This window comes from Cherax quadricarinatus, chromosome 68, assembly GCF_038502225.1.
Source record: "Cherax quadricarinatus isolate ZL_2023a chromosome 68, ASM3850222v1, whole genome shotgun sequence".
NCBI lineage: Eukaryota > Metazoa > Arthropoda > Malacostraca > Decapoda > Parastacidae > Cherax > Cherax quadricarinatus.
Window position 1 is genome coordinate 1,379,724 of NC_091359.1, and position 144,179 is coordinate 1,523,902.

General features: G+C 40.9%; 5 protein-coding genes across 17 annotated transcripts in view; 2 read left to right on the forward strand and 3 right to left on the reverse strand.

Annotated features, from left to right (window-relative positions):
• Positions 1-20,985: 20,985 nt before the first annotated feature.
• On the reverse strand, positions 20,986-48,979 carry r-l (rudimentary-like). 2 transcript variants are annotated; one of them, XM_070099566.1, is made up of 11 exons: positions 48,733-48,978; positions 47,442-47,552; positions 45,531-45,674; positions 44,507-44,629; positions 42,684-42,807; positions 41,822-41,988; positions 29,656-29,777; positions 24,448-24,566; positions 24,253-24,348; positions 22,783-22,922; positions 20,986-21,793 (listed from the first exon to the last, which is right to left on the reverse strand). In XM_070099566.1, exons 1-11 carry the CDS (start codon positions 48,910-48,912, stop codon positions 21,635-21,637), a joined length of 1,485 nt encoding a protein of 494 aa, XP_069955667.1. In that variant the 5' UTR covers positions 48,913-48,978; the 3' UTR covers positions 20,986-21,634. The 2 variants fall into 2 exon arrangements, with proteins under 2 accessions (XP_069955667.1, XP_069955666.1); XM_070099565.1 differs by having other exon boundaries at positions 21,492-21,793; positions 29,656-29,792; positions 48,733-48,979.
• Positions 48,980-52,788: 3,809 nt separating this feature from the next.
• LOC128697866 (uncharacterized) lies at positions 52,789-90,057 on the forward strand. 5 transcript variants are annotated; one of them, XM_053789838.2, is made up of 15 exons: positions 52,789-52,915; positions 54,223-54,414; positions 54,890-55,022; positions 64,736-64,869; positions 65,253-65,478; positions 68,723-68,874; positions 69,633-69,795; positions 71,000-71,074; positions 71,261-71,335; positions 74,894-75,034; positions 76,744-77,436; positions 83,839-83,994; positions 85,774-85,882; positions 87,128-87,364; positions 88,611-90,057. In XM_053789838.2, exons 2-15 carry the CDS (start codon positions 54,368-54,370, stop codon positions 88,637-88,639), a joined length of 2,370 nt encoding a protein of 789 aa, XP_053645813.2. In that variant the 5' UTR covers positions 52,789-52,915; positions 54,223-54,367; the 3' UTR covers positions 88,640-90,057. The 5 variants fall into 5 exon arrangements, with proteins under 5 accessions (XP_053645813.2, XP_053645811.2, XP_053645809.2 ...); XM_053789836.2 differs by having other exon boundaries at positions 87,128-87,400; positions 87,449-89,163; XM_053789834.2 differs by having other exon boundaries at positions 87,128-89,163.
• Positions 90,058-90,134: 77 nt separating this feature from the next.
• Positions 90,135-102,110, reverse strand: CAHbeta (carbonic anhydrase beta). 3 transcript variants are annotated; one of them, XM_053789833.2, is made up of 6 exons: positions 100,873-102,110; positions 98,768-98,852; positions 97,667-97,806; positions 96,005-96,166; positions 95,326-95,403; positions 90,135-92,143 (listed from the first exon to the last, which is right to left on the reverse strand). In XM_053789833.2, the coding sequence occupies exons 1-6, from the start codon at positions 100,969-100,971 to the stop codon at positions 92,084-92,086; spliced, it is 624 nt and encodes a 207-aa protein (XP_053645808.2). In that variant the 5' UTR covers positions 100,972-102,110; the 3' UTR covers positions 90,135-92,083. The 3 variants fall into 3 exon arrangements, with proteins under 3 accessions (XP_053645808.2, XP_053645807.1, XP_053645806.1); XM_053789832.2 differs by lacking the exon at positions 90,135-92,143 and having other exon boundaries at positions 94,989-95,403; positions 98,768-98,876; XM_053789831.2 differs by lacking the exon at positions 90,135-92,143 and having other exon boundaries at positions 94,989-95,403; positions 100,873-102,104.
• A 4,163-nt stretch (positions 102,111-106,273) lies between these two features.
• LOC128697864 (interleukin-1 receptor-associated kinase 4) lies at positions 106,274-124,922 on the reverse strand. Of its 6 annotated transcripts, none has more exons than XM_053789827.2 (9): positions 124,788-124,922; positions 113,006-113,226; positions 111,775-111,944; positions 110,634-111,159; positions 109,400-109,514; positions 108,489-108,644; positions 107,949-108,104; positions 107,756-107,818; positions 106,274-106,591 (listed from the first exon to the last, which is right to left on the reverse strand). In XM_053789827.2, the coding sequence occupies exons 2-9, from the start codon at positions 113,218-113,220 to the stop codon at positions 106,400-106,402; spliced, it is 1,593 nt and encodes a 530-aa protein (XP_053645802.2). In that variant the 5' UTR covers positions 113,221-113,226; positions 124,788-124,922; the 3' UTR covers positions 106,274-106,399. The 6 variants fall into 6 exon arrangements, with proteins under 6 accessions (XP_053645802.2, XP_069955668.1, XP_069955669.1 ...); XM_070099567.1 differs by having other exon boundaries at positions 124,823-124,873; XM_070099568.1 differs by lacking the exon at positions 124,788-124,922 and adding an exon at positions 123,751-123,773.
• A 604-nt stretch (positions 124,923-125,526) lies between these two features.
• Positions 125,527-144,179, forward strand: part of Pdp (pyruvate dehydrogenase [acetyl-transferring]-phosphatase 1-like protein, mitochondrial) — a 21,524-nt gene continuing 2,871 nt past the window's right edge. Inside the window, exons 1-3 of the mRNA XM_053789826.2 lie at positions 125,527-125,853; positions 129,152-129,338; positions 134,348-144,179. The exon at positions 134,348-144,179 is cut by the window's right edge and continues 2,871 nt beyond it. Coding sequence (XP_053645801.1) covers positions 125,650-125,853; positions 129,152-129,338; positions 134,348-135,516 — 1,560 coding nt within the window. The 5' untranslated portion in view covers positions 125,527-125,649 and the 3' untranslated portion in view covers positions 135,517-144,179. The remainder of the gene's footprint in view (positions 125,854-129,151; positions 129,339-134,347) is intronic.

Genomic DNA, 144,179 nt, shown 5'->3' on the forward strand with positions numbered 1-144,179 from the left:
TTTCCATTCCTCCTCCTCCTCCTCACCCCTCCCTTTTGCCCTTCCTCTTTTTAGCCTTCGTGATTTCTCCCACAGGCGCGCTAGTTCCTAGGTAGGGGAAAGGACACCGGGGTCCATCCCATTCCGTTGAGGTTTCTTGGCGGTGGCGTAGTTTGCCGTGGAATCTGGATTGCCTAGGGATGTCCCGATCCCTCTCCGGTATCCCGGAGTGGCTTTGGGTGTCTTTTGGGCGACGGGTGTATCTCTGGAAGCCACCTTTCGGATTCCGGGGGTGGTGGCTGAAGGAGGTATGCTTTGTGGCGGATATCCGGCCGCCCTCTCTTTTGTCCACCGAGGTAGCTCGGCAGATGTGAGGTTGCTATCCCAGATTGCTGGTTTACTGGCATGAAGGGTAGGGTATGGCACGGGTTCCATGCTGCATCTGCGCTACTAGCGGTGTCGAGTCCTCTTGGGCGCGGAGGGGGATTTCCGGCCCTTTCATTCCTCCTGGGAACTATTCCTCCCCGCTCCCCCCTTTTTTTATTCTTTTTTTTATTTTTATTTTCTTTTCTTTTCTTTTTTTTTCTTAAAAACAAAAAGCAAAGGAGTAACCTAACCATGGCAGCCCTAGTCCATGAAACCACTACCCCCGGGCCCCTTCTTGATACCGCACCCCATTCTGACCCTGCCTTGTGTTTAGACCACTCTTCGGACACTCCTGATGCCCCTGTACCTCTTGCTGGTGCTGTTTCCTCACCCGCTTCAGGTACCGGGGCTTCGACTGACTCCTTCGATTTGTCTGAACTCCGCTCTCCTTTGACTATGCTTCCGGCTTCTCCCTCTACGGTACGGCAATTTTCGAATCGCCCACCCATTTCCTGCCGGACCAACTCCGGTCCTACTCCTAAACGCCAACGTCAATCTCCTGATGATGCTCCGTCGTTACCTTCCCATTCTACTCGGAAACGACCGACACGTCAAGCACTCCCTCTCCACGCTCAGTTTCGGACCACACAATGGACTAAATTCTTTACTTTAAGACCTGGAGTTACCTGGAGAGAGTTTCGGGGGTCAACGCCCCCGCGGCCCGGTCTGTGACCAGGCCTCCTGGTGGATCAGCGCCTGATCAACCAGGCTGTTGCTGCTGGCTGCACGCAAACCAACGTACGAGCCACAGCCCGGCTGATCAGGAACTGACTTTAGGTGCTTGTCCAGTGCCAGCTTGAAGACTGCCAGGGGTCTGTTGGTAATCCCCCTTATGTGTGCTGGGAGGCAGTTGAACAGTCTCGGTCCCCTGACACTTATTGTATGGTCTCTTAACGTGCTAGTGACACCCCTGCTTTTCATTGGGGGGATGGTGCATCGTCTGCCAAGTCTTTTGCTTTCGTAGTGAGTGATTTTCGTGTGCAAGTTCGGTACTAGTCCCTCTAGGATTTTCCAGGTGTATATAATCATGTATCTCTCCCTCCTGCGTTCCAGGGAATACAGGTTTAGAAACCTCAAGCGCTCCCAGTAATTGAGGTGTTTTATCTCCGTTATGCGCGCCGTGAAAGTTCTCTGTACATTTTCTAGGTCGGCAATTTCACCTGCCTTGAAAGGTGCTGTTAGAGTGCAGCAATATTCCAGCCTAGATAGAACAAGTGACCTGAAGAGTGTCATCATGGGCTTGGCCTCCCTAGTTTTGAAGGTTCTCATTATCCATCCTGTCATTTTTCTAGCAGATGCGATTGATACAATGTTATGGTCCTTGAAGGTGAGATCCTCCGACATAATCACTCCCAGGTCTTTGACGTTGGTGTTTCGCTCTATTTTGTGGCCAGAATTTGTTTTGTACTCTGATGAAGATTTAATTTCCTCATGTTTACCATATCTGAGTAATTGAAATTTCTCATCGTTGAACTTCATATTGTTTTCTGCAGCCCACTGAAAGATTTGGTTGATGTCCGCCTGGAGCCTTGCAGTGTCTGCAATGGAAGACACTGTCATGCAGATTCGGGTGTCATCTGCAAAGGAAGACACGGTGCTGTGGCTGACATCCTTGTCTATGTCGGATATGAGGATGAGGAACAAGATGGGAGCTAGTACTGTGCCTTGTGGAACAGAGCTTTTCACCGTAGCTGCCTCGGACTTTACTCTGTTGACGACTACTCTCTGTGTTCTGTTAGTGAGGAAATTATAGATCCATCGACCAACTTTTCCTGTTATTCCTTTAGCGCGCATTTTGTGCGCTATTACGCCATGGTCACACTTGTCGAAGGCTTTTGCAAAGTCTGTATATATTACATCTGCATTCTTTTTGTCTTCTAGTGCATTTAGGACCTTGTCGTAGTGATCCAGTAGTTGAGACAGACAGGAGCGACCTGTTCTAAACCCATGTTGCCCTGGGTTGTGTAACTGATGGGTTTCTAGATGGGTGGTGATCTTGCTTCTTAGGACCCTTTCAAAGATTTTTATGATATGGGATGTTAGTGCTATTGGTCTGTAGTTCTTTGCTGTTGCTTTACTGCCCCCTTTGTGGAGTGGGGCTATGTCTGTTGTTTTTAGTAACTGAGGGACGACCCCCGTGTCCATGCTCCCTCTCCATAGGATGGAAAAGGCTCGTGATAGGGGCTTCTTGCAGTTCTTGATGAACACAGAGTTCCATGAGTCTGGCCCTGGGGCAGAGTGCATGGGCATGTCATTTATCGCCTGTTCGAAGTCATTTGGCGTCAGGATAACATCGGATAGGCTTGTGTTAATCAAATTTTGTGGCTCTCTCATAAAAAATTCATTTTGATCTTCGACTCTCAGTCTGGTTAGCGGCTTGCTAAAAACTGAGTCATATTGGGACTTGAGTAGCTCACTCATTTCCTTGCTGTCATCTGTGTAGGACCCATCTTGTTTAAGTAGGGGCCCAATACTGGACGTTGTTCTCGATTTTGATTTGGCATAGGAGAAGAAATACTTTGGGTTTCTTTCGATTTCATTTATGGCTTTTAGTTCTTCCCGCGATTCCTGACTCCTAAAGGATTCTTTTAGCTTAAGTTCGATGCTTGCTATTTCTCTGACCAGTGTCTCCCTGCGCATTTCTGATATATTGACCTCTTTTAGCCGCTCTGTTATTCTTTTCCGTCGCCTGTAAAGGGAGCGCCTGTCTCTTTCTATTTTACATCTACTCCTCCTTTTTCTTAGAGGAATAAGCCTTGTGCATACATCGAGTGCCACCGAGTTAATCTGTTCTAGGCATAAGTTTGGGTCTGTGTTGCTTAGTATATCTTCCCAGCTTATATCGGTTAGGACTTGGTTTACTTGGTCCCACTTTATGTTTTTGTTATTGAAGTTGAATTTGGTGAATGCTCCCTCGTGACTAGTCTCATTTTGTCGGTCTGGGGCTCCACGCATACATGTCTGAACCTCAATTATGTTGTGATCTGAGTATATTGTTTTTGATATGGTGACATTTCTTATCAGATCATCATTGTTAGTGAAGATGAGGTCTAGTGTATTCTCCAGTCTAGTAGGCTCTATTATTTGCTGGTTTAAATTGAATTTTGTGCAGAGATTTAAAAGCTCGTGTGAGTGTGAGTTTTCATCAGAGCTGCCTCCTGGTGTTATTACTGCAACAATATTATTTGCTATATTCCTCCATTTTAGGTGCCTTAAGTTGAAATCCCCCAGGAGCAAGATGTTGGGTGCAGGAGCTGGAAGATTTTCCAGACAGTGGTCAATTTTTAACAGCTGTTCCTGGAATTGCTGGGATGTTGCATCCGGAGGCTTGTAGACTACCACAATGACTAGGTTTTGGTTCTCGACCTTTACTGCTAAAACTTCCACTACGTCATTTGAGGCATTAAGCAGTTCTGTGCAAACAAGTGACTCTGCAATGTACAGGCCAACCCCCCCCCTTTTGCCTGTTCACTCTGTCACATCTGTATAGGTTGTAACCTGGGATCCATATTTCGTTGTCCAAGTGATCCTTTATGTGGGTCTCAGTGAAAGCCGCGAACATTGCCTTTGCCTCTGCAAGCAGTCCACGGATGAAAGGTATTTTGTTGTTTATTGCTGGCTTTAGACCCTGTATATTTGCAAAGAAGAATGTTATCGGACTGGTGGTATTGTTGGTACTGGGGGGGGATTTTTTTTCCGGCATTAGTATCTTCTTCTTCTGCCTACCTTTCTGACCATAGTATTGCCAAAGCGCTCCTGCGTCATGTTGGCAGAGATATTTCATTTCACGCTCTCAAGAGCGGTACGCGCATCGTCACTGTCCAGAATGCTACCCAAGCTCATGATCTTTCTCTCCTTTCGAATATCGATACTACTCCTATCACTATTGAAAAACATCTTTCTCTCAATTCTTGTAGTGGTACTGTCATTCTGCCCCATACCATAGTCCAACAGAATTTCCAGTCATGTGGCAATGACATTTTTGAACAGCTGGAACTCCAGGATCTCCCAATCCTCAAAGTAGACACTTATGTCCTTCCTGCCCGGGGGCGGAGACGTTACCCTTGCAATGTGGCTCGTTTAACTTTTGACAGCCGAGAACTCCCGTCCTCTGTATATGTCGCGGGACATCGGTTACAAGTTCGAAAGGTGATACCTACACCGCAACAATGTAGAAATTGCTGGCGTTTTGGTCACCCAGCGAAATATTGCAGATCTATGGCCGAATGCCCAGTCTGTGGTGCCGACGACCATTCTAATACATCTTGCAATCAACCTCCATCTTGCCTTAATTGTAATGAAGCTCACCCTTCGTACTCCCGCCGTTGCCAGGTCTACTTAAATGAACGTGAAATCCGTTGCCTCAAAGAGGCAGAAGGTCTCCCTTATGCTATGGCAGTTACTCATCTCCGCCTCCAAGGGAGACTACCCCGTGTTTCTTATTCTCGTGTTTCCAAACGTCCCCCCACTTCTGGGGTCCCATCTTCTGCAGCCTCCTCTGTTGTTACCCCTCCCATAGCCACTACGGCATCTAATCCTTTTGCTGTCCTTGGCTCTGACGTCCCGACTACAACTCAGTCTGTTCTCACATCTTCGCGTCCTTCCTCACAAGCCCCAGTATCGACAAGACCTCGTACGACACCTAATACCAATCGCCCCTCTACTCAGAAGTCCAAAAAATCCACATTGCTCAAATCTTCTTTGCCCCTTCCTTCCCTTCTTCCACCTCCACACTTTACCTTTCCAGTCTCTGTACCTAGTTCTTCCCCTCTCTCTAGCTCTATTACAAGTGTGGAGATTCACCCTCCTCCTCGTACTATGCCTTCCACCCCCGTCCCCTCCCAAGTTTCTCCCTCTTCTGTCACCTCCCAGGTTTCTACCTCTTCTGTGCCCCCCCACACTTCATCTCCAGTCCCTTACACTTTTCCCTCCCCCTCTACTTTGGTACAGTCCATTACTGTCCCAATCTTTACTCACCCTCCTCCTCCTATCTCCAATATGGTTTCCCATACATCTTTGAATTCAGAAACACTTGAAGCCATTTCAGAATATATTGCAGAGACTAAACCTTCAATGGACACTGATTCACTTCCTGTTCCTTCTCTTCCCTCTCCTCCATCTTCACAACCCCATTCTTCGCAACGCTCCGTTCCTTCGCTACTTGAACATCTTCCAATGCCACCACACGTTGACTTTTCTAACCCCTCTAGTCCGTAGGTGCCTTTACCTACAGATTCCTGATATTTTCTTCATCGCCAATCATGGCCTATTTACAGTGGAATATCCGCAGCCTCAGGGGTAATCGGGGTGAGCTTCAGATGTTGCTTTCCAGGTTTTCCCCTGTTGGTGCTTGCTTACAAGAACCAAAATTACACTCGGCTGTTTTCCAACCTATCTCAGGCTATAATTTATTGTATTCTTCGGATCCTTTCTCAGATGGGACCTTTAATGAAAGTGCCCTTCTTCTACGCAATGATATTCCGTACTGTCAACTATTTGTCCATACCTCGCTGCATTACACTGCAGCCCGTATCCACTTGAATAAGTGGTTTACAATATGTTCTTTATATCTCTCTCCTTCTCGAGCATTTTCTATCCCAGACTTTGCCTTTCTTGTTTCATCCTTACCACCACCACTTCTGTTACTTGGTGATTTTAATGCCCTCCATTTCCTCTGGGGGGGGTCTCATTGTGACTCACGTGGCATTCAGTTGGAGGCTTTTCTTGCCTCTCACCCCCTCCATGTTTTAAATACGGGTACTCCCACCCATTTTGATCCTCGTACTCATACTCTCTCTTGCATCGATCTATCAGTCTGCTCTTCCTCCACTGCACTAGACTTCACCTGGTCTGTTCTACCAGACTTACATGACAGCGATCATTTTCCGATCATTCTTACTTCTCCTTCCTATTCACCACCTTTCCGTAGCCCTCGCTGGCAATTTGATCGGGCAAATTGGGATCTTTACTCACACCTCACTGCTTTTAGTGAGGTTCCTTCTTCATCCTCCATTGATGAGCTCCTACACATCTTCTCGACATCAGTTTATACCGCAGCTTCTCATTCTATACCCCAAACCTCAGGCAGGCATTCTCAGAAGTGCGTGCCTTGGTGGTCTCCTGCTTGTGCTCGTGCAGTACGTTTGAAACGTGCTGCATGGGGCAGGTACCGGTACAATAGAACCGCTGAGAGACTTGTTGATTTTAAGCAGAAGCGTGCGATCGCTCGCCGTGTCATCCGTGAAGCTAAACGCACTTGTTGGCGAGACTATGTTTCCACCATCACCTCTGCTTCTTCTATGAGTGCAGTCTGGAAAAAAGTGAGGAAATTGAGTGGTAAATACTCTCCTGACCCGGCTCCTGTTCTACGGGTCACTGGTGTTGATATAGCAAACCTCTCGACGTTGCCATTGAACTTGGCACACATCTGGTCCGTATTTCCCGAGGGCTCCATCTATGCCCCTCGTTTCTTTCCTCAAAGTCTGCCAGAGAGTTAGTACCCTTGGACTTTTCTTCTCTTGGAGAAGAACAGTATAATGTGCCTTTTACACTTCAAGAACTGGAGGCAACGCTCTCAGCTTGCCGATCATCGGCAGCTGGGCCTGATGACATTCATATTCGTATGTTACAACATTTACATCGGTCAGCCCTTGTAGTCCTCTTACACCTCTTCAATCTTATTTGGGCACAAGGAGTTCTTCCCCAGCTGTGGAAATCTGCCATTGTTCTCCCTTTCCGCAAACCGGGTACTACAGGACATGATGCCTCCCACTATCGCCCCATCGCTCTTACAAGTGCAGTTTGCAAAGTGATGGAATGCCTCGTAAATCGACGTTTAATGTGGTATTTAGAGACTCACAACAGTCTCTCCGCTAGTCAATATGGCTTTCGTAAGGGTCGTTCTACCATAGACCCCTTACTACGCTTGGATACGTATGTTCGTAATGCCTTTGCGAATAATCACTCAGTTATTGCCATATTTTTTGACCTTGAGAAGGCATATGACACAACTTGGAGGTATAATATTTTGGCCCAGGCCCATTCCTTAGGCCTCTGAGGCAATCTACCATCCTTCCTTAAGAACTTTTTAACTGACAGACATTTCCGTGTTCGAGTCAATAATGTTCTTTCCCCGGACTTCGTCCAAGCTGAAGGTGTCCCTCAGGGATGTGTTCTAAGCACAACACTTTTTCTCCTTGCTATAAATGATTTGGCCTCTGTTCTTCCACCCAATATTTGGTCATCACTCTATGTTGATGACTTCGCTATTGCTTGTGCAGGCACTGACTGTCACCTTATTGCAGTTTCTCTCCAGCATGCGGTCGACCGTGTTTCCACTTGGGCCACCACACATGGGTTTAAATTTTCAAGTACCAAAACTCACCAAATTACTTTCACTAGACGCTCTGTTATCTCCGATCATCCTTTGTATCTCTATGGCTCCCGTATCCCCGAACGTGATACAGTCAGGTTTCTAGGCCTTCTCTTTGACCGTCGGTTAACCTGGAAACCTCACATTACCTCTCTGAAGGCAACTTGTCACAGCCGGCTAAACCTTCTTAAAACCCTTGCTCATCTTTCCTGGGGAGCTGATCGTCGAACTCTGCTTCGCCTACATTCAGCCCTCGTTTTATCGAAACTCGATTATGGTGACCAGATTTATTCCGCGGCCTCTCCTGCTACTCTCTCTAGCCTTAACTCTATCCATCACCAAGGCTTACGTTTGTGCCTTGGTGCTTTTCGCTCTTCCCCTGTTGAGAGCCTCTATACAGAAGCAAATGTTCCATCCTTGTCTGATCGCCGTGATGCCCATTGCCTTCGTTACTATGTACGCTCTCACGATCTACACAATCCTTCCATTTATAGAATGGTCACCGATATTAGTAGACATTCTTTATTCGTTCGCCGCCCCTGTTTGCTCCGTCCCTTTTCTCTTCGCCTACATTCACTCTTGTCTTCCCTTCAGTTACCACCTTTATATGTTCATGTAGCATCTCACTTTTCCCTACCCCCCTGGGAAGTTCCAGCTGTTCGGGTCTGTTCTTTCTCACTCCCTTGCTCGAAAGCTCAACTACCTACGGTGGCTTCCCGCTCTCTTTTTCTTGATCACTTCCACTCCCATTCTCATGCCACCGCTGTGTACACAGATGGCTCTAAGTCTTCAGACGGCGTCGGATTCGCAGCAGTGTTTCCGGACAGCGTCGTACGAGGGCATTTACTATCTTCAGCTAGCATTTTTACTGCTGAACTGTATGCCATTCTTGCAGCACTTATTCGTATCGCATCTATGCCTGTGTCATCATTTGTAGTAGTCTCAGACTCCCTTTGTGCTCTACAGGCTATACGAAAATTTGATACATCTCATCCCCTAGTTCTCCGTATCCAACTTTGGCTACGCCGTATCTCTACCAAACATAAAGATATTGTTTTTTGTTGGGTCCCTGGTCATGTCGACGTACAGGGCAATGAACAGGCAGACACTGCTGCGCGGTCAGCAGTATATGACCTACCAATTTCCTATCGAGGTGTTCCATTTCTGGACTATTTTGCTGCAATAGCTACCCACCTTCGCACCCGTTGGCAACAACGTTGGTCAACTCTGCTCGGTAACAAACTTCATTCTATTAAACCGAGCATAGGTTACTGGCCGTCTTCTTGTCATCAGTGCCGAGGTTGGGAGACCACTCTCTCCCGCCTTCGCATTGGCCACACTCGTCTTACTCATGGGTATCTCATGGAGAGGCACCCTGTTCCTCTCTGTGAGCAGTGTCAAGTTCCAATATCGATTAGCCACATTCTGTTAGACTGCCCTCTCTATCTACGAGCACGCAGAATTTACCTCCAACGTCGTCTTCGTTCTACTACTCTCTCTTTACCTTCCCTTCTTGCTGATGGACCCTCCTTTAATCCTGACTCTCTCATTGACTTCTTGACAACGACTGATTTACTCCACAAACTCTGATGATACTTTTCGCACTCCCCTCAGCCCTTTCTAGTTCAGTCTCTTGCTGCCCTTTACCCTTTCACCATCCACTACCCCGCTGTTATCCGTAACCTATTACTCATCCATCTCCCTTTTGCTACCTGATGCCCTCGCTCCCTTCCTGCCCTGCAGCGCTGTATAGTCCTTGTGGCTTAGCGCTTCTTTTTTGATTATAATAATAATAATGCTCTAAGGAACTGGGTTATCCTCTTTCTTGGATCAGTCCTAATTGCCACCTGTTCACCTGGGCACAGTATGACCCTTAGGTGATCAGCACTAAATTGCTCCCCATTCCACAGTTGCTGTATAACCCTTGCGGGTTAAGCACTTCCCCCCATGAATGTAATAAATCTCCTAACCACTTTAGTTTTAATTTTATTATGGGAGGGGAGAGAAGGCATTCAGGCTTAATTCAAGGAATTGGAGCACAGATCCACTTCCCTAGATTGAGCCCCCTCACCAGCAGCAAGGAACCTCGGGTGTATGGGGGGGGGGTTATTGAGTGGGCTGCACTAAAGAGAAGGGTGGGGAGCATCATTCTTAAATGCCCTCCCAAATTATGCACATTAATAGAGGTTTGCTCCACCATTGTAGTTTAGTGTTAACTTTATATTATTATTATCCACCTTTGTCCCACCTTTGACACAGACGACGACCCCTCAAGGAAGGTTCCTTGATGTTGGTGAGGGGCTCTTGATTTAGGGAATTGGATCTGTGCTCCAGTTCCCTGAATTAAGCCTGAATGCCTTCCACATCCCCCCCCCAGGCGCTGTATAATCCTCCGGGTTTAGCGCTTCCCCCTTGATTATAATAATAATGACACAGACGACTCTGACTTTGTCAACAATTTTGTTATACTTTGATTATACTTTCACTTTAGCACTCCTCACTGCCCTTCTGACTGCCTCTCGCATTCTCTTCTCTTGCTGGTCTCTCATCTGGCATATTACATCTTAGCACATCCTGCTCAGCAGTGCTGTATGACCCTTGTGGGTTTAGTGCTTACTTTTGATTGTAATATTATTATCCACCATTGTACAACACTGACCCAACTTAGCGCACTCCTTAAAATCCATATACATAATTAGTACAGTACCAGATGTCTAGTTGTATGGTGTGGCTTAGCGCTTCCTTTTGATTATAATAATAATAGTTGTATGGTACCTGTATGAAATAAAATTAAATATTTGAAATCAGGGGAAGGGTAATTAAATAATTTTTGTTTATCAACTATGTATTTAATAAAGTGTTACCTGAATTCTCTTAACTAATAAAACAATGTTGTACTATCTTTAAGTTTTCCCAACAGAGCAGTATTGCACACCCTGAGACTTGCACAATATATATTTAAGATGTTAAAAAATAGGTAAGTATTAATTTATAAAAAAAATTTACATTTAGAACACATGAAAAATTTATTGATCACTACAGTGCTAGTCTCAGTGGATGGTTTAAAGAAACGACTATGTCCAATTAGACTGCTTTAACAATTGCTCATTGCTACTGGTTTGAGAAATATCCTGATACAGTGGTCGCTTGAGTTACGATTTACCCTCAAAGATAGATAGTTTTGAGTTGCAATGAAAAATTTGATACAATGTGTATGATGGGCAGTGGACGTGGGTGGACCTCAGCCCAGAGACAAGACAGGGTGCTGAAAAGGTCTTATATGGAGTGAAGGTGGAGGGAGATAATAAGTGTACCAGATCAGACAGTGGGAGACAGGACAATGAGTGTTAATTGTCTACAATGTTTACCAATCTGCCTGTCTATCAGTTTTGAGATACGATGTCTCCTGGCAGAGAGCATGTATAGTACCTTTATATAAAGGGAAGGGGGACAAGAGAGATTGTAAAAATTAGAGGAATAAGTTTACTGAGTATACCAGGAAAAGTGTACGGTAGGGTTATTATTGAAAGAATTAGAGGTAAGACAGAATGTAGGATTATTATTATTATTATTATTATTATTATTATTTTTATCATCATTATCATCAAAAAGAAGCGCTAAGCCACAAGGGCTATACAGCGCTGCAGGGTAGGGAAGGAAGCGAGGGTATTGGGTGGCAGAAGGGAGGAGGGATGATCAGTAGGTTACAGAAAACAGCGGGGTAGAGGGTAGCAAGAGATTGAAGTAGAAAGGGCTGAAGGTATCAGAATTTGTGAAGTAAGTCAGTTGTTGTCAAAAAGTCAATGAGAGAGTCTGGATGAAAGGTTGGTCCATCAGCGAGAAGGGAAGGTAAAAGAGAGAGCAGCAGAGCGAAGACGACGACGGAGGTAAATTCTGCGTGCTCGTTGATAAAGTGGGCAGTCCAACAGAATGTGGCTGACTGATAATGGAGCTTGGCAATTCTCACACGAGAGGAGCAGGGCGCCTCTCCATGAGATATCCATGAGTAAGACGAGTATGGCCAATGCGAAGACGGGAGAGAGTAGTCTCCCAACCTCGACACTGGTGATAACAAGACGGCCAGTAACCTATACTTGGTTTAATAGATTGAAGTTTGTTGCCGCATAGTAGACCAACATTGTTGCCAACGGGTGTGAAGGTGGGAAGATATTGCAGCAAAATAGTCCGTAAATGGATTATTATTATTATTATAATCAAAAAGAAGTGCTAAGCCACAAGGGCTATACAGCGCTGCAGGGCAGGAAGGAAGCGAGGGCATCAGGTGGCAAAAGGGAGGTGGATGAGTAATAGGTTACGGATAACAGCGGAGCAGTGGATGGTGAAAGGGTAAAGGGCAGCAAGAGACTGAGCTAGAAAGGGCTGAGGGGAGTGCGTAAGGTATCATCATCAGAGTTTGTGGAGTAAATCAGTCGTTGTCAAGAAGTCAATGAGAGAGTCAGGATTAAAGGAGGGTCCATCAGCAAGAAGGGAAGGTAAAGAGAGAGTAGTAGAACGAAGACGGCGTTGGAGGTAAATTCTGCGTGCTCGTTGATAGAGAGGGCAGTCTAACAGAATGTGGCTAATCGATACTGGAACTTGACACTGCTCACAGAGAGGTACAGGGTGCCTTTCCATGAGATACCCGTAAGTAAGACGAGTGTGGCCAATGCGAAGACGGGAGAGAGTGGTCTCCCAACCACGGCACTGATGACAAGAAGACGGTCAGTAACCTATGCTCGGTTTAATAGAATGAAGTTTGTTACCAAGCAGAGTTGACCAACGTTGTTGACAACGGGCGCGAAGGTGGGCAGCTATTGTAGCAAAATAGTCCAGAAATGGAACACCTCTATAGGAAATTGGTAGGTCATGTACTGCTGACCACACAGCAGTGTCTGCCTGTTCATTGCCGAGGTGTAAAAGCTCATCAATGGAGGACGAAGAAGGAACCTCTCTAAAAACAGTTAGGTGTGAGTAAAGGTTCCAATTTGCCTGATGAAATTGCCAGCATGGGATGCAAAGAGGTGGTGAATATGAAGGGGAAGTAAGAATGATTGGGAAATGATTGCTGTCATCTAAGTCCGGGAGAACAGACCAAGTGAAGTCTAATGCGGCGGAGGAAGAGCAGACTGAGAGATCAATGCAAGAGAGAGAGTGAGTCTGAGGATCAAAATGGGTGCGAGTACCTGTATTTAAAACATGGAGGGGGTAGGTGGCAAGAAAAGCCTCTAACTGAATGCCCCGGGAATCACAGTGAGACCCCCCCAGAGGAAATGATGGGCATTAAAATCGCCAAGTAACAGAATCGGTGGCGGTAATGACGAAACAAGAAAGGCAATATCCGGAATAGATAATGCCCGAGGAGGAGAGAGAGATATAAAGAACAGAGCGTATACCACCTATGCAAGTGGATACGGGCTGCTGTGTAATGCAGCGAAGTACGAACAAATAGCTGATGGTACGGAATATCATTGCGTAGAAGAAGGGCACTTTCATTAAAGGTCCCATCAGGAAAAGGATCTGACGAATACAAAAAATTATAGCCCGAGATGGGAGAGATAACAGCAGTGTGTAATTTTGGTTCCTGTAAACAAACACCAACAGGGGAAAACTGGGAGAGTAACATCTGAAGCTCACTCCAATTACCCCTGAGGCCGCGTATATTCCACTGTAAATAGGCCATGATTGGCAATGATAAAGATACTTGAAATCCGCAGGTAAGGGTTCCTACGGACTAGAGGGATTAGAAAAGTCCACATGCGGAGGCAGCGGAAAACGTTCAAGCAGCGAAGGAACGGTGCGCTGTGAAGAAAGGAGTTGCACAGATGGAGGAGAGGAGAGAGAAGGAACAGAGGGTGGATCAGTGTCCATTGATGGTTTGGTCTCTGCAATATATTCAGAGACTGCTTCAAGTGGCATTTATGGATTTGGAAAAGGCGTATGACAGGGTGGATAGGGGGGCAATGTGGCAGATGTTGCAAGTGTATGGTGTAGGAGGTAGGTTACTGAAAGCAGTGAAGAGTTTTTACGAGGATAGTGAGGCTCAAGTTAGAGTATGTAGGAAAGAGGGAAATTTTTTCCCAGTAAAAGTAGGCCTTAGACAAGGATGTGTGATGTCACCGTGGTTGTTTAATATATTTATAGATGGGGTTGTAAGAGAAGTAAATGCGAGGGTTTTGGCAAGAGGCGTGGAGTTAAAAGATAAAGAATCACACACAAAGTGGGAGTTGTCACAGCTGCTCTTTGCTGATGACACTGTGCTCTTGGGAGATTCTGAAGAGAAGTTGCAGAGATTGGTGGATGAATTTGGTAGGGTGTGCAAAAGAAGAAAATTAAAGGTGAATACAGGAAAGAGTAAGGTTATGAGGATAACAAAAAGATTAGGTGATGAAAGATTGAATATCAGATTGGAGGGAGAGAGTATGGAGGAGGTGAACGTATTCAGATATTTGGGAGTGGACGTGTCAGCGGATGGGTCTATGAAAGATGAGGTGAATCATAGAATTGATGAGGGAAAAAGAGTGAGTGGTGCACTTAGGAGTCTGTGGAAACAAAGAACTTTGTCCTTGGAGGCAAAGAGGGGAATGTATGAGAGTATAGTTTTACCAACGCTCTTATATGGGTGTGAAGCGTGGGTGATGAATGTTGCAGCGAGGAGAAGGCTGGAGGCAGTGGAGATGTCATGTCTGAGGGCAATGTGTGGTGTGAATATAATGCAGAGAATTTGTAGTTTGGAAGTTAGGAGGAGGTGCGGGATTACCAAAACTGTTGTCCAGAGGGCTGAGGAAGGGTTGTTGAGGTGGTTCGGACATGTAGAGAGAATGGAGCGAAACAGAATGACTTCAAGAGTGTATCAGTCTGTAGTGGAGGGAAGGCGGGGTAGGGGTCGGCCTAGGAAGGGTTGGAGGGAGGGGGTAAAGGAGGTTTTGTGTGCGAGGGGCTTGGACTTCCAGCAGGCATGCGTGAGCGTGTTTGATAGGAGTGAATGGAGACAAATAGTTTTTAATACTTGACGTGCTGTTGGAGTGTGAGCAAAGTAACATTTATGAAGGGATTCAGGGAAACCGGCAGGCCGGACTTGAGTCCTGGAGATGGGAAGTACAGTGCCTGCACTCTGAAGGAGGGGTGTTAATGTTGCAGTTTAAAAACTGTAGTGTAAAGCACCCTTCTGGCAAGACAGTGATGGAGTGAATGATGGTGAAAGTTTTTCTTTTTCGGGCCACCCTGCCTTGGTGGGAATCGGCCGGTGTGATAATAAAAAAAAAAATTGCTTCAAGTGTTTCGGAATTCAGATACGTCGTATGGGAGACAATATTGGAGATGGTAGGGGGAGGATGAGTAAAGATTGGAACGGTAATGGACTGTACCAAGGTAGGGGGGGGGGGGCGAAAGGGTGGAGGGAACTGGAGAAGAAACGCGGAAGGGGGCAGAAGAGGCAGAAACCTGGGAGGTGGCAGAAGAGGAAGAAACCTAGGAGGGAACAGGGGAGGTAGGTATAGTACGAGGAGGAGGGTGAACCTCTACACTTGTAACAGAGCCAGTGAGAGGGGAAGAACCCGGTACAGAGACAGGGAAGGTAAAATGAGGTGGAGGAAGTAGGGAAGGAGGGGTTAAAGGACCTTTTTTTGACTTCTGAGAAGTAGAGGGATGATTGGGAGGAGGTGTTGTACGAGGTCTCGTCGCTACTGAGGCCTGTGAGGGAGAACACGAAGAAGCGTGAACAGACTGAGGCATTGAAGTAGGGACGTCTGAGCCTAGGACAGCAAAAGAATTAGATACAGGAGTGACTATGGGAAAGGTAACCACAGAGGAGGCTGCAGAAGATGGGACCCCAGAAGTGGGGGGACGTTTTGAAACACGGAAATAAGAAACACGAGGTAGTCTCCCTCGGAGGAGATGAGAAACTGCCATGGCATAAGGGAGACCTTCTGCCTCTTTGTGGTAACGGATTTCCCGCTCATTTAAGTAGACTTAGCAACGGCGAGAGTACGAAGGGTGAGCCTCATGACAATTAAGGCAAGAGGGAGGTCGATTGCAAGACGTATTAGAATGGTCATTGGCACCACAGACTGGGCATTTGGCTATGGATCTGCAATATTTAGCTGGATGGCTAAATCGCCAGCAATTTCTACACTGCTGCAGTGTAGGGATCACCTTTCGAACTTGTAACCGATGTCCTGCCACATAAACTGAGGATGGAAGTTCACGGCTGTCAAAAGTTAAACGAGCCACATTGCTAGGGTATCGTCTCCGCCCGCGGGCAGGAAGAACATAAGTGTCTACCTTGAGGATTGGGAGATCTTGGAGTTCCAGCTGTTCAAGAATGTCATTGCCACATGTCTGGAAATTTTGTTGAACTATGGTATGGGACAGAATGATGGTACCACTACAAGAATTGAGGGAATGATGTTTTTCAATAGTGACAGGAACAGTATCTATATGGGAAAGAAGAGAAAGATCAAGAGCTTGGGTACCATTCTGTACAGTGATGATGCGCGTACCGCTCTTAAGAGCATGAAAAGAAATATCTTTACCAACATGGCGTAGAAGTGCCTTGCCAATACTGTGGTCGGAAAGATAGGCGGTAGAGGAAGTCGGTCGTAAAGTGAAGAATTTAGTCCATTGTGCAGTCTGAAACTGAGCGTGGAAAGGGAGTGCAGGACGTGTTGATCTTATCTGAGAAGAACGAGAAGGTGGAGAAGTATCATCAGCAGGTAACTGTCGTTGGTGTTTAGGCATGGGACCAGAATTGGTCCGATGCGGAACTGGCCGGCGATTCGAAAATTGCCGCACCGTAGAGGGAGAGGCCGGAAGCATAGTCAAAGGAGAGCGGAGGTCAGATAAATCAAAGGAGTCAGTCGAGACCTCAGTACCTGAAGCGGGTGAGGAAACAGCACCGGCAAGAGGTACAGAGGCATGAGGAGTGTCAGAAGAGTGGTCCAAAGACGAGGCGGGGTCAGAATGGGGTGCGGTATCAAGAAGGGGCCCGGGGGTACCAGGTTCATGGATTGGGTTCTCCATGGTTAGGTTACTTCTTTCTTTTTGTTTTTAAGAAAAAAAAAGAAAGAAGAAAAGAAAATAAAAATAAAAAAAAGAATAAAAAAACGGGGGGGACTGGGGAGGGATAGTTCCTAGGAGGAATGAAAGGGCCAGAAATCTCCCTCCGCGCCCAAGAGGACCTCAGCACCGCAAGTAGCGTAGATGCAGCATGGAACCTGTGCCATACCCTACCCATCATGCCAGTAAACTAGCAATCCGGGATAGCAACCTCACATCTGCCGCGCTACCTCGGTGGACAAAAGAGAGGGCGGCCGGATATCCGCCACAAAGCATACCTCCTTCAGCCACCACCCCTGGAATCCGAAAGGTGGCTTTCAGAGATACACCCGTCGCCTGAAAGACACCCAAAGCCACTCTCCGGGATACCGGAGAGGGATTGGGACATCCCCAGGCGATCCAGACTCCATGGCAAACTACGCCACCGCCAAGAACCTCAACGGAATGGGATGGACCCTGGTACCCTTTCCCCTACCTAGGAACTAGCGCGTCTGTGGGAAAAATCCCAAAGGCCAAAAAGAGGAAGGGGAAAAGGGAGGGGTGGGGAGGGGGAGGAGGAAAGGGAAAAGGGGAGGATGGGATAGGGAAGGGGGGATTGGGGGGTAATTAGGTTCGGTCTGAGGAAGGAGACCGACAGGTCTAATTCCTCAGACCAAGAGCCTCTTCACCATGCCAAGGAGCCCCCCTTAAAGAGGAGAATGTAGGATTGCAAATGAGCAAGGAGGTTTCAGAGTGGGTAGGGGATGTGTAGATCAAGTGTTTACATTGAAGCATATATGTGAACAGTATTTAGATAAAGGTAGGGAAGTTTTTATTGCATTTATGGATTTAGAAAAGGCATATGATAGAGTGGATTGGGGAGCAATGTGGCAGATGTTGCAAGTATATGAAATAGGTTGTAAGTTACTAAATGCTGTAAAGAGTTTTTATGAGGATAGTGAGGCTCAGGTTAGGGTGTGTAGAAGAGAGGGAGAATACTTCCCGGTAAAAGTAGGTCTTAGACAGGGATGTGTAATGTCACTGTGGTTGTTTAATATATTTATAGATGGGGTTGTAAAAGAAGTAAATGCTAGGGTGTTCGGGAGAGGGGCGGGATTAAATTATGGGGAATTAAATATAAAATGGGAATTGACACAGTTACTTTTTGCTGATGATACTGTGCTTATGGGAGATTCTAAAGAAAAATTGCAAAGGTTAGTGGATGAGTTTGGGAGTGTGTGTAAAGGTAGAAAGTTGAAAGTGAACATAGAAAAGAGTAAGGTGATTAGGGTATCAAATGATCTAGATAAAGAAAAATTGGATATCAAATTGGGGAGGAGGAGTATGGAAGAAGTGAATGTTTTCAGATACTTGGGAGTTGATGTGTCAGCGGATGGATTTATGAAGGATGAGGTTAATCATAGAATTGATGAGGGAAAAAAGGTGAGTGGTGTGTTGAGGTATATGTGGAGTTAAAAAAATGTTATCTATGGAGGCAAAGAAGGGAATGTATGAAAGTATAGTAGTACCAACACACTTATATGGGTGTGAAGCTTGGTTTGTGAATGCAGCAGCAAGGAGGCGGTTGGAGGCAGTGGAGATGTCCTGTCTAAGGGCAATGTGTGGTGTAAATATTATGCAGAAAATTTGGAGTGTGGAAATTAGGAGAAGGTGCGGAGTTAATAAAAGTATGTCAGAGGGCTGAAGAGGGGTTGTTGAGGTGGTTTGATCATTTAGAGAGAATGGATCAAAGCAGAATGACATGGAGAGCATTTAAATCTGTAAGAGAAGGAAGGCGGGGTAGGGGTCGTCCTCGAAAAGGATGGAAGGGGTAAGGGAGGTTTTGTGGGCAAGGGGCTTGGACTTCCAGCAGGCATGCATGAGTGTGTTTGATAGGAGTGAATGGAGACAAATGGTATTTGGGACCTGACGATCTGTTGCAGTGTGAGCAGGGTAATATTTAGTGAAGGGATTCAGGGAAACCGGTTGTTTTCATATAGTCGGACTTGAGTCCTGAAAATGGGAAGTACAATGCCTGCACTTTAAAGGAGGGGTTTGGGATATTGGCAGTTTGGAGGGATATGTTGTGTATCTTTATACGTATATGCTTCTAAACTGTTGTATTCTGAGCACCTCTGCAAAAACAGTAATTATGTGTGAGTGAGGTGAAAGTGCTGAATGATGATGATGAAAGTATTTTTCTTTTTGGGGATTTTCTTTCTTTTTGGGTCACCCTGCCTCGGTGGGAGACGGCCGACTTGTTGAAAAAAAAAAAAAAAGTCTCCTGGACTTGAAGGGACCATTGTATTGGAACTCGAGGGACCACTGTATTGTATTAACCCGTAAGCAGTCCAAGCAGATCTATATTCACATGTGTAGTGCTACAAAAGTAGATCTAAGTTTTTTTTACATATTTTCAAATACACCAAAAAAAAAAAGTAGATCAAAGTTTTTTTACACATTTTCATATGTAGAAAAACAAGAAGATCTACTTTTTTTACATACTTTCAAATGTTGAAAAAACGTATATATACGTTTGGACTATTTACAGGTTAACATTGTACTACTATGTATAGCACCATCACAGGCTTTGAGGATATGCTTTGTGAATTTGCTGTATATAATCCCACTTTAATTAGGAATCTTATATACATAACTTACATTAGCAGTATGTGATCAGTGGGGGTTCACAAAACAGTGAAGATTAGGTACTGATGACCTGTTTGAACTTTATGCAGGCCATAACAGCTGTACTGAGGGACAGCTGTATTACTTATCTAGACATGCTATTAATTTCCCCTCATGAAGTGCCTTGATGCTGGTGAGGGGCTCTAATTAAAGGAATAAAACTTTTCCTCCCTTTCCCTGGACTGAACCTGAATGCCTCCCATTCCCTAAGCAATAAATGACCCCTACAAGTTTAGCATTTCACCCAGATTAAAAAAAAAATGAATATTAGTTTAATGTTATTCCTACCCTGAGGAACAAGCAATACTATGTTTTTATTTTTAGAAATGCTATACAGTATTTCCAAAAGCTTAAATATTAGTGAGCAAATTTTAGGAAAGAATAGTTTGGTGACTTATGAGAAGTTTGGTCATGTTTCAAGGACAATTCTTTTAGTGCTCTCCAAATGTCATTAAGTCCTAGTTCACATTTGAGAACTTTCTTTTACAGTAAAATGCACAAATTATGCATTTTTCCCTGCCGATGTATCAAATGTATATTCTATGTACAAGTACTGTATATACAAATAATTTTCAATGGTGATCTGCTTCCAAATACAGTATAAAATAATCCTAATTTGAGGCTTTTGAGTGAAAAATCCAATACAGACAACTAGCTCCAAGCATTTCAAGCACTACTGCAATACAAGTTTTGATAACTAAAGATTCAACTGCACAATTACACTAGTAAATATTCACAGCAGTAGGTCTGCTATAAAGCACCAGGTGAATTATCACAGAAAATGTCAACCATTCACTCTATGCACAGTTTCTACTCTGTGAAGTTTGTAGCTGTTGATTCCTCGTGTGTCATCTCGTGTTCTTTCCCCACCACATTCACCCAACAGTTTTTCTCTGCCTACCCTCACACTTTTAAACCTTCAAGTCTTTAGTATCTATTCCTCATGATACAGAAAATTTCATATTAGTCTTACTTTGCCTTTTCCTGTTATCTTCTGCTTACATCTGCTTTATTTGCTGCACTAAGAAAATGTGAGATGTGATGTACTTCAGTTACAACTTTGCATGGATTATAATATGTACTATGTAATGGCTTAAACTCCTGTGAGTTTTACCCCAAATGCTAGACAGACTAAGGTCTTCATAATACAACATCCTCAAATTCCTTGAATCAAGCCTAAATGCCTTCCATTCCTCAAAGCACTGTATGACCCCTATGGGTTTAGTGCCCCCCCCCCATGAATGTAAAAACATCCTCATTTAATTACTTTTTCTCTAAATTCTTAACAAATTTATTTTAATTTTTTTTAAAACATCAGCCATCTCCCACAGAGGTAAAATAGTGCAAAAATGTATGTCAACATACTAATACTTTCAGAACTCTGAATCAAACATATACTAATAACCTAACATGTTAAATTAAAACTGGAATGATTAAATTTATAGTCTTCACATGTAATTGGGAATGTTTCTGTAAAAGACAATGTCTCAATCTGCTTGGAGAGAAAATATTAATTGAAAGCAATTATAAAACAGTACAATGAATATTAGTAGCATTATGGACCAACAGGAGACAACCTATTACAAATATAAAATATACAGTGATGCAGAAACCTTCCTGTCACTCAAACAGGAGATCTGCATCACAACAGTAATATTACCACTACCTAAAGTGTTAGCTGCTATAAGAATGCAAGTAAATAAAAAATTACACAAAAAATTACCTGATGTGTCTATACTATACCAAGTGTCACAGGCAAACATCAAATATTTTAACATGAGCTGTAATGATTGTATCATTAAAAAAGTTAACATTGTTTACTTTCCCAAGTCTTTCCTTTAAGAATACTTAACTGGCTCTCTTGTATATGCTACTAATTATTTAGTTGTCAACTGGCAGAAAGAGAGTATATTTTATTAAAAATTATGTACAGGAATCTATTCATGTCTAACCTTACCTAACAAATTGAGAAGAATAACTATACCTGCATTTGAGTATTTTGTGACTTTTTACACACATTAATACATCATAGTTCACTGAATTTTTTTACAATCTGTAAATGCCTTCATTTCTGAAAAATGGTTAGACCCTTCAAATACTTAATACTTTTAATTTTGTTTTGTACCTAGTGATGTGCTAATGGGTAGAGTGTTTTATACGTTCCTGATAAGCATCAAATGCTTCCTCTCGATATTCTTTAGCTGCTGCAACTGGATCACTGGCCTGTGTGATCCCCCGTCCAACAATAATGATGTCAGCACCTCGTTCAAGGATGGCTGATCTAGGAGTCACATACTGAAAATACAACATAATACGTACACTAATCGTGGGCTCAAAATGCTATTAATTATAATATACAAATCAACATAAGTCACAAGACCTTGGCTGGAACAATTCACAATTAACCCCAGGGGGCAGCTTCATAAGTTTGCTTTATAGGAGGGGCTTAAGGATAGCAATCTGGAAGAGGAGGTTAGAGGACTTGTCTTGAAGCAGCATTTTTTAATTTAGAGGGCTGATGGAACTTTCCAAGGGGCTTCAGGTTTCCTTGCCAGCCCCTGACTAACCACAAATTGGAGACAAAATTAGACAGTCTTAAGTTTAGAATAGACTGAAATATCATCTAGTTCCATATTCATTGTTTGGGTTAGTTAAGGCTGTGTCAACATGTTTCTTTTCACATACAAGTGATCCTCCATTCCAGGTATGAAATGAAGAGATCTCAGAGCACATTATTTAATAACATTATTTGTATGCAAAACACTGCTCTTTGCATGTCATTTAATATTCTGTTATTTCTGAAGAGAGATGTACAAACTAGTAATTATGCCAGCATTACAATGCTTGACACATGTCTGCACCATACAGTGTATTTACTGTACTTAGCTGGATCAAAATGGTTCAAAGCACCCCTTCCATTCACATAAAAAAAAAAATAAATAAATGGGTTCTTCCACATAGCTAAAATGTTTTACCATTATTAAATGTCAGTTTGCAGCATTACTACTAATTTCTCTGAAACATTTAAAAGATTGAACACTTATGAATCTTGAAATGCTTCTCTAAATTGTGCAATAAGCACTACTGATTAAACCTGTGACCAAACCCAAGCAAGACACCACCATACTAAGTGCAAAACTCATCTCATTTCATTTCATGTCTATATTTAGTTACTCTGTTATACACAACATGTATCTTTGTTAAATTTAGTAAAAAGTTGGAACATATTAGGACTTTAATGCCAAAAACTTACAAATTTAAACCTCCATACAAAATAATCTAACCTGCTGTCCTAGTCCATCCCCAGTTTTACCCAGCCGCACGCCTGGTGTAAAGAGGATGAATCGTGGGTCACCACTTTTGCTGCTCTGTGACACAAAACCCACAACAAAGTATGTGTGGTTCTCTGCCATCTTGCTGCAATCTAAAAAAGAAAAAAAAAAAAAAATATTTATTACTTTGGCCATGCATATCTTGCCTCTTGCCAAGAGCAAGAGGCAAGATAAATTACTAAATTTAAAAAGAAAATTTCTCTTTTTCTTTTTAGGTCACCCTGCCTTGGTGGGATATGGGTAGTTTGTTAAAAAAAAAAATTTTTTTGCAAGAAAATATCAGACTGCCTTAGTTGTGGTACTGGCTATTCCTATTACAATTACAGTTCCCACAGTTATAGAAGCAGTACTATGCTGGTGTTGTGTACTTCCATAAAATGTTTAAATAACTGCAGCTCATACAACAGCAGTCAAATTTATTTTATGATTAGTTATCTACACATCTGGAGAGCCACGTTTATTATACAGGTAACTCACAAAATCGTAATAACATGATTGTAAACTGGCCAGGAGCCTTAGGACTTGCTTGCCATGGGTCTAAGCCCTATCTATCTGGGAAATCAGTCTTGATTAATGCATCCTTATCATTCATGTTTGAGTTCCTTGTCTGTGTGTTACTACTGCAATGCAAGTCATGCTCACAAAACTTATACTAAACCTTGAAGGATATCCAGAATTCTGCATTTTGGGAAAATCAAGAATTCTTTATTTCTGTTAGGAAAACTACAATAATTTAAAAACATTACAAATAAAAGACTGCTTTCTAAATTTGTTATTAAAACTGGTACTGTACAATGCTAACTAGAACATTCAAGTTATTAGCCTGTATCACGATAATTTAGAAGCCGGAACTTTCTAAATAAGAGTAAAATTACGAATTTTAAATTATCATTCAAATAAATCCAACTTGCATTATTCTGAATTTTATTTAATCTGGTCATCCTCGGATGCATCTGTGTCTTGAATATGAGATTACAGCAGCCCATCAAATAAGCATTTTCAAATACTCAACATTTTCACTGATGCTCTTGTGAATAATTTAAATTTAGAATGTTCATTTATTTTTGTGATGCCTACTTTGTTGTAGGTGTAAAATCCCTAAACTGAAAATCAACTAGCAACACAAGCCACCAGCATCTTTGAATCCAACCAAGCCAGTGAAATAGTCAGGTGTCCTGGTGGATCGAGGGCTGGATTTTGAACTGATCCATTGAAAACCAAGCTATATAAAAATAAAAACTTGTACAGTAGCATACTAGGATCTGCAGTGAGGGTGCACCACTATTTTATGACAATGAGACAACTTACCCTGTCAACATCAATGTCTTTCAAGCTACTGGCTACTGATGGTTAAAAATTAAAATACAAGTCTAACTGACTGATATTAGGAAAATCAGCAATTATAAAGATGTTAAGACCTACTTTCAACATATTCTTCAGATGTAAGGGCTCCTGAAGAACTCATCTGGGACACTAAGACACAGCCTCGGGTGCGCCCATTAATAGCAGACACAAGACCTGCCAATTGATAATAATAAGTTAATAATAAGATAATAATTTAATAATAAGTACAACTTTTCACAGAACTTGTTCTTATTCTTTTAGAGGAAAACTCACCTTTAATAACTCCATCACCTGGGAGGCCATGGACTGTCACAAGGTCTGCCCATTCTACAATCTTGTATGCACCACCTGAGTACTGGTTAGCCACTGTGCTACCAATGTCTCCAAATTTTCTGCAAGATTAAAGTATTAATATCCAGAAACAAAGATATTCAGGAGCGAGTGAGGTGTATGTGCATATGTATGTGTATATATATGTGTATATATATGTGTCTAGGTAGTAGGTTGGTAAACAGCAACCACCCAGGGAGGTACTACCGTCCTGCCAAGTGAGTGTACAACGAAAGCCTGTAATTGTTTTACATGATGGTAGGATTGCTGGTGTCTTTTGTCTGTCTCATAAACATGCAAGATTTCAGGTATGTCTTGCTACTTCTACTTGCATTTAGGTCACACTACACATACATGTACAAGCATATATATACACACACACACCCCTCTGGGTTTTCTTCTATTTTCTTTCTAGTTCTTGTTCTTGTTTATTTCCTCTTACCTCCATGGGGAAGTGGAACAGAATTCTTCCTCCGTAAGCCATGCGTGTTGTAAGAGGCGACTAAAATGCCGGGAGCAAGGGGCTAGTAACCCCTTCTCCTGTATATATTACTAAATTTAAAAAGAGAAACTTTAGTTTTTTCTTTTGGGCCACCCTGCCTCGGTGGGATACGGCTGGTATGTTGAAAGAAGAAGAATATATATGTGTATATATATGTGTATATATATGTGTATATATATGTGTATATATATGTGTATATGTGTATGTATATGTGTATATATATGTGTATATATATGAAGATAGGGAAGCTGTGATTTCGTGTATAGGGCAAGGAGGAATAACATCTTGTAGGAGTGAGGAAGAGCCAGTTGTGAGTGTGGGGGAAGTTCGTGAGGCAGTAGATAAAATGAAAGGGGGTAAGGCAGCCGGGATTGATGGGATGAAGATAGAAATGTTAAAAGCAGGTGGGGATATAGTTTTGGAGTGGTTGGTGCAATTATTTAATAAATGTATGGAAGAGGGTAAGGTACCTAGGGATTGGCAGAGAGCATGCATAGTTCCTTTGTATAAAGGCAAAGGGGATAAAAGAGAGTGCAAAAATTATAGGGGGATAAGTCTGTTGAGTGTACCTGGTAAAGTGTATGGTAGAGTTATAATTGAAAGAATTAAGAGTAAGACGGAGAATAGGATAGCAGATGAACAAGGAGGCTTTAGGAAAGGTAGGGGGTGTGTGGACCAGGTGTTTACAGTGAAACATATAAGTGAACAGTATTTAGATAAGGCTAAAGAGGTCTTTGTGGCATTTATGGATTTGGAAAAGGCGTATGACAGGGTGGATAGGGGGGCAATGTGGCAGATGTTGCAAGTGTATGGTGTAGGAGATAGGTTACTGAAAGCAGTGAAGAGTTTTTACGAGGATAGTGAGGCTCAAGTTAGAGTATGTAGGAAAGAGGGAAATTTTTTCCCAGTAAAAGTAGGCCTTAGACAAGGATGTGTGATGTCACCGTGGTTGTTTAATATATTTATGGATGGGGTTGTAAGAGAAGTAAATGCGAGGGTCTTGGCAAGAGGCGTGGAGTTAAAAGATAAAGAATCACACACAAAGTGGGAGTTGTCACAGCTGCTCTTTGCTGATGACACTGTGCTCTTGGGAGATTCTGAAGAGAAGCTGCAGAGATTGGTGGATGAATTTGGTAGGGTGTGCAAAAGAAGAAAATTAAAGGTGAATACAGGAAAGAGTAAGGTTATGAGGATAACAAAAAGATTAGGTGATGAAAGATTGAATATCAGATTGGAGGGAGAGAGTATGGAGGAGGTGAATGTATTCAGATATTTGGGAGTGGACGTGTCAGCGGATGGGTCTATGAAAGATGAGGTGAATCATAGAATTGATGAGGGAAAAAGAGTGAGTGGTGCACTTAGGAGTCTGTGGAGACAAAGAACTTTGTCCTTGGAGGCAAAGAGGGGAATGTATGAGAGTATAGTTTTACCAACGCTCTTATATGGGTGTGAAGCGTGGGTGATGAATGTTGCAGCGAGGAGAAGGCTGGAGGCAGTGGAGATGTCATGTCTGAGGGCAATGTGTGGTGTGAATATAATGCAGAGAATTCGTAGTTTGGAAGTTAGGAGGAGGTGCGGGATTACCAAAACTGTTGTCCAGAGGACTGAGGAAGGGTTGTTGAGGTGGTTCGGACATGTAGAGAGAATGGAGCGAAACAGAATGACTTCAAGAGTGTATCAGTCTGTAGTGGAAGGAAGGCGGGGTAGGGGTCGGCCTAGGAAGGGTTGGAGGGAAGGGGTAAAGGAGGTTTTGTGTGCGAGGGGCTTGGACTTCCAGCAGGCATGCGTGAGCGTGTTTGATAGGAGTGAATGGAGACAAATGGTTTTTAATACTTGACGTGCTGTTGGAGTGTGAGCAAAGTAACATTTATGAAGGGATTCAGGGAAACCGGCAGGCCGGACTTGAGTCCTGGAGATGGGAAGTACAGTGCCTGCACTCTGAAGGAGGGGTGTTAATGTTGCAGTTTAAAAACTGTAGTGTAAAGCACCCTTCTGGCAAGACAGTGATGGAGTGAATGATGGTGAAAGTTTTTCTTTTTCGGGCCACCCTGCCTTGGTGGGAATCGGCCAGTGTGATAATAAAAAAAAATAAAAAATATATGTGTATATACATTATATGTGTATATATATGTGTATATGTGTATATATATATGTGTATATATATGTGTATATATATATGTGTATATATAAATGTGTATATATATGTGTATATATGTGTGTGTGTGTGTGTGTGTGTGTGTGTGTGTGTGTGTGTGTGTGTGTGTGTGTGTGTGTGTGTGTGTGTGTGTGTGTGTGTGTGTGTGTGTGTTTGTTTGTTTTTACAGTGGAATTGAGACGAATGGTTTTAAAACTTGACGAGTTGTGGAAGTGTGAGCAGGGTAATATTTTGTGATTCTGTGAAGGGATTCAAGGAAATCGGTTAGCCGATCTTGAGTCCTGGGGGGGGAGCGGGAAGTACAATTCCTGCACTAAAGGAGGGATCTGGGATATTTGGTGTTTAAAGTGACTTCTAAACTGTTGTATCTGCATGCCCCTGCAAAGTCAGTAATAGTGTGCTGTCTGCCTTGGTGGCAGACAGCCAGTGCATTAAAAAAAAAAAAATACATTGTCAGGTCACTGCACTAGAAGCAATGTGGCCCAATACTGATCCTTTTTCAACTCCACAAGTCACTATTTCCCATCTAAATAATTTGTAATTATATTAACTTTTGGGCAATAGCTCGGGTTTTTCCGAGTCCACATTAATACCATACATTTCCAGTTACCCTGGCTAGTGTATTCAGTGTGCTAAACAGCCATATATGTGGTACTCTATCAAAAGCTTTCCTAGAGTCTAGATTCTCCTATCTGATCTTTTAGTCTATATCACGAGGTTCCCAACCTTTGCTATATCCCGCACCCTGAGGAACCAAATACAGTACTGCAGGTGAACAAACTGAACTCAAAAAATAAGCTTTTATTTCAGTGCATAAAATGCAAATATAAATTGAGCAATTAAAACAGTCATGTCTGAGGGCAATGTGTGGTGTGAATATAATGCAGAGAATTCGTAGTTTGGAAGTTAGGAGGAGGTGCGGGATTACCAAAACTGTTGTCCAGAGGGCTGAGGAAGGGTTGTTGAGGTGGTTCGGACATGTAGAGAGAATGGAGCAAAACAGAATGACTTCAAGAGTGTATCAGTCTGTAGTGGAAGGAAGGCGGGGTAGGGGTCGGCCTAGGAAAGGTTGGAGGGAGGGGGTAAAGGAGGTTTTGTGTGCGAGGGGCTTGGACTTCCAGCAGGCATGCGGGAGCATGTTTGATAGGAGTGAATGGAGACAAATGGTTTTTAATACTTGACATGCTGTTGGAGTGTGAGCAAAGTAACATTTATGAAGGGGTTCAGGGAAACCGGCAGGCCGGACTTGAGTCCTGGAGATGGGAAGTACAGTGTCTGCACTCTGAAGGAGGGGTGTTAATGTTGCAGTTTAAAAACTGTAGTGTAAAGCACCCTTCTGGCAAGACAGTGATGGAGTGAATGATGGTGAAAGTTTTTCTTTTTCGGGCCACCCTGCCTTGGTGGGAATCGGCCAGTGTGTTAATAAAAAATAAAAAAAAAAAACAGTTTTTGGTAAAATAAACAAAATTGTGCTTCTCACGATTATCACACCGCCTGAAATGCCATCTCACACCCCAGGCTGGGAACCCCTGGTCTATATGGTTTGTAGTACTTTACAAAGAAAAATACAGCACATATACTAAAAGATACTATGAGAAATAAGAGATTGAGTTGCAATAGTATAAGGGTAATGTTTTCTATAATACCATGTTATTGTAATTTATTAGTTACTGTACATTAATTAACCAACAAATCACAATAGTAGTTTTGACTAAGATTATGTATTTAATCTCTCTGATTTGGAGGACCAATTAATATTTCCAAAGCAAATTTATAGCTACAACGAAAGCATTCTGCACCTCTGGTAAAGCATATATTGAGAATCTTATAAAAGTACATTAATCAATATCTTTTTCAAAATGTAATGCAATATTAAGACCAACTGTGTAGATCTTGTGCTTAGTTAGTCAATGCTGGGATTAAATGCAACATTGATTTCATGGAGACACTGATGCGAACAACTTAAAACATATACAATAGTGTACTTTAAATTTTAACACTTGCAATAGCACTAAAATGTAGATAACATGGCAATCATCCCGGGGTTCTTTTGCACATGACAAGTTTTTTAATTCTTCACATAAATGATGTCCTTGTACAGACATGCTCCTCACATCCCTGTTAACTACCCATTCTTAGCTCTCTTTCCCTTGCAGTCTGAAAAATACAACATTCAAGATTCCTGATATCAGATAAAAGAAATCTTTGTTGATACGGTAGGTTTGTGAGAAGTCCTGATTCCAGGTACATGCCAAGCACAAGTGTCATGCAGTTACTAGAGCTACCATGAATGTAGTGATATTACCCAAGACAAGTATCCATCACATAATTGCCATTAAGAAGGTCCTTTTGCTCATTCTTAAACACTTATTACAGATATGCATAAAGTGCAAAAACATTAAGTGTATAAATTATGGTTAACTTCCAGGATATACCATGGATCTCCTTATAAAATCCTTTTATTAATATGATTTAGGCTTTATCAGTTACACACCTGTCCTCAAAGAGTAAAAAGTTATGCTTAGCAGCAAGGTCCCTCAATTTATCAATGGTGTCTTGGCTGAAGTTCGTCAAGATATCTATATGAGTCTTCAAAAGGCATATGTGTGGCCCAACCTGAAGAAATAATACCTTAAACTTAAAACATTAGTCAAAAGAACAAATAACTAAAACATTAAAAAAATGAACAGATCTAAAATTATAGAAGCAATATTAAGGGATGATGAAAGGGAGCGAGCTAAAACGTGCATAAACTGAAACAAGAGAATATTCTATACTAGCTCTGAAAATATACAGAAATTAATGGTGTATTCTTTATGAAGGAATACACCATTACTTGTCACAGTGACAGAATTTAGTTAATTATTTCCAAATTCAACCAGCCTGACAAATCAAATCAACCTTACCTTGCCTTAAATCATACTTGAATGTCTCTCATTCCCCAGGTGCTATATGACCCTCATGGGTTTAGCTCTTCCTCCTGATTACAATAATAATAATAGCAAACCAGTCTTTTAATATTCACTTCCAACACCCAAGGTAGATACTATACAATAGCCTGAGATATTCAGATGCAAAGACTGATTTTTACATTTTTGCACGAGAAAGTCTTACTTTTAAGCCTCAAAGTACATTAATAATAAACTGAGAAATATTGTGGCTGCCATATATGTAGATACATACTAACATTAAGGATATTTTAATTCCAAAAATAGGAATTGAAGGATACTCTTGTATATGTAAACTGAGATTACACATACTTTGTATATATGTACCATACACAATTTCACATAAGTCAGTCTAAGAAAACAGGCCTTCAAATAATTGACACAGCAGAGTATAAATTTTGAAAAAAAAAAAAAAAAATTAAAATGGTAGTAGGAAATATCTGATTGCTCATTCCCTCAATACACTGTTGTCTCTTTAAATAATCTTGTAATCAATTAGGTGGTCTAATTAGAATATTATAATGTGTCTGCCAGAAATCAGTTATGTGCCTTAACACTTTAAATAATTAAGAGAGATATTGTGCAAGCTATGCAAGCTACTGTGAAGAAATGGATAGTTCCAAGACAAAACTACCAATATTTTTAGGTTTATCACCCAATCATCTCCAAATTTCCGTGAATTTGACATTCAATGTTATATTGTGATCACGTCTGTAAAACTTAGCCCAGCCTGATGTATGAGCCGAGCTATCACCGAGGATGTTTTGAGGTCGTGCAATTTCATTGATACACGAGCTTCACGGATACAAGTTTTAGTTCCCTACATCAAAAACTGAAGATATGATCTTGACCAAGTCTAGAGATCATTGTATGACCTCATATTTAAGAGTGCATTTTATAGTATACATTGAGATAACACTAATAAAAAACAAAGAAAACAAAAACACATACACAAATATAGCAAATAAGCTTAGGTAAATACACATTAATTGTTATTGTAAATTCCCCTTACATGAAGCTTCACTATAGTAGAGGACACCGAATTATTACAGAAAGACAAGCAGGGCTTTCCAGTGAGCAGTGGACAACATGACATCCAATGGTGATAAGTTCCAGCTGCTTAAGTATGGAAAGAAAGAAGAACTCAAAAGGAACATTATATACAAAACTAAAGAGGGTCACCAAATAGAACAAAATGAACATGTCAAAGACTTGGGAATAATTATGTCAGCTGACCTTTCTTTTAAAGACCATAACAAGACAAAGATCACGACAGCCAGGAAGATGATGGGGTGGATATTGAGAACATTCAAAACAAGGGAAATAATGCCAATGGTGACACTCTTCAAATCACTAGTTCTCCCTTATTTAGAATATTGCTCAGTGCTGACGGCTCCATTCAAAGCAGGAGAAATATCAGAGCTGGAACAAATACAGAGATCGTTTACAGCTCACACTGAGGCAGTAAAGCACCTAAATTACTGGGAATGCTTTCAAGTCTTGAACATGTACTCACTGGAGCGGAGAGTAGAGAGATATATGATAATATATACATGTACAGTACTTGGAAAGTACTCGAGGGCCTGGTCCCAGAAGTGTAAAATAAACCCAGTGAGGAGAAGGGGTGAAGTGGAGACAATAAGGGAACACTGTATGAACATCTGGGGGTCCCACACTATTCAACATCTTACCAGAAGATATCAAAAACACAGTTGGAACAAGTGTAGAAGCCTTCAAGAGGAAACTGGACAAGTATCTTCACCAGGTGCCAGATCAACCAGGCTGTGATGGATATGTGGGGCAGCAGGCCTCCAGCAGCACCAGCCTGGTTGACCAGGCAAGCACCAGATGAGCCTGGCCCATAGCTGGGTTCCGAGAGTAGTGAAGCTCTCGAAACTCTTCAAAGTATATCCAAGGTATGCACTGTACTTTACTTACGGTATATAAACCCAAAAAATAATGTGTATACAGGTACTATTTTGGGGAGACCATATTGTAACAAAAACATGCATACTGTACACGGAGCTTTTATTTTGGTTTCTTCTTCTTTCAACAAACCGGCTGTATCCCACTGAGGAAGCGTGGCCCAAAAGGAAAAACGAAAGTTTCTCTTTTTAAATTTAGTAATATATACAGGAGAAGGGGTTACTAGCCCCTTGCTCCCTTTATTTTGGTTTACTGTAGCAAATACATCAATCTTTATATTTAGTTACATATTCTTTTGTGTTAGATGGAGATGTTGCAATTTGGAGAGTTATACAAACTGTGATGTCTGTGCATTTTTGGCAAGACAGCTGCTGAATAAATGGTGAATGAGATTCTTTTTTACTGGGTCACTCTGCCTTAGTGGGACATGGCCAGTGTTAAAAAAAAAAAAAAACTGCCCAGAGGTCATCTAGTGATTTCTTGAGCAGGTCAAAAGGTCTGACATTCATTCAACTTGCATCAATGTGATCTCTGCACTTTGCTTATTTGAAACATAACAAAAATTAATTTTTTTAAACACACCGGCCATCTCTCTCCAAGGTAGAGTACCAAACAAAAAACAAAAAATACCATCATTCCTTCAATTTCTGCCTTGCCAGAAGCATGCTGATGTCACAGTTCAGATGGCCCTCTGAACTGTAGCTTCCTAAACCCTCCTTTAAAGTGCAGGCACTGTACTTCCCACTTCCAAGTGGAAAATGCTTTTTGTTCTCTAACTTCAAGATTACCTAGGTCATAACTCTTGACCTACAGGTCAGACTGCTTTAAGATATACAGATATTAGTTCAGAGCATAAGATAAATTTGAATACCAAATTTAGAGATACAGTGGACCCTCGACCAACGATATTAATCCGTTCCAGAGAGCTTGTCGTTAGTCGAATTTATTGTTAGTCGAATTAATTTTCCCCATAAGAAATAATGGAAATCCAATTAATTCGTTCCAGACACCCAAAAGTATGAAAAAAAAAAAAATTCACATGAAATATACATTTTCTTACACAGAAAAAGAAGGATACATGCACAAGAAATACAGTGGACCCTCAATCAACAGCATTAATCCATTCCAGAGGGCTTGCTGTTGGTCAAAATTGCCGTTGGTCGAGTTAATTTTCCCCATGAGAAATAATGGAAATGGAATTAATCCATTACTGACATCCCAAAGTCTGAAAAAAAAAAAATTTTCATGAAATACTATACATTTCCTAATATGGAAAGGAATGGGACATGCAAAATAAACAATAATTAAATGCCACTTACCTTTATTGTGGAGTTGTTGATGAGTGATGTGCCAGCAGCAGGGCAGATTCAGGACTGTCTATTGCTTGGAAGGAGACTCCCCTTCCATAAAGACTTCAGGTACCAAGTCCTTTGGTGGGGTTACCTCCCTTCTTGATTTTTTAATGCCACTAGGACCAGCTTGAGAATCACTGGACCACCCTTCACCACCATCACTACCACCCTCTACCACCATCTCAACCAGTACCACCCTCTACCATCACACCCAGTACCACCATCACAACTACTACCACCCTCTACCACCATCACAACTGCTACCACCCTCTACCACCATCACTACCACCCTCTACCACCATCACAACCACCCTCTACCACCATCACAACCACTACCACCCTCTACCACCATCACTACCACCCTCTACTACCATCACAACCACTACCACCCTCTACCACCATCACTATCACCCTCTACCACCATCATTATCACCCTCTACCATCACTACCACCCTCTACCACCATCACAACCACTACCACCCCTACCACCATCACTACCACCCTCTACCACCATCACTACCACCATCACAACCACTACAACCCTCTACCACCATCACAACCACTACCACCCTCTACCACCATCACTATCACCATCAAAACCACCCTCTACAACCATCACAACCACTACCACCCTCTACCACCATCACTACCACCCTGTACTACCATCACAGCCACTACCACCCTCCTCCACCATCACTATCACCCTCTACTACCATCACAACCACTACCACCCTCTACCACCATCACTACCACCCTCTACCACCATCACAACCACCCTCTACCACCATCACAACCACTACCACCCTCTACCACCATCACTACCCCCCTCTACTACCATCACAACCACTACCACCCTCTTCCACCATCACTATCACCCTCTACCACCATCACAACCACTACCACCCTCTACAACCATCACTACCACCCTCTACCACCATCACTACCACCCTCTACCACCATCACTACCACCCTCACTACCACTACCACCCTCTTCCACCATCACTACCACCCTCTACCACCATCATGACCACTACCACCCTCTACCACTATCACTACCACCCTCTACCACCATCACTACCACCCTCTACTACCATCACAACCACTACCACCGTCTACCACCATCACTGCCACCCTCTACCACCATCACAACCACCCTCTACAACCATCACTACCACCATCACTACCACCCTCTACCACCATCAACACCATTACCACCATCACTACCACTACCACCCTCTTCCACCATCACTATTACCCTATACCACCATCACAACCACTACCACCCTCTTCCACCATCACTACCACCCTCTACCACCATCACTACCACCCTCTACCACCATCACAACCACTACCACCCTCTTCCACCATCACTATCACCCTCTACCACCATCACAACCACTACCACCCTCTTCCACCATCACTACCACCCTCTACCACCATCACTACCACCCTCTACCACCATCACAACCACTACCACCCTCTTCCACCATCACTATCACCCTCTACCACCATCACAACCACTACCACCCTCTTCCACCATCACTACCACCCTCTACCACCATCACTACCACCCTCTACCACCATCACTACCACCCTCTACCACCATCACAACCACTAACACCCTCTACCACCATCACAACCACTACCACCCTCTACCACCATCACTACCACCCTCTACCACCATCACAACCACTACCACCCTCTTCCCCCATCACTATCACCCTCTACCACCATCACAACCACTACCACCCTCTTCCACCATCACTACCACCCTCTACCACCATCACAACCACCCTCTACCACCATCACTACCACCCTCTACCACCATCACAACCACTACCACCCTCTACCACCATCACAACCACTCTCTACTACCATCACTACCACCCTCTACCACCATCACAACTACTACTACCTTCTACTACCATCACTACCACCCTCTACCACCATCACAACCACTACCACCCTCTACCACCTTCATTACCACCCTCTACTACCATCACAACCACTACCACCCTCTACCACCATCACAACCACTACCACCCTCTACCACCTTCATTACCACCCTCTACTACCATCACAACCACTACCACCCTCTACCACCATCACAACCACAACCATCACTACCACCCTCTACAACCATCACTACCACCCTCTACCACCATCACTACCACCCTCTACCACCATCACTACCACCCTCTACCACCATCACTACCACTACCACCCTCTTTCACCATCACTACTACCCTCTACCACCATCACAACCACTACCACCCTCTTCCACCATCACTATCACCCTCTACCATCACAACCACTACCACCCTCTACCACCATCACTACCACCCTCTACCACCATCACTACCACCCTCTATCACCATCACTACCACCCTCTATCACCATCACAACCACTACCACCCTCTTCCACCATCACTATCACCCTCTACCACCATCACAACCACTACCACCCTCTACCACCATCACAACCACCCTCTACCACCCTCTACTACCATCACAACCACTACCACCCTCTTCCACCATCACTACCACCCTCTACCACCATCACAACCACTACCACCCTCTACCACCATCACAACCACTACCACCATCACTACCACCCTCTACAACCATCACTACCACCATCACTACCACCCTCTACCACCATCACTACCACTACCACTCTCAGTAGTAGTAGTTACCAGTCTCAGTAGTAGTAACCAGTTACCAGTAACCAGTGTCCGTTGACTCAACGACCAACCGTCTCTGCTTGAGTCACGGTCTTTCATATTGCGCTGAACTGACACTATTTCAAAAGACCCACTCACTGGGTACTGGGCAGCCGGCTAGTCAGTGTTACGAGTGTGAGCAAGGAGATAGGTACGGCTGGCAAGGGCTCTCTCCACATAACTGCAATTATACGTAATAACAGCCTACGTGAGTATTTCTTACCTAATCCACGTATCGAACACCCACATGATAAATGGTGGCAGCGGTGGGATTGAACTCTTGGATAGTCAAGGTCCATCTGGCTAACCTTCCAGTAGGTTGTTTGTTCTGGAATAAGGGTATCAGTGGAGCATGGTCTGTCAAGACATGAACAGAGTACTGATAAATAATGTCTCGGAAGTGCTTTAAAGACCATACTATTGCTAAAGCTTCTTGCTCAGTTACTGTATAATTACGTTCAGCCTTCGTAAGGACTCGGCTAGTAAATGCAACTGCGTTGTACTTGCCATCGGTCTTCTGAGCTAGTACGGCACCTATGCCAATTGAACTAGCATCAGTTGTCAGATAGAAAGGCTTAGAAAAATCTGGAAATTTCAAAATTGGAGCAGAAGTTAGCTTTTCTTTTAGAGTTTGGAATGCTCTTTCTTGACGGAAGGTCCAAACAAAAGGAGCATCTTTCTTAAGCAACTCAGTTAGAGGAGCAGCTATGGAAGAAAAATTGGCAATGAAAGATCTATAAAAACCTGCTAAGCCCACAAAGGATCTTACGGCATCAGCAGTTTTGGGAGTTGGAAAATTTAGTACTGCAGTTACTTTACTTTGGTCAGTCGTAACCCCTCTAGGAGTGACTACGTGACCAAGAAACTTAATTTCTGATCTGAAAAATTGACATTTAGACAGTTTGATCTTTAAATTGGCTTCTTCAAGCTTACCAAGTACTACATCAAGTCTTTTCAAGTGTGTATCCATGTCTTTAGACATGACGATTACGTCATCTAAGTACACCATAAGTGCATTACCTATGAGACCTCTAAAGATATTAGTCATGAGCCTTGAGAACGTGATAGGGGAAGATCGTAATCCAAATGCCATACGGAGGAAGTGATAATGACCTGTAGGAGTGGAGAATGCAGTTAGCTCTTGGCTGTCCTCGTGAAGAGGGACTTGCCAAAACCCTTGTAACAAATCTAGGGTTGAAAAGACTTTGTTATCTCCGATATTACGTAAAAGATCACCCAGTACAGGGAGTGGAAAGCGATCTGGAATGGTTTTCGCGTTTAACTTCCTAAAGTCAATTACTGGGCGCCAAGTACCATCCTTCTTAGGTACTAGTATCAAGGGTGCATTCCAAGGGGAATTGCTAGGTGCAATAACTCCATCATCAAGCATTTGATTGATCAATTCTTCTGCGACAGCAACTTGTGAATGAGGCATTCTGTACGCAGGTATGTAGATAGGTCTAGTACCAGGTTCAAGTGGAATACGATGGGACAATAAGTTCGTTATACCCATCTTCTCACCTGGTAAAGCAATGGCTTTACGATGTTTGTTCAACAGAGTCAACAAACGCTTGACTTCATCTGGGAAGTCAGTGGGAGCTAAGTCTTTCTCCTCTACTGGTGGAACAGATTGATCCAGTGAAGTGGATGAGGTCTCCCCGGCAGAAATAGCACCGACCCACTGGTCAGGTGACAACTCATCCTCTACCTGAACAGGGTAAGGATAGTGAACAAGGTCAACAAGATTGGTATTTGCTCTAAGGCGAACACTGTGACCAGAAGTGTTGGCCAGGTAGAAATGGATCTTACTATCTCGTACAACATGTAAGGATGGTTCAACAAATAGACCTTTTACTTTGCAGGAATCACTGTCAACTAGGACGTTATCACCATCTGGAACACTAGGAACAACTACAGACACTCTAGTGAGAGCACTAGCCGCAACAGAAACGTCTTTCTGCAGACGGCATGTGACATCAACAAGAGATGGCATTACTAGTTGCAAGTAATTGTTTTCCGACAAGGCGTCCCCTGTGGAGAAACTACTACTCGAACTAGCAGGCATTGCAGGGATAGGTTGTGCACTCAAGGCAATCTGAGCGTCCTCGGAATTTCTCAATACAGCATGAGTTAGCCAGTGCTACAGAGTTTGATCCTCCCAGAGATGACACCCATTCTGCATATGCCAATCTTACCCTAGCAGAGTTGGGGTTAAATGTAAATAACCTGTATAGATGAATAATTACAGTATCAACTTATCAGTATTCAAGAATTTTTTTTTTGTGTTCATGTTCTCTCCGCATTCTGAGAGTTAACAGTCTAGATTTGCGTGCACCGAATCTGTCTTTCTGTTAAACACTCTTTCTTTGTATATATTCCTTCCTCAGAATCCGTAGATCACATGAATACAGATCGATCGATCAAAAAAAATTTTTTTTTATCACTTGTAATCTCAATGTTGAGTTCGTTCATTTGTTGAGTTTTAAGTTGTACTATAGTATACCTTGTATTGCATTACAGTTTCAGTTACGTAAGCTTTCATTCCAATGTTCTAATTATGTATATATAATGTTTAATGTTGTGTACTTTGACATTGTATAGAATCAGCCCAAGCCGTATACCTGCCATCTCTAGTTTGTATTAGTTGTATGTCGGGACGACATACGTTAGCGTCGCCGAGCTCTCAGTAGTAGTAGTTACCAGTCTCAGTAGTAGTAACCAGTTACCAGTAACCAGTGTCCGTTGACTCAACGACCAACCGTCTCTGCTTGAGTCACGGTCTTTCATATTGCGCTGAACTGACACTATTTCAAAAGACCCACTCACTGGGTACTGGGCAGCCGGCTAGTCAGTGTTACGAGTGTGAGCAAGGAGATAGGTACGGCTGGCAAGGGCTCTCTCCACATAACTGCAATTATACGTAATAACAGCCTACGTGAGTATTTCTTACCTAATCCACGTATCGAACTCCCACATGATACCACCCTCTTCCACCATCACTATTACCCTCTACCACCATCACAACCACTACCACCCTCTACCACCATCACTACCACCCTCTACCATCACAACCACTACCACCCTCTTCCACCATCACTACCACCCTCTATCACCATCACTACCACCCTCTACCACCATCACAACCACTACCACCCTCTACAACCATCACAACCACTACCACCCTCTACCACCATCACTACCACCCTCTACCACCATCACAACCACCCTCTACCACCATCACTACCACCCTCTATCATCACAACCACTACCACCCTCTTCTATCATCACTATCACCCTCTACCACCATCACAACTACTACCACCCTCTACCACCATCACAACCACCCTCTACCACCATCACTACCACCCTCTATCATCACAACCACTACCACCCTCTTCTATCATCACTATCACCCTCTACCACCATCACAACTACTACCACCCTCTACCACCATCACAACCACTCTCTACCACCATCACTACCACCCTCTACCACCATCACAACCACTACTACCTTCTACTACCATCACTACCACCCTCTACCACCATCACAACCACTACCACCCTCTACCACCTTCATTACCACCCTCTACTACCATCACAACCACTACCACCCTCTACCACCATCACTATCACCCTCTACCACCATCACAACCACTACCACCATCACTACCACCCTCTAGAGTTTACCTGGAGAGAGTTCCAGGGGTCAACACCCCCGCGACCCGGTCTGTGACCAGGCCTCCTGGTGGATCAGAGCCTGATCAACCAGGCTATATTGCTGGCTGCACGCAATCCAATGTACGAGCCACAGCCCGGCTGGTCAGGATCCGACTTTAGGTGCTTGTCTCTACCACCTCTACCACCATCACTACTGCCCTCTACCACCACCACTTTCATATTTTTCTACAAACTTTTTCTTGAATTCTAGTATGTTTCTCACCTCCTTTACCAAAGGGCTGGCTCTAGAAGCTTACATGGGGTCCATGGTGGCTTATTTAGCGGTTACAAGCACTAGAAACAGTGGAATAATCCAAAATGTATGGGAGGCACACGTGGAAACTGACCGCACCAGCTTGTAAACAATGGCACATTGACTCTTGGAGTGGCTGGGCACACATCGACAGGTTCCAGACGAACGTCGTTGGTTAAGTTTTTCGCCGATTGTTAAAGGATTTTTTATACAGCAAAAAGCGCCGTTAGATGAAATTGCCGTTACTTAATGCCACCTTAGTTGAGGGCCGACTGTACTGTACTGTACTGTACTAAATGAAGAATAAATGATCCTTACCTTTATTGAAGATGTAGTGATGAGTGACGAGATGGGAGGGGAGATGGAGGTGTATTAATTTGGGAACAACTTGAGAGTCACTGGACCTCTGTCACACCAAAAATCTGTCCATTGAGCTCTTCCAGAACAGGCCTGTTTCGTCACAATTGAACACTTGTTGGGGTTGGAATTTTTCAGCTTCGCCAAGCCTTATCACACTGTTTATGCCACTACGATTCTCAATTCTCTCAAACCAACCTTTGCTGGCCTTAAATTCACCAATATGAGCACTAGTTCCAGGCATTTTTTCATGTTCACCTGGGTGTTAGTCGACTGGGGTGTGTCACACCCTTGGGGACAAGATTAAGGACCCCAATGGAAATAAGTTAGACAGTCCTCGATGACGCACTGACTTTTTTGGGTTATCCTGGGTGGCTAACCCTCTGGGGTTAATTGTTTCTCAGTAATGCTTCTCATTAAGCCACACCAGCAACACTCTCCACATCTTCGAGTAGTACAGCCGACGGTGGTGCAGCAGCAGCTGACCGTGGTACAGCAGCAGCAGCTGACCGTGGTACAGCAGCAGCAACTGACCATGGTACATTAGCAGCTGCAGCTGACTGTGGTACAGCAGCAGCAGCAGCTGGCCATGGTACAGCAGCAGCAGCTGACTGTGGTACAGCAGCAGCTGACCGTGGTACGATAGCATTTCTCATCCTTTTTACCACAGGGATGGCACTAGAAGCTTTCTTCGGGCCCATGGTGGCTTATTTAGCAGTTACCAGCACTAAAAACAATGGAATAATACAAAATGTATTGAATGTATGCGTGGAACTGTCCGCCCTGGCACTCAGGCTGGACGGACAGGTTCGGGATAAATCATGTTGGTCGGGCCAAAATTTTTACGCTCAAATGCTTCATTAGTCGACTTTATCGTTAGACAATGCCTTCGTTGGTCGGGGGTCCACTGTAGTAGTGTGTTAGGCACTAGTTGTTTTGTCCTAAAACTCCCCAAGAGGAACAATGACTCATCCTATTTGTTATTATGTATAGTAAACCACTGATTTAACACAATTTTTGAAACAAGAGAGGAAATCCACTGGATTAACTTATTCAAAGGCAATGGACAAAAGCCATTGCTTAGTCTATATCTGCTCCCATAGCTGATGAACCCGTTATAAATAAAAATAATGGAATACTTGACAATATCCTCATTTACTCTACCGAAGTCTCCCAGCTCAGGCTGACACATTTCAACATTCTGTACGAGCCCCATCCTGTCATGGAATAAGACAATGAAATGAAGCTTCTCTTTCCACTGTGTATCTATCATAAAGAAAAGGATAGCAGCACACTACTAATGTAGTGCAGTTTGCTAAATGAAAAATCAAGGGTTTACTGTATTCTCAGCACTACAAGAGATAGAGAAGCTATGAATGTACCTTGTCTGCCAAAGAAACTAATTCCTCTGTAGTAGTAACATCTGCAGCAACACACAAATTTGTTTTCTTGTTAGCCATTATCTCAAACAGCTTACGAGTCAGTGGATGATTTGTGGTAGTAATGCGTGATTCAAATGAACAGTTTTTGCGGTCCATCACTTGTATCCCTGAAAAAAAAAAAAAAAAAGGTGGAGGTACTATAGTGTTAAATTATACAATGGAAGATACTGTTTAAAGAAAGAAGAGTTAATAATTTGCACAGAAAAAAACCTTCAATCATGAAATTAGGATTAGAGGTAGTGTTACTGTGTATAGTCAAAGCTGATCTTTAACTTGCTTTAAGAGTAAAGAAGATAAATAGTTCAGTACATTAAGAAGTATAAAATAACCTTTCCACTGGGCAGCTTCTAACACTTGTGTTAACACAGCACATCACTGTAATTTTAAGACCTGATTTGCTAAAGTCTTTTGGTACTCAACATATATGGGCAAGGTTGTACACATGGCCACTTTAGGTGAGGGAGTTCCAAAGCAAATCAAGTACGTATTTATGATGAAGAGAAATTTCAAACCTCTGCTGCCACCAGTTAACAAACAGTACTGTATAATGCTTGTTGTATAAGTAATACTAAATGTTCCTTTTCTTAAACCAGCATTTTTCATGTATACATTCATAGTACTGTAGTATTTTTAAGAATCCTCAATGTTTACTTGGTGAAATTTAATTTCCTGTGAATTTCCCTTCATTACAACATCTTCACAATGTTACATATTCCCCTTTCTTTGTACACTACTCATTTATGCATGCAATGTAGATACAATATTAGATAAAATGCTAAAACAAATCAGAACAGGTAATTACCATTTTTACAAGAAGTCTTCTCTTTGGTGACAATGGATGTGTCTCTGTGAGAACTGACAAATTCCAAGACAGAATCATGTGTTACTTGATCAATGCAGCCATGCTTGAGAAGAATTGACATCATCTGAGGATTTAATATCACTAGATTTTACCGATTCATGCAAAAAACTATAACACTAGACCACTAGACCTGACATCAGTGATTAGGTCAATGCAGACCACAAACAAAACATGTACCTACAACTGTCTGACAGCAGAATCACAGTAGCACATGATTAAAGCATCACCCACTGACCTATGATGACCTTATCTACCTATGTAACTATCCATGCCTCATGCTATCTTTTGTCTAATGCTTCACTTTCCTTGAATGACCTTGTAAGCAATCTTCCCAGACATTTCAACCACTGGATAACCAAGAGATTTAAAATAGCACTTTATAATTAGTTAACTAAGTCCCACAATATAAGATTAAAAGCCTTTACCAAGTTTTTATAAAATATACTGGGAAAAAGGTTTAGAATGTGCTAATCTTTACAATTCATTTCATACTGATACTGATACTGAAAAAAATGGCAAATCATTTTGTTTACATTAAATCTATGCTTTGTGGCTTTGAATTTGGCTTATTAGTCTACAACCACTCATTCATTCACTTGTTTCAACAATTTCTGTGGCAGTCTTTCCCTCTAACAATTAGAGATGTGCCCTCTTACCCTTTATACTCAGCTGTAATATTAATCTACTTCACCATCCTTAATCATATATTAAAGTATTATATGTCCCAACAATTTTCACCCTTCCATCACACCAAACAACCACATTCCTAAATTTCTGAAAATCTTTATATTTTCTTTATTTTTTTTTTATTAACACACTGGCCGATTCCAAGACAGGGTGGCCCGAAAAAGAAAAACTTTCACCATCATTCACTCCATCACTGTCTTGCCAGAAGGGTGCTTTACACTACAGTTTTTAAACTGCAACATTAACACCCCTCCTTCAGAGTGAAGGCACTGTACTTCCCATCTCCAGGACTCAAGTCCGGCCTGCCGGTTTCCCTGAATCCCTTCATAAATGTTACTTTGCTCACACTCCAACAGCACGTCAAGTATTAAAAACCATTTGTCTCCATTCACTCCTATCAAACACGCTCACGCATGACTGCTGGAAGTCCAAGCACCTCGCACACAAAACCTCCTTTACCCCCTCCCTCCAACCTTTCCTAGGCCAACCCCTACCCCGCCTTCCTTCCACTACAGATTGATACACACTTGAAGTCATTCTGTTTCGCTCCATTCTCTCTACATGTCCGAACCACCTCAACAACCCTTCCTCAGCCCTCTGGACAACAGTTTTGGTAATCCCCGCACCTCCTCCTAACTTCCAAACTACGAATTCTCTGCATTATATTTACACCACACATTGCCCACAGACATAACATCTCCACTGCCTCCAGCCTTCTACTCGCTGCAACATTCATCACCCATGCTTCACACCCATATAAGAGCGTTGGTAAAACTATACTCACATACATTCCCCTCTTTGCCTCTAAGGACAAAGTTCTTTGTCTCCACAGACTCCTAAGTGCACTGCTCATCCTTTTCCCCTCATCAACTCTATGATTCACCTCATCTTTCATAGACTCTTTAACTTTTTAGTAAAAACCTTACACCATTATCATTAATAAAATTAGATCACATGCAAATACAATTGTTACACAGAAAATTATTTAGGAGAAATATGATGAGATTTATAATTAACACTATATTTAAACAATATTAGAAGATGAAATGGAAGTTAGTGCTTGATGCAAGGCTCACCTCAGTCATTGTTACCACTGAAACAATATTGATGTCCATTGCTTTGAGGTTCGCTGTACCACCCTGCTCCCGGTCCAAGAAGACCACTGCATCTTTTACGTCCAACTTTAAGTCTCGAAGAGTCTGTGTAAAGCTCTATCACTAAGAATAAGATTCAATAAATATACAGAATACAAATAATGACAGATTCATATAAGAGGCCATTGCCTGCATTTTAAATTATTTTAGAGGCTTATGAATTAAGGCAACAGTACTGTAATGAAAATAAGAGCAATTAGGACTAGTCTGTCTATGCTAAACTGAAGATTGTTAAAGCCAGATACTGCTGAAATTTCATACCATGTTTCCAAAACGATAGTTTTTTTTCAGTTTTCAATACTTTTCTCAACCCAGGATTTTATATTCACTTTTTATTTTGGTATGAAAGGAATGCAGAACTTGTAGACCCTAGATTTCAAATATAGTACATTATTGTTTAGTAAAGATAGTTCCAATATATGTAGATAATCGTATCATTAACTGTATTACTATAATGACCAAACTTTAGTATTTTATCTCTTATCTTCAGCTAACTAAGTGAAATAAAATTAAAATTCCCACAAAATTTAGCAAATACACTACACATTTTCCAACAAGACTGAGTGACCCAAAAAATAAAACACATTCACCAACATCCACTGAATAGCTGTCTGTCTTACCACAAATATGCAAACTTTACAATTTCCATGATCCCATGAACTGAAGCATCCCCACTCATCTTTCAGAGTGCAAGCCCCCTACAGTCCACCTCTAGGACTCTACTTTGCCAAACTGGTCTCCCTGAATTCCTTTATAAATGTTACCTTGCTCACACACTAACAGAATATCAAATCCCAAAAGCTCAGAATTAACATGCTCACACATGCCTGCTATATACTCGAGCTTCTCCCACTTAAAACTTCTTTCAACATCCCCCCCTCTCCTCTCTAAATGAAGATAAAATAATTGTAGGCTAATAGAGATGGCAGCAGATATTTTGTTTTACCTCTACACTTTCATAGACGGAGCTGCCAGACACAATAACGTCCTCTATCATGAGACACTTTTGGTTTCCTTGGTAGCTTCCTTCCACCAGTTTCTTGGTGCCATAACCCTTTGTCTCTTTACGTCGAATCAGCATTGGAACATTCTGGGAAAGTTGAACAGTAACAGAGCAATAAAATTCAGACACAGTATAAATGTAAAAATCTATCAAGTCGAACAAAATTTTGACATGGAATATTTATAGTGTTTTTTCTGTAATTCAATTCAATTCAAGTTTATTCTCTATAAGGGTTACAATGTGGGGTTTACAGGTTTTGGGTATTGTGTGGTTTACATGTTATAAAATACTGATTACAGAGGGGGCCACTAGGACACCTAGCATGGCTAGGCATTTCGAGCAGACTTAGATTAATTCTCAACATTAAATCCTTACAGATTATGGCATTAAGGCTAAGTGACTACATCATAATTTGTGAGTTTAGCAATGTGAATGCTTTTGTTTTGGCACAATACAAGGTGTCTAAATTGGAGTATCATAGGCAAACTTATGACTAGTTAGGATTTATTATTTTAAGATTAAGATTAGTATTTCTGGGTTTATAGTCATTGGGCGAGTGAGTGTAATTGTGAACAACCAGGTGGTTATCATGTAGTTAGTTGTCGGGGTGTATCAGGGAGATAAGATGTTTTCTAACTGTAGTTTTGAAAGTGATGAATGTGTCTGCAGTTCTAGGGTTTTCAGGTAGAGTGTTCCAGATTTTAGGTCCTTTGAAATACATTGAATTTTTGTGAAGGTTTAGTCAAACATGGGGAATGTCATAGAGATGTTTGTGTCTGGTGTTATGCCTGTGGATCCTGTCACAACTATCAAGAAAGCATTTTAGGTCAAGGTTAATATTGGAATTTAAGGTCCTGTAGATATAGATTGCACAGTAGTAAGTGTGAATGTTCTGAACAGGGAGTAAGTTTAGATCTATGAAGAGTAGGGGGGGGGGGGTGTTGCCAGGGATGGGATTTAGTGATTATTCTTACTGCGGCTTTTTGTTGAGTTATTATTGGCTTTAGGTGTGTTGCTGCAGTTGAACCCCAAGCACAGAATAGCATAGGTGAGGTATGGATATATAAGTGAATGGTATAGTGTGAGAAGGGCAGTATGCGGCACGTAGTATCGTATCTTGGAGAGAATCCCCACCGTTTTGGATACATTTTTTATGTGTTGGATATGGGTGCTGAAATTTAGGTTGTTGTCGAGGTATAGGCCAAGGAATTTGCCCTCATTATGTCTGGCAATTAGAGTGTTGTCGATCTTAATGCTAAGTTGAGCAACACCTGCTCTGCTACCAAACATAATATAGTAGGTTTTGCCAGAGTTATCTACTGGTGTTTTCAACTGGCAAAAAATTTCAACAAATGATTGAAGGTTCCTTTATAATTACAATTTTGCAAAAAAGTTAGTATGTTATTTATACATATACTTACTACACAATTTCTATTTACCGTACTGAATGTTTCTTGAAGACCCCAACAGCAATAAGTTAAATTTAAACTTTGTAGGGTTATCCAAGATTAGCCTACATAATTTACTACCAATATATAAATATATCAACCATGTACTTATTGAAACCACTGTACAGGCTGATAAATACTATCTGTAAACTGATAAACAGACTACCCAAATACACATTATCTAAATGTGTTCTTAATACACACTCAAGTTCTCTTGTTCAAGATCATCTCATCCTTTAGCTGGCTTACAACAAAGGTTTATTAAATATGTATAAAATAAACTTATTTAAAAAAAACAGTACCACGTATAATCACATTACAGCATGTGTAAATTCTTTGGGAAAAGCAATACAAAATTACCAAAAGCTACAAAATAGCCTTCACACAGAACATGTGTAGAGGGTACCTGCTTGGTAGAGATGACAGTGGCTATGGGCAAGCCAGTGTAAGCGACCCCACATACTAGATCATAGTCAGTTCCTGGTCGAGCAGCCCACATCAGCTCAGAAACAGTTTCCTGTTTAAAAAAAAAATAGGAATTAATTTCTTAAATTATAGACTTTAATAATGTTAATTTGCCCACTAGAACTACAGACTGCATTATGTTCATAGGGAAGCACTGAGCATGCAAGGGTCATATCAATGACCCCAATGGGAGTAAGTCATTGACTTTCTGGGTGGGTTAGCTAGATGGGTAATTTACCCTATGTATGATAACTGTACTTATGTGTATGTGTGCCAAAATAAACTTACTTAACCTCTTGAGGAATGGGAGGGTTTATCCAAAAGGAGGAGGATAGCTCCAGTTCCTTGGATCAAGAGCTCTTTACCAGCATCAAGGTATATCCTTGAAGGGGCTTACACTGCATAGATCTGAAAAGTATCTACAAGCTAACCCATTCTTGGGTCCGAGTAACTATCATACAGCAAATGTCAATTGTTCTTCAATGATAAGCCTCATACCTCAGTGGCAAAGCATTCATCTCAGAACCAAAAGAACCAGGATCAAATCCTGGGGTGGCCAGATGTATGGGCATACCTCCCTAGACCTGCCCCTCTTCACCTTGTAGTAAATATTATACCCAGGAGTGTGTTGATCGTGGGTAAGTTTATACATAAGTACAATTATCAGTGTAAATTACCCAGGATAACCCATAAAAAAGTCAAACTGATTTATTTCCACTGGGATCCTAGAGGACCCTAGGAACCTAACAAATTTCACCGCTTGGCTTTGTCGAGTTATCAATCCATTGGCATTAATAATCCACAGAAAATGTCTTATAAATGTTCCTCCAAGGATAGAGTATTGTGCTGCTAACCTGTATATAATCTTTCATGTATGCTTTACACCCTTAATTGATTTTTATTTTCAGGCAGTGTGATGCATGGGCCTTTAACTTCAGGCCTACAATTACAGAGACAAACAGTAGCAAGTATGCACATCCTATACAATATAATAAATAGGCCAGATTAAACTAAAATTAGGTTAAAAACTTTTTTCTTCTGTACATTTAGGACAAGTTTCTGATGTGAGGACAATTATTGGACATTAAGACAGTATTTAACATATAATTAGGCCACATATTAATCAAAAAGTTATGGCATTAGAGCTTTAGTTTGGTATTAAATTTAGGCAGAAAAATTTTAAAGGATGCCTAACGAGTAGGCCTAGCGACCTATGGTATAGGTCTACGGACCATGAGTTTAGGGTAGGAGACAATGAGGCGCAGGTCGAAGTACACAGGTGACTGCATGCCACTCTTGAGGGTGAACCTGCCAAACTTGACCACTCCAATGTTGTGTAGGCTCAATATACACTGTTGTATGGCACCTGTGGGATCCCCTACACCCATCTGCTGCACCTGTGTCTCCGCCATATCAACCAGCTACCAGCACCAGCTACCACCACCTGCCCAACTGGTTGCTGGGCTCCTCTTGCCCCACCCTAATACACCCTAAATTCCCTAGTATTGCCACCACTCACTTACTTAGTGCAATATAAGCACTATCCACTGTGGGTTATTAAGGCTGCAACTCACATCTACAATAACACACAGAGTACTTTAATGTCTCATGTACGAATTATTTATTTGTATATATATATATTTATAGCCCTGTTAGTACTGTATATACCCTGTGTTACCATCAAGTATATTTATGTATAAGTACATATATACACTTACACAAATTATACATAGTAACATGTGTAAATTACCTAGGATAACCCAAACAGTTTTTGAGATACAGTTAAATAATCTTTTGTAATTATTGATCTAATTCCTTGACTATCCTCAAGTTATATAACCAAGAGTACACACATCTATGGAAGAAAGTTTATTTAGGCCCAGGTACACATAAGTACAATTATCATAGTGTAAATTACCCACCAGGATAACCCAAAAAAGTCTGTATTTCATAAATACTTATGTTACAAGTGAATATCTTCCTGTGTATAAGTATATGCTCATAGTTCTGCCTAAAATATAATTGCACATTTGCAATCAATTCTTTTATTACTTCTAAAATGATGTTAAAAATTTCCGAAATTTGTGAGTGCGAATATAGTGTAATTTTTTTCTTGCACAGAGATACTGCGACTTATTTTTAATAGATGCGCCACACTGCCTGGCTCCCTCATATATATCACATCTTACAAGGTTAGAGGTACAAATGGGAGAAACATTTCTTCCAGCGTATATATATGCTGAAATTTTACCTTAATCTACATATATTGTTGTCTGGTGGTGACAAGGTTACATATAGCCTTACTAAGTTTATTTAGGTACAGGTACACATAAGAACAACTATCATTTATAGTGTGAATTACCCATCAGGATAACCCAAAAAGTCAGTGACTTAATTCCATTGGGGTCCTTAATGACTCTCATATAGTGGATAAGATTGAAACCTTATTAACCAACCTAATGAATATAGCCACACAAAAGGAGGAGAATGAATTTTTATTTTTTTAGCTAACACACATGTTAATGTAAATAATTAATTTTTATCTTATTCCTAGTATATATCCTTTATAGTATAACAATAAGATATTATCTCCATAGTATAATAATGTATTAAAAGGATCCCAATGGAAATAAGTCACTGACTTTGTGTTATCCCAGGTTGTCTACACATATACTGTTATGTATGATAATCTATGTAACTGTATTTGCGTATACCTGAATAAACTTACTTATGTATACCTGAATAAACTTACTTATGTATACTTGAATAAACTTACTTATGTATACCTGAATAAACTTACTTATGTATACCTGAATAAACTTACGTATACCTGAATAAACTTACTTATGTATGCCTGAATAAACTTACTTATGTATACCTGAATAAACTTACTTATGTATACCTGAATAAACTTACTTATGTATACCTGAATAAACTTACTTATGTATACCTGAATAAACTTACTTATGTATACCTGAATAAACTTACTTATATCCTTTAAGTCATAATGGATGGAATCTTGCAGTTAATGCATGTTTCCAGAGATTAACTACAAGTTTGAGCTGGATCCTTCCAGCAAGTCTGGATATAACCTCTATGACATTTTATCCAGAATATAACTTCCAGCTGGACTGAAATTTTCTAAATTATGCTAAGTGTGGCTATGTAGTGTGGTGGTCATTGACAGTAATGATGTAGTAGTAGTTTGTGATGGTGGTGTCCCTGTGTGTGTGTGCTCAATTGTGGTTGCAGGGGTCGAGACTCAGCTCCTGGCCCCGCATCTTCACTGTGTGCGTGTGTGTGTGCGCACGTACTCAACTAGTGATGATATTGTTTGTGTACGTACTCAATTAGTGATGATAGTGTGTGTGTGTGTGTGCACATACTCAACTAATGATAGTGTGCGTGCACGTGCTCAACTAGTGATGATGGTGTGTGTGTATGTATGTACGTAGTCAACTAGTGATGATAGTGTGTGTGTGTGTGTGTCTGCACGTACTCAACTAGTGATGATAGTGTGTATGTGTGTGCACGTACTCAACTAGTGATAATAGTGTGTATGTGTGTGCACGTACTCAACTAGTGATGATAGTGTGTGTGCACGTACTCAACTAGTGATGATAGTGTGTATGTGTGTGCACGTACTCAACTAGTGATGATAGTGTGTATGTGTGTGCACGTACTCAACTAGTGATGATAGTGTGTATGTGTGTGCACGTACTCAACTAGTGATGATAGTGTGTGTGTGTGCACGTACTCAACTAGTGATGATAGTGTGTATGTGTGTGCACGTACTCAGCTAGTGATGATAGTGTGTATGTGTGCACGTACTCAACTAGTGATGATAGTGTGTATGTGTGTGCACGTACTCAACTAGTGATGATAGTGTGTGTGTGTGTGTGTGCACGTACTCAACTAGTGATGATAGAGTGTGTGTGCACGTACTCAACTAGTGATGATAGTGTGTGTGTGTGTGCACGTACTCAACTAGTGATAATAGTGTGTGTGTGTACTGCCTTACTTTGCATCATACAACTACGTCATTTATACGGTGCATAATTTATTTCCAAACTAGCACAGCGACCTGACCTCTTTAATAAACTACAACACATCTTAGTTCTGCCCAACTTAAGTTGGTCCACATTTAGTGATTGTTACTTAACAGCAGTATAGTAGAGGTTGTTACATGATACTCTGGCTAGTTGTCACCAGGCTAGTGCAAGTATGTGTTATGTGACACAATTTATTCTGTACTAGCGGCCTTTTGTGCCTAACAATGTTTTATTACATGATACTTATATTATTTTTGTACTGCATAAAAATGAATTTGAATGTCAAGAGGCTATTACAACAATGAATCTACATTGTTTATATTTTGATGTATTTAGGTATTCTTAGAGATATATAATTTACTCCAAATTTCTTTTCTCTCTCTCTCTCCTTTTTTTTTTTTTTTTTTTATTTCGCCGGTATTCTCCCGGCCCGGGTCTTTTCTCCTTTATATAATTTCTACTGCTCAGTTAAGACGGGAAATATCGTCTTAAAAAACTTCATTTATCTTATGTATGAGACAGTATCCTGAGAGCTGGTAATTCCCAAGTAATAGTAACTGCAGCTCTGACAGACCTTAATGAAATATTTGATAATATCTTCATTCATTAATTAAGTTTGCATAGGTACAGATGGACATAAGTACAATTATCACAGTGTAAATTTCCTTGGATAACCCATAAAAAGGTCAGTGACTTATTTCCATTAATCACACATGATATCCACACCGCCTGATAAAATATGACAGAAACATAACTAAGATATTAAGGAAAAAAAATTAAATATAACTTCATATACACTAACTTTTGTATTTTGCATATTAAAAACTAAGTTCCTCATCAACGTCTTGTAATTAATATACTTAAATTAGCTTTGAGGAATGATATTAATTATTATTATGATAATCAAGGGGAAGTGCTAAACCCGTAGGTTTATACAGCGCCTGGGGGAAGATGTGGAAGGCATTCAGGCTTATTAATTCGGGGAACTGGAGCACAGATCCAATTCCCTAAATCAAGAGCCCTTCACCAACATCAAGGAACCTTCCCTGAGGGGTATGATATTAATAATTATTAATATATTGTTCTGGCAGAGGTTTTTATCTCGCCAGCATTATTATATTTATTTTTAAATGTTTTTCTTAACATTGCGTTTAGCAATTATTACGCGGATAACATAGTTAATTTATCTTAATTAAATTAGTTAAGGTATCGTAGTGTTAAAATTAGTAACATTGATCATGGCTGTGATGGTGATCCAGCTGACCTACACAACGTTATTATTTACTCAGACACTGACCACTACAGTGTTCCAGTATCTTGTGTTACTTAACTAACTTGTGGTCCTCTACATCTTACTATCAGAGTGAGAGTTATTATACAGTGTTTTATGCAGGTTATATTGAGAAGCTGTGACAGTCAACTAGGGTTATCCTATCATGTTGGGATGCTGCTGAAGGGTTCTCGATCCAAGGGTTGTGGAGGTACCCTCACCTTGCCTCAAACCTGATTACCTCTTAAATACTGTATGACCTCTACGGGTTTAGCGCCTCCCCAATGATATTGAACGTGTTGTGTGAAGCTTAACAGTGTGTTTGGTGGATTATTATTATTATAATCAAGGGGAAGCGCTAAACCCGTAAGATTATACAGCTCCTGAGGGGGGCATGTGGAAGGTATTCAGGTTTAATTCAGGGAACTGGAGAACAGATCCAGTTCCTTAGATCAAGAGCTCCTCACCAGCATCAAGGAGCCTTCCTTGAGGGGGGGGTGTGTGGTGGAGACAAGTTTTTATTCCCATGCTTGCCCTAGTCAGGTGATGTGTCGCCCATACGGGTTTAGCTCTCCTAGGAATGTAGTAGTAGAAAAAAGTTGGGTGGTACACTGAACCATCTGTGGACATAACCAACTTTATAATGAAAACCTTGACCAAGGCTGTGACGAATATCATATTTATAGGATATTCAACCTTTATATTAACGTTTCCGAAACATGAATAAAGAGGCAAGGATCCCAGTGGAAATAAGTAGGTTTGATTTTTGGGGGGTTAGGTTATGTAATTTACACTATGATAATTGTACATGTGTGTACCTGTGCCTAAATAAACTTACTTATCCAGTCCAAAAGTGAGAGTGGTCATACATATGGTCTTGTATGTTATTACAATTTATCTTGTTCTCTTTCCCCCTAAATACTGGCTGGTATGTATTGTAAAATGGAAGTCGCCTTCTTTTACATATTTAAGCTCGTATTTCCTGTATATCAGGATTTTCTACATTCGTGTATACATATAGTGTATCAAATTCACCCAGCTTCTGTCATTTATGTATAGGCATAAAAATTTCCAATGTATCTAGGGGAATAGGAGACTACCGACTTAATGGAAATATTGTTTAAAAAATCGGAATGCTTAGAACGTTACTTAAATATATTTCCAGATGTGTTTTGTTTTATTGACATTAAAAAAACTGTAATTTTGTGTTGTCATACTTTTAATCAGTACATAAACACACACAAGTAGGTGAGTACACGTACCATTTTCAATTAAAAAAGTGCATTTGGCGGGATGTTTTTCTGGTAGCTTGTGTGGTTGTCTGGAGTATCTTAGTAGTAAGACTTTCCAGGTTTTCTTCATGTGTTGTGTTAATATTTTCATAGTGTTTACATCTTCAGTGCAGTACACAGCTGACAAGTTAGTGCCAAGGACCATCTGAGGAGCAGGTGAAGCAGAAGCAGGGAAAACAGCAGCAGGAAAAACAGCAGAAGCAAGTTCGCTAAACTGAAGAGATAACAGTAACTGGAACGAGCAGCAGCTACCATGTATAACCGAGGCAATACTGGACGAGAGCTCTTCAGCAGGCACCAGTAAGTAATACATAACCAACACAGGTACTAGGATACCTCATATTGGGTGGAAAACCTACCATAACATCGTGTAATATAACTAATTTGTTTTTCTCTCGGGGTGGATCGGTAAACTAGTGGAAGCCTCGATCAATGAGCAAAACCACGGAGTTAGTTTATTTTTAGTATACATATCATATCCTTCTTGTGGGTTATAATCAAAGGAATATAGAAGCACATAATGGTCCAGGGACTGGGCCGCAAATGGCCTGAAATGCTCTGCATACAACGGACTTTTGGCGTGTACACTCAACTATTATATTCCTTTGTACAAGCATGTATCATGTCAAAATAAATTTGTTATTGTTATAGCTAAAAAAGTTAGTGGTGTTGGAGAAACTTGCCCATTTCTGCTGACCTTCAAGGGGCCCCCAGGTTATGTGCTTCTCGTGAATATTATAAGGATAATACTGCCATGGTGTGTGTAATTTGTCAGGGACTACAGCAGTAGCAGCAGTGATCGGTGGTGCCAGCAAGGGGAGGGCTCCCAGGACTGGTCCTCTCAGCTCTACGGTTCTCAGGATTCACAGAGGCTCTCAGCACCCACTTACAGGACCCAACCACCCATGGTACGTCCATGTTATATATACGTATGCACGCTTGACTCGTGCCAGGACACTCCTGGCGAATATTATACATGAAAAATTAGACGTGCAACATCTGGGTCAAGATACCCAGATGCTGCCTACGTGTCTTAATTCTTCATTTTGCCTGTATTTTATACCAATGTTACGCATTATTACACATACGAAGCCCTCTTACTCAGCAAAGACTCAGGCTGAATTTCCGGTATAGTCGAACCCTATGGGCAAGTCTCCTCACAGATATTGCCCTTGTTCACTTAGCAGTAAATAGATGTATGAGGTTTAGTCTTCTTATACCTACTACCTCTGTTCAACTAGCGGTAAATAGATATTTGGGTGTAGTCAACTGTTGTGGGTCGAATCCTTGAGGAAGAGTGGAATAGATTATAATAAGTACTCCTTGGATAGGGCAGGGTTTTGACATGAGTTGAGGCAGGATAATAACTAGGCCTGTAAATTCGATGGTTTTTATGTGAACTGTAAATCAGTGTTTGTTCTAATTACCAGTTATAAAGAAATTAGCTATAATAATAAAAGTAGTTAGAGAATTCTGGGCAGTGTAAGAGACAGACACACACAGCCAGCGCCAGCCAACAATAGGGACCTTTGTACTCAGGTAGTACATCAAATTCCCGACACATGCTGAATAGACATGATTGGACTGTCAGTAAGTGAGCGCTGTATGACCGCTGTGGTGTGTTGCAATGCAACACATGAACCAATCCAGATACTGACATGAAGGAGAGACAATCTCCTGAATACATTCACCACATTTACCCAACTAGTTATTAACCAATTTATTTTATTAACAGTTTCACTCATACATACTATATAAATTTATTTAAGTAAATAGTCTTTCTTGGCACATAAAATCACACAAAGATAATAAATCAGAAAATACTATGAGTACTAAATATTTCTGCCTATGAGACCCTCTTCAGCAAGTGTGTTTATTTGTAAAGGGGAAATTAGATGACGGGTTTTGATCATATGACCCTCTTCATGGCTCATTCCCCTGGAGAGGTGCGTAATGCCTGCGAGGGGCACTTGAGCCAAGGAATTGAACCTAGCCACCCTCTCTTGAGGTCAAACCTAATGACCATGTGCTTTGTGACCCTTACGAGTTTTGTTCTCCCCCAATGTATGTAATAATATATAAATAAGGAAAGGGTAGTTATAGCACCGTCTTTCTAATGGCCTTGTGATTAAATTTTTAGATTTTGCCACCGAAGTGGCTAGTTTATTGTGCACCCCATATCCATCCTGTGGACGGTAGCGTAAGAGCATATGGATACACAAAAGGCCTAGGAACTAGGCCCCTAAAGGGTTAACAGGTGTACATTTGGATTTATATCTACAGTTCACTTATAGGGGCCCAATACTGGACGTTGTTCTCGATTTTGATTTGGCATAGGAGAAGAAATACTTTGGGTTTCTTTCGATTTCATTTATGGCTTTTAGTTCTTCCTGTGATTCCTGACTCCTAAAGGATTCTTTTAGCTTAAGTTCGATGCTTGCTATTTCTCTGACCAGTGTCTCCCTACGCATTTCAGATATATTGACCTCTTTTAGCCGCTCTGTTATTCTTTTCCGTCGCCTGTAAAGGGAGCGCCTGTCTCTTTCTATTTTACATCTACTCCTCCTTTTTCTTAAAGGAATAAGCCTTGTGTATACATCGAGTGCCACCGAGTTAATCTGTTCTAGGCATAAGTTGGGGTCTGTGTTGCTTAGTATATCTAACCAGCTTATATCGGTTAGGACTTGGTTTACTTGGTCCCACTATGTTTTTGTTATTGAAGTTGAATTTGGTGAATGCCCCCTCGTGACTAGTCTCATTATGTCGGTCTGGGGCTCCACGCATACATGTCTGAACCTCAATTATGTTGTGATCTGAGTATATTGTTTTTGATATGGTGACATTTCTTATCAAATCATCATTGTTAGTGAAGATGAGGTCTAGTGTATTCTCCAGTCTAGTAGGCTCTATTATTTGCTGGTTTAAATTGAATTTTGTGCAGAGATTTAAAAGCTCGTGTGAGTGTGAGTTTTCATCAGAGCTGCCTCCTGGTGTTATTACTGAAACAATATTATTTGCTATATTCCTCCATTTTAGGTGCCTTAAGTTGAAATCCCCCAGGAGCAAGATGTTGGGTGCAGGAGCTGGAAGATTTTCCAGACAGTGGTCAATCTTTAACAGCTGTTCCTGGAATTGCTGGGATGTTGCATCCGGAGGCTTGTAGACTACCACAATGACTAGGTTTTGGTTCTCGACCTTTACTGCTAAAACTTCCACTACATCATTTGAGGCATTAAGCAGTTCTGTGCAAACAAGTGACTCTGCAATGTACAGGCCAACCCCTCTCCTTTTGCCTGTTCACTGTCACATCTGTATAGGTTGTAACCTGGGATCCATATTTCGTTGTCCAAGTGATCCTTTATGTGGGTCTCAGTGAAAGCCACGAACATTGCCTTTGCCTCTGCAAGCAGTCCACGGATGAAAGGTATTTTGTTGTTTGTTGCTGGCTTTAGACCCTGTATATTTGCAAAGAAGAATGTTATCGGACTGGTGGTATTGTTGGTACTGGGGGGGATTTTTTTTTCCGGCATTAGTATCTGTATCTGTTGGTTTGGAGTGGAGGTCATCGACTGTGGTTCCACTCCAGGAATGACTGGATTTGGTGTACGATTTCTGCCATTTCCTGCCAGTTTTTTTTCCTTCCTGGCACTAAAAAACCTCTCCCTCTTGAGTGGCTGTGGCTACCCAGGTTTTCCCATGGCCTGGATGTTTTGTATCTTTTTGTCCCCTTTAGATGGTATGCCTGGCAATTTAAGTTATAGCACAGTCTTTCCTGTACTGAAGAGGTACACAGTTCAGGGTGAAAAAGCTTACAGGAAGGGAGTTTGCATTTTCCTGTTGTCATATGGGCATGGCATTTTCTAGGGTGGTCATAGTTGCACGTCCCATCTGTTTTTCCAGATTTCCCATGCCAGCAGATACCAAGTGCATACTATGTGCACAGGCTTGGTTTCCGTTTGCCTTGGGTTTCTGTGACTGTATTCCCTGTTGGTGCATGTTTCCCTGTCTTACTTCTATCATCCCTAGCACCAACAATGGAGCTCCCACCAGTTGTTTTTGGTAATATATCCTCACTATTGCTAGTGGAGTCCTCTTGTTTGCTATTTCCTGCGGTATTTCTAGTTTGCAATATTGGTTTTATCTTATCTTTGACTACACTTGTTTCCCTACTATGGCTCCTGTCCCCTATGAGGTCATTTATATGTATTCCTTCCTGCGTATAATTCCCGACTACCTGGACAAAATCTCCAGCTTCACCATTACTGTCTCCCAGGACAGCATCTCCAGCTTCACCATTACTGTCTCCCAGGACAGCACTATCAGCCCCACATTTACTGACTACCAGGACTTCATCTCCAGCCTTACAGTTTCTGACTACATGGCCAGTATCAAGGGCAGTACCATTCAGCCCAGACTTTTTATGTTCCCATCTGTTGTAGAAAGCTTCCAGGTTTTCTATGAAAGCAGCTTTGATGTTGTCCTCTTTTAATACCCTTGTGATTTTAGTCCACAGATTTATCTCATTTGGGCATACCCAAAAACATTTCCCTGTTTTAATACTGCTTGTAGCTAGTTCTTGGATATCTGCACAAGGGGCGTGACACCAATTTCCACAAAAATGACAATTTATCCATGTGGAAGCCCGTTTGTTTGACTGACCACAGACTACACACAGCTTCATAATGATTTGAATGGTTGATTTACTGCAATTCTACTAGCAACCTCTTGAATATTCTATTAATAACCTCCTTAAATGAAGCTCTAGCTATTTGTATTTCTGTTTCTAACTGTTTTTGTATATTGGACAGCTTACCGTGCACGTTCCTGATATATATTTAATGTTTGTGTTTATAAGGGCGCCTACAACCCCATCCGTTTACAGTCTGCTTTATTGTCCAACGAAACCGTTTGAAACCAGTCAAGGGTTCGGTCCAGTCAAGGGTTCGGACCAGTCGATCTGATCTGATCAGTGGGTCGCTTATTTAAAACATACTGGTCGGTGATTTGGGCTAACACATGAAGGATCTACTGGAAATTATCTACCCAAGTAATATGTGATTTGATTGATACAAAAGTATAACTTGCGTGTTGAAGAAACCGGTGACTGCTGGCAGCTCCTACAATGACGAACGGTCGACCTCCACCCTTGTTTATCAATCGCTGTATCTAGGTTTTCTATTTTTTTTTTTCGGCTCCACCACAATAAATGCTATATTATCACTATAGTTGACTGGTGGAAATTTTTGAGGAAGGACGCTTTTTCTGTAGTAATATTTGTTTCTCGTTGTGTACATTGCGACCGCTGGTAACTTCAGGTTATATGAAATTCACAGTATACGTCTGGTATTTCAAGAAAAAAGAAAACTAATGAAAGTCACTCCACTCCACTAAGTACCATTATAATACTGGTTAGTTGCTACTACAACACTGTATTCTGCTATTCACTGGTATCACTAGATTATATGCGAGTACACTAGCAAGCCAGGAAGATTATTAAAAACAGCTGATCTGTGGTAAGTTTCCGGCGACTTCTGGCACCTGCCTCTATAGGCTTATCACTTCATTTACAAATTCACCTGTTTTCAAATGACACTTTAGCCTTTATCATCAATATACTAGGGACCACTGTAGTATACACTATACACTATGTATACTCAATGTTATCAGGGAGACTTTCTTTCCTCTGACACGAAAAGTTCAATTATTATTTTTTTCACACGGGACACAGGCCTATGATTCCCCTCTGGCAGTAAACTCTGCTGGGTAGTGCACACTAATTCTCCATTTTTGACTCAGTATATAATGTTTTCCGCCCAAGATTGGTTCCAGGCGCTAGAGGGATGTATCGTATATGATTGATGACACAAATTAAAGTTCTAACACGTAAGAGCGACCGTGAAAACACGAGAAAACCCGGAGCACAACGAGGCACGCTGACACTTTGTGATAATTCTTGTGCAGAAAACCTATGCTATGCTGATGACATAATGATCCATACAACAGGGCATAAGAAGATGAGTACCATTCTTAATGCAGTTCAAGCAATTAGTAATCGACTAGGCCTTATAATATCTTCCTCTAAAACAAAGATCCCCTCAAGGAAGGTTCCTTGATGTTGGTGAGGGGCTCTTGATTTAGGGAATTGGATCTGTGCTCCAGTTCCCCGAATTAAGCCTGAATGCCTTCCACATCCCCCCCCCCAGGCACTGTATAATCCTCTGGGTTTAGCGCTTCCCCCTTGATTATAATATTAATAATAATCTAAAACAAAGATACTAGCAAGCAAACGACATTCCCCACCCATATATTTGCAGGGTGAAAACATTAGCTACGTTAAACTTACAGATACCTGGGTGTAGATGTACCCATTAATAAATCCATTATTTTTTTTTCAACAAATCTGCCGTCTCCCACCTAGGCAGGGTGACCCAAAAAGAAAGAAAATCCCCAAAACGAAAATACTTTCATTATCATTCAACACTTTCACCTGACTCATACATAATCACTTTTTGCAGAGGTGCCCAGATACAGCAACTAAATAACAAATGCAAAGATAGGCTAAATGCTCTTAAAGCTGTTGCTGGCTACAGCCCCAACTGTGGTGCTAATGCGAGAATCGTGAGAATGATGTACATAGCCTATGTTAGGTCCTGGCCTTGTGAGATGTTGAAATTTGGTCGTAATCATGGGTATTTTGATTCTGCACTTGCACATAAAATTTTCTCTAACAGACCTGTGTTCAGTTAGTTTAGTGATGACATTTATACCTGTTTGTCCTATGTAAGATTATTTTCAGCCTTGATATCACTTTTTACACTTATTTTCTTAGAAAAATGCAAAATGCTGTACGTATTATATATTTCGTGCATTTTTGGGGAGTTAAGAACATTAAAATGTAATGCCTATTCACATTATTTTTAATACACTGGCTGTCTCCCACCAAATTTTGATGACTCGAAAAAAAAAGAAGCACATTCACTATCATTTATTCAATAGTTGTCTTGTCACAAGTGTGCAGACACATTGCAAATGACCTTCGAAATAGAAAACATCCCCACTTCTTCAGAATGCAGGCACTGTACTTCCCACCTCCCCTCCCCTCCCCTCACCTCCCCTCACCTCCCCTCCCCTCACCTCACATCCCCACTTCTTCAGAATGCAGGCACTGTACTTCCCACCTCACCTCCCCTCCCCTCACCTCCCCTCACCTCACCTCCCCACACCTCACATCCCCTCACCTCACCTCCCCTCACCTCCCCTCCCCTCACCTCCCCTCACCTCCCCTCCCCTCCCCTCGCCTCCCCTCGCCTCCCCTCACCTGCCCTCACCTCCCCTCCCCTCACCTCCCCTCCCCTCACCTCACCTCCCCTCCCCTCCCCTCCCCTCCCCACACCTCCCCTCACCTCCCCTCTCCTCACCTCACCTCTCCTCACCTCCCCTCCCCTCCCCTCCCCTCCCCTCCCCTCACCTCCCCTCCCCTCCCCTCACCTCCCCTCACCTCCCCTCACCTCCCCTCCCCTCCCCTCACCTCCCCTCCCCTCCCCTCCCCTCCCCTCCCCTCACCTCCCCTCACCTCCCCTCCCCTCACCTCCCCTCACCTCCCCTCCCCTCCCCTCACCTCCCCTCACCTCCCCTCCCCCTCACCTCCCCTCCCCTCACCTCCCCTCACCTCCCCTCCCCTCCCCTCACCTCCCCTCCCCTCACCTCTTCTCCCCTCACCTCCCCTCACCTCCCCTCCCCTCACCTCCCCTCACCTCCCCTCCCCCACCTCCCCTCACCTCCCCTCCCCTCCTCCCCTCCCCTCACCTCCCCTCCCCTCCTCACCTCCCTCACCTCCCCTCACCTCCCCTCCCCTCCCCACCTCCCCTCACCTCCCATCCCCTCACGTCCCCTCACCTCCTCCCCTCATAGGTACTTCCCTCACCTCCTCCCCTCATAGGTACTTTCCTCACCTCCTCCCTCCCCTCCCCTCCCCTCACCCCTCCCCTCACCTCCTCCCCTCCCCACCTCCCCTCCCTCCCCTCCCCCTCACCCCTCCACCTCCCCTCACCTCCCCTCCCCTCACCTCCCATCCCCTCACCTCCCCTCACCTCCCCTCCCCTCACCTCCCCTCACCTCCCCCTCCCCTCACCTCCCCTCACCTCCCCTCCCCTCACCTCCCCTCCCCTCACCTCCCCTCACCTCTTCTCCCCTCACCTCCCCTCCCCTCACCTCCCCTCACCTCCCCTCCCTCACCCCTCCCCTCCCCTCCCCTCCCCCCTTACCTCCCCTCACCTCCCCTCACCCTCCCTCCCCTCCCCTCCCTCACCTCCCCTCCCCTCCCTCCCTCACCTCCCCTAACCTCCCTCCCCTCACCTCCCTCCTCCCTCCCCTCACCTCCCCTCACCTCCCCTCACCTCCCCTCCCCTCACCTCCCCTCACCTCACCTCACCTCACCTCCCCTCACCTCCCCTCCCTCCCCTTCCCCTCACCTCCCCTCACCTCCCCTCCCCACCTCCCCTCCCTCCTCCTCCACCCCTCCTCCCCTCACCGCCCCTCCTCCCCTCCCCCACCTCCTCTCCTCCCCCCACCCCTCCCCTCCTCCCCTCACCTCCCCTCACCTCCCCTCCCCTCACCTCCCCTCACCTCCCCTCCCATCCCCTCACCTCCCCTCCCTCCCCACCTCCCCTCCCCCTCCCCTCACCTCCCCTCACCTCCTCCCTCCCCACCTCCCCTCCCTCACCTCCCCTCACCTCCCCTCACCTCCCCTCACCTCCCCCTCCTCCCCTCACCTCCCCTCACCTCCCCTCCCCTCACCTCCCTCACCTCCCTCCCTTCCCTCCCACCTCCCCTCCCCTCACCTCCCCTCACCCCTCCCCTCCCTCCCCTCCCCTCCCCACCTCCCTCACCTCCCTCCTCCCCACCTCCCCTCACCTCCCCTCCCCTCACCTCACCTCCCCTCACCTCACCTCCCCTCACCTCCCCACCCCTCCCTCCCCTCACCTCCCCTCACCTCCCCTCCCCTCCCCTCCCCTCCCCTCCCCTCCCCTCACCTCCTCCCCTCCCTTCACCTCCTCACCTCCCCTCACCTCCCCTCCCCTCACGTCCCCTCACCTCCTCCCCTCCCCCTCCCCTCACCTCCCCTCACCTCCCCTCACCTCCCCTCACCTCCTCACCTCCCCTCCCCTCCCCTCACCTCCTCCCTCCCCACCTCCCCTCACCTCCCCTCCCCTTCCCTCACCTCCCCTCACCTCCCCTCACCTCCCCTCACCTCCCTCCCCTCCCCTCACCTCCCCTCCCCTCCCCTCCCCTCACCTCACCTCCCCTCACCTCCCCTCACCTCCCCTCCCCTCCCCTCACCTCCCCTCCCCTCACCTCACCTCACCTCCCCTCTCCTCACCTCTCCTCACCTCACCTCCCCTCGCCTCACCTCCCCTCTCCTCACCTCCCCTCACCTCCCCTCACCTCACCTCACCTCCCCTCTCCTCACCAAGGCACCCACTCCCCCCATCCATCTTTGCAGCTTTGAGAACTGTAATGATAATGTTAACTGGGACACTTTTTATATTAAGATTATGTATATTATTATGGTCATAAAAAGCACTGAAGTGGAAACCACTTGCTAAACTACCTGTGCCCTAAAGTGGAAACCACTTGCTAAACTACCTGTGCCCTAAAGTGGAAACCACTTGCTAAACTACCTGTGCCCTAAAGTGGAAACCACTTGCTAAACTACCTGTGCCCTAAAGTGGAAACCACTTGCTAAACTACCTGTGCCCTAAAGTGGAAACCACTTGCTAAAACCTGTGCCCTAAAGTACCACTGTGCCCTAAAGTGGATACCACTTGCTAAAATACCTGTGCCCTAAAGTGGAAACCACTTGCTAAACTACCTGTGCCCTAAAGTGGAAACCACTTGCTAAACTACCTGTGCCCTAAAGTGGAAACCACTTGCTAAACTACCTGTGCCCTAAAGTGGAAACCACTTGCTAAATTACCTGTGCCCTAAAGTGGAAACCACTTGCTAAACTACCTGTGCCCTAAAGCTACTGTTTTTTCTGCGCTTGACTTAGTTGTTGTTGTACATAACTTAGTATCTGCTCCTTATTACTTGTACTTTGTTTACTTCCTGCACCTGACTTCTTCCCTATACCTTTTTTTTGTGGGTTCTCTCTCTCTCTCTCTCTCTCTCTCTCGCTCTCTCTCGCTCTCTCGCTCTCTCTCTCTCTCGCTCTCTCTCGCTCTCTCTCTCGCTCTCTCTCGCTCTCTCTCTCTCTCTCTCGCTCTCTCTCTCTCTCTCTCTCGCTCTCTCTCTCTCTCTCTCTCTCTCTCTCTCTCTCTCTCTCTCTCTCTCTCTCTCTCTCTCTCTCTCTCTCTCTCTCTCGCTCTCTCGCTCTCTCGCTCTCTCTCGCTCTCTCTCTCTCTCTCTCTCTCTCTCTCTCGCTCTCTCGCTCTCTCGCTCTCTCTCTCGCTCTCTCTCGCTCTCTCTCTCGCTCTCTCTCTCTCTCTCTCTCGCTCTCTCTCGCTCTCTCTCTCGCTCTCTCTCTCTCTCTCTCGCTCTCATCATACAGCAGTTGATTGCTTCTCCTCCCCACCTCTTCAGCACTTTATTTTGGTTTATCTAATTATTATTGTCATTTAAGGCTAATATTGAAGGATCAAATCCTGGAAGTAGTGGACGTGGTGCTGCAGCTCCCTCAGCAGTTGGTGGTCCGCTAGCACCGCCTCTCACACATCCACCAGACCACCGCGACCTCACACTAGCCAGGGACATAAGGTTAGTACATTATAATAATAATTTTTTAAAGGGATGGACGGGTATGGCAGTGAAAGGCTTCGGTCAGATGACCAAAAGCTGCATGGTGGACTAAGATCTGCGTCAGGAAACACCTCTCCTGTTTCCTGATGAATCTTACCTTACCTAATAAGGCTGGTACTGATTTTTGTCGACCGAGTACAAAAAAAAAATATTACTGGGATCAAAATGAGCCTTTAAGAGGTATAGTTATGTAATTTATTAATAAGAATGATTCCTCTCCTCACTCTTCTCCCCTCTTTTCCTCGCTCCCTCTCTCGTTATCACAAATACAGACATTCTCTCTAATTAAAATGACTATACTAAAAAGATTACAGAATGTGGGGATTCTCGCTCTTGGACAGGTTCGGTCTGTACACTATATTAACTGTGATGCGGAAACTGCCTGAACAACTGAAGGATGCTTGTAGTGAGATCAGCCGCACATCTAATGAACCTGAGGTTACTCGAAGTCTCATCAAAGACACCTCCAGCCAGCTCCAGCACCTCGTCTCCAGCATCCAGGACAAACTCTCCCAGCTTCTCAACAATAAAGATAACGAACAGGAACTGCAGCAGTCTCTCTTCATGGTAGGTAACCCTATTCAAGAGTTAGGTGGAGATTAAGGGGTGGGTTATGCCATTACTGGGGTTTAGGCGAAGGTAATGACATATAAGAAGGTTTGACGAGGTTGTTAAGGATAGACAACCCATCAGGATAATTACTTAGTCACAAGAAAGTCACCTGATTGGCCCTTTAGAGTAACTGAAGAATTTTCGTTGATGCATTAACCCTCACCTCTACCCCTCACTCACTCCTACCTGGAGTATACCTGGAGAGGGTTTCGGGGGTCAGGGCCCCGCTGCCCTGTCTGAGACCAGGCTTCGTGGTGGTTCAGGGTCGGATCAACCAGGCTGTTACTGCTGGCCGCACGCAAACTGGCGTACGAACCACAGCCCGGTTGATCAGGTACTGCCTTTAGGTGCTTGTCCAGCGCCTTCTTGAAGACAGCCAGGAGTCTATTAGTAATCCCCTTATGTATGCTGGAAGGCAGTTGAATAGTCTTGGGCCCTTGACACTTATTGTCTCCTATCGTGCTAGTGACACCCCTGCTTTTCATTGGGGGGATGTTGCATCGTCTTCCGAGTCTTTTGCTTTCATAGGGAGTGATTTTCGTGTGCAAGTTTGGCACTAATCCTTCTAGGATTTTCCAAGTGTATATAATCATGTATCTCTCCAGCCCGCATCAATAACTGGGCCTCTACCCTTCAAACAGAACTGTTTGTCATACTGCTTACCCTCAAATGCGTTCATGTCACATGTCTATAGTGTATCCAACAAGATAATCAGACTCTTGGATGTCACTACTGCCCGGCTCCGGCTGGGTTACAAGTATCTTTGACAGGTTAAATCACCACCACCAGATGTAGACCAAACGAAATGTAAACTTTTGCCAGATGGACTATTGTCACACCCTGCGTCATTATGTACTGGAGTGTGACCAAATTAATGAATTCAGAGACAACTCACTCAGAAATGTTCAAGATATGTCAAAGTATTTTATCCACAGCTCGTACGTTGGTTTGCGTGCAGCCAGCAGCAACAGCCTGGTTGATCAGGCGCTGATCCACCAGGAGGCCTGGTCACAGACCGGGCCGCGGGGGCGTTGACCCCCGAAACTCTCTCCAGGTAAACAGTGATATATTACAGACCATTCTGGAAAAATACCCTGACTTTGCTCCATGTAAATAAAGCATTACCACGTGTGTACTCACCAAATTGTAGTTGCAGGGGTCGAGACTCAGCTCCTGGCCCCACCTCTTCACTGAACGCTACTAGGTCCTCTCACTCCCTGCTCCCTGTGTGTGTGTGTGTGTGTGTGTGTGTGTGTGTGTACTCGCCTAGTTGTGGATGCAGGGGTCGAGTCCAAGCTCCTGGCCCCGCTTCTTCACTGGTCGCTACTAGGTCACTCTCCCTGAACCGTGAGCTTTATCATACCTCTGCTTAAAGCTATGTATGGATCCTGCCTCCACTACATCGCTTCCCAAACTATTCCACTTCCTGACTACTCTGTGGCTGAAGAAATACTTCCTAACATCCCTGTGACTCATCTGTGTGTGATTGTGTGTGTGATTGTGTGTGTGATTGTGTGTGTGTGTGTGTGTGTGTGTGTGTGTGTGTGTGTGTGTGTGTGTGTGTGTGTGTGTGTATATGTGTGTGTGTGTGTGTGTGTGTGTGTGTGTGCATGTGTGTGTGTGTGTGTGTATGTCATCATGGGCTTGGCATCCCTAGTTTTGAAGGTTTTCATTATCCATCCTGTCATTTTTCTAGCAGATGCGATTGATACAATGTTATGGTCTTTGAAGGTGAGATTTTCTGACATGATCACTCCCAGGTCTTTTACATTAGTTTTTCACTCTATCGTGTGGTTGGAATTTGTTTTATACTCCGATATAGTTTTAATTTCCTCACGTTTTCCTTATCAGAGTAATTTTAATTTCTCGTCTTTGAACTTCATATTGTTTTCTGCGGCCCATTTAAAGATTTGGTTGATGTCCGCCTGGAGTCTTGCGGTGCCTTCAGTGGAGGACACTCATGCAAATTCGGGTGTAATTTGCAAAGGAAGACACTGAGCTGTGACTTACATCCTTGTCTATGTCAGATATGAGGATGAAAAACAGGATGGGAGCGAGTACTGTGCCCTGTGGAACAGAGCTTTTCACCGTAGCCGCCTCAGAGATTACTCTGTTTACTACTACTCTTTGAGTTCTATTTGTTAAAAAATTATAGATCCATCTACCAACTTTTCCTGTTATTCCTTTATCACGCATTTTGTGCGATATTGCACCACGGTCACTCTTGTCGAAGGCTTTTGCAAAGTCTGTATATACTACATCTGCATTTTGTTTGTGTTCAAGAGCATCCAGGACTTGTCATAGTGGTCCAGTAGTTGGGACAGACAGGAGCGACCTGCTCTAAACCCATGTTGCCCTGGGTTGTGTAACTGATGAGTATCTAGATGGGTGGTGACCTTGCTTCTTAGAACTCTTTCAAACATTTTTATGATATGGGACGTTAGCGCTATTGGTCTGTAGTTCTTTGCTTTTGTTTACTGCCACCTTTGTGGAGTGGGGCTATGTCTGTTATTTTTAACAGCTGTGGGACAACCCCTGTGTCTATGCTCCCTCTCCATAGGATGTTAAAAGTACATGATAGGGGCTTCTTGCAGTTCTTGATGAACAAGAAGTTCCAGGAGTCTGGGCCTGGGGCAGAGTGCATGGGCATGTCATTTATCGCTTTTTTGAAGTCATTTGGTGTCAAGGTTTACCTGGAGAGGATAATATCAAATAGGTTCGAGTCTACCAAATTCTGTCTTTCTCATAAAAAATTCATTTAGGTCAACGACTCTCAGTCTGGTGAGCGGCTTGCTAAAACTGAGTCATATTGGGACTTGAGTAGCTCACTAATTTCCTTGCTGTCATCTGTGTAGGACCCATCTTGTTTAAGTAGGGGCCCAATACTGGACGTTGTTCTCGACTTTGATTTGGCGTAAGAAAATAAATATTTTGGGTTTCTTTCAATTTAATTTATGGCTTTTACTTCTTCCCGCGTATCTTGGCTCCTGTAAGATTCCTTTAGCTTTAGTTTGATGATTGCAGAGCTGTATGACTTACGGGTTTAGCGCCTAAGTTGATTATATATTTCTTTTTATTAATACATCAGCCATTTCCCACCGAGGCAGGGTGAACCGAGAAGAAACACTGTCACCTTCACTGTCTTGCCAGAGGCGTGCCTACACTCCAGTTCATCATTATTATTATTATTATTCCACAGAGGGAGGAAGATATGTCCCAGCTGGTGAGTCGAGTGCAGGAGGCGGTAAACCAGCGCTACTCGGCCTCCATGGAAACTCACATTACTACCACAAAGAAGGACTTCCAACGACACATGAAGAAGATGAAGGATAGTCTTCAGGAAATTACCAGGTAACATATCCCACCTTCCATAGGAATCAACTTCATGTTTGTGTGTCAGGGCTTTGAGAGGAAAGGAAAAGAGAAGGTGATGTTGAGGTATTGTTATAAAACTAAATTGGTAGTGTGCGATATATCCACGGTGAAATTAATAGTGTCTTGGTGGACTTATACTTACAAAAGCAAAGCCATATTATCTTTGCTGTGTATACCTGGAGTATTCCTGGAGAAGGTTTCGGGGGTCAACGCCCCCGCGACTCGGTCTGAGATCAGGCCTTGTGGTGGATCAGGGTCTGATCAACTAGGCTGTTACTGCTGGCCGCACGCAAACTGACGTACGAACCACAGCCCGGCTGGTCAGGTACTGACTTTAGGTGCCTGTCCAGTGCCTTCTTGAAGACAGCCAGGGGTCTATTGGTAATCCTCCTTATGTATGCTGGGAGGCAGTTGAACAGTCTCGGGCCCCTGACACTTATTGTGTTGTCTCTCAGTGTATTTGTGGCGCCCCTGCTTTTCATTGGGGGAATGTTGCATCTCCTGCTGAATCTAATGTCTTTCAAATAAAGATGCATCACACAGTACTGTGTATGTGTATATGAGCAAACATTTCACCTTTACGTGCACTGAAGGAGATGGTAAAATAGTATTACATGCCAAGTGATTGAGACAATTTCAGTTTGGTTGTGTGAGTGACGCCAGCGAGTACGTAATTCGCCCTTGCTGGCTACCTAGAATAGAAAGTAAAACAACTGTTACATGGCGGTTTGCAGGGTGGAGCCAGCAGTAAAAAACCTGGAGGAGGGCATCAGCAAAGTAGCTGAGACCATAACGACAAGTTTAGTAGATCTGAAGACTTCATTCACCTGCCTGGAGCCCAGAGATCCCCCTGGCCTGGAGAACATTGCCACATCAACGCAGCGTGGGTTTGACCAGGTACTTTCACTCTGTACATTATTTGTAGTTTTCAGATAAAAGTGTATTAACCCAGTAGAGACTAAAATAAAAACCCACCCAGAGAACGAAAATACTTTGGATTATCCAAGGCAATTTACACATGTGAAAAAACTCAAAAAGATTTCAAGAGATATTTATGAAGGTGGCTGGTGGTCAACGCTCTCGCTTCACACGGCGAGGGCCTGGGTTCGATTCCCAGCCAGAGCAGAAACATTGGGCGTGTTTCTTTCCACCTGTTGTCTATGTTCCCCATCAGTTAAATGGGTACCTGGGTGTTAGTCGACTGGTGTGGGTCGCATCCTGGGACACTGACCTAATTTGCCCGACATGCGGAGCATAACAAGGGGCTTTCTGTGTAGTAGTATGTCATTGTTGTCAGCTAGGCCTGTATACCATGTACATGTACTTGTAGTAAATAAAGAAGAACAACAACCAGACCTTAGAGAGTGAGCACTAACCTAAGAAGTGTTTGAAATGATATTGTTAACAAGGAGGATAATATACACACCTACATGAAACCAACATTAGAATATGCAGTACTATCTTGGAAGGAAAGGTTTTAAAATTTAGTATCGGGATCAACACAATAAGTCACTCTCTCTGACTTTTTTGGGTTATCCCAGGTTCTCTACACATATGCTGCTATGTATGATAATCTATGTAACTGTATTTGTGTATACCTGAATAAACTTACACAGTGGCGACGACAAGGAGGGGCTTGGGGTGGGCTTTGGTCCCCCTGAAAATACCCTCGGTCCCCAATTAAAATCGCAATAATAATAATAATAATATTGCTTGTTGCTTAGCCCGCCCTTCCAACAAGATAGCTTCCCTCAGCCCCCCCCCCCCCCCCCAGTATCAAAATTATGACGTTGCCCCTGATTAAAACGTAATTCAGTTCTACATGCTGTAAAATATTTTTACACATGTACACATACAACACATAAAAACTGAAACAAGCTCCCTAAATAAAAACCATTCATACATTCTAACATCCAATGAAACAATAAAAATAATCACTTAGGTTTTTATATTCCACCCTCAACTCCTGCTCAGAATTAATAAAAATATCTACAATACCTGTGTGATCCATTACATTTATTTTTTTTCTAATCACTATAATAAATCAGAAAAATTTCGTAATAATATGCTGATGACAGGAGGTCTTGTATGTTAACCACAGATACAGTCTTCCATCCAAGATCTCTCCCACAAGGTGATCACCTTGACAAAAGACTTCACGGCACAAATTACCCAGGTGTGTTTCTCTCTCATTTTAGTTTTTAGAATAAATTGTTTTTTTTTTTAGTATTGTCACTTATGAAACATAAAAGCAGTGCATATTTGCCTCTTATTCTATATTTTATGGTTACTGCCTTAAATTACCAGCAGAAGTTGCCTCATTGTTTGCCCATCATATGAGTTCTGATGTGTTTGTCCACAGGTGCAGTTGTCCATGCAAGACCTGTCTCAGAACATGACCAGTTTGCCCAAAGACTACACAGCACAGATCACCCAGGTGCGCCTCTCTCTCAACTAAATTTATTTAGATTCTAAATTATTGTTTTCATAATTTGTTTTGAAATGTATATTTTCCACCCAGTTATATGAATTTACAATTTATCGTTTTTCTATTATTTTCTTATTTGTTTAAATTAATGGTTACGAATATGTTACTCTTCTGAGTCGAAGGTAATATGTAGCACCAAGCCTTGTTGTACAAGTGCCCTGTTTTGTGTATCCTTGGCAGGGAGGCTGTAGCTCTCGCTTCACACGGCGAGGGTCCGGGTTCGATTTCCGGCGAAGGTAGAAACATTGGGCATGTTTCCTTACACCGGTTGTCTATGCTCACCCATCAGTAAAATGGGTACCTGGGTGTTAGTCGACTGGTGTGGGTCGCATACTGGGACAAAACTGACCTAATTTGCCTGAAATGCTCTGCATAATGAGTGACTTACTATGTAGTAGTATGTCATTGATGTCAGCTAGGACTGTATATCTTGTACATGTTTTTTTTTTTTTTTCAACAAGTCGGCCGTCTCCCACCGAGGCAGGGTGACCCCAAAAAGAAAGAAAATCCCCAAAAAGAAAATACTTTCATCATCATTCAACACTTTCACCACACTCGCACATTATCACTGTTTTTGCAGAGGTGCTCAGAATACAACAGTCTAGAAGCATACGACATAGACAAGGATGTCAGCCACAGCACCGTGTCTTCCTTTGCAGATGACACCCGAATCTGCATGACAGTGTCTTCCATTGCAGACACTGCAAAGCTCCAGGCAGACATCAACCAAATCTTTCAGTGGGCTGCAGAAAACAATATGAAGTTCAACGATGAGAAATTTCAATTACTCAGATATGGTAAACATGAGGAAATTAAATCTTCATCAGAGTACAAAACAAATTCTGGCCACAAAATAGAGCGAAACACCAACGTCAAAGACCTGGGAGTGATCATGTCGGAGGATCTCACCTTCAAGGACCATAACATTGTATCAATCGCATCTGCTAGAAAAATGACAGGATGGATAATGAGAACCTTCAAAACTAGGGAGGCCAAGCCCATGATGACACTCTTCAGGTCACTTGTTCTATCTAGGCTGGAATATTGCTGCACACTAACAGCACCTTTCAAGGCAGGTGAAATTGCCGACCTAGAAAATGTACAGAGAACTTTCACGGCGCGCATAACGGAGATAAAACACCTCAATTATTGGGAGCGCTTGAGGTTCCTAAACCTGTATTCCCTGGAACGCAGGAGGGAGAGATACATGATTATATACACCTGGAAAATCCTAGAGGGACTAGTACCGAACTTGCACACGAAAATCACCCACTACGAAAGCAAAAGACTTGGCAGACGATGCACCATCCCCCCAATGAAAAGCAGGGGTGTCACTAGCACGTTAAGAGACCATACAATAAGTGTCAGGGGCCCGAGACTGTTCAACTGCCTCCCAGCACACATAAGGGGGATTACCAACAGACCCCTGGCAGTCTTCAAGCTGGCACTGGACAAGCACCTAAAGTCAGTTCCGGATCAGCCGGGCTGTGGCTCGTATGTTGGTTTGCGTGCAGCCAGCAGCAACAGCCTGGTTGATCAGGCTCTGATCCACCAGGAGGCCTGGTCTCAGACCGGGCCGCGGGGGCGTTGACCCCCGGAACTCTCTCCAGGTAAACTCCAGGTAATATAAAGATACACAACATATCCCTCCAAACTGCCAATATCCCGAACCCCTCCTTTAAAGTGCAGGCATTGTACTTCCCATTTCCAGGACTCAAGTCCGACTATATGAAAATAACCGGTTTCCCTGAATCCCTTCACTAAATATTACCCTGCTCACACTCCAACAGATCGTCAGGTACCAAGTACCATTCGTCTCCATTCACTCCTATCTAACACGCTCACGCACGCTTGCTGGAAGTAGTAAATAAAGATATTATTATTATTGTTATACCTGTCTGACAGCAGTTCGTTTAATATGTTTATTATGCACCTCATACCCATCCTGTGGACGGTAGTCAAAACATTACATTATTATTATTATAAAGGGGGAAGCGCTAAACCCGTAGGATTATACAGCGCCTGGGGGGAGAAGTAGAAGGCATTCAGGCTTAATTCGGGGAACTGGAGCACGGATCCAATTCCCTAAATCAGGAGCCCCTCACCAACATCAAGGAACCTTCCCTGAGGGGTCAAAAGATTACAGTCTGACAGCAATATGGCGGTATCTTGGTACAGAGGGCATCTTTCACAACTTCATTGCTTAACAAGTAACTACAAATTAAATAACAAAAAAGGCACAATTTGTGTACCACAAATTATGAGCGAGGAGAGTTGGATCTGGGAGAGACCTGCTTAGTATGTGCCAGTAGGCTTTCTGCAGTGATCCTTATTTCTTACCTTCTTGTTTGCATTAGTGGACCCCGCCTCCTGCAACATCGCTGATACATTCCATGCCTCGCCTTCGGCAGTATACACGGCATAAAAATGCTTCACCTTCACATTGTTTCAGACTATGAGGTTGAGGGACTGATCAACCCCTGGCTGCCTTCAAGAGAGAGCTGGACAGATACCTAAAGTCAGTGCCGGATCAGCCGGGCTGTGGCTCGTACGTCGGACTGCGTGCGGCCAGCAGTAACAGCCTAGTTGATCAGGCCCTGATCCATCGGGAGGCCTGGTCGTGGACCGGGCCGCGGGGGCGTTGATCCCCGGAATAACCTCCAGGTAACCTCCAGGTAATCACCTGAAGACAATTTCTCCAAGGTTGACGGACTCGTAAGACAGTATAATAACCTATGTGACATGTCAAGATATCTTATTAATGAAAATAAGATACCAGATATACTAAGCAAATTTCCTAAATTTGCTTGTAACAGATAAGTGAACTATAGATATGTAGATATAAATCCATATGTATTCCTGTTAACCCTTTGGGGCCTAGTTCCTAGGCCTTTTGTGTATCCATATGCTCTCGCGCTACCGTCCACAGGATGGATGTGGGGTGCACAATAAACTAGCCACTTCGGTGGCAAAATCTAAATCTAAAATAACACTATCCTTCCGTCCACTATTGCTTGGTTAGCAACGCTGTCGCCTCACACACTGACTGTCCGTGGTTCGATCCCCGATATGGGTTAATGTAGATTCGCCGGTACTGCCGGCCCGGGTCTTCTCCAGATCGTGACCCGGCCTTGGCTCCCATTCCTGGGAGTGGGTGGAAATGTTCAGCGTGTTTCCTTACACTTGCTGTCTCTGTTCAGCTAGCAGTAAGTAGGTACCTGGGTGTTAGTCGACTGATGTGGGTGGCATCTTGGGGGACAAGATTGAAGAACCACAGTGCAAATAATTATGACAAGACAGTCCTCGATGACGCACTGACTTTCTTGGGTTATCCTGGGTGGATAACTTTCTGGGTTAAAAGCCGAACAAATCTTAGCTTGTCACAAATATATTTGTAAATAAATATGTTATTATACTGTACTTATATTAAAAAAAAAGAGCAGTAAACCTTCATAGATGATACAATATTAGGTAGTAAATTATGGTAACATGGTGGTTGTCTCACAGGTGATGCGAGAGGTGATACAGAAGAGTGCAGCTGAATCTCTGGTGAGGAACAACAGCAGCACCAGCAGCAGCATCACCAGCCTTGTCAGTCCCACTCATAGAGTCTTCTCCAACCATCGACCAATCTTTCCTCTCGCCGAGGTCTCTTGTTACTTTTTTCCCCTTGTATTATTTATTCATTGTTTCGTGGTTGGCAACTATCAGAAACTAGAACTTTTTTTTTTTATGTTCTGTTTGTTGTACAGTGTATTATTATTATTATTTTTAGTAGTAGTAATACACTTACATTATTATATTATTATTGATACTGTTGCTTTATTAATATTATTACATTACATATAATTATTACATTATTATTGTTACATTATTATTATTAAGGGTAAGAGCTCTGGAATACGAAGCAGTTAAGTTTGATCCAAGGATCAAGAGGTCTTCATGAACATAAAGGCACTCCCCATCCTCCCACGAAGGGAATATTGCATTTGTTTCATTATTTCACGGGGAGCGGTAAACCTGTCTCCGCCATGTTGTGCCTTCACATATATACAAAGCAATCAGATTTAAGTCAAAATCAGATTTTTATTTCTTTTATGTAATACACAGGTAATGTAGTTTACATGTAATAAATTATTGTTAGGCCCAAAAGGAAGCTACTAGTTTGTAATGAATTTCGGGCAATTCTTTGGATCAAGATTCAAGAGCTCTTCACTCTCGTTAAGGCGCTTCCATTTAGAGCAGTGGTTCCCAAACTTTTTCAGCTTGTTACCTAATTTAACATGCCACATAAAGCATGTTACCCTTTCACAAAATGTTGTTATTATTGATATATATGGCTAAACGTGAACGTATACAGCCTCGCATACTCTGCTAATCCTAGCAAAACCATTGAAAACGTAAGAACCACACATACATTGTATATAAAATTAATAATAGCTACAAATTCACAGTAACAGTGGGTAAATACTAACTATATACTGCACAGGGCAGTACACATACATACCAGCTTATGTCTACCTCGGCTGATGCTCACAGATAAACTGACAGTGTGAAATAGAGGCAGCCTCAGGAAGTGAGTGACGTGTACTGAACAGGTCGATCTGGGCTACTGAGTGACTTGTCCTGAAGCATACTTGTCAAAATACTTTTGGGTTTCCACACACTTAGCTATATATTTCTTCTTTTCTAATACTGTATATTAGTTTTTGATGTTTATTGTTATTTGGTTTAACTTTATTACTTACTTATAATAGGTTTACTTTACAACTTTATATACTAAGACAAAGTTAACAATAATCCTCATACCGGGTACCGCATTGTTTTCTTGATTTTCAGAATTCATAACTTTTTTTCTGTCACCCCTCCATTACCCCCCAAAAATGGTTAAATTACCCCCAGGGGGTAATTTACCCCCAGTTTGGGAACCACTGATTTAGAGGTTGAAAAGGATATTGACAGCAAAACGACGAATGACCCCCATGGGTTAAACACTTCCAGTGCATATAATAATGCAAAATTACCAGCATTTCTGATATTATTATACATTTATTCAGAAAAAAATATGCCAAACTCTGTATAAATACAACAAATAACCCGCATATAGAGGAGCTTACGACGACAGTCTGGAGTTTTGAGACTCTCTGACCGCGGGAACAAACCCCACCCGTGGTATGGTTTGACGAAGTTTCGGTTTGGTGGTAAGCTCCTCTCTCCTATATGAGGGTTATTTGTTATATTCTTCCAGTCACGGTATTGTGCCTTTTTTGTTATCTCTGTATAAATCTTTGTATCTTGTTTAGTTGAATCGCATCCATGTCGCATCTGTCTATTGAAACAAAAATTGTTTGTTGCAGAATGGCTACCGGTGTCAAGTGTCACCAGTGGCACATGTACCTCCGATAACTCAAGCTTCACCTCAAGTCTCCATGGCACCGCCTGTCTCCCACCCTAATACACATTCTACTCCTCAGTCAAGTCTAGGTGTTTCACCATGCCCAGATTTCGGAGTAACACCCGTGTCTAGACCAAGTGTTTTACAACACCCACACTCGAGACAAACTCCACAGCCTAGACCAGACGCTCCATCACGCCCAAACTCTGGACCAACACATGTACGATGCATTATTCCACCACAGCCAAGACCAGGCATGCCACCACCACAGTCAAGACCAGGCATGCCACCACCACAGTCAAGACCAGGCATTCTACCACCACAGACAAAACAAGGCATTCTACCACCACAGACAAAACCAGGCATTCTACCACCACAGCCAAATCCATTCATTCCACCTCCACCACACCCAGACTATATAGCAACACCACACTCCAGACCAGGTATTTTATTACACCCAAACTGTAGAGAAACACCGCAGGCCAGACCTCATATTGCACACAGGCTAGATCCACAAGCAACGCCCCAGCCCAGATCAGTAACTAGCAGCACTGACTTCAGGTTGGCAGCCCAAGAAAGTACTGCCACTAAGGATCTCGGCAAAGCAGCTCTACCCAACAAGAACACTAAAGGAACACCTAAGTGCTCTGCGAAGGTCTGTTTAGTTATCAGTTACATTTGTCTTTTATATGCTGCATGTGTGTATTTGTTTATATATAATTATGGGGAATCAAATTCAAAATGGGAATTGACACAGTTACTTTTTGCTGATGATACTGTGCTTATGGGAGATTCTAAAGAAAAATTGCAAAGGTTAGTGGATGAGTTTGGGAATGTGTGTAAAGGTAGAAAGTTGAAAGTGAACATAGAAAAGAGTAAGGTGATGAGGGTGTCAAATGATTTAGATAAAGAAAAATTGGATATCAAATTGGGGAGGAGGAATATGGAAGAAGTGAATGTTTTCAGATACTTGGGAGTTGACGTGTCGGCGGATGGTTTTATGAAGGATGAGGTTAATCATAGAATTGATGAGGGAAAAAAGGTGAGTGGTGCGTTGAGGTATATGTGGAGTCAAAAAACGTTATCTATGGAGGCAAAGAAGGGAATGTATGAAAGTATAGTAGTACCAACACTTATATGGGTGTGAAGCTTGGGTGGTAAATGCAGCAGCGAGGAGACGGTTGGAGGCAGTGGAGATGTCCTGTTTAAGGGCAATGTGTGGTGTAAATATTATGCAGAAAATTCGGAGTGTGGAAATTAGGAGAAGGTGTGGAGTTAATAAAAGTATTAGTCAGAGGGCAGAAGAGGGGTTGTTGAGGTGGTTTGGTCATTTAGAGAGAATGGATCAAAGTAGAATGACATGGAAAGCATATAAATCTATAGGGGAAGGAAGGCGGGGTAGGGGTCGTCCTCGAAAGGGTTGGAGAGAGGGGGTAAAGGAGGTTTTGTGGGGGAGGGGCTTGGACTTCCAGCAAGCGTGCGTGAGCGTGTTAGATAGGAGTGAATGGAGACGAATGGTACTTTGGACCTGACGATCTGTTGGAGTGTGAGCAGGGTAATATTTAGTGAAGGGATTCAGGGAAACCGGTTATTTTCATATAGTCGGACTTGAGTCCTGGAAATGGGAAGTACAATGCCTGCACTTTAAAGGAGGGGTTTGGAATATTGGCAGTTTGGGGGGATATGTTGTGTATCTTTATATGTGTATGCTTCTAGACTGTTGTATTCTGAGCACCTCTGCAAAAACAGTGATAATGTGCGAGTGTGGTGAAAGTGTTGAATGATGATGAAAGTATTTTCTTTTTGGGGATTTTCTTTCTTTTTTTTTGGTCACCCTGCCTCGGTGGGAGACGGCCGACTTGTTGAAAAAAAAAAAAAAGTTTTTTTTTTAACACCGGTCGTCTCCCACCGAGGCAGGGTGACCCGAAAAAGAAACTTCACCATCATTAACACTATCACTATTTTGCTAGAGGTGCATAAATACGGCAATTCAGATGATCCTCCAAACAATAGATATTCCAAGCCTCTCCTTTAGAGTGTAGGCACTGTACTTCCCACGTCCAGGGCTCAAGTCCGGCTAACCGGTTTCCCAAAATCCTTTCACAGAATGTTACACTGCTTATACTCCAACATCTCGTCAGGTTCCAAAAACCACTTGGCTCCACTCATTGTTATCTAGCATGCATTGCACACGCACACAAACACACACACACACACACACACACACACACACACACACACACACACACACACACACACACACACACACACACACACACATCATTCAGGACCCTGTACACCGTGTACGTTAGGCCCATATTGGAGTATGCGGCACCAGTTTGGAACCCACACCTAGGCAAGCACGTGAAGAAACTAGAGAAAGTGCAAAGGTTTGCAACAAGACTAGTCCCAGAGCTAAGAGGTAAGTCCTACGAGGAGAGGTTAAGGGAAATCAACCTGACGACACTGGAGGACAGGAGAGATAGGGGGGACATGATAACGACATACAAAATACTGAGAGGAATTGACAAGGTGGACAAGGACAGGATGTTCCAGAGATTGGACATAGTAACAAGGGGACACAGTTGGAAGCTGAAGACACAGATGAATCACAGGGATGTTAGGAAGTATTTCTTCAGCCACAGAGTAGTCAGTAAGTGGAATAGTTTGGGAAGCGATGTAGTGGAGGCAGGATCCATACATAGCTTTAAGCAGAGGTATGATAAAGCTCACGACTCAGGGAGAGTGACCTAGTAGCGATCAGTGAAGAGGCGGGGCCAGGAGCTCGGACTCGACCCCCGCAACCTCAACTAGGTGAGTACACACACACACACACAGGGTGGGTGGGTGTGGGTCACCTGAAGGTATGGTATACCAATGTTGATGGAATAACGAATAAGTGGGAGGAGTGGCACGAAAGAGTCAAAGAGGCATCACTGGGCATCATAGCTTTCACAGAACCCAGGCTCACAGGAATGATAATAGATGCCATCTTTCCAACGGGATATCAGATCCTGAGGAAAGTCAGAGGGAACAGAGGGGGGTGGAGGAGTGGCATTGTTCATCAAAAACCAATGGGATTTTGATGGGCTGGAGAGAGGAGACAGAAAAGAAGCAAGAGATTACATAATAGGAACACTTCAATCTGGAGGTCCAAAGGTCATAATTGCAGTGAGGCCAAGGCAAGAGCATGATGAGAGCAATAGAGCAATGGTGGACACACTGGCAGAAGTGGCCAGAAGGGCTCATGCGAGCAGGGCAAAGCTGCTGATTATGGGCGACTTCAATCACCAGGAAATCGACTGGGAGAACCTGGAGCCACATGGGGGCCCAGAAATGTGGAGGGATAAGATGATGGAGGTGGTACTGGACAACCTCATGTATCAACACGTAAGGGACACTACCAGAGAGAGAGGAGACGATGAACCAGCAACACTGGACCTAGTATTCACTTTGAGTAGTGCAGATATTGAGGACATCACATATGAAAGACCCCTTGGGGCCAGTGATCACGTGGTTCTGAGCTTCGAATACATAGTAGAGTTACAAGTGAAGAGGGAAGCAGGAAGTTTAGTTTAATATCTTTATTATGCACCCCATACCCAAGGGCAGGATGAATGAAGCCAAACTACAAGAAAGGGGACTATGCAGGCATGAAGAATTTCCTTCATGCTGGCATGAAGGGGTCCAGTGGAACAGAGAACTGGCAGGGAAGTCAGTAAACGAGATGATGAATATGTGACAACAATATGCAAGGAAGCTGAGGAGAGGTTTATACCAAAGGGTAACAGACCCAAATGTGTAGGGAGGCCAAAAGCAAGTGTGCTAGAGAATGGAAGAAATATAGAAGGCAAAGGACCCAAGTGAATAAGGAGAGCAGTCGTAGAGCCAGAAATGAACAGGCACAGGTAAGAAGGGAGGCCCAACGGCAATACAAAAATGACATGGCGAAAGCCAAATCTGACCAGTAGCTGTTGTACAGCCACATCAGGAGGAAAACAATGGTAAAGGACCAGGTAATCAGGCTGAGGAAGGAAGGAGGGAAGATCACAAGAAACGACCACAAAGTATGTGAGGAACTCAACATGAGATTCAAAGAAGTGTTCACAGTGGAGACAGAAGGGACTCCAGAAAGACAGGGAGGCGGGGTTCACTATCAAGTGTTGGACACAGTACATACAGCCGAGGAAGACGTGAAGAGGCTGCTAAGCGAGCCAGATACCTCAAAGGTGATGGGGCTGGATAACATCTCTCCATGGGTCCTGAGAGAGGGAGCAGAGGTGCTATGTGTACCACTAACAAGAATCTTCAACACATCTATCGAAACAGGGTGACTACCTGAGGTATGGAAAACAGCAAATTTAGTCCCAATTTTTAAAAAAGGAGACAGACATGAAGCATTAAACTACAGACCAGTGTCACTAATATGTATAGTATGCGAAGTCATGGAAAAGATTATCAGAAGAGAGGTGGAGCACCTTGAAAGGAACGAGCTTATCAACGACAGCCAGCACAGGTTCAGGGATGGGAAATCCTGTGTCACAAACCTACTGGAGTTTTATGATAGGGTGACAGCAGTAAGACAAGAGAGCGAGGGGTGGGTAGACTGCATTTTCTTGGACTGTAAGAAGGCGTTTGACACAGTTCCACACAAGAGATTAGTGCAAAAGATGGAGGACCAGGCAGGGATAACAGGGAAGGCCTTACAGTGGATCAGGGAATACCTGTCAGGAAGACAACAGCGAGTCATGGTGTGTGGCGAGGTGTCAGAGTGGGCACCTGTAATGAGCAGGTTTCCACAGGGGTCAGTCATAGGACCAGTGCTGTTTCTGGTATTTGTGAGTGACACGATGAAAGGAATAAACTCCGAAGTGTTCCTGTTCGCAGATGATGTGAAGTTGATGAGAAGAATTCAATTGGATGAGGACCAGGCAGAATTACAAAGGGATCTGGATGGGCTGCAGGCATGGTCTAGCAACTGGCTCCTGGAGTTCAACCCCCACCAAATGCAAAGTCATGAAGACTGGGGAAGGGCAAAGAAGACTACAGACAGAGTACATTCTAGGGGACCAGAGACTACAAATCTCACTCAAGGAAAAGGATCTTGGGGTGAGTATAACACCAGGCACATCTCAGGAGGTGCACATCAACCAAATAACTGCTGCAGCATACGGGCGCCTAGCAAACCTATGAACAGCATTCTGACATCTTAATAAGGAATCGTTCAGGGCCCTGTACACTGTGTACGTTAGGCCCATGTTGGAGTGTACAGCACCAGTTTGGAACTCACACCTAGCCAAGCATGTAAGGAAGCTAGAGAAAGTGCAAAGGTTTGCAACAAGACTAGTCCCGGAGCTAAGGGGTATGTCCTACGAGGAGAGGTTAAGGGAAATTGACCTGATGACACTGGAAGACAGGAGAGATAGGGGGGATATGATAACGACATACAAAATACTGAGAGGAATCGGCAAGGTGGACAGAGATGAGACACAGCAACAAGGGGTCACATTTGGAAGTTGAAGACTCAGATGAATCACAGGGTTGTTAGGAAGTATTTTTTCAGTCACAGAGTTGTTAGGAAGTGGAATAGTCTGGGAAGTGATGTAGTGGAGGCAGGTTCCATACATAGCTTTAAGAAGAGGTATGATAAAGCTCCTGGAGCAGGAAGAATGACTTAGTAGCGACCAGTGAAGAGGCGGGGCCAGTTGCTGTGACTCGACCCCTGCATCCATAACTAGGTGAGCCCACACACAAATGCACACATGCACCCACAGGGCCAGGGGCTGTGAATCGACCCTTGCAACCACAACTAGGTAAGCACACACACATAAGAGGCCTGGGCCTCTTCGTGACCAGCGAAGAGCTGTAACTCGACCCCTGTAACCACAGGTAGGTAAGTACATATAGATGAGGATGCACACACATGCACATTGGCAGTCTCCCACCAAGGTAGGATGACCCAAAAAAGAAACACTTTTACCATCATTCACGCTATCACTGTCTTCCCAGAGGCACGCAGATACGACCAAGGAAGGGTGGCCCTTTCCCCTAAAAAGAAAACATTATCAACATTCACTTAATTGCTATCTTTCCAGAAGTTTGCTAACATCACAGTCATATTACCCCTCTGACTTCTATATCTCCACCCCTCCTTCAGAGTGCAGGCACTACCTTCCCCACCTCCAGGAGTCAAGTCCTGTTAACTGGTTTCCCTGAATCCCTTCGTAAAAGTTTCTCTACTCGCACTCCAACAGCACATCCATCAAGAGCACTTAGTCTCCATGCACTCCCATCTAACACAGACACACAAGGTAGCATAGTAGGTTTTGGTAAGTTAGTATGCTTATTTTAAGAAAAAGAGAAATTATACAAGATACAATATTAGGCACAGTAGACTGTATTAGTAGATAAGAGGTTGATGGATAGGCTTTTGGATGCACATGTTTATAAGGATGTGACATGTACATCAGATCATTATTTAGCGGTAGCTACAGATAGAGTAAGAAAGAAATGGACTACAAGGAGAATGACATCAGTAGGTAAGGGAAAAGTTTAAGTGAATGAACTAAAGGAGACAGGGGAAGATGTAAGCTACTATTACTGGGAGAAAGTCAGGCTAGAGAGAGCATAGGTAATGATGTCGAGGAGGTAGGCAATGCTAGAGTGCACAGCAGTAGTTTGTGAGTTTAAGAGGGTAGGTGTGGGTGGGAAGAGGAATGACTGGTAGAATGATGAGGCAAAAACAGTGGCTAAGGAGAAAAAATTACCATATAAGAGGTTTGGAAATGTAGGAATGATACAGTAAGGCGAGATTATATTTGGAGAAAGATTAATAAGCTGAGAAAGCTTAAGGGGTAAATGTACTTTGTAATCAAAAGGGAAAGAGGGGAGTTGTTAGATGGGAAGGTGAAGGTGCTGGAAAGATAGATTATTATTATAATCAGAACCAAGCACTAAACCCACAAGGGTTGTACAATGCTGTCTAGATAGAGACAATTTTGAAGAGCTGCTAAAAGTTGATTATGAAAGGGAAGTGGTAATTTCATGTATTGGGCAGGTTGTCTTTCATGAAGAGGACCGTAGTGATGCAGTGGAAGAGGAATCTCAGAAAGTGGCTTGCCGCTCTTCCTGGCTGCTAGAAGGTGAAACACAACGCTTCACCCCACAGAAAGGACACTTCCTTGTACAGTTCAGTAGTGATTCCTCAGACCAGGTAAAGTGTGTTATGGCTCTTGTACATAAAGCTGCAAACTACAGTCACTGTATCTATTTTTAAGTGCACAGCTGAATTTTATGTAAATTTATGTAATGAAATATAAATGCCAAATATCAGTAATACAACCCTCTCAAGATTCCAGTCAGCATTCATATTAATGTACTGCTTATCATCACTATGTTTCTTTCTCCACCTATAATTAATATACTGTAACTAAAAGTGACAATAAAAAATTAACAAATTCCCCCATTCTCTTCTCGGAACATTTGCCTATACGTAGTTAACTCGTAAACGGTCCAAACGTATATATACCTTCACTACCGTACTGCCCCAACTTTTTTGAGAAAAAAAAATTGTTGTTTTTTAATAGGAAAAAAGAGCATATGGTACCCAGGCATCCCCAATTATTTTAATATGGTGCACAGTGAGTGCTCACACCCATTCTCACATGTCTAGGCGACTCAGGCTTATTGTGGCAATGTTAAATGTAGGACACATAAAACGTATATATATGTTTGGGGCACTAGCGGTAAAAACGTATATATATGTTTGGACCATTTACGGGTTAATTGTGCTGCCCGAACGGCTAGTTTGTTGTACACCCCATGTTAATCCTCATCATACATAGCTTGCTGGGCACCATTCCTCAGCTTTTTTTTTTTTTAATGAAGATTTCCAAGATTTGAGGGATGCCAAAAAGTGAGGCTTCTGGCTCTGCTGGTGTGGCAGCGATGCCACTCCTTGGAATTTTCCCATGATCTTGGGTTTTGGGAATCATCATGGTTTCATGGCGAAAATGCTTGTGGAGAAACGTTTCCTTTAATAGATGTCCTGAACTGTACACGAGTGTTCTTTTCCACAGTTTGTCAGTATCACCATGCCATATACATCCATTTGTACACTGCAGTCATATATCTCCTTCCTCAATTCTTTGCCTTTCCAGAGAGTGCAAATTCATAGGATAGACTAAACTGATCACTGAGGCCAGTGGTCCAGAAAGTTCAAGTATCTGTTTACAGATATAGAATGTATACCGAGGCTTACTTCAGTAGTTTTTTTTAGTATCGGAGCTCAAGGTGTTAAAGGAGACAGAAAAACCTGTTGTTTTTAATTCAGATGCTGTATAAATGGATACTCACTATTGGAGGTTGCAGGGGTGAAGTCTCTCCTGGCCTCTTCTCCGCTGGCCACTACTGGGTTAACTTTCTGTCCTGGGTACACGAGTCCTGTCATACCAATTCTTAAAGTTATGTATGGATCCTGCTGTCTAGATCATTCCACTTCCTGACCACTCTAAGGCTAAAGAAGTATTTCCTAATGTCCCTGTGACTTGTCTGCATTTTTAGCTTCCAGCTGTGCCTTCATGTACCTAACACCTGCTTCTTAGTCAGACTTGCACAGCCCAGTATTTTATACTACAACATAAACATGTCACCCACCCCTGGTCCTTCTTTCCTCTTAGTGTCATCAGGTTTATCTCCTCTAGTTTCTCGTAGCTCATACCTCTCAGCTCTGGGACTAGTCTTGTAGTAAATCTCTAAACCTTCCAGACTTTTTACATACTTTATCAGATGTGGGTTCCATGCTAGCATTCCAGATTCGGTTGACCTCTTGAATGCCTCTTTCAGTGATACTGCAATGTATCGTTGTTCAAGATATCCTTTTCTTAATTTTGAATGGTACATAATGGTGGCAATCAGAGACAGCTAATTTTGAAGACCAGTGAAAATGTCCAAGATTTGTGAGAGTGCTTCTGACAGAGGACTTTGTTTACAGGGATTTGTGCTGGATTGTGATAGCAGCAGCAGCAGCTGTGGCAGTTCGCTTAAAGTGGCCACCAGAGCTACTCCTACACTATCTATCAAAGACACCAACACTAGCACAGGTATGGTGAGCTGTGCTTCACTCAGTATTTTTATTATATTTGGTGGAAAGCGCCGAGTCCATAGGGAATCATACATTGTCTGAGAGAATATGTGGTATTCATGTTTAGTACAAGGAAAAGAACTATACAAACTCTTTTAGATTTCATGACATTATTACTAAACTTAAAAAGAGAAACTTTTGTTTTTCTTTATGGTCACCCTGCATCGGTGAGATACAGCTGGTTTGTTGGAAAAAAAAAAAATTTTTTTTTGGTACTGCATACATTTATATGTCAATAGATCACTGAAAATTATATTATAGTGAACGCTGTAACAGCATTATATCCCACTATAAATATTTAACCTTGGTGTTGATGTATCTTCTTATAACTAGGGTACCTTTTGAATTTTATGTGACTATGGCTTGATCTCTTATTATTATTATTATTCTATATGCACAAAAATATATTCTCTGTCTGTATGGGTCATTCATTGCTGACCATTATTATTATAATCAAAACTAAGCGATAAACCACCAGGGTCATACAGCTCATTGCTGACCACCTAATTAAATTTTGTTTGACTATTATCTCTGTTGTATTTACTTTTGAATCCATATATTGCATTGTACAGTACTATGTATGTTATCAGTTTCTGCTACTGTATATTGTAATCTACTTTTTCTACTTTTATATTGTAAAAATACATTATTCACAAAGAATGTCAAACATAAAGGAATAATCACAGAGCAGGTGGGGCTTGAACCCATGGCAGGGGAGTCTTAAAACTTTGTGACTTGTTTGCAGTCATGTTATTGCAATTATCTTCCCTTGGTGATTTGTTTGCAGTCATTTTATTGCAATTATCTTCCCTTGGTGATTTGTTTGCAGTCATTTTATTGCTATTATCTTCCCTCAGGCTGAATCCTCCCAAGACAAACAATATCCTTATCTACCCTGTCTGTGACAGTATTTTTTGTTGGCTGTGATCTATATTCATCCAGTGACACTCGGCATGTAGGATTTTGTCATTAGTTTTCTTGCAGTTCCTGTACAAGTCTCAAGCATTCCTCAGAATTTTGAGTTGAATTTTAATGTTGTTAGGCTAGGCTTTCATGTTGGTGATGCATAATTGAAAACTAGTACATATTACTTATGTGGTTATTGATGATATATAGGAATCTCTTCAAAGTACAGTTAAATATATGCATATATTATGCAATAATTGCAAACTCATAAATCTGAAAGTAACCTTTTATCTGACAGATGATTGGGTGGAGGGTATTCGAGGTCATGGGAAAAGACTGAAAACCAAGAAAAAAGTGAATGAATCTGAGGACCATGCTGCTTCCTCTTCCTCTTTTATGCAAAAAGCAGCTGTAGCCACTTTGGAGACAGTTACCCCAAATGTAAGGAAGACATCCCCTATGGTTCTGGGAGGCAACATTACAAGGAGCTATAAATTGAGAGGCAGTGAAGTAGGAACAGCAGCAGCACCAACAGGTACAATCTCTGGATGTAGGAATGATGTTGGGATAAGTAAGGTGTTAAAGGTGGAAAATCTGTCTACCATGCCCCACTCAGTAGAAATTGATAGAGAACCATATTCTCACACATCTGTTTTCCCTAATGATCCAGTGTCTGGGAAAAAGAGAAAAGTAGATGATTCTTTCCTTCAAGAGAATTACAGTGTTAGAGTCCAGCAAACAGAGCCTGGCAGAAAGTATAAGGTGAATTTTGAGTGTGCCCCTAAGCAGACGCCAAGAAACACTAGTGCCATAGTAGCAAGTCGTGCTCGTCGCTACTTAACACCTCAGAATGAGCGTGGAATCAAATTAAGGTTCTTTAAAACTGCTAAAAAAAAAAAAAACTTGTAAAAAACAATACTTTCATTGTAATAGAGTACTAGCAAAGATTGTTTATATTTAAACAATACATTTTGTGTTACTATGAAATCTGAGGATGGACTTATGTTTATAATGACTACAGTGCTAGTCAGTATGCATTCATATAAGCACTCATCTTGATAATTATATTAAAATTAAGGATATATTTTTACTACAATTTTCTATGTATTGTAACATGTATGTGAATTAATTTGCACACACCTGGTCAATATTGTAGTATAATATGGAGTTATGGATGCCATGCGAGGAGTTGGTTTGTGGAGGATATATGTTTCACCCACAAGACTTTGTCCTTAACATTGAGAGGAACACAGTGGGCAACATGTGTAGAGATTAGTGGTGTGCATGAAGTAATGGATGACAGGAATATAGTTACCTATTTAAACTTGTGCAGTAAGGGAGGAAGAAAGAGCTTTATCTCTTGGTCTTGCCTCTTAACTTTAGATTGACATGTGCAGTTGTAGGGTATGGGTAATTTAGGTTCTTTTTCTTTAAACTGTTACTTTGAACCTTTTTTTCTTCACCCCATCCCAGATGGCACTATCTTTGGTCTCTGTCCCCTTTTCTTTAATAATATAAAGTGCAGTAACTATTTGACTTTCTGTATGCTTGAAATCTGTTGAAATCTTCCTGTAGAATTCTTATAAAACATTTTTGGGTTATATTCTCATTTTTTATTATCTGGTAACAAGGATATGTAGGAGATAATTCCTACAATCGAGTCATTAATATACACCAGTAACTCATAATAGGTCTACAGTGTACTTCCATTCCTATGCTTCAACCCTTAGTGACTGTTTTCATTGTTTAAGCAATTACTTTTTTTTTTTTTTTTTCAACAGGTCGGCCGTCTCCCACCGAGGCAGGGTGACCCAAAATAGAAAGAAAATCCCCAAAAAGAAAATACTTTCATCATCATTCAACACTTTCACCTCACTCATGCATAATCACTGTTTTTGCAGAGGTGCTCAGAACATAACAGTTTAGAAGCATATACGTATAAAGATACATAACATATCCCTCCAAACTGCTAATATCCCAAAACCTCTGCTTTAGAGTGCAGGCATTGTACTTCCCATTTCCAGGACTCAAGTCCGGCTATATAAAAATAACCGGTTTCCCTGAATCCCTTCACTAAATATTACCCTGCTTACACTACAACAGATTGTCAGGTCCCAAATAACATTCGTCTCCATTCACTCTTATCGAACACGCTCATACACGCCTGCTGGAAGTCCAAGCCCCTCGCCCACAAAACCTCCCTTACCCCTTCCTTCCAACCTTTTCAAGGACGACCCCAACCCCGCCTTCCTTCTCCTACAGATTTAAATGCTCTCCATGTCATTCTACTTTGATCCATTCTCTCTAAATGACCAAACCACCTCAACAACCCCTCTGACTAATACTTTTATTAACTCCACACCTCCTAGTTTCCACACTCCAAATTTTCTGCATAATATTTACACCGCACATTGCCCTTAGACAGGACATCTCCACTGCCTCCAACCGCCTCCTCGCTGCTGCATTCATAACCCAAGCTTCACACCCATATAAGAGTGTTGGTACTACTATACTTTCATACATTCCCTTCTTTGCCTCCATAGAAAACGTTTTTTGACTTCACGTATACCTCAACGCACCACTCACCTTTTTTCCCTCATCAATTCTATGATAAACCTCATCCTTCATAAATCCATCCGCCGACACGTCAACTCCCAAGTATCTGAAAACATTCACTTCTTCCATACTCCTCCTCCCCAATTTGATATCCCATTTTTCATTATCTAAATCATTTGATACCCTCATCACCTTACTCTTTTCTATGTTCACTTTCAACTTTCTACCTTTACACACACTCCCAAACTCATCCACTAACCTTTGCAATTTTTCTTTTGAATCTTATTTGTAATTTTAACTAATTACTACATTGTGTGAAAACTTGAAATGACAGGTACCCTAAGTAGTGATAATGGTTCACCATACATTAGTAGAAATAATTCACTTAAAATCTTGTATTTATTATTTACTCTAAATGAAAATTATGTAAAAAATATTTAGTTCTGACATGCGAAGTAATTATTTGTTAATTTTTAATTTCTTATATTGTATCATTAGTTTGTATGAAGGATACTGAGGTAAAATATCATTTTGCAGCTTTCCAGTTGCAAGTGATAATTTTGTCAAGCATATATAATGTAGTAACACATCTGTCTTTTATTGCCACATGAGTATTCTTTACAATACATTATCTTGGAGTAGATACGTATTTGATATCTCTTTCTCGTGTCATTGTTTGCCAATGCTTATACACAGTTGAACCTTACAGCTTGCAATGGTTACATGCCTAGAGATTGTGAATCTGGAATTCCCAAATGGTATACAAAATTGTCATTATAATAAATTTTGTTTCAGGCGCTCTAATCAGGTTAATATGACTTTCTTAAGGGGAGCCAAAAACGAGAGAGATTTGATCATGGAAAGTCATTGAGCATATTTTGAACAAAATAATACTACAAATCTAGTTAATTTAGAGATTCATCCATATACCTTGCTTCACATGTTCTACCTCATTTAGCAAGACCATCTGTGACTAATTCTAAGAAATCTCATAGACAAGCTCAAGGCCAGACTTTCCTGGTGACCACTTGATCAATCTGGCTGTTGTTGAAGAAGTTACTAGCCCCTTGATCCTGGCATTTTAGTCACCTAGCTTCTGACAACACGCATAGCTTATGGAGGAAGGGTTCTTCTCCACTTTGAAATTATTTATAGCAAATAATTATGACAAGTCCTCCACAACTGTGGTCAGTGAATAATTATAGACTGACGTAATCACTACAACAGCAGCTGGTGAGTGAAAAATCGGGGGATGTTGTATTCACAATAGCAGCTCACTTGTGCTCAGATACGGTATATCAACTACTGAACAGTTAAAAAGTATAAGAACACACATTAACATACAGTACTGTACTTCACTGGAAATTTTGCCAAATTCATATGGTGAATCCTCATATAATATGGGAGGTATGTTCCTGAAAATGTGTGTTATATAAGTAAATTTAGAGTTATGTGACGTGAAGACCACATGGGAAAATAGGGCTATATTCCAGACACCAAATTTCCAAGCAATTTTTTTCTATTTCAGTAGTAAAAAGTAAATTACAGGTCGGCCATCACTAATCCGGCAATCAGTTATCTGGTTCCATCAGTAATCCGGCACTAATTTTGGCTAGCATAATTTCAAATTTCATCATTATACTGACTCAGAAATTGTGCAGATGGTTGTAAATCCACAGCAGCAAGCCAGTGGAGGAGAAAGCAGTGATGAAAATGAGGAAGATGTAGCAGAAAGTCTCTATTGATAGGTTAATTAAGTGTACGTATTCTAACCTAACCACTCTAATCCAGCACACTACAGGTCCCAATGATGCTGGATTAGTGATGGTCAACCTGTACTACCTTTCATTCTGGTAAGTAGTTGATGTCTTACAATGTGGAAGTGGGTGGAGCGAAGTGGACTGGTGTGAGCTTACTGGGCTGAATTGGATGGCTGTAATTCTTGAGTTAAGTACATGCAGAGTTGTTGGTAATTAATGATTGTATTAAGGTGCTTGACTAACCGGTTAGCCAGACTCAAGTCCTGGAAATGGGAAGTACAATGCCTGCACTTTAAAGGAGGGGGTTTAGGATATTGGCAGTTTGGAGGGATGTCTAAACTGTCATATCTGAGCACCTCTGCAAAGACAGCGATTATGTATGAGTGATGGTGAAAATGTTGAATGATGATGAAAGTTTTTTCTTTCTTTTTGGGTCGCCCTGCCTTGGTGGGAAACAGCTGATGTGTTAAAAAAAAAAAGAATTAAAGTGCTCAAGTATCGAGTCTGATCTATTTTACCAACATGTTGACATCTGTAGTAAACCAAGTGTCTGGATTACTCACCACCTCAGAAAAAGTTAATAACAGTATACAGAAGTGCAACCGAATCTTAAAAAAATACACAAATAGGTTGAAACATTTATTTTAAATAAATGTACAGTAATTTTAATTTCCTATAAAATCATGTAAAAAAATGAAGCAATTAATAAAAAATTCACTCGCAGGTTGATATCTGATTTGATACCTTCGCACTTCTGGAAAAATCGCTAGAAAATGAGACATTATAAATGTTTATTTTTTGAGGGGTCACCTTAGTATAAATTAGACAAGTGTTCAGGTTTTGGAAACTTTTAGGATATATTTGTTCAGCAAATTTAGTACTTATGTCTAATTTATACATATCTTGATGTAAAGAAACTACTTATCCTTAAGTGAATTTTAGGATAAGAGAAGACTAATATCACGATGGGTTGGTATGGTAGTCCAGTAATACAATAGCTGTGAAAAAAAAGAAGAGTCTATCTGAGGTAAAGACCTACTGTACATTTTACTATATACACATAGTATATCACAACACACAGTTTACCTCTAATCTATGAATGGTTCTTCTTCTTTCAACAAACCGGCTGTATACCACTGAAGCAGGTTGGCCCAAAAAGAAAAACTAAAGTTTCTCTTTTTAAATTTAGTAATGTATACAGGAGAAGGAGGTTACTAGCCCCTTGCTCCCAGCAGTTTAGTCGCCTCTTACGACACGCATAGCTTACGAAGAATTCTGTTCCACTTCCCTGTGGAGAACTGAATACAGTGGACCCCCGCTTTACGATCAGCTCCCAATGTGACCAATTATGTAAGTGTATTTATGTAAGTGCGTTTGTACGTGTATGTTTGGGGGTCTGAAATGGACTAATCTAATTCACAATATTCCTTATGGGAACAAATTCGTTCAGTAATGGCACCTGAACACACTTCTGGAATGAAATAATATCGTAAGGCGGGGGTCCACTGTATTACGTTATTCAAAGCGGGAAGTCTTGAGCTGAGAGACATGCTTAACACTGGAAGATAACTCAACTATGCCAGTCACTAATTCTTTTATGATAGGGGAACTCAAATTAAATATTTTTAATCACAAGATCAATAAGTTAAGATTAGTAGGAAAATACGTAAAAGATGAATCCTGTATACCTGGAGAGAATTTTGGGGATCAACATCTCCGCGGTCCAGTCTGTGACCAGGCCTCATGGTGGATCAAAGTCTGTTCAATTGGGCTGTTACTGCTAGCCGCACGCAAACCAACGTAAGTGTGGATATTTTCATAAAAAAATAATAAAATGAGAATGAAGAGTAAAGAAACAAATCACTGAAGACCTTGGCACAATGACTACTATTTTTTCCTGTCCAAGTTAACCAATAAATTTTTCATTTTAATTTTTAATTTATTCTGTCACATGATTTAAGTTACAGCACATATATACTGTATAGCACATTATTAATTGTTGACAATGAAATTAAATTGTTACAGTACCACACTTCTCAAAATGTTTTTCCCCATCAGGAAATTATTTGCCTGAAAGCCTAATGGTTTTTCAGACTTGAGCTGCTGGAGTGCGAGCAGGGTAATATATTGTGAAGGGATTCAGGGAAACCGGTTAGCTGGACTTGAGTCCTGGAGGTGGGAATTACAATGCCTGCACTTTAAAGGAGGGGTTTAGGATATTGCCTGTTTGGAGTGACATCTAAACTGTTATATCTGAGCACCTCTGCAAAGACGATGCTTATATGTGAATGATGGTGAAAGTGTTGAATGACGATGAAAGTTTTTTCTTTCTTTTTGAGTTTTTCTTTCTTTTGGGGTTTTTCTTTCTTTTTGGGTCACCCTGCCTCGGTGGGAAATGGCCAACGTGTTTAAAAAAAAAAAAACAGTGCACATGCCACTCATTGTATGTAGTTCTCTTCCAAAATATACTTGTGTAAAATATTTCAACATCAGTTTGGGTATTATTATAATCAAAACTGAGTGTTAAACCACCAGGGTCATACAGTGCTGATCAGCTTGGGTAGACAATCACATATGGACTATGTAGCCAAAGCATAATTACATATTGTATGCTATACTGATTGGATGTCTCTTATTACCAGTTTAGGGATAAAAACTTTATTACACACAATGATGAATTTTTCCACTAGCTCAAGTTTGTAACTTACACTTTATTTATTATTGTAGAAATTGCTGTAGTTTACAGTGGAATGATAAGCTAACTGAACTATATAATAGTTATAAACCTACTGTATTGTATATCACTATCATTTTTTCATATATGGTATGAAAAAAGAAAAGGTGTACATAAATAATTTAAAATATGTACTTACCTGCTGTACACTAGCTTACAAACCATATTTAACCCTTTCAGGGTTTCGGCCATACTAGTATGGCTTATGCCCCAGGGTTTTTGACGTACTAGTACGCCTAAATTCTAGCGCCCTCAAATCTAGTGAGAGAAAGCTGGTAGGCCTACATATGAAAGAATGGGTCTATGTGGTCAGTGTGCACAGTATAAAAAAAATCCTGCGGCACACAGTGCATAATGAGAGAAAAAAACTGACTGTGTTTTTGGATTAAAACAGCGACTTTGCACTGCATTTTCGTATGGTATTTATGGTTGTATTCTGGTTTTCCTGGTCTCATTTTATAAAATGGAAGACATATTACAGAAATTGAGATGATTTTGACTGGTTTTACAATGAAAAGTACCTTGAAATTGAGCTCAAAGTAGCAGAAATGTTCGATTTTTCATGCCAAGCACCCAATACATGTCAAGTGGTGAGTCTAATATTCTTTCACAAGTGCGCTGATATTATTTATACCATTTCTACACTAATGCAGTAGTCTGCATAACAGTGAATCTTCTATTTTTTGTAAGAATAAAAATTCAAAGTGGAAAGCCAAAGAAATATAAGAGGGGCCTGGGGATGTGACTAACAAACAGAGAACTTGTTATTTTAGTGCCAGGAATGTCTTTCTTGTTTATTCTGGACCCTATTCGGAAATTGGCATCGTTTGAAGTTTGTGTGAAATTGGCAAAATTGCTAAATTCTGACGACTTTATTGGACAGTTAGAATTGGTAGATGGGTGGTTTCTTGTACTCATTCGATAGAAAAAATGGAGTTCTAGCGAAATAGTTATGATTTTTGTCGACTAGTACACTGGAATTGGCCGAAAATAGAGCTCAAAGTGGGCAAAATCGCCGATGCGTAAACATCGTCGAGACTGCTAACTTCATGAGAGCATAATTCCGTAAGTTTTCCGTCAAATTTCATACTTTTGGTGTCATTATGATCGGGAAAAGATTCTCTATCTTTTCGTAAGAAAAAATAATTTTTTTTTTTTTTTTGAAATTTGGGTGACCCTAGGAACAAGTCTCGGAGAGGGCTTGGGGACCCTGAAAGGGTTAAAAGAAATTAGTTTTCATGTGTAATATTTAAGTACTTCTTCTTCCAGTTTCTCCATGTTGTTTTCATTTACATCAACAAACATTTTCTGTTGACGGCTAAAATAATAAATATCCCCAGTATAAATATCAAACCATAGGGCATGGATGTACACGCGACCCCGAGTCAAACCGTCTCGCATAAAGTTGTAACTGGCGATGTTTTGCAGCTGCTGAAGTGTGTTCACCTGAGAAAGTTTGTCTTCCTCAGAGAACTTGTTGTCAGGGTCTATATATGCAATGAAGCGTCGCATTGGGGTCTCAGCCTGATGTGAATAAGATGGATGACATTAACAAAATGAACAAGATAATGATGCCTGTGTTGATGGATGACATATGTGATACATAAGATGAATAATGCATAAAATGAAATCAAGATGGAAGACATGACATTTATCCATTAATAATTATTGATTATTTTATATTTTTTATAGATTAAACCTTACACAATGGTGTTTTTATAGTTAGAACTAATGTACATCTGCAGCCGCTTTCTCCTACTTGTACTACACTTTATATTACAAATTTTCTTCAAGATATCTAAGCATCATCTAAATTTCTTTTTAAACTTGTTAACTCAGTGTATGCCAAGTTCAAAAAGTTCATTGTTGATATTTTTTTTTTAACTGGCAACTGACATGAAATATATTTTTTGCTACATCCCCGTACTGAAAAACTAAATGTTGAGTGATTCCGAATTCCCTCGATAAGCAATTACTGTATGCATTTCATGTGAAATTCATAATGCTGACATTAATCCCACAGCAGAAATCAATGGTGAGAAACTGATCATTTACAAAGTCTCAACCAGTTTAGCAATTCATGTAAAATATGATAAAGTAGGTCATAACTCTGAGTCTCTCTTACCTGAAATACAAGAGGAGCCTGGAAATTTGACAGCTCTAACTGAGCAAACTTCCCTGCTGAAGAATGTCCATGGCGCATGAGCCAGGCCTTCAAAGGGGAGAGCTTCAGCATTTCTTGTAAGGTGCGGTCACTGTTGCGCATCATATGCAGCATATTCATTGCCTGTAAGAAAATAATATATAGTACTTGTACTAGTAAAAGATAAATTATAGAGTAAGCGAACTTAGTGTCTATTACTTGTATTTTCACTCAATATCTTCGGTAATTTACCCATTTCCACACAAAAAATATTAAGAACCAGATATATAAAAGTGTCTAAATTCTTTCTAATGCCAAAGAAAGTTCTGTGTATATATTGTCTTGCTAGTATTGTGGATAAAGTTGAAATACACACAAATCAGCTTACATCTCAAGTGTTGTTTGCTAATGCACATACTACTTGTTGCTTTCCCGAGTTTCTCTATGACTAGCCTGGCCTGTTTTAAATTTTCCTTGATGACTGATCAGCCAGGCTTTTGCTCCCTACATCCCCATGAAAGGTCACAATGACCCACATTCACTCACTACTTTTTTTTTTTTTTAACAAGTCGGCCATCTCCCACTGAAGCAGGGTGACCCAAAAAGAAAGAAAATCCCCAAAAAGAAAATACTTTCATCATCATTCAACACTTTCACCTCACTCACACATAATCACTGTTTTTGCAGAGATGCTCAAAACACAACAGCTTAGAAGTATATACATATAAAGAGACACAACATATCCCTCGAAACTGCTAATATCCCGAAACCCCTCCTTTAGAGTGCAGGCATTGTACTTCCCATTTCCAGGACTCAAGGCCTGCTATATAAAAATAACCGGTTTCCCTGAATCCCTTCACTAAATATTACCCTGCTCACACTCCAACAGATCGTCAGGTCCCAAATACCATTCGTCTCCATTCACTCCTATCGAATACGCTCATGCACGCCTGTTGGAAGTCCAAGCCCCTCGCCCACAAAACCTCCCTTACCCCTTCCTTCCAACCTTTTCGAGGACGACCCCTACCCCGCCTTCCTTCCCCTACAGATTAAATGCTCTCCATGTCATTCTGCTTTGTCATTCTACTTATCAGTACAAATACCTATACCAGTATCTGCTTACCTTTCACTAAATTACTCAATCCCTAATGCAGCATCTTTTACAGGTTTTCCAAGTCTTCAGTCTACCAATTCTTAACTCATTGGTTATTCAACAGAAAATACATTTCAGCTCTTTCCATCTATACTACCAGTGACACTAGACTACAAACATGGATTACACCTCTGTGATGTATTGATACATCCATTACTATTCTCATTTCTCTTTAATACCATACTTTTACATGTACAGTGTAAGCTGTAGCCAATTACCATACTCTGATGAAAAAAAATGGCCTGGGGCAGTCTCTACACCCTGGCATACACAGCTCAATGGATGTAATTATGACAGTACAACTTGGTATAGTACAACTTGGTTAATACAACTCTATGAGTACATGGCTGTAGATATGTAGAAAGATGATAGTTCTGTTCATTTGAAATTCCTGGTAATGATGTAGTATACTGTATTGTATGTAACATATAACCCCTAACAACACGCTAGCTCTATTAAAAATTGTGAATTACTATTAAGGGAATTTGTACCTTGCAGTCAGAGTGGCCACAGACAATGACGTGCTTGATACCATTGATGACACAGCCCAGCTCCAGGGCAGCTGGTTCTGTTGTGATCTCCTCATGCCCACAAAGATTGGCATGAGGCACCAAGTTCCCAGCATTGCGCACTGTGTATAGCTCAAACTGATACTTAAGGCTTACAGGGTTTATATAAAAAAATTAAAATGTTATTTTCATACTCATAAATACTAATTTTTTTCAAATACAGTACAATATTAAAGGATATGAAGTTTTCATCTTGCATTTTAGCTGCTTCATTACTGCAGAGATATATGATGCAAAGTGCCAAGTATGGTAATATGAAGGTAGCAACTAGCAAAGATCATCAAAACCTTCGGGTAAGTGAATTCAATGGAGTATGATAAGCCAAGAGCAGCTACAGTACATGAAAAGGGTATAATACAGGAATATTAAAAAATGGGGAACGCTCAATTTGTGCATGGTAAGAAAAGCATTGCTGCATGGTTAACACCTCAACAAAACTATTCAACTCAGTAGTGCTGAGGTTCGTTGTTTTTTCAGGAGCAGCACCAAGGAAGGGATAAGGGGTGGCTTATGCTTCCTCAGATTTCCATCACCCCTCCCCCCCAAATAATAATAATAATAATGTTTCTTCATGACAGGTCTCTTAGCCATTAGCCATCCCTCTTCCAACCAGGCTGTCACCCCTAAGTCCTTCCTATAAAAAAAAGTTATGGCATTTTTTGTGAATATTTATATTTACCTCAAAGGCTGTCTCACCAAGGCAGGGTGGCCCAATCAATATATGCACTAATACAGGAATCTTAACTAATTTTTTACCAGTATGAAACAACTTTTGCAAAGACAAACATTTTAATTAAGCTTTATACTGATATACAGAAAATTACCAAAAAACTTTCAGCTAAAAAATATTTACAATATAGTGCAGGTAGTGCTAACACAATGTAGGTGTTACCGTTTACTAATCATTATATACAGCTTTGCACAAAGCAGATCAAAGTTAATTTCTTACCCTTATTATCAACAAGAGAGTTTTTAAAAAGTCTTTGCATTGGACATGGAAAAAACTTACTGGTGGCAACTTACCAATAAACATGTCGCCAACATTTGTCTGAGTGAATCTTGTGGGAAGCATCCGACTATCCATGCAGGTGAAGAACACCGCTTTGGGCTGCAATCATCATACAGTCAATGCCTGAGGTATTAATGGATTTGTACTGTAATACCAAACCCTAATTACTAACCGGAACTAATACAGTAAATAAAATGAAAGTGTGATTACATCCTGTATTTGTGGTTGAGGGTATAGAGCAATGCATATTGTAGATTCAGGTTTATTGGCAAGTAAACTGCAATATTTCTCAAACCCAACGTTTCTCGCAAATATACATACTATACATAATCTACTGTTTTGAGTTCTTTCTCGGATATCCTCAGCACCCTATTTACCCTCCTTTAACCCAGACTCTTGTTGATGTTTCGACAAACATTTTAATGTCACAAATGCATTAACACTCCATATCATAACTGTTTATTAGCTAGGATTTTTTTCATTTAAGTTTAAATTTGTCTACCTGGAGAGAGTTCCGGGGGTCAACGCCCCCGCGGCCCGGTCTGTGACCAGGCCTCCTGGTGGATCAGAGCCTGATCAACCAGGCTGTTGCTGCTGGCTGCACGCAAACCAACGTACGAGCCACAGCCCGGCTGGTCAGGAACCGACTTTAGGTGCTTGTCCAGTGCCAGCTTGAAGCTGATTTACTGCACAAACTTTGATGATGATGCCTCTAGCACTCCTCACAGCCCTTTCTACCTCTCCCTCTTGCTACCCTCTACCCCTGCACTATCCCCTGCCCTGCTGCACTACATGACCTAATAATAATCCCTCTCCCTCTTGCTACCCAATACCCCTGCACCCTTCCCTGCCCTGCTGTGCTTAAGACCCTTGATGGTTTAGTGCTTCTTTTTTATTGTAATAATAATAATAATAATCAGCACCCTATTTATTTCTCAAGACACTTCAAGAATGTAGCTTTAGGCAGCATGCATGGTCAGCAAGACGGGGTTAGTTGTGTACCAAATACTGTAGTACCAGTATTTTAACTTAGCTGATTCTTTAACACTTTACGGTGCATAATATCAAGATTTTCTATCAACAAAATCACACTACCATATGCATAGTCACATTTGAAGAGAGTTTTCTGTACATTTTCAAAATGTCACAAATGCATTAACACTCCATATCATAACTGTTTATTAGCTAGGATTTTTTTCATTTAAGTTTAAATTTGTCTACCTGGAGTTTACCTGGAGAGAGTTCCGGGGGTCAACGCCCCCGCAGCCCGGTCTGTGACCAGGCCTCCTGGTGGATCAGAGCCTGATCAACCAGGCTGTTGCTGCTGGCTGCACGCAAACCAACGTACGAGCCACAGCCCGGCTGGTCAGGAACCGACTTTAGGTGCTTGTCCAGTGCCAGCTTGAAGACTGCCAGGGGTCTGTTGGTAATCCCCCTTATGTATGCTGGGAGGCAGTTGAACAGTCTCGGGCCCCTGACACTTATTGTATGGTCTTATAACGTGCTAGTGACACCCCTGCTTTTCATTGGGGGGACGGTGCATCGTCTGCCAAGTCTTTTGCTTTCGTAGTGAGTGATTTTCGTGTGCAAGTTCGGTACTAGTCCCTCTAGGATTTTCCAGGTGTATATAATCATGTATCTCTCCTGCCTGCATTCCAGGGAATACAGGTTTAGGAACCTCAAGCGCTCCCAGTAATTGAGGTGTTTTATCTCCGTTATGCGCGCCGTGAAGGTTCTCTGTACATTTTCTAGGTCAGCAATTTCACCTGCCTTGAAAGGTGCTGTTAGTGTGCAGCAATATTCCAGCCTAGATAGAACAAGTGACCTGAAGAGTGTCATCATGGGCTTGGCCTCCCTAGTTTTGAAGGTTCTCATTATCCTACTAGGACAATATACAAAATATATTTCATGGATAGTGGGTTTTCATTTCTTAGGGAGTGCATGCTGGACTGCAAGGTACAGTATTTACTTGTACAGTACCTGCAACAACCTGGTAATATCCAGAGTAGAAATTCAAGTACCTTAGTCTTGACCTTAAGGGTACATAATTTTATACAGAACTAATACCAACTTAAAAAAAAATACACAATAAAATATACTTAACCAATACAGTACTTACATGTGGATCATCTCGCACAACCTCAAACTGCCTCACCATGACCTCCCTCTGTGTGTGTCTGTACTTCATCACACCTTGCAAGATGCGATACATTCCCATGATGGCACACAAGAAGATGGTAGGATGGTGTCAGGATGAAATTAGTGGTAAGAAGAGAGCTACAGCAGATGATGTTTAGAACAGTGTTAAGGCAGATGATGTCTGGAATAGTTTAGTACAGATGTCTGGAATAGTCTAGTACAAGTGTCTGGAATAGTGATAATAACAGAAATGGAGGTAGAGTTAAGCCAAGTACCTGGAACTGGGATGGAGTTAATAATAAAGCTGGTGGCAGGCAATAAAAATTATTTTAAATTTGATTTAACCTTGGATAACCCAGCAAAGTTGACTTGTTTCCTTTGATATCAAGGAAAAAGGATGGCAGTATCCAAGATTCCATAACAAACAGTACTGAAAATAAGAGAAGTAACGTTATGACCACGATGATGGCTGGCAGGAGAGAGAAAAAAGTTAGGGATGGTGTCAGAAATGAGGCTGGAAGACGTGTGTATAATAAAGCTAGTATAGTATGACACTTGTGGGTTTAGTGCTTGATTTTGAATGTAACAACAAAGTGGAAATTAGCAGGACAATGTTTGGTGATAGTCATAGTGCCAGTCAGGAGAAAGAATAGTGTTAAAAATTCAGCCGCTTGACAAGAGGAATGGTATGAAAGTGTAAGAATAAATCTAGTAGCAAACAAAGGTCAGTAATAGTGTCAAATAAAGACCAAGACTGGTCAGATTTATTCCACAGAAATGAATCAAAACCAGTATAGGCCATATAGTGACTTGGGGAATGGGAGACAATCAGACTTGACTCAGATTACAAATGTAGCTCTAAAATTAGTAAAGGGTCTGAAATGGCGTCATTCAGGAGCAGGAAATATGCCAAAAACTCTGATGTCTAACAGGTGCAGGAATAATATCAAATAGAAATTTCAAGCAGGAATGGTGTCAGCCAGGAACTGAAAAGGTATTATCAAACACAAGTAGAAAGAATTAAACAAATTTGTTAGCAGGAATGGTGTGATAAAGCTGCAAGAAGTGTGGTGTGAGGTAGGAGTATGAAACACAAGTAACACAACTATTGTGTCCTAGACACAGTGTTGATACTGAAACAATTATGACCACCATCATACACCTCTTGAAAATTGTTGTACCAGTTGTTACACTATAATACTCTCTAACACTTATGGGTTTACCGCTTAGTTATGATTAAAATGTTAATATAACTTTATTTTTTTTCTGCAGTACACAAAGTGTAGTTTGTATGTAATAAAATATTGTTAAGCACAAAAGATAACCGCTAGCATGAGAGGCATTACGTATGTAAAATAATAATTAACTGGCAATTGTACCTGGAGTATACCTGGAGGGTATACTCCAGGTACCCTCCAGGTATACACCAGGTACCCTCCAGGTATACACCAGGTACCCTCCAGGTATACATCAGGTACCCTCCAGGTATACACCAGGTACCCTCCAGGTATACACCAGGTACCCTCCAGGTATACACCAGGTACCCTCCAGGTATACTCCAGGTATACTCCAGGTACCCTCCAGGTATACACCAGGTACCCTCCAGGTATACTCCAGGTCCCCTCAAGGTATACTCCAGGTGCCCTCTAGGTATACTCCAGGTACCCTCTAGGTATACTCCAGGTACCCTCCAGGTATACTCCAAGTACCCTCCAGGTATACTCCAAGTACCCTCCAGGTATACTCCAGGTACCCTCTAGGTATACTCCAGGTACCCTCTAGGTATACTCCAGGTACCCTCCAGGTATACTCCAAGTACCCTCCAGGTATACTCTAGGTACCCTCCAGGTATACTCCAGGTGCCCTCTAGGTATACTCCAGGTACCCTCCAGGTATACTCCAGGTACCCTCCAGGTATACTCCAGGTATATTCCAGTTACTCTCCAGGTAAGTAAGTTTATTCAGGTATACACACAGTTAAATAGATTATCATACATAACAGCATATGTGTAGAGAACCTAGGATAACCCAAAAAAGTCAGTGACTTATTCAGAGTGGCTTATTTCCCTCTAGGTATACTCCAGGTACCCTCCAGGTATTCTCCAGGTATACTCCAGGTACCCTTTAGGTATACTCCAGGTAATCACATTATTAAATAATAATAATAATTATTATTATTATTATTATTATTATTATCATCATCATCATCATCAAAACTAAGCGCTAAACCCACCAGAGTTAATGATAAATAAGATAGATGTAAAACATATGGATGACTGAGTTATCAATGTGTCATTATTGTATACTATTAATGTGATTACTGTTAATGCTTAAAATTAATTTATAAAACAAGGACCCCAATGGAAATAAGTTTGTCTTTTTTTTTTTGGGGGGGGGGAACCCTAAGTATTTTTGGGGGGAAGGGGGGTTACCCTAGGTATTTTTTTGGGGGGTTACCCTAAGTAATTTACATATATGGTAAACTATGTATGATGATGATGATTGAACTTGTGTGTATCTGCATCTAAATAAACTTATTATTTTATGTATTGTTACAGCTCACAAAGTAAAAATTCTTAGGAATCCACCTTGATAATAGACTCAAATTTCAAACATATATATAACAAATTTCCAAGACCGTAGGCATACTATCGAAGATACGGTACTATGTTCCACAGTCAGCCCTCGTGGCCCTATATCACTCTCTTATTTACCCCTATCTCACCTATGGAATTTGTGCATGGGGCTCAAAAACAATAAACCATCTCAGACTACTAATTACCGAACAAAAGGCTGCGGTCAGAATGATAACAAATTCCCACTACAGGCAGCACACTCCACCAATATTCAAAACTAAACCTACTCACCATACAAAACATCCATACTTATTACTGCACCTATTACATACATAGAACACTTAACTCTGATATAAACCCTCCCCTCAAATGTCTCCTTACCAACCTCAACAGAACACATGACCATAACACAAGGCACAGATCACTCTTTGATGTTCCTCGTGTCCGTCTCACGCTATGCAAAAACTCAATGCACATAAAAGGCCCTAAAATCTGGAATTCATTACCTGTAAATATAAAAGAAACACTATCTGTTTATAAATTCAAGTCTCTTCTCAAAAATCACTTACTCACCCACAACCAAATAAATACTGAATAATTGTATCTTATAAATTGTATATCTTAAATATTTCTCATAATTGTATCACATAAATGTGTAACCTGAGACCCAGTCAAACTGTTATCTTTTAATTACATTACCTAACAGAATACTCCATTCTACTGAATGAACAGCAATGCATGCAACCATATGACCTGTCTTTGTAATACTCAGACTAATTGTTACTTAAGCTTAATTGTTTTCTGTTTACAATAATGTTTTACCACTGAATACATCATTGCTTAGTAATCTTAAGTTAATTTTAAGCCTGCCCATAATGCTCTGCATACAAGGGGCTTTGGCATGCTGCACTTAACTGTATTCTTTTGTACTTCTCTGTATCATGTTCAGATTAATAAATAAATAATAAATAAATAAAAGAGAGGAGGGCATACAACGACATTTTGGTCGAACTTGGACCATATGGAAAGTCACACTGTGTGACTAAGTAAATGGTCCAAGTCGAACCGAAACATCGTCATAAGCTTCCCTCTCCTAAGTGCGGGTTATTTGTGTATTGTTCCAGTCACAGTATTGTGCCTTTTTGTTATTTACTGATATGCATCTTTGCATACCCAATCTTGTGATTTTAATGTTTCTTTAAAGCTCAGTGATGTAGTTGGTGTTGCTGCTGCTCAACCCATTTATGTAGTTTCTGACAACACATAGGCTTCAATGATCCAGTGTCAGAACATTGGTCTACTCCATTCCATTTTTTTAAACACACTGGCCATCTCCTGCCAAGATAGTGTGACCCTAAAAAAGTGGAAACACTTTCACCATCATTCATTCACTCACTGTCTTGCCAGAAATGTGTTGGCATAGCAGTTAAGATAGCCCTCTGTGACACCCCCACCCCTCTTTCAGTGTTGGCATAGCAGTTAAGATAGCCCTCTGTGACATCCCCACCCCTCTTTCAGAGTGTAGGCACCGTACTTCCCACCTATATGAAATGAGTTTTTCACTATACAGTCGTACCTCGACTTACAGGTTTAATTCGTTCCGTGACCGAGCTTGTAACTCAATTTGCTTGTATATTAAATCAATTTTCCTCATTGAAATGCCATTACTAATCCATTTCAGCCCCCCAAAAAACACCCCATTTTTTTTGTTACGGGTTTTTAAAGAAAAATGTATTTACAAATAAGAAATGAGTGCCATTTTTGCCAGGTCCCATCAATGTTTTAGAAATGCTGGAGTATGTATATATGAAACTCCTTGAAGCACTTTGTAAGATGTCTCTCACTCCACTGCTGACAGTGCAGCAGTGGAATGACATTTGATGATCATGCACTGCCTTGGCTTTATTTTTCACTGTTACACATAAACATGCCTATCTGTTTCTGTCTGTCTAGCTCTATGTTTATCTCTGTCTCTGCTTATCTGTCTTTCTGTCTCTATATGTACTTGTCTCTCTCAGAGAGAGAGCCGCTCATGAACCAACAGGTATTACACACAATGCAGAGTTGTCATGTCTGATTCCTGAACAAATGAAAATGTGTATTACTTGCCAGTCATGCTTCTTATGCCTTATATCTACAAGCATAGTATAGCACTGTGTCTGGATTTTTTGGGTTATCCTAGGTAATTTACACTATGTATAACTGTATTTGTGTGTACATGTGAGATAGAAACAGAGATAGAGACAAAGATAGACAAAGATACAGACAGACAGAAGGAGATAGAGACAGCCAAAGCAAATCAGCCAGCCAGCCAGCTGGCCACCCAACCAGCGGGCCTGCCGAACACGTATTACACATTCCAGAGTTGTTTCTCTTTACTTACATCATAGATCATTGTGGCAGGATGACACTACCAGTGGTATAAAAATTGAAAGGATGTTACACATTGGTTAATATCGAGATTTTTGATATCTCCTCGGCATCTCTTGTGAGTGACGGAGTATCTGAAGCTCGCTCATAACTCGGATTTTGGCTCGCAACTCAAAGCAAAAAATTGACGGAGCGACGGCTCGTAACTCGAAAAATTCATAAGTTAGGGCACTCTTAAGTGAAAATAAATAATTGTGTAAGGAATACCAGGAGCTGAACTGTGGCCTTATATTTGCAAGTTCACTGCTATACTGACTATGCCACAGTGTTCAAAGGAACTTCTTATGGTTATTTCAGCATTGCTTAAAAATTACGTAAGAAATTGTCTGAAATACTGATTAAGGACTTTCAGTGAGGAAATGAGAATACAGATAATTAGTCTTTCAAATATTTATTCTAAAAGATTTCAGTATTTTTTTGTACTAAGCACACTGTAAATTTTACATACTGTGCTTTATTCATATTTCGTAAATGTATGTGATGAACAAGGGCAGAGAAAATTTAATCTAGTTGTTTATTTATAATTTGGGAATAATTATAGAGTGCTTGCACCATTGTTGGCCTTTTCTTCTTTGCCTCAGTGCAGAGTCCAACCAAAGCAAACAGGTGAGAAGCAATGTTCATGTCCCAAGTACCAGCCTGAGTATCTAGCAACTCTTCCACTTCTGCTTCGCTCTCCTGAACATGTGACAACTGGAAGGGAAAGCAAAAAATTTTATACGTAAAATGTTTTATACTGGCCATTGCTAATTAAATATACAAGAAATAAGACACTTTAGAGTCAACTTGAAGGTACATTAGTATGTACATTGTCACAACTCTTGACCAAGAAAATAATACTGCTATTACAATTAGTTTTTGTGTATGAACTTAGAAAATCAAATCACTTTTTGAGTTATAATGAAAAAATGTGATGCAACAATAAAAATGTTTGAATCAATCTATTCATCTCTTGGAACCTGGAGTATACCTGGAAATGATGAATATTTAATTGGATTCTTTATTATCTAAGAAAAGCTTTTGATTCAATAACCACAACAAACTGCTGCTTAAAGTAGAACATTATGGAATCTGAGGTGGGATATAGAGTGCCTTCACTCTGAAGGACAGGTGGAGATATATTACAGTTTTTGAACTGTAGTATCAGCATGTCTCTGGCAAGACAGTGATGGAGTGAGTAGTAATGATGAAAGTCTTTCTTCTTTTTCAGGTCACCCTACTTCAGTGAGAAACAGCTAATTTTTTTTTTTAACACAGTGGCCATTTCCCAATGCCACAGAGCAGCATTCTAGGCCCTCTTATAATTTCTCATGTACATCAGTGACCTACTTAATGTCTCTGAGGAACTTAAATGAGTTCTGTTTGCAGATGACACAACTTTGTCATCTCAAACCCAGAACAGGCAGGTTGTACTAGATATATAAGCAGGTTGTACTAGATATATAAGCAGGTTGTACTAGATATATAAGCAGGTTGTACTAGATATATAAAAAGGTTGTAATAGATATTTGTATTCAATCTACATAAATTGACATCAAATTTGGGAGGTATTATTAACAATATTTTAGAAGCACTTAGCAGATAAGGAACTCACATCTTCTCACAGAAAGTTCCATATTTTTGTGCCTTTGCATGGAGTTTTTACTCTGGCCGAAGGAAACACATGAGATATCAGAGAGAAACTTGTTGCTGGTACTTTAAATGTTCAACTGAACACTTTTAGCCTTATTCCCAAACACTGTATGTCACCTACTTTTTTAACAAATGTGTTCATGTATGTCCTCTACTTTTCTAACAAATGCATTCATTTTGAAAATAAATTTGCTTGTTACATGAAGAGATGAATACAGCATTTACCAAGTCACATCCCTCACGTTCTTCATCATAGGATGGCAAGCCAGTCAGCAATTCCAGCAGAACCTGAAAAAATATACATGTAATAGTAAAACAAAAATCTATATATGTACATATGTACTGTATATACCATAAAAATATACAGCACGTAAGTGTTCACATTACCAACAACAGTTATCAAGTAAGCCAGTCTTACAATTCCAAAACTGAATGTGTCCATTTTGACCGATATGTCTCCTCTAAATGCCTCAGGGGCCATGTATGCCGATGTGCCAAACACTGTTGTTGTTTTGATCAGTGTCCTCGTGTGAGTTCCGCTGCCTCCAAGGTGAACAAGGCCAAAGTCACCAACCTGGAAGGAAAAAATGTACAGTATGAGACTTAAGTACCATGAAACATAATACATTAGTGTATCATAAATACAAGGGAGCTTTTTTTTATTGATTTCTACTAAACAAAATACAGTAATATTACATATAAAACCTAAAAAGCATAATAATACTACAAGAGCAAATAGGAAGGGTAAACTATATAAATTTAAGTGTCACTCTTAACCTATCAATACATTCTATGAAGTACAGTATAGTATATTAAAAGTTATCTACATCATACTGAGTAGTGTGTAAGATGAGATTATGAAGGCCAGCAGAACATAACAAGAACAAAACATGATGTGACAATGCTCACTGACTGAACATTTACAAACCACATAATGTGTGTTATTAATTTATGTAACCTTGGGAATGAAACTGCCATCCAACAAGATATTGGCACTCTTTATATCACGATGAACAAGTGGTCGCTCCTGATAGGTGTGAAGATGGACAATGCCACGTGCTGCTCCCTCGCCTATACGCACACGTATCTGCCAGTCAAGAGGTTCGCTCCCACCCTGTTTGAAAATCACTGCTAGCATGCTGGTAATACATAATATGTAACTCAAAATATCACAAACACATATTCATAAGAAAACTCTCAACTTGTATGCATCAACTAAATTCTATAAATATACAACTTTTAGTTCATTATTTTACTATTAATAAATTTCTTATTTCTACCAAATTATAAAAATAATACTTTTAGTCAAAACAAATTAATTATACTATTAAGAAAAGGCCTTAACCCTTAAACGGTCCAATCGTATATATACGTTTTTTCAACATCTGAAAGTATGTAAAAAAATGTAGATCTTCTTTTTTGTGTTACATTTAAAAACATGTAAAAAAACTTTTATCTTCATTATTTTTTTTGTTATATTTGAAAATATGTAAAAAAAAGTAGATCTACTTTTGTAGCACTACGAATTTGAACGTCGATCTGTTTGGGCCGTTTAAGGGTTAATCACAAAGGCAAGCTGTGGGTGTGGCACTGAATGATCTTAAGCCGGGGAGAGACAAATTTAAAAAAAAAAAAAAAAAGGAGGGGGGGGGGGAGACCATTATCCTGTTCATCTGGACAGTGGCCTAAATAATGAAACTGCATATTGTACACAGTAATATTTTGCACCTAAATTGTGGCAAACCATAAACTTTTTAAATGTAAGCTCAACTGTAGGTTAAAATTCTTGCAAATAAAACATGTAAACTAATGCTTTGTTTAAATTTACCATTCAAGAATGGGCTTGCCTTTTGCAGTGAGCAAACTTACAGAGCAAGCTAGACGGTCTTGAAGACTTCCATTGGGCATGTAGGCATATACAAGACACCAGTCAGGGCCATCGCAAGAGAAGCCCTCAAGTGGCAACAAGTTCTCGTGAATACACCTGGAATATAAAAAATCTTCATTACTACAATCTTCTCATTAATAATTATCACAGAACTTGCATAGCTGAGTAACATGAGACTGATATCTATAATCCATGCCCATACATGTACATAAATAACATGACCATAGGAGAAAGAAACTTTGCAATGATGTTTCGGTCCGACTTGGATCATTAACTAGTCACTAGTTTCTTTCTCCTACGTGCGGGTCATTTGTGTATTGTTCCAGTCATCGTATTATGCCTTTGAATTCTTTATCAATGCCCATCTTTATCTGCAATGTTTAAGTGATTATGGATAGATCAAAATTCCTTTGTAAATAGCTTTTTATACTACATCTCCAAAGTTACATAACAATTAAATATTCACACTGCTTTGATAAGAGAGTAAATTACAGGCTCACCTGCTCTCACAGTCAGATTTATGTTATATTTCTATAACCTTATAAACTCAATATTTTTCTGTATTACAGTACATGAACTAGGATGTGTTTGATGCATCTGGGAAGAATCTGCTCTTAACAAGGCTTTAATATTCTTTGCCTTCTCCTAGCGTTTTTTACCTTCCCTCTCATTCTGAATTACTCGGTGCATCCACTACCTTATATCTGCTACTCTAATTGTTATTACTACTGTGCTAAAATATTTATCAAAAGTGCTAAACCCTCTGATGCTTCAAGACCTTAGAGGAACTCCTTCTGAAATAGTGACAATGACCAATTAGGCTCCAGGTTGTCCTGCTTCTTAAGCCTGTTGCCCTTACTCAAATTATCCTCTACTTCTCCATTTCTGTCATAAATGCCTAACAGCTACTCTAGTCCTATACACTTGGAAGACTTACAGTAATGAAGTGGTAGAATATACAGTAATAACAAGACACAAAGTTCAGGTTATGGCATTATATTTTTGAAGTCATTTTGTCCACCAGAGACTGTTAGTTCATGAAATGATAAAAGTCCCTCGGAGATGAAATGTCTTCATAAATAAAATGCCATAACCCATACACTGTGTCTTTACAAACTTGACTGACATAACTCAGTGTTCAGCACTGGTAAAATACCTGTTACCAATCATGCCTATGATTCAGTCATCTATTCAGGTACTATGTATGTTACTTACCTTGACAGGACTTCAATTTCTGTTTTAAATTGACCCTCAACTTTGATCTCTCCAGAGTTGAGTCTTTTCACAGCAACTTTTTTCTCGTGACCGCCCTGAAATATTTTGGCCAAGTACACAACACCAAATGCTCCTTCACCCAATTTACACCCTCCTAGGTCTGTAGGCACATTGGAAAAGTTATTAGTAATTTCCTTCAGTAAAGAATAACTGAAATGTGTAAAACCAGAGCTTTGTAAATCCTGTAAGACTTCAGTATCAAGAGGTGGAGATTCTGCTTGAGACTGTCCAGGAGTTAGGTTATTGCAAGTACCTATCACTTTTGTTTTGTCATCAATAACAGGTGCTATAGTGAGAGCCAAGTCATCACTACTTGGTTCATCAATAGTATAAGAGCTTGGGATATCTTGAACTTCTCCAGAGGCACCCATCTCTTGGATAAAATTATCATAAGTCCTCAGTCCTTCTTGTAATGCCTTATCCAAATCTTCAATGGGATCACCATCTTGTCTTGGCAGGGCTTCTCCTGAAAATGAAGAGGGCTTCTATTATAGTTCTGACATCTAACCTTGATTTTCCAAATTTAATAACAGCCAACGTGCAAAAAATCTTGATCAAATTTTAAATGTATATACTTTAGTTTATTCTCCATGGGGAAGTGGAACAGAATTCTTCCTCCGTAAGCCATGCGTGTTGTAAGAGGCGACTAAAATGCCGGGAGCAAGGGGCTAGTAACCCCTTCTCCTGTATATATTACTAAATTTGAAAGGAGAAACTTTGGTTTTTTCTTTTGGGCCACCCTGCCTCGGTGGGATACGGCCGGTGTGTTGAAAGAAAGAAGACTTTAATTTATGATATGTATTTTGCTGACAATACTGGATTCATATACAGTAACTAAAGTACTGAACAAAGGTTGGAAGGTTTCATCTTACTATTGTAATTTTTATTATCAACACATTGGCTGTTTCCCACCAAGGCAGAGTGGCCCGAAAAAGAAAAACTTTGGTCCATTTATTACTAAGAATGATTACTGTACAAAGTTACTATGCAATATTTCAGTGTTTAATCTACATATAATACCCATAGGCATTACTTAATACAATACTGTATATAGAAACACTATGGAATTTTTTTTATTTACCATGAAGAACATTAATAGTGAGGTAGTCCATGGCACGGTAGAGTTTAGCAAGTCGCAGAAGCTCAAGCAGGTCTTGTACGGTGGGGCGTTGCCTCCCACTTGTACCCCACTCCTCTAATAGCACCTCAAAACCTTCCCGCCGATCTCTTACACATTCCTCTGATATTAGGCTAGTAAAATATACATCTGTTATAGTAATACTGCATATATAAATGCTCTTTTATAGATGTAATCAGAATATTCCAAGAGACTAAATACTGTAAAAAGTGTATATGCTTGTATCATATAAACTCTGCTGGTTGCAAAAAGGTTAAGTCATTATCTAAAGAGGGTACAGGTATTGCATCATTTTTTTTCAGTGCTGCACATTACAGAAGAAAGTGCATGCAGTAAACTAGAAATTTGTTTTATGATGTCATTCAGTGAGGATTTCTTTCAAACTGCTTCTCTGAGATATTGCTAACAAATTTCTGGTGCATCACAACCTCATCATGAAAAGTACCATTTGCAACACTTCATTTTGCAATTCTTAATACAAATACAAATCTTTATTTCAAAATAACTGCAAAATGTACAACAGGGTGTCCTATAGCTCAATTGCTGGAGCACTCAGCTCAAACTGAGGTCTAGAGGTCGATTTCTGGTATGGGTGGAAACATTATTAAATATTTCCTTAAAGGTACCTTCTGTTCATGTTTACCTAGCAGTAAAATAGGAACCTGGGTGATAGTCGATTGGTGTGGGTTGCATCCTGGGTATAAAACTGACCTAATTTGCCTGAACTGCTCTGCATAACATGAGGCTTTCTATATAGCAGTATGTCATTGATGTCAGGTAGGCCTGTATACCTTGCACATGTACTTGTAGAAATAAAGATTATGGTTATTATTATCATTATTATAAGGCCCATGGGATGAATAGCATTTTGAGTAAAACTTAAAATATATTCATACAATAAAACTGGCTTCAGAATTAATTAATTCCATATTTCAGAATTATAACATCAAGAAGAATTTTAACACCAGCCCCTAAAAAAAAAAGATCCCTCTCCAATAAACATTTATAAGTTAATATCAAACCTACCAATACATTACTACAGAATAAGCTTAATATTGGAAAAACTAATAAATATACAAATGCAGTTTACAGGCACAATGCAGTAATTTTTTAACATTGTACACTCTAGTGTGTGTGAATGCATGCATGCATGTACTGTATTTGTCTGACTTACTGTATATCATCTGAAGAATATTTCTTTGGGTAGTGAAGGTCTTGAGGAATGGGGCTGCCAGGTTGCCAGGGGCTGCTGGGCACACGACCCATCACTTCCCGCCACCCGTGTGTGACTTCCAGAATGTGTGCTAACTGTGACCTGGCCCAGGGTGGGAGGAATCGCAGTTCAGATGTCATGGCAACGCTATCCATACTGCCTGGTAAGGCCTGCATTATCCTCTGAAATTTGCATATGAGATACACCTGCATGTATTACTGGTAATCTTAGTTTTGGATTTAGCTCACAACTGAAAAGAAAGTTAAAGAACAAGACAGCACAGTACCATAACTGGAACAATACACAAATAACCTGCACATAGGAGAAAGAAGCTTATGATGATGTTTCACTCCGACTTGAACTATTTATGAGTCACAATGGTCCAAGGTGGACCGAAACATCGTCATAAGTTTCTTTCTCCTATCTGCAGGTTATTTGTGTATGGAAAAGACCTATATTCAATCCCCAAGCATGTAAAGAAGTGTATTGGTGAATCTTACACTTGCTGCCCATGTTCACCTAGTAGTAAATAGATATCTAAGATTTTTTTTTTTTTTTCTTTTATCACACTGGCCGATTCCCACCAAGGCAGGGTGGCCCGAAAAAGAAAAACTTTCACCATCATTCACTCCATCACTGTCTTGTCAGAAGGGTGCTTTACACTTCAGTTTTTAAACTGCAACATTAACACCCCTCCTTCAGAGTGCAGGCACTGTACTTCCCATCTCCAGGACTCAAGTCCGGCCTGCCGGTTTTCCTGAACCCCTTCATAAATGTTACTTTGCTCACACTCCAACAGCACGTCAAGTATTAAAAACCATTTGTATCCATTCACTCCTATCAAACACGCTCACGCATGCCTGCTGGAAGTCCAAGCCCCTCGCACACAAAACCTCCTTTACCCCCTCCCTCAAACCTTTCCTAGGCCGACCCCTACCCCGCCTTCCTTCCACTACAGACTGATACACTCTTGAAGTTATTCTGTTTCACTCCATTCTCTCCACATGTCCGAACCACCTCAACAACCCTTCCTCAGCCCTCTGGACAACAGTTTTGGTAATCCCGCACCTCCTCCTAACTTCCAAACTACGAATTCTCTACATTATATTCACACCACACATTGCTCTCAGACATGACATCTCCACTGCCTCCAGCCTTCTCCTCGCTGCAACATTCATCACCCATGCTTCACACCCATATAAGAGCATTGGTAAAACTATACTCTCATACATTCCTCTCTTTGCCTCCAAGGACAAAGTTCTTTGTCTCCACAGACTCCTAAGTGCACCACTCACCCTTTTCCCCTCATCAATTCTATGATTCACCTCATCTTTCATAGACCCATCCGCTGACACGTCCACTCCCAGATATCTGAATACATTCACCTCCTCAGTATGCTGTATCCTGGAAAAGAGGAACACAATGGAAATAAGTCAATTTGACTGACTTTGGGGTTATCCATGTGGCACTTCATTCTACAGTTTCGCTAATGCAGCAGTCTTCAATTATACCCATTCTTCACTTGTTCAGATTTCCTAGAATAAATATAGAGTGGTACCCTGAGTTTTGGCCATAATTCGTTTCAAAAGGTTGTTTGAGTGCCGTTACCGAACAAATTTGTTCCCATAAGGAATAATGTAAATTATATTAGTCTGCTTCAGACCCCCAAAAATACACTTACAAAAGCATTTACAATAATACGCTTACATAACTGTTCGAGTTGGGAGCTGTACAAAACTCAGGGTACCACTGTATTCACCACTCACTATAAACTAAAAACAAAAATATTTTAAAGTAATGTGTGTACTGTATATGTATTTTTTTAGCCCTAGCTCCATTGCTCACTTAATATATGATAGTGTAAACATGTTATCTGGCTTTTTTTATCCATTTGAAAGTGAAAAAATGCTATGATTCACTTTACAGTGATTTTCACTTTACAGTGGTAGTCCAGAACCTAACCTGCTGTATAAGTGGGGACATACTGTATTTTAAACTATGTATAATTGTACTTATGTCTACTTGTACCTAAATAAACTTACTTACAGCCCAGGCCTGTTAGTAGAGAATTATAAACTTAATACTGTATTTACACTCTTGTCAGATAATATATAAATATGGTTCCTTAAATAAAAGTAATTTATACATGTAATAATTAAGAGGAATCTTAAGGTGATCCAACTACTATAGACATACATACACTAGATAAATTATATATATACATAAGATATATATGGACATAAGATTATGTATAGACATGTAGAGGCAAATTAATTATATATATATTATATATATATATATATATATATATATATATATATATATATATATATATATATATATAATTTATACATATATTACTATGTATAATGATTGTACTTATGTATACCTGTGCTTAAATAAACTTACTTAAGGCAGGATAGTTGTAATAATAATAAAGTTTAAGAAGGATCCTCCCACTTGTTTAAGAAAGATCCTCCCACTTGTTTAACAAAGATCCTCCCACTTGTTTAACAAAGATCCTCCCACTTGTTTAAAAAAGATCCTCCCACTTGTTTAACAAAGATCCTCCCACTTGTTTAACAAAGATCCTCCCACTTGTTTAACAAAGATCCTCCCACTTGTTTAATAAAGATCCTCCCACTTGTTTAAGAAAGATCCTCCCACTTGTTTAAGAAAGATCCTCCCACTTGTTTAAGAAAGATCCTCCCACTTGTTTAACAAAGATCCTCCCACTTGTTTAAGAAAGATCCTCCCACTTGTTTAACAAAGATCCTCCCACTTGTTTAAGAAAGATCCTCCCACTTGTTTAAGAAAGATCCTCCCACTTGTTTAAGAAAGATCCTCCCACTTGTTTAAGAAAGATCCTCCCACTTGTTTAAGAAAGATCCTCCCACTTGTTTAAGAAAGATCCTCCCACTTGTTTAACAAAGATCCTTCCACTTGTTTAAGAAAGATCCTTCCTGTTTAAGAAAGATCCTCCCACTTGTTTAACAAAGATCCTCCCTGGTGGCTAAAGCTCCCACTTCACACACGGAGGGCCCGGGTTCGATTCCCGGCGGGTGGAAACATTTCGACACGTTTCCTTACACCTGTTGTCCTGTTCACCTAGCAGCAAATAGGTTCCTGGGTGTTACTCGACTGGTGTGGGTCGCACCCTGGGGGACAAGATTAAGGACCCCAATGGAAATAAGTTAGACAGTCCTCGATGACGCACTGACTTTCTTGGGTTATCCTGGGTGGCTAACCCTCCGGGGTTAAAACGCCGAACGAAATCTTATCTTATCCTCCCACTTGTTTAAGAAAGATCCTCCCACTTACTAAGAAAGATCCTCCCACTTACTAAGAAAGATCCTCCCACTTACTTACTAAAAAAGATCCTCCCACTTACTAAGAAAGATCCTCCCACTTACTTACTAAGAAAGATCCTCCCACTTACTAAGAAATATCCTCCCACTTTACTAAGAAAGATCCTCCCACTTACTTACTAAGAAAGATCCTCCCACTTACTAAGAAAGATCCTCCCACTTTACTAAGAAAGATCCTCCCACTTACTTACTAAGAAAGATCCTCCCACTTACTAAGAAAGATCCTCCCACTTACAAAGAAAGATCCTCCCACTTACTTACTAAGAAAGATCCTCCCACTTACTTACTAAGAAAGATCCTCCCACTTACTTACTAAGAAAGATCCTCCCACTTACTAAGAAAGATCCTCCCACTTACTAAGAAAGATCCTCCCACTTACTTACTAAGAAAGATCCTCCCACTTACTTACTAAGAAAGATCCTCCCACGTACTAAGAAAGATCCTCCCACTTACTTACTAAGAAAGCTCCTCCCACTTACTAAGAAAGATCCTCCCACTTACTAAAAAAGATCCTCCCACTTACTAAGAAAGATCCTCCCACTTACTTACTAAGAAAGCTCCTCCCACTTACTTACTAAGAAAGATCCTCCCACTTACTAAGAAAGATCCTCCCACTTACTTACTAAGAAAGATCCTCCCACTTGTTTAAGAAAGATCCTCCCACTTGTTTAACAAAGATCCTCCCACTTGTTTAACAAAGATCCTCCCACTTGTTTAACAAAGATCCTCCCACTTGTTTAAGAAAGATCCTCCCACTTGTTTAAGAAAGATCCTCCCACTTGTTTAAGAAAGATCCTCCCACTTGTTTAACAAAGATCCTTCCACTTGTTTAAGAAAGATCCTTCCTGTTTAAGAAAGATCCTCCCACTTGTTTAACAAAGATCCTCCCTGGTGGCTAAAGCTCCCACTTCACACACGGAGGGCCCGGGTTCGATTCCCGGCGGGTGGAAACATTTCGACACGTTTCCTTACACCTGTTGTCCTGTTCACCTAGCAGCAAATAGGTTCCTGGGTGTTACTCGACTGGTGTGGGTCGCACCCTGGGGGACAAGATTAAGGACCCCAATGGAAATAAGTTAGACAGTCCTCGATGACGCACTGACTTTCTTGGGTTATCCTGGGTGGCTAACCCTCCGGGGTTAAAACGCCGAACGAAATCTTATCTTATCCTCCCACTTGTTTAAGAAAGATCCTCCCACTTACTAAGAAAGATCCTCCCACTTACTAAGAAAGATCCTCCCACTTACTTACTAAAAAAGATCCTCCCACTTACTAAGAAAGATCCTCCCACTTACTTACTAAGAAAGATCCTCCCACTTACTAAGAAATATCCTCCCACTTTACTAAGAAAGATCCTCCCACTTACTTACTAAGAAAGATCCTCCCACTTACTAAGAAAGATCCTCCCACTTTACTAAGAAAGATCCTCCCACTTACTTACTAAGAAAGATCCTCCCACTTACTAAGAAAGATCCTCCCACTTACAAAGAAAGATCCTCCCACTTACTTACTAAGAAAGATCCTCCCACTTACTTACTAAGAAAGATCCTCCCACTTACTTACTAAGAAAGATCCTCCCACTTACTAAGAAAGATCCTCCCACTTACTAAGAAAGATCCTCCCACTTACTTACTAAGAAAGATCCTCCCACTTACTTACTAAGAAAGATCCTCCCACTTACTAAGAAAGATCCTCCCACTTACTTACTAAGAAAGCTCCTCCCACTTACTAAGAAAGATCCTCCCACTTACTAAAAAAGATCCTCCCACTTACTAAGAAAGATCCTCCCACTTACTTACTAAGAAAGCTCCTCCCACTTACTTACTAAGAAAGATCCTCCCACTTACTAAGAAAGATCCTCCCACTTACTTACTAAGAAAGATCCTCCCACTTGTTTAAGAAAGATCCTCCCACTTGTTTAACAAAGATCCTCCCACTTGTTTAACAAAGATCCTCCCACTTGTTTAACAAAGATCCTCCCACTTGTTTAAGAAAGATCCTCCCACTTGTTTAACAAAGATCCTCCCACTTGTTTAACAAAGATCCTCCCACTTACTAACAAAGATCCTCCCACTTGTTTAACAAAGATCCTCCCACTTACTAACAAAGATCCTCCCACTTGTTTAAGAAAGATCCTCCCACTTGTTTAACATAGATCCTCCCACTTACTAACAAAGATCCTCCCACTTACTAAGAAAGATCCTCCCACTTACTAACAAAGATCCTCCCACTTACTAACAAAGATCCTCCCACTTACTAAGAAAGATCCTCCCACTTACTAACAAAGATCCTCCCACTTACTAAGAAAGATCCTCCCACTTACTAACAAAGATCCTCCCACTTACTAACAAAGATCCTCCCACTTACTAACAAAGATCCTCCCACTTACTAACAAAGATCCTCCCACTTACTAACAAAGATCCTCCCACTTACTAACAAAGATCCTCCCACTTACTAACAAAGATCCTCCCACTTACTAACAAAGATCCTCCCACTTACTAACAAAGATCCTCCCACTTACTAACAAAGATCCTCCCACTTACTAACAAAGATCCTCCCACTTACTAACAAAGATCCTCCCACTTACTAACAAAGATCCTCCCACTTACTAACAAAGATCCTCCCACTTACTAACAAAGATCCTCCCACTTACTAACAAAGATCCTCCCACTTACTAACAAAGATCCTCCCACTTACTAACAAGATCCTCCCACTTACTAACAAAGATCCTCCCACTTACTAACAAAGATCCTCCCACTTACTAACAAAGATCCTCCCACTTGTTTAACAAAGATCCTCCCACTTACTAACAAAGATCCTCCCACTTACTAACAAAGATCCTCCCACTTACTAACAAGATCCTCCCACTTACTAACAAAGATCCTCCCACTTACTAACAAAGATCCTCCCACTTATTAACAAAGATCCTCCCACTTACTAACAAAGATCCTCCCACTTACTAACAAAGATCCTCCCACTTACTAACAAAGATCCTCCCACTTACTAACAAAGATCCTCCCACTTACTAACAAAGATCCTCCCACTTACTAACAAAGATCCTCCCACTTACTAACAAAGATCCTCCCACTTACTAACAAAGATCCTCCCACTTACTAACAAAGATCCTCCCACTTACTAACAAAGATCCTCCCACTTACTAACAAAGATCCTCCCACTTACTAACAAAGATCCTCCCACTTACTAACAAAGATCCTCCCACTTACTAACAAAGATCCTCCCACTTACTAACAAAGATCCTCCCACTTACTAACAAAGATCCTCCCACTTACTAACAAAGATCCTCCCACTTACTAACAAAGATCCTCCCACTTACTAACAAAGATCCTCCCACTTACTAACAAAGATCCTCCCACTTACTAACAAAGATCCTCCCACTTACTAACAAAGATCCTCCCACTTACTAACAAAGATCCTCCCACTTACTAACAAAGATCCTCCCACTTACTAACAAAGATCCTCCCACTTACTAACAAAGATCCTCCCACTTACTAACAAAGATCCTCCTATTAACAAAGATCCTCCCACTAACAAAGATCCTCCCACTTACTAACAAAGATCCTCCCACTTACTAACAAGATCCTCCCACTTACTAACAAAGATCCTCCCACTTACTAACAAAGATCCTCCCACTTACTAACAAAGATCCTCCCACTTACTAACAAAGATCCTCCCACTTACTAACAAAGATCCTCCCACTTACTAACAAAGATCCTCCCACTTACTAACAAAGATCCTCCCACTTACTAACAAAGATCCTCCCACTTACTAACAAAGATCCTCCCACTTACTAACAAAGATCCTCCCACTTACTAACAAAGATCCTCCCACTTACTAACAAGATCCTCCCACTTACTAACAAAGATCCTCCCACTTACTAACAAAGATCCTCCCACTTACTAACAAAGATCCTCCCACTTACTAACAAAGATCCTCCCACTTACTAACAAAGATCCTCCCACTTACTAACAAAGATCCTCCCACTTACTAACAAAGATCCTCCCACTTACTAACAAAGATCCTCCCACTTACTAACAAAGATCCTCCCACTTACTAACAAAGATCCTCCCACTTACTAACAAAGATCCTCCCACTTACTAACAAAGATCCTCCCACTTACTAACAAAGATCCTCCCACTTACTAACAAAGATCCTCCCACTTACTAACAAAGATCCTCCCACTTACTAACAAAGATCCTCCCACTTACTAACAAAGATCCTCCCACTTACTAACAAAGATCCTCCCACTTACTAACAAAGATCCTCCCACTTACTAACAAAGATCCTCCCACTTACTAACAAAGATCCTCCCACTTACTAACAAAGATCCTCCCAACAAAGATCCTCCCACTTACTAACAAAGATCCTCCCCCTAACAAAGATCCTCCCACTAACAAAGATCCTCCCACTTACTAACAAAGATCCTCCCACTTACTAACAAAGATCCTCCCACTTACTAACAAAGATCCTCCCACTTACTAACAAAGATCCTCCCACTTACTAACAAAGATCCTCCCACTTACTAACAAGATCCTCCCACTTACTAACAAAGATCCTCCCACTTACTAACAAAGATCCTCCCACTTACTAACAAAGATCCTCCCACTTACTAACAAGATCCTCCCACTTACTAACAAGATACTCCCACTTACTAACAAAGATCCTCCCACTTACTAAGAAAGATCCTCCCACTTACTAACAAAGATCCTCCCACTTACTAACAAAGATCCTCCCACTTACTAACAAAGATCCTCCCACTTACTAACAAAGATCCTCCCACTTACTAACAAAGATCCTCCCACTTACTAACAAAGATCCTCCCACTTACTAACAAAGATCCTCCCACTTACTAACAAAGATCCTCCCACTTAATAACAAAGATCCTCCCACTTACTAAGAAAGATCCTCCCACTTACTAAGAAAGATCCTCCCACTTACTAAGAAAGATCCTCCCACTTACTAAGAAAGATCCTCCCACTTACTAAGAAAGATCCTCCCACTTACTAAGAAAGATCCTCCCACTTACTAAGAAAGATCCTCCCACTTACTAAAAAAGATCCTCCCACTTACTAAGAAAGATCCTCCCACTTACTAAGAAAGATCCTCCCACTTACTAAGAAAGATCCTCCCACTTACTTACTAAGAAAGATCCTCCCACTTACTAAGAAAGATCCTCCCACTTACTAAGAAAGATCCTCCCACTTACTAAGAAAGATCCTCCCACTTACTAAGAAAGATCCTCCCACTTACTAAGAAAGATCCTCCCACTTACTAAGAAAGATCCTCCCACTTACTAAGAAAGATCCTCCCACTTACTAAGAAAGATCCTCCCACTTACTAAGAAAGATCCTCCCACTTACTAACAAAGATCCTCCCACTTACTAAGAAAGATCCTCCCACTTACTAAGAAAGATCCTCCCACTTACTAAGAAAGATCCTCCCACTTACTTACTAAGAAAGATCCTCCCACTTACTTACTAAGAAAGATCCTCCCACTTACTAAGAAAGATCCTCCCACTTACTAAGAAAGATCCTCCCACTTACTAACAAAGATCCTCCCACTTACTAACAAAGATCCTCCCACTTACTAAGAAAGATCCTCCCACTTACTAAGAAAGATCCTCCCACTTACTAAGAAAGATCCTCCCACACTTACTAAGAAAGATCCTCCCCTTACACTTACTAAGAAAGATCCTCCCACTTACTAACAAAGATCCTCCCACTTACTAACAAAGATCCTCCCACTTGTTTAACAAAGATCCTCCCACTTGTTTAACAAAGATCCTCCCACTTGTTTAACAAAGATCCTCCCACTTGTTTAACAAAGATCCTCCCACTTGTTTAACAAAGATCCTCCCACTTGTTTAACAAAGATCCTCCCACTTGTTTAACAAAGATCCTCCCACTTGTTTAACAAAGATCCTCCCACTTGTTTAACAAAGATCCTCCCACTTGTTTAACAAAGATCCTCCCACTTGTTTAACAAAGATCCTCCCACTTGTTTAACAAAGATCCTCCCACTTGTTTAAGAAAGATCCTCCCACTTGTTTAACAAAGATCTTCCCACTTGTTTAAGAAAGATCCTCCCACTTGTTTAACAAAGATCCTCCCACTTACTAACAAAGATCCTCCCACTTACTAACAAAGATCCTCCCACTTGTTTAACAAAGATCCTCCCACTTACTAACAAAGATCCTCCCACTTGTTTAAGAAAGATCCTCCCACTTGTTTAACATAGATCCTCCCACTTACTAAGAAAGATCCTCCCACTTACTAACAAAGATCCTCCCACTTACTAACAAAGATCCTCCCACTTAATAACAAAGATCCTCCCACTTACTAAGAAAGATCCTCCCACTTACTAAGAAAGATCCTCCCACTTACTAAGAAAGATCCTCCCACTTACTAAGAAAGATCCTCCCACTTACTAAGAAAGATCCTCCCACTTACTAAGAAAGATCCTCCCACTTACTAAGAAAGATCCTCCCACTTACTAACAAAGATCCTACCACTTACTAACAAAGATCCTCCCACTTACTAACAAAGATCCTCTCACTTACTAACAAAGATCCTCCCACTTACTAACAAAGATCCTCCCACTTAATAACAAAGATCCTCCCACTTACTAACAAAGATCCTCCCACTTACTAACAAAGATCCTCCCACTTACTAACAAAGATCCTCCCACTTACTAACAAAGATCCTCCCACTTACTAACAAAGATCCTCCCACTTACTAAGAAAGATCCTCCCACTTACTAAGAAAGATCCTCCCACTTACTAAGAAAGATCCTCCCACTTACTAAGAAAGATCCTCCCACTTACTAACAAAGATCCTACCACTTACTAACAAAGATCCTCCCACTTACTAACAAAGATCCTACTAAGAAAGATCCTCCCACTTACTATCAAAGATCCTCCCACTTACTAACAAAGATCCTCCCACTTACTAACAAAGATCCTCCCACTTAATAACAAAGATCCTCCCACTTACTAACAAAGATCCTCCCACTTAATAACAAAGATCCTCCCACTTACTAACAAAGATCCTCCCACTTACTAACAAAGATCCTCCCACTTACTAACAAAGATCCTCCCACTTACTAACAAGATCCTCCCACTTACTAACAAGATCCTCCCACTTACTAACAAAGATCCTCCCACTTAATAACAAAGATCCTCCCACTTACTAACAAGATCCTCCCACTTACTAACAAAGATCCTCCCACTTACTAACAAAGATCCTCCCACTTACTAACAAAGATCCTCCCACTTACTAACAAAGATCCTCCCACTTACTAACAAAGATCCTCCCACTTACTAACAAGATCCTCCCACTTAATAACAAAGATCCTCCCACTTACTAACAAGATCCTCCCACTTAATAACAAAGATCCTCCCACTTAATAAAGATCCTCCCACTTACTAACAAAGATCCTCCCACTTACTAACAAAGATCCTCCCACTTACTAACAAGATCCTCCCACTTACTAACAAAGATCCTCCCACTTACTAACAAAGATCCTCCCACTTACTAACAAAGATCCTCCCACTTACTAACAAAGATCCTCCCACTTACTAACAAAGATCCTCCCACTTACTAACAAAGATCCTCCCACTTAATAACAAAGATCCTCCCACTTACTAACAAAGATCCTCCCACTTACTAACAAAGATCCTCTCACTTACTAACAAGATCCTCCCACTTACTAACAAAGATCCTCCCACTTAATAACAAAGATCCTCCCACTTACTAACAAAGATCCTCCCACTTACTAACAAAGATCCTCCCACTTAATAACAAAGATCCTCCCACTTACTAACAAGATCCTCCCACTTACTAACAAAGATCCTCCCACTTAATAACAAAGATCCTCCCACTTACTAACAAGATCCTCCCACTTAATAACAAAGATCCTCCCACTTACTAACAAAGATCCTCCCACTTAATAACAAAGATCCTCCCACTTACTAACAAAGATCCTCCCACTTAATAACAAAGATCCTCCCACTTACTAACAAAGATCCTCCCACTTACTAACAAAGATCCTGCCACTTACTAACAAGATCCTCCCACTTACTAACAAAGATCCTCCCACTTAATAACAAAGATCCTCCCACTTACTAACAAAGATCCTCCCACTTACTAACAAAGATCCTCCCACTTACTAACAAGATCCTCCCACTTACTAACAAAGATCCTCCCACTTACTAACAAAGATCCTCCCACTTACTAACAAGATCCTCCCACTTACTAACAAAGATCCTCCCACTTAATAAAGATCCTCCCACTTAATAGCAAAGATCCTCCCACTTAATAGCAAAGATCCTCCCACTTAATAACAAAGATCCTCCCACCTGTTGATCCTTAACGACCAGTTACCAGGTCTTACTTTCTCTTCCGCTTCATTATTATTAACTCCATCCATGCACTCTTTATGATGGATAATAAGTTAATAATTATGTAAGAGTTGTATCAAAGATAGAAAATTTAATTCTTTTGACCATCTTAAATATTTGGATCAAAATATTGAGCTTTATTTAGGAGTGTTCTTATTCCAGTTTATTTCGTTTCTATGTGAAAAGGTCAGTGTATTATAATTATTTATACTGATAATGTGAAGGTATTTGTTTAAGATATAAATAAGATATATGAAATTTAATAAAGAAATTACTGTTTGTGTGATAAAATATGATCCGGATTTTTTTTCAGATTGTTCACGAACGATGTCTTACAAAGTGCCAGTTGTAGTCATAAAAGTAATTTATATTGATAATATGAAGGTATTTGTTTAAAATATAAGAAGACTGAAGATATGTGGAATTTAATATAGAACAAGGTTTTATAACAAAATAACATAATTTGGATTCATCTTCAGATTGTTCACGAACAATGTCTGGCAAAGTACCAATTACAGTGATAACAATATAATGTTTTACAGCACTGTGTGCTTCTAATATCCATAATCTAAAAGAAATTAATTGTTATTTAATGAATTATTAATTAATGCAAAATTACGTACAATAAAGGAGGGTTAAAATATATATTGTAATAATAGGTAAGATTGGTGAGGTTGGTGTTCCTGGGCGGCCACTTTCGTCTGCTGAGACTTGTAAACAAGACAAGACCGTCACCGTCAACACTAACCTCACTTATACTCATATTATCCCCTACCTACAGTATACCACAGTATATCTAATCCCTACTTGCAGCTACGTTATGGCCAGAGTGTTCTCCCGTCTGTACCAGAATGTAAGGCCGCTATCTCGCTGCTTAGGAAACAAGGTATTGTGTGTTGAGGGATTTCGTGGGAGGCGAGAAGTGTCTGGGTCAGTCTTCAGTTATCCAGGTCAAGTGTGTTGCTTCTCCAACACTTCTACACGATACAACGCCTTTCCTCGTCCTAAACTTTCACCACAAGAGGTAATACAACTGTGTGTTGCAGTGTCTTTAATTTTAGGGCAACCGGGGTTAATGAGTTCTTGAAAATTATATTATAAACCGACAGGTGCAGCAGTTGGGGGTCTTTATTGTTGAAATGTTTCTTCTACACAGTAGACTTCTTCAGTCAAATATAGAGTCAGTAGAACTAGCAGCTCCATGGAGGTGAACTCTTCTTCAGGTTAAGGGACTGACCACCTCAAATACTATTTTCTCCAAGGTTGATAGACTGATTATATCATCATTGCTTTGCTGCTACTCCAGCTGACTCAGTGTTTGACTGAAGAAGCCTGTTGTGTCAGTGAAACGTTTTAACAGTAAAGATAGTGTGTGATAAATGGTTTTAAAAACCGACAAGTTGAAGATTGAGATACTTATGCAATATGTGGGAATCTTTATTGAGGAAACGTTTCGCCACACAGTGGCTTCATCAGTCCAGTATAAAGCAGAAAGGTGTAAGGAGAGGAGTTTGAGGTAATCAGTCCCTCAGCCTGGAGTCGATGTGTTCAGTCCATCATTCTTGTAGAATGTACAGCAAAGGGCTGTAGAAGTGCCGTATATACTGTAGTCAGGTGAGGCGAGGCAGGAGGAGGCAGGATCATAGTGGAACCATCTACTAGTCTAAGTAGGTCTGGAGTTTACCTGGAGAGAGTTCCGGGGGTCAACGCCCCTGCGGGATCAGAGCCTGATCAACTAGGCTGTTACTGCTGGCTGCACGCAATCCAACATACGAGCCACAGCCCGGCTGGTCAGGTACCAACTTTAGGTGCTTGTCCAGTGCCTGCTTGAAGACTGCCAGGGGTCTGTTAGTAATCCCCCTTATGTATGCTGGGAGGCAGTTGAACAGTCTTTTTCCCCTGACACTTATTGCATTGTCTCTTAACGTGCTAGTGACACCCCTGCTTTTCATTGGGGGGATGTTGCATCGTCTGCCGAGTCTTTTGCTTTCGTAGTGAGTGATTTTCGTGTGCAAGTTCGGTACTAGTCCCTCTAGGATTTTCCAGGTGTATATAATCGTGTATCTCTCCTGCCTGCATTCCAGGGAGTACAGGTTCAGGAACTTCAAGCGCTTCCAGTAATTGAGGTGTTTTATCTCTGTTATGCACGCCGTGAAGGTTATCTGTACATTTTCTAGGTCAGCAATTTCACCTGCCTTGAAAGGCGTGGTTAGTGTGCAGCAATATTCCAGCCTAAATAGAACAAGCAACCTGAAGTGTGTCATCATGGCCTTGGCATCCCTAGTTTTGAAGGTTCTTGTTATCCATTCTGTCATTTTTCTAGCAGATGCGATTGATACAATGTTATGGTCCTTGAAGGTGAGATCCTCCGACATGATCACTCCCAGACCTTCGTCCAAAGGTTGCACGAGTTTTGAAGAATTCTTTGTATCAAGATCCCATAATGCTGCAGTGCCTGACAGATGTGATAAATGGTTTAAAAAAACGAAAAGTTGAAGATTGAGACAGTTATGCACCATATGGGAATCTTTATTGAGGAAATGTTTTGCCACACAGTGGTGAAAGATAGTAGGTGACTTGGACCTGCCTAGCATGGGCCAGTAGGCCTACTGCAGTGCTCTTTCCTTCTTATGTTCTTACACCCAGCTGTTGCACTTGTCTTACTCATCAATAACTTACCTCTGTATCACCCAACCCAGGAATGGAATCTTGGTATTTTTTATTACATGGAAGATATATAACACATGTACCAACAAGTTGATGAATAAACCACATAGGTAGGATATGGTATAAACTGTGAATTAATGATTTAGATAATCTACAAGTTGATAAATGGTATAAAATACTGACAAATGTGAAATAATGTGTGCATTATCATATTTTATTGAGGAAACTTTTTTTTTTGTCATGCATGGTTCCTTCAGTCATAGAGAGATAACCACAGGCATGGTTTATATAGCAGTAAAATTGAGGTGCAGATAGGTTGGATCAATATAGTTGTAAGGCAGGATTTAGAGTGGACTGACATAGGCCAATAGACCCACTGCAGTACTCCAAAACTCCAACTTACTTTAAATTCCACAGTAGTCTAGAAATAGGAGTTTTAAAGCACTGCAGTGGGCCTACTGGCCCATGCCAGCTATGTCCCACTATCCTTCTGCCTTACAGCTGTACTGATGTATTGATCCCACCTCTGCACCTCGTTTCTACTGCTATATATTCTTTGCATTTTATCTCCAGGATTGAAAAAGCCATTCATGGTGAAACATTAATATCACTTGTGTCTTGTCTTACAAGATACATGCAATCCCTGGGCATCTTTATTGGTGAAACATTTTTGCCTTCACAGTAGGCTTTATCAGTGTAATACAGAAGCATGAAGATGGAGATATAGTGGAGCCAGAGGAGAGGTACAGCAGTTGAAGTTATAGTTACACATGGGCAGGACCAACTAGTGGAGGTAGGTCATGCCCATAAGGTGAGCCAGAGGTTAGCAGTAGTAATGAAGAAGATATCCTCTGAATATCAAAATGGTATACAATACCTACAGGTTGGTAAGTAAGACATAGACAACAGTTAGGCTTCTTTATTCCGAAATGTTTTGCCTACACACTAGGCTTCTTCAGCCGAGTACAGAAAGTAGACAGGAGGAGTAGAGATATGAAGATGATGTAATCAGTCCACCCCCCTCGAAGACGTAGATTTGAGATTGTCACTCCATCAGCCTGGAGAAGCGTTCTGTTCCACAGGCTGAGGGACTGACAACCTCAAATCTACATCTCCAAGGGTTATGGACCTATTACATCATCTTCACATCTCCACTGCTCCTGCCTACTTTCTGTACTCAATTGAAGAAGCCTACTGTGTAGGCGAAACGTTTCGGAATAAAGATGCCTGTGTCTTACTTACCAAGATATCCTCTGTACCAAGATTCTATGAGTGTGACTGTGTCTGGCAGCACCCTGGAATCTTGGTACAGAGGATATCTTCAACTCTGTTGTTAACTTCTAGCCCATCTTACTAACATGACTAACTTCCCCTAGTAGGTCTTGCCTTCCATGTGATGATACACCTCTACTCTGGCTGTTCGTAAGTAAATCTCCATCCTCATGCCTTTGTATTAGATTGAAAAAGTGCAGACAAAACATCTTGCCAGTAAAAATATACTTGGGTGTTGCGTATGCCATTCATCAACCTGGTCCTTTTGGTTGCTATTCAACTGCTCTATTATTGAACTACTATATAGCGGACTCTTGTTAGTATTATTTATTTCCTTAAAATAGAGTAAGAAATTTCACTTTTCAGCAATTTTTTGTCAACAGGTGACTCAGATTCTGCGTCAGAATGAAGGAGTGGTCCAAGTGAGTGGTGGTGGAGATCAAGAATGGACATCACAAGATATAATGCCTGCTGCAACCTACTCAATAGATTCTGTAGATTCTAATCAACTTGCATCTAATTCTCCAATAGAAGACAAGCTAGCAGTTGCCCGATGTCTTCACACCACTGGTCAGTTCTAAGGTGTAGCATTTTTGTTGTGAGTTTACTCTCTCAGTTTCCAGGCACCTACTCTCTCTTTTACAATATTATTTTGTAAGGGCATATTTTGCTAAAGTTTACTGTATGTTTTTTTTTTCTCAACAAGTCAGCCATCTCCCACTGAGGCAGGGTGACCCAAAAAGAAAGAAAATCCCCAAAAAGAAAATACTTTCATTGTCGTTCAACGCTTTCACCTCACTCATACATAATCACTGTTTTTGCAGAGGTGCCCAGATACAACAGTTTAGAAGCATATATAAAGATATATAACATATCCCTCCAAACTGCCAGTATCCCAAACCCCTCCTTTAAAGTGCAGGCATTGTACTTTCCATTTCCAGTACTCGAGTCCGGCTATGTAATAATAACCAGTGTCCCTGAATCCCTTCACTAGATATTACCCTGCTCACTCTCCAACAACTCGTCAGGTCCCAAAAACCGTTAGTCTCCATTCACTTCTATCTAACACGCTCACGCATGCTTGCTGGAAGTCTAAGCTCCTTGCCCACAAAACCTCCTTTACCCCCTCCCTCCATCCTTTTCGAGGATGACCCCTACCCCGCCTTCCTTCCCATACAGATTTATATGCTCTCCATGTCATTCTACCTTGATCCATTCTTTCTAAATGACCAAACCATCTCAACTACCCCTCTTCAGCCCTCTGACTAATACTTTTATTAACTCCACACCATCTCATAATTTCCACACTCTGAATTTTCTGCATAATATTTACACCACACATTGCCCTTAGACAGAACAACTCCACTGCCTCCAACAACCTCCTCACTGCAGCATTTACACCCCAAGCTTCACACCCATAAAAGAGTGTTGGCACCACTATACTTTCATACATTTTATTATTTTCCTCCATAGATAACGCTTTTTGTCTCCACATATACCTCAACACACCGCTCACCTTTTTTCCTTCATCATTTCTGTAGTTAACCCCATCCTTCATAAACCCATCCGCTGACATGTCAACTCCCAGTTATCTAAAAACATTCACTTCTTCCATACTCCCTCTCTCCAATGTAATATCCAATTTTTCTTTATCTGAGTCATTGGATACTCTCATCACCTTACTCTTATCTATGTTCACTTTCAACTTTCTACCTTTACACACCCTCCCAAACTTGTGCACTAACTTTTACAACTTTTCTTTAGAATCTCCCATAAGCACAGTATCATTAGCAGAAAGTAACTGTGTCAACTCCCATTTTGTATTTGATTCCCCATAATTTAATCCCACCCCTCTCCCCAATACCCTAGCATTTACTTCTTTTACAACCCCATCTATAAATATATTAAACAACCATGGTGACATTGCACATCCCTGTCTAAGACCTACTTTTACCGGGAGGTAATCTCCCTCTCTTCTACACACCCTAACCTGAGCCTCGCTATCCTCATAAAAACTCTTTACAGCATTTAGTAACTTACTACCTATTCCATATACTTGCAACATCTGCCACATTTCTCCCCTATCCACTCTATCATATGCCTTTTCTTAATCCATAAATGCAGTAAAAACTTCCCTACCTTTATCTAAAAACTGTTCACATATATGCTTCAATGTAAACACCTGATCTACATATCCCCTACCCACTCTAAAGCCTCCTTGCTCATCCACAATCCTACTCTCTGTCTTACCTCTAATTCTTTCAATAATAACCCTACCATACACTTTTACAATCTCTTTTGTTCCCCTTCCCTTTATATAAAGGAACTATACATGCTCTCTGCCAATCCTTAGGTACCTTTCCCTCTTTCATACATTTATTAAACAAAAATACCAACCACTCCAACACTATATCTGCCCCTTCTTTTAACATTTCTGTTGTGATCCCATCAGTTCCAGCTGCTTTACCCCCTTTCATTCTACGTAATGCCTCATGCATCTCCCCCACACTCACATCCTGCTCTTTTTCACTCCTAAAAGATGTTATACCTCCCTGCCCAGTACATGAAATTACTGCCTCCCTTTCTTCATCAACATTTAAAAGTTCCTCAAAATATTCCCGCTATCTACCCAATACCTCCATCTCCCCACCTACTAACTCCCCTACTCTGTTTTTAACTGACAAATCCATTCATTCCCTAGGCTTTCTTAACTTGTTTATCTCACTCCAAATTTTTTTCTTATTTTCATCATAATTTCTTGACAGTACCTCTCCCACTCTATCATCTGCTCTCCTTTTGCACACACTCACCAATCTCTTCATCTTTCTTTTACTCTCCATATACTCTGCTCATCTTGTAACACTTCTGTTTTGCAAAAACCTCTCATAAGCTACCTTTTTCTCTTTTATCACACCCTTTACTTCATCATTCCACCAATCATTCCTCTTTCCTCCTGCACCCACCCTCCTATAGCCACAAACTTCTGCCCCACATTCTAATGCTGCATTTTTAAAACCATTCCAACCCTCTTCAACTCCCCCACTACTCATACTTGCACTAGCCCACCTTTCTGCCAATAGTTGCTTATATCTCACCCTAACATCCACTTTCACCTTTTTCTTACTTGTTGCCATTTTCCTTTTGTCTCATCTACCTCTTACTCTAACTGTAGCTACAAGTAAATGATGATCTGATATATCAGTTGCCCCTCTATAAACATATACATCCTAAAGCCTACCCATCAACCTTTTATCTACAAATACATAATCTAACAAACTACTTTCATTAAGTGCTATATCATACCTTGTAACAACCTGTCGGTATTTTATACCATTTTAATGTTCACTCTGTCAGACACTGCAACACAAGGGTATCTTGGTACAGACCTGAAATCAACTTGGACAACTTCTACTAGTGAGAATGGCTGAATTTGAGAGGGACCTGACCTCCCAACGACTACATTCTTACCTCTACTAGTGGCCTACATCTCGCCTCCTGGCGTTATATAAGGCTCCATCCTGTCACTTCAACTCCATATTGTTTCAGACTATGGAACAATACTCTTCTCCAGACTGAGGGACTGACCACCTCAAAACTTCAAGGGTGATGGACTGATTACATCGTCTTCAAGTATCTTCTTCTTCTATCAACTTTTCTGTACTCAACTGAAGAAGCCTACTGTGTAGGCAAAACATTTCGAAATAAAGATACCTAACTGTTGCATATGTGTCTTACCTAACAGCCTGTCGGTATTTTATACCATTTTAATGTTCACTCATCATACCTTGTATATTTATTTATCCTCTTTTTATAAAATATGTATTACTTATTGCTGTAGGTAGTAGGTTGGTAGGCAGCAACTGCCCAGCGAGGTACTACCGTCCTGCCAAGTGAGTGTAAAACGAAAGCCTGCAATTGTTTTACATGATGGTAGGATTGCTGGTGTCCTTTTTTCTGTTTCATAAACATGCAAGATTTCAGGTACATCTTGCTACTTCTACTTACACTTAGGTCACACTGCACATACATGTACAAGCATATATATACATACCCCTCTGGGTTTTCTTCTATTTTCTTTCTAGTTCTTGTTTATTTCCTCTTATCTCCATGGGGAAGTGGATCCGAATTCTTCCTCCATAAGCCATGTGTGTTGTAAGAGACGACTAAAATGACAGGAGCATGGAGCTAGTAACCCCTTCTCCTGTATATATTACTAAATGTAAAAGGAGAAGCTTTCGTTTTTCCTTTTGGGCCACCCCGCCTCGGTAGGATACGGCCAATGTGTTGAAAGAAAGATTACTTATTGCCAAACCTCTTTCTACACATAGCTTTATTAAAGACTCCCCATTTTCATTTACCCCTGGCACCCCAAATTTTCCTACTACTTCCTCTACAACAATTTTACCCAATTTAGCATTGAAATACCCAACCACAAGTACGTACTTTCACACATGGTTCAAAATTCCCCACGCACTCACTCAACATTTCCCAAAATCTCTCTCTCTCCTCTACACTTCTCTCTTTTCCAGGTGCATAAATGCTTAATATAACCCACTTTTTACATCCAACCCTTATTTTACTCCATATAATCCTTGAATTAATACATTTATATTCTCTCTTTTCCTGCCATAACTTATCCTTCAACATTATTGCTACTCCTGTAGCTCTAACTCTATTTGAAACCCCTTACCTAATCTCATTTATTTCTCCCCACTGAAACTCTCTGAAACACTCTGTATGTTTTTTTTGTTTTTTTTTTTTTCAACAAGTCGGCCGTCTCCCACCGAGGCAGGGTGACCCAAAAAAGAAAGAAAGTCCCCAAAAAGAAAATACTTTCATCATCATTCAACACTTTCACCACACTCACACATTATCACTGCTTTTGCAGAGGTGCCCAGAATACAACAGTTTAGAAGCATATACGTATAAAGATACACAACATATCCCTCCAAACTCTGTATGTATAAACATAAAAGGAGAATGATGGATAGAATGAACTTGCTTCCAGAGATCAAAGCTTTCATTAAGATATTCTCTAGGATACGTTTCTGAAAAGGAGGAGGAAGTGTGTTAATTTTGTCGAAGACGAACAAACCAGGCACTAGATTCAGAACTATTGTTTACATTATGTATATCTATTTTAGCTTAGTCTCTTTGGGGGTCTTAGTATTAACTAAAGAAAAAATAAATTATTTGAAAAGAAAAAAAAAATAGCACCAAGACATTAGAAATAAATAACTAGTGATGGGATACCTACTGATACCAGTACTTAGGCACACCACTACAAATAATATAATCAAACCTAATGACATATTGTACACACATGGAAATCTGCTAAATGAAGAGGGGACAACAAGTGTAATAAGGAGACCTGCCTATACATCACATGCTGTCATGAAAATCAAGCCAAGAATCCCTTCAGTTGTGCATCAAGTGTGCTACTGTTGAATTATGGGTATTGGAAAATTGGGTCTCAATATTGTTATATTAAAAAGGCTTTTTCAAGTCATTAGTAAGCAGTGTAGTCTTATGAAACATTGACATTCAGTTTTTTATTTAATATTTATTTACTTTTTCAGGTTACCTGTTTGGTGTGTTTGATGGCCATGGAGGTCCAGAATGTAGCCAGGTGGTGGCCAAGCGATTGTTTGATTATATTGCTGCTTCGCTGTTACCTCGTGCAGAGTTGCGTCGTGTTGTGTCTGAGTGGAAGGCTGGCTGTCGTGTCCCCCTCATCATGGTTTATAATGACCCATCAAAATTTGTCTCAGGACTACAGGAGATCTACGATGCATCCTTGTTGAGCTATTGTGAAAATTTACTGGCCTCTGTTTCTCAGGATTTTAGTATGGAAGAGGCACTAATGGGTGCATTTATTCAACTGGATAATGATTTAGGCCATGAGGTTGTGGAAAATCAAAATTCCTCCATGTTAGAGCCCCTGCTCCGTGTGGCCCTGTCAGGGTCTGTGGCATGTGTAGCACATGTTGATGGTCCTCACCTCCATGTTGCCAATGCAGGAGATTGTGGGGCTGTGCTAGGAATGCAAAGACAAAGTGCAGGAGGTGGCTGGCAAGCTCTTCGTCTTACAAATGACCACTCTTGGGAAAATCAATCTGAGGTAGACCGGGTACTGTCGGAACATCCACCAATAGAAGCAGAATATGTGGTAAGAAACCAGAGATTATTAGGAATGCTTATGCCCTTCAGAGCCTTTGGAGATTTTCGTTTTAAATGGGACCGGGATACGCAGATCAGAATAATACAGCGTTACGCAGGACCTGATAATATAATTCCTCATTGCTTGACACCGCCATATCTCACTGCTGTACCAGAGGTGACTTATCATCGCCTGCGTCCTCACGACAGGTTTTTATTGATGGCTTCAGACGGTCTTTGGGAATGTATGAGTGCTTTAAATTCTGTGAATTTGGTTGGAGAGTACATGAGTGGCCGTCAGACCCTCCAGCCAGTGCGATTCCCAAGGCAAATTATTACCTTAAGGGAGATTGCTCAGTTGTTAGAACAGCGACAGAAAGGTTTGTCTCTCAAGCCTGTTGATACCAATGCATCTACACATTTAATACGCCATGCCCTGGGAGGATCTGATGCAGGCTTGGACCATTCACGTCTCTCACATTCGCTCACTCTTCCACCGGAGGTCCGACGTTACTTCAGGGATGATATATCCATTCATGTAATATTCTTTGACTCTAACTTTTTAAGAGTATGCCCTGTAGAAATTTAGGCCATAAATTTGTATATTTATATTTTATTTTGTAGTGTATTACAGTACTAACTTTTCTTATAAATTGTGCAGTATTTTCACAATGCTTAAAGATCCTTTGCAATATGATTGAGAAGTAATAGTTAAGGAATTTAAGACACTACCAACTACAACCCATAATATGGGTAACATCGGTGCTATTTAATAATACTGAATATATATTTAAGTTTGTCAGGGGTACAGCTCACCTTATTTTGATAAGTCTATCAACAATGAAGTGAAGATTTTAAAATTTTAAGTATAACTTGAGTGAAGTACTGTGCATGGTATATCTTATGTTCTTATCTCAAGTTATGAATCACATTGTATTGGTTTGATGAATCACAAATCAAGTATGTACTGTTATTAAGAGTAACTTAATAGTCTTCACACTACATCATTATGGGATGTATTTGGGTTTAGACATAATTTGTTTGCAAAGTTTACTTAATGAAAGAACAAAAAGGCACAATACTGTAAGTGGAACAATACACAAATAACCCCCACAGAGGAGAAATGTCATGTTTCTTTCTCCTGTGTGTGGGTTATTTGTGTATTTTACTCAGCATGCTTGCTGGCAGATTGGATGGTGCTTGTTATTACAATATTGCTACTAAGCAAGTTAATGAAGTATTGAAAAGCTGCAGCTGCCACTTGCCAGTGAAATAATTTCCTATATAATTTGGTAGTTAGCTATCAGTTTAGATAATGTTTGCCTTTTGTTTGACGAGAAAGGGTTCTGTATGCCTTACTGGGTTTGATTAATTCCTCAGAATGCATTTTGCTCTATTAAAAAATAGAGATTATAGTGCTGAAAGTTATAGACAACTATTTCCTCTCCTTGCACAGCTCATTATTAGTAATGAATAGTCATTAAGACTCATTTCTCAGTAGGTAACTCCAAATGACATGAACCAAGCCAGCCCACTTTGAGAAAAGTTCTCACCTGTCACAGTTGAAAATATGACCAGGCAGAGTATATCACAAGTGAGGGAAATTGGAATCATACAAATTAAACTGGGTTTCTTAATTTTTAAAAGTGTAATTGGGCAGCACCTCTTATTGGGCTATGAATTTTAAGTAATGAATCTACATGCTAACCTTCATGACTACAATCACTGTAGGAAATTGGTCTACAGCAATAGATAAAGGCATCAGAGATGTCATGCTTGACAGGTACACTTTGATCATAGCCCTCTGCCTTTCCCAGATCCTTAATGAAAGGTTTTTATACCTTGTGAGCATATGAATTTCACATTTAACACATACATGAATAGACAAAAAAGTGTGTACAGCAGATGATTATTGATCTGTATTTAACAAATCTCATGATCAATGAGTACCTAGATGAAAAAAGGATTATCATTATTAAGCAAGGTCACTCTCCGATACTTTTATGTAAATTACCCTTTAAAATCAGAGTTCCTGGTACAACTTTGCAAGAATTGTCAGGTCATATTTAATCCTACATCTTTTGATTGAATTTCCCCTTCATTAGAGAGCACATTATTTTGATTTCAGACCCAATCTTCAGTGCTCAAAAATGCTTACTCTGCCCACCCTCCTCTTTGATAATTTTACTTCTAATGCAGATGTTTAGCATTTTTATTTTTTTTACATACTGTAATCATAAAATTAATAGTAACAATAATTAATAATATTGATTTTCTATGATTTCTGGAGTGACACCAATTTGTTATCCACTTACGGCACTGTCTTTGGGCACTACTATGTGGCAACCTTTTTTTTTTTTTATGTGGAGTTGTAAAAACCTACATCTGGTAGGTAAGTGTATGCTTAACTGATTAATGAGTCATCATCTGACAAAGGTTGGCATCAGGAGACATTCTCCTGAAGAACAGTCTGTAACCACCAAAGATTTACTGCATCACTTGTTACTTCCACTTTCTTTTTTGCCTACACCCTTCCCTTAATGCCTGTTCTGTCTCTTTCACCTCTACAAACAGACATCTTTTTACATTTTCTCATTAAAGATACAGTACAGGTCGGCCATCACTAATCCAGCATCATTGCGACCTGTAGTGTGCTGGATTAGTGAGTTTGCCAGATTACAGAGTGGCCAGGTTTGAATACACTTAATTAACCCATCAACAGAGACTCTTTCTGCTACATCTTCCTCATTTTCATCACTGCTTTCTCTTCCACTGGTTGCTGCTGTGGATTTACAACTTTTTTTTTTTTTTTTTTTTTTTCAACAAGTCGGCCGTTTCCCACCGAGGCAGGGTGACCCAAAAAAAAGAAAGAAAATCCCCAAAAAGAAAATACTTTCATCATCATTCAACACTTTCACCACACTCGCACATTATCACTGTTTTTGCAGAGGTGCTCAGAATACAACTATCTGCACAATTTCTGAGTATAATGATGAAATTTGAGTTAGTGTAATGATTTGAGTCAGTATAATGATGAAATTTGAAATTATGCTAGCTGAAATTAGTGCCGGATTACCGATGGAGCCAGATTAGTGATGGCCTACCTGTATTCTTCTTTCAATTGTATCAAATTATTACTGTATACTGTACAGGTATATGAAAGTCTTCCAGTTGGGTTGTTTACCTCTGAACCCACTAGTACAGGTCTCCCCAAGTCAAGGTAATGATCATGATAATAGTTTATATTCATATTTTTTGGAGCAGTAGTTGTTAATGACAATTTGCATGTACAGTAAACCCTTGATGTAATAGATTGATATGGAAAGTGTGTGGCTGGTAATGGTGATTGTGGTGGATAGAAACTATATCATTTTGTTGTGGTTGTAACAATGAACAATTCTGTAACCAATAGACATTATCTGTTGGTCATATATTTTTGTTAGCAAAAAAAAACAAAAAACAAGGAATGTAGAATTTTTATTTTAATATGTTTTGAACTTGAAAATGTATAGTAATTTTTTATGTTTCTTTGAAAAATGTTTTTGTGTAATTCAGAGGCAAATTGTATTGTAGGGGTCTATCACAGCACTATTCCTGTACTATTTTTGTCTATTAGTTTATTTTGCAGGGGAACAAGCCCTAGCTCTTGGCCCCGACTAAAATTAACTTCATCGTACAGTATTGACCTTTGAACCTCTGTTGTCTGGGTCATTACAATTCCTCACTTTCCATTGAGAAAGTGTTTTTGGATGTTCCTGTGACTGTGTTGGTGTGTAGCTCCCAGCTATTCTCTTCTAGTTCCTCCTCAGGTAAAGAGATATTTGTGTCTGTTTTTTCTATGCTCTTTTGTTTATGAAAGCCTGGTTGGTGCAGTTATTGTCTTGTTGGGTTTTCATAGTAGCTCCTGCATGTATGCATCCTTGGAAAAAAAATTGCAGTTCACTATTAGTGAGACTGCCCAGTATGCAAAAATTAACACAAATTTCCCTTTTGTATGCAACAGCTTTCATATTGCATATTTGAATAAACGAGTACAACATAAAGGCAATTTACCAGATTGTGCATTTTAGAGAATTAAATGCTAGCAATTTGTAAATTGTTGCTGGGTATTTATATTTAGTACTGTATTCTGTTTATCATCACTTTACACTAATAGCTTCATGGACTAGCAGTGTTGGTTTCTGACCTTTTGAACCCTATTATTTCTAATCTTTAAACTGTATACCAATTTTTCCTCCACTTCTACATCCAGTTTATTTCACGTTCATACTACCCTGAGATTGAAAAGCATTTTCTTACCTGCAACTCGTCTGTGTTTTTTCATGTATGTCCCCTTACTCTATATCCTCACATTGCAGTTTATCCTATTTGAGTTTACAGGGATTCATCTCTAGCTCCTGGAGATGACATTCATTTGATTCCTCAGGAATTTTTTTTTTTTTTTTTTTTTTTAAACATGCTGACTGTCTCTCACCAAGGCAGGGTGACCTAAAAAAGAAATAAATACTTTCACCATCATTCACACATCACTGTCTTTACAGAGGCGTGCAGTTACGACAGTTCAGTAAAATAAAATAATGAAATTCGCCCTATTGCAGGGGGACAAATTTCATGCCCGTTTTATTTACAGTTCAAAATAAGTATGTATTTTATATGACCTTGTGGGTTTAGTGCTTCATTTTGATCATAATAATAATGTAGTTTATGAGAGATTTTGAGTGCATGTGTATGCAAAAATAATTTATTGGGGAAGATGGATGATTAGTCATAGCCTTAAGTGGTCACTGTTCTTCCAGTTATATATAGTGGTATATATAAGGGGAATATTGAACCAAAATTTGGTTTGTATCCTTCCTAGGAAGATTTTAGTAATTTTCGTTTGAAACCTTTTATTTCTTCTGACTTTTGTTTTCAGGTCTCCCCCCTCCTTTTGAGAGGAGGGAATATATTGATGCTGGTGAAGAGTTCTTGATCCAAGGAAGTGGCACTAGCTTCCTGTTCCTTGGGTCAGTCCTAATTACCTTCCATACCTCAGGCACTATATAACTCTTAGGGTTTTAGGGTTCCCTCATGAATGTAATAATAATGTACAGTATATTGTAACCATTGCTTATTTGTTTTATTTCTTTTTAGACATTGGTACATTCTTTCTTTCAACACACCAGCCGTATCCAACCGAGGCGGGGTGGCCCAAAAGGAAAAACAAAAGTTTCTCCTTTTAAATTTAGTAATATATACAGGAGAAGAGGTTACTAGCCCCTTGCTCCCGACATTGGTACATATATACTGTATTAGTGGCTTCTCTCTTCAACACATTATAAGCTTCCTTATCAAATTGACTTAGTCCAGGAGACTTCATAGTTTAACCATACATCAAGCTGTATTAGGAAAGTTGGAATGGATTAAGATTTCTTAAGTCTTTAGATGATATTTATGATGTATTCTTTGTAGTAGGTGAGTGTCAAGGCAGTGCTTCTCATCCTGTGTGCATGAGTGTGTCGATACTTGTGTTTGATAGTATTGCATCACCTAGAGCTCTGCCTCTTCACTCCAAGGGCTTGCTCATGCTGTATTTGTTCAATTCTCACATAGAATTAATCTCTGGCAGTCATTATGGTTTATAGTGGCAGCTCGGATTTTCAATCTTTACCAGACAGCATTCTGCATTGTGGTATGGTAGGCTTCTTGTAACAGTGAATAAAAGAGATTTCTAACTTGAAATATTTTATGCAAACTTTTATATGGTAATGTGATCAAATTTGATATTGTGAAACTATTGAAAAATTAAAATGTCAGTTGTAGGCAGCTTTATATAGACTTTTTGTACTTATAAAATTTTCTTACTTAGAAATTCTGTAATGCAAGAGAAAGAACTTGGCTATTTTCATGTCAACTTTGCAGTTATGTTTGCCAGCTTTTGTTGTACATATTTTTTTATGTGCAGAATGATGAAATTTCATTATATTTTGTACATAAGAGGTCAGAATGTGTTGGATTGTGTCACTATGTCGTGGTTATGATATTATAGTATTTAGCAACACCTGAGGATTCACTTCTCCAGGGAAAGCAGTGTAATATAGTTGTGTAAATTTTTATGCCAGTTTCTTGATTTCCACCAAAACTAAAATAGCAACTTAATCTAACCTTGCTAAAATTTGCATAATGTACAGTAAATTACCATAACTTACCTCAGTTACCAAAGAATATGCATGACTATATTTCATTTTTCATGGAGAAAATTTTAGTGATCCCATATTTAAAAACCTCTTTATTTTCTTCTCTCTCTGTCTTGTTACTGTCAGTGTTTAACACATGTGGTAAGATTACTAGAAACATTGCTGTGTAAAACACTGATTAGTACATAACTCCTTGGCACCCAGTGTACTTTTATATTTATATTTTGAAACCATTAAAACTAAATAACATAAGCTTTCCTTTTTCAAGATAATATTTGATGATAATACTCTCTTTGCCCTAATCAAACCATATGACACACTAAAAATTATTAATATCCAATAGGTTTGCTAACCAAAGTACAAGATTATAGAGGTTGCAGATATATTTGTATATACTGTATGTCATCCCTTTTAAATTTTAACTTAGATATTTATAGTTATTATGTCTGCATATCAGATATCTACATCTTTAATTGTATTAACTGCTGTATTTACTCAATTTTGGTAAGTGTATAATAGTTTTAAGACATTCCAGGATTTGACTATCGAGCAGCTGGAGCATCATCTGCATGTCAGCTGTGTTTTGCTATGTTATCAATAATTTCAGGCTATCTAATTAAAAATAATTATATTTACAGTGCTCTTTGTAAAGTTAATATCTGCAGACATGATTAAGAAATGCAAGTCACTGTATTTGTCACATAGTGTCTGTATAGGGCAAGTCTTTCTTTTAAGACATAATTTTAGTTTAGTACTGTACAACATTTGCACTGGTTTTCTGGAGGGTCATAAAGTCTAGAGCCATAGTGCGCTCTAGTTATAAATCATGCAGAAGTTATTAGATGAACTTCTTATTGTTTTAAATGTGCCAGTGGTCCATTAAAGGCTCTTGAACAGTTTAGTTGATGTGATAACTCCTTGATACATTAAAGTTTTCAGACTTCGTGGCCCTGTTCTTGTCTTATTGTTGGTATTTCAGCACATTTATGTGAATTTTATATAGGTCAAATTAATGGCATCATTAGATTTCCATTTGTAATACTGTAATCTTTGGGAATTTATAAGAATTCATCTTGTATAGGTTACTAAAGTGTTACCATTTGTTTAGGTGTGGAAAGATCATGGGGTGTACCCTCAAGGGTGGTGCCTGGATGCCAGTGAAGGGTACTTGATTCAAGCAAGTGGATACGTCTTCTTCCCTTTCCTTGGATTGAACCTGATTGTTTCCATTTCCATATGTGCTGGGTTACTCCTATTAGTTACGCTCTACCCCATGATTATAATGGTGAAGTGTCTTGTAGGTTAGTAAGAGCATTATGCTCACAACTAATGATTTTATTTTCCTGTAAACTTGCAAAAATTGTTAGCCCATCTTCATGAACATGATACATTAATGATAAACTAAAAATCAGTATTGACATTAGATAATTAATATGCAGCAATTCATTGATAAGTAATAAGTTATTGTTTGTTAATATAAATATTGCCTTATAGGTGTACAGTATGTTTCATTACTGAATGACAAATACTCTATAAGGATTCTTCACTTTATGAAGTCTTAATTTGTGAAATAATATGAAATTTATTCATTCAGTGCATGGCTAATTCTGTTTTGATAATTTCTACCTGTACACTCACTTTTACTTTAACCTGTAGCAAATTTTGCTCCTAATGTGTCCTCCTTGATGAAGGAAGGTCTTTCATCTCCCTCCAATTCCCAGACTTCATCAGATTTTGTACTGTCAACCAATGATATGTAGTGTTCTGATCTAGCTCTAGTGTATTCATATCTATTACACATATACAGATACTTAAAAATTAACCCACAAATATATATATGCTTTACAACATTTCATACTTTTTCATTGCTTTCATGCATACTCTTTGCTAATTTGTGTTTTCTTAAGGCTTAGGGTTGAGATTATCTCTGGAGCATATCTTGATTTGGAAAACTGTGGGTAAGAGATGATCCCTACTACAAATATTCTATTTACACATATGTACAGTAGATACATTTTTTTTTTTTTCAACAAGTCGGCCGTCTCCCACCGAGGCAGGGTGACCCAAAAAAGAAAGAAAATCCCCAAAAAGAAAATACTTTCATCATCATTCAACACTTTCACCACACTCACACATTATCACTGTTTTTGCAGAGGTGCTCAGAATACAACAGTTTAGAAGCATATACGTATAAAGATACACAACATATCCCTCCAAACTGCCAATATCCCAAACCCCTCCTTCAAAGTGCAGGCATTGTACTTCCCATTTCCAGGACTCAAGTCCGACTATATGAAAATAACCAGTTTCCCTGAATCCCTTCACTAAATATTACCCTGCTCACACTCCAACAGATCGTCAGGTCCCAAGTACCATTCGTCTCCATTCACTCCTATCTAACACGCTCACGCACGCTTGCTGGAAGTCCAAGCCCCTCGCCCACAAAACCTCCTTTACCCCCTCTCTCCAACCCTTTCGAGGACGACCCCTACCCCGCCTTCCTTCCCCTATAGATTTATATGCTCTCCATGTCATTCTACTTTGATCCATTCTCTCTAAATGACCAAACCACCTCAACAACCCCTCTTCTGCCCTCTGACTAATACTTTTATTAACTCCACACCTTTTCCTAATTTCCACACTCCGAATTTTCTGCATAATATTTAAACCACACATTGCCCTTAGACAGGATACATGCATGACTTTAATTCACAGCCCATCTTGGGCTGTGAATTAAAATTAGTTAATCTTGAGAGCATTTGAAGTTTTTGCATGTGATGTGATGAAATTATTCTCCATATGTCCTGAAGAAGGGACTCTAAGAGCATAGCTTTACTCCTATGGCTACAAATAGGTACAATTTGTTGCAAATGGAGCTTGGAAGTTATGATTCTTTAATGGGATGGGTCACATGAAAACATACAACATCTTTTTAAGATAGGACTGTTGCAATCTTCCAAAAGGGGTGAAAATGGTTAGACCAGTTTCACTTGAAAAGTGAAATAGATTGTTGTGGTGCTGAAAGGTAGGAATGTATACTATACATCTGCACCAGCAACTCTATCCTGGCATCTTG

What these genes read in the sequence shown, in the direction of transcription:
- CAHbeta (XM_053789831.2), bottom strand. Translation starts at nt 100,971, where the DNA reads ATGGGAATGTATCGCATCTTGCAAGGTGTGATGAAGTACAGACACACA. An exon ending in GTGGCCACTCTGACTGCAAG is followed by an intron (nt 96,167 to 97,666) that starts GTACAAATTCCC and finishes ATTTTCTTACAG; the next exon opens with GCAATGAATATGCTGCATAT. An exon ending in AGGCTCCTCTTGTATTTCAG is followed by an intron (nt 95,404 to 96,004) that starts GTAAGAGAGACT and finishes TATTCACATCAG; the next exon opens with GCTGAGACCCCAATGCGACG.
- LOC128697866 (XM_053789834.2), top strand. Translation starts at nt 54,368, where the DNA reads ATGTATAACCGAGGCAATACTGGACGAGAGCTCTTCAGCAGGCACCA. An exon ending in CAATCTTTCCTCTCGCCGAG is followed by an intron (nt 75,035 to 76,743) that starts GTCTCTTGTTAC and finishes TGTTTGTTGCAG; the next exon opens with AATGGCTACCGGTGTCAAGT. An exon ending in CACCTAAGTGCTCTGCGAAG is followed by an intron (nt 77,437 to 83,838) that starts GTCTGTTTAGTT and finishes TGTATTGGGCAG; the next exon opens with GTTGTCTTTCATGAAGAGGA.
- LOC128697864 (XM_070099567.1), bottom strand. Translation starts at nt 124,858, where the DNA reads ATGGATGGAGTTAATAATAATGAAGCGGAAGAGAAA. An exon ending in ATAATGAAGCGGAAGAGAAA is followed by an intron (nt 113,227 to 124,822) that starts GTAAGACCTGGT and finishes TGCAAATTTCAG; the next exon opens with AGGATAATGCAGGCCTTACC. An exon ending in ATGGCAGTTTCATTCCCAAG is followed by an intron (nt 108,105 to 108,488) that starts GTTACATAAATT and finishes TTTTCCTTCCAG; the next exon opens with GTTGGTGACTTTGGCCTTGT.
- r-l (XM_070099565.1), bottom strand. Translation starts at nt 48,912, where the DNA reads ATGGCGGAGACACAGGTGCAGCAGATGGGTGTAGGGGATCCCACAGGT. An exon ending in TCTCCTACCCTAAACTCATG is followed by an intron (nt 47,553 to 48,732) that starts GTCCGTAGACCT and finishes TTTTTTAAACAG; the next exon opens with GAAACTGTTTCTGAGCTGAT. An exon ending in ATCTGAAGAATATGTTGAAA is followed by an intron (nt 22,923 to 24,252) that starts GTAGGTCTTAAC and finishes TTTCTTTTTTAG; the next exon opens with ATTGCAGCAAGATGGCAGAG.